At 42.4% G+C, this 144,179-nt stretch overlaps 1 protein-coding gene across 3 annotated transcripts; it reads right to left on the bottom strand.

Annotated features, from left to right (window-relative positions):
• Nucleotides 1-43,074: 43,074 nt before the first annotated feature.
• Nucleotides 43,075-143,514, bottom strand: INO80D (INO80 complex subunit D). 3 transcript variants are annotated; one of them, XM_066232808.1, is made up of 12 exons: nucleotides 143,133-143,514; nucleotides 122,382-122,474; nucleotides 122,026-122,272; nucleotides 116,726-117,483; nucleotides 103,080-103,188; nucleotides 76,022-76,246; nucleotides 67,719-67,828; nucleotides 64,297-64,430; nucleotides 57,015-57,232; nucleotides 56,691-56,756; nucleotides 56,141-56,298; nucleotides 43,075-54,710 (listed from the first exon to the last, which is right to left on the bottom strand). In XM_066232808.1, exons 3-12 carry the CDS (start codon nucleotides 122,241-122,243, stop codon nucleotides 53,545-53,547), a joined length of 3,162 nt encoding a protein of 1,053 aa, XP_066088905.1. In that variant the 5' UTR covers nucleotides 122,244-122,272; nucleotides 122,382-122,474; nucleotides 143,133-143,514; the 3' UTR covers nucleotides 43,075-53,544. The 3 variants fall into 3 exon arrangements, with proteins under 3 accessions (XP_066088905.1, XP_066088907.1, XP_066088906.1); XM_066232810.1 differs by having other exon boundaries at nucleotides 122,026-122,181; XM_066232809.1 differs by lacking the exon at nucleotides 56,691-56,756.
• Nucleotides 143,515-144,179: the final 665 nt, after the last annotated feature.

Genomic DNA, 144,179 nt, shown 5'->3' with positions numbered 1-144,179 from the left:
ATGGCCAGCCGGCTTTCCCGCGGGGCCGTGGTGGCACGGCGCGGGCAAACGCTTGTCCTAGTGCAGCCGAAGGTGTGGAGTTCTGTCACCAGGCACGCTGCGCCCCCCGGCTCCTTCCTGAGTCTCCTGAGGTGTGAGTCCACTGAGATAGCCTCCAGCAGACCTTGTCACCTGCCGTTTCTCCTTCTGTCAAACAGCCATTCAAGTCAGGCCAGCTGAGGGCAGGCGGTTTGGGCTGGAAACCCCAGCCTGGACTCTGCATTCTCTCCATGTCAGGGGCTGTGCTAGCCTCCCGCTCACATCCTGGGAGTGCCAGCAACCCCAGCTCAGGCAGCGGCCTGGGAGCACTCAGGGCAGAAGCCCAGCCACGAGGAAAAGGGGAAACAAAGACTGGCGGTGATCGGAGGGCATTCTCGGGCCACTTGGGAAGGACCTGGTGAGTCCTGGTCCCTGTCCCCCCCCCGCGAGGTGGGGAGATCCTTGCCCGTTCCCACCCAGCCCCCCACACGCTCAGTCAGGACGAGGCACGCGCCCTGACCCCGATGTGGAACTCCACACGCAGCCCACATGGTGACTTAGAGATGCCCGTGAGCAGGAGCTGTCACACTTGTCACTAACACTAGTGACCCGGTGAGCTCCTCCGGACGTGTGGTAACTGTGGCTATGTCAACAGGGTAAGTGCTTCACAAGAGGAGAGTGAGAGAGACTCGAGCAAGTCTAGGGCCAGGAGATAAAGCAGCCACCACCATAAAATCTTTTCCCATTGAACTAGGACATGAAGTTAAACTTCAAATAACTGATCAGCTGACACGCAGTTTGATTCCACACCTGGATTTCTGAGTAAAACTATGAGGGAACAAGGGTCTTGTTCAAAAAAAAAAAAAGCAAATGAAGCTGCTTGATGTCATGTTCATTTGGGGCCATTTTTGCTCATCTATTTGATTAATAAACAGATTATTTTTTAAAAGATGGAATTTAGAGACCACCTTCCAGCCGTATCAGAAAATCACCCTAACCGCCTGACTGGTAGTGACACCGAGGATAGAGTATCACCCCATGTGCCAAGGTTGCGGTTTAAGTCCAGGGTCACCAGCTCAAGCCCGGGATCACCAAAGTAGTTTGAGTCCGAGGCTGCAGGTTCAATCCCCAGCTGGGATGCACTGGATACATGGAAAAATGAGTTGATGTTTTCTTTCTCTCGCTCTCTCTTTCTCTCTCTCTCTTCCTCTATGTTGGAAGGAAGGAAGGAAGGGAGGGAGGGAGGGAGGGAGGGAGGAAGGAAGGAAGGAAGGAAGGAAGGAAGGAAGGAAGGAAGGAAGGAAGGAGAAAAGAAAGAAAGAAAGAAAGAAAGAAAGAAAGAAAGAAAGAAAGAAAGAAAGAAAGAAAGAAAGAAAGAAAGAAGGAAAGAAAGAAAGAAAAAGAACGGGAAAGAAAGAAAGAAAGAAAGAAAGAAAGAAAGAAAGAAAGAAAGAAAGAAAAGAAAGGAAGAAAGAAAGAAAGAAAAGCACCCTAACCTATAGAAAAACACAGCACAGAAGGGAAAGAAAACAGGACATGGTAGATGCAGGAGGACCCTGGCTCAGAATGCAATAACGTCCGCCCCTCCTCCCACTTTGCACCTTCGCCCCCCTTTCTGCTTCTGCCTCTCGCTCTCACTCAGTGTGTTCTATCTGCAGATAAACACTAAACTGAATGCTACAAAATAGGCTACTTTTATACTAAAAGGAAACCAATAAAAGTGGAAAACATAAAAGCCGGTGCTTATAGATTTTTATTATGACTCTTTGCGCCAGGCTTCACAAAAGCTCTCTGATGTGGGGAGAACTGTACACCCAATGTATCTTGCAGGAGGAGACAAGATGTCAGAAAGCAAAACTGTGTCTGTGCACAGAGACAGTCCTAGCCAAAAGCAAAACCCTGCCTGTCCCAGGAACCAGGTCCACACTCTACCCTTCTCATCACCGTGTGCTTTGGGACAGCTTACTTTATGTTCATCTTCTTGATGACTTTAGGTACGAATGAGATGGTCCCCACAAACTGCACCTTTCTATGAATCTTCCATGAAAGCACTTTTTTTCCCCCCATAAACAGCAGTGATCTGATGTTCATAGAGATTGATGAAGGGCCCTGGGCATCAGACAGATGGTCATTGTGACAATAAATAATTGTAATGCTTTTCATTCCCTTGACCTCAACAATTCCAGGGTCTCAAAACACAGCACGGCCCCTTAGAATTATTGAGAAGAAAGGGACCTTGGAAAAGGGTATCTCATTCATTCTTCTAACTTCTCACCCAGAGCTCAGACTAACCAAAACTCTCCCATCAGCACTGACTGCAGTGGGGACTGCTGTGCTCCTGCGCGGATACAAGGCAGCCGTGAGTTATAGGGCAGTGGTCCCCAGCCCCCGGGTCGCGGACCGGTACCGGTCCGTGGGCCATTTGGTACCAGTCTGCAGAGAAAGAATAAATAACTTACATTATTTCCATTTTATTTATATTTAAGTCTGAACGATGTTTTATTTTTTTTTAAATGACCAGATTTCCTCTGTTACATTGTCTAAGACTCACTCTTGATGCTTGTCTCGGTCACGTGATACATTTATCCGTCCCACCCTAAAGGCCGGTCCATGAAAATATTTTCTGACATTAAACCAGTCTGTGGAGCCCTGGCCGGTTGGCTCAGCGGTAGAGCGTCAGCCTGGCGTGCGGGGGACCCGGGTTCGATTCCCGGCCAGGGCACATAGGAGAAGCGCCCATTTGCTTCTCCACCCCCCCTCCTTCCTCTCTGTCTCTCTCTTCCCCTCCCGCAGCCAAGGCTCCATTGGAGCAAAGATGGCCTGGGCGCTGGGGATGGCTCCTTGGCCTCTGCCCCAGGCGCTAGAGTGGTTCTGGTCGCGACAGAGCAACACCCCGGAGGGGCAGAGCATCGCCCCCTGGTGGGCGTGCCGGGTGGATCCCAGTCGGGTGCATGCGGGAGTCTGTCTGACTGTCTCTCCCCGTTTCCAGCTTCAGAAAAATACAAAAAAAAAAAAAAAAAAAAAAACAGTCTGTGGCCCAAAAAAGTTTGGGGACCACTGTTATAGGGCACGCTTCCCCCAGGGGGATCAAAGTTTCCGGGCCCAAGGGCAGTAAACACGGCAAGTTAACTCCAGAGCCTTCCTCATGAGATGGAGAAGCCTCGGCCCAGGGCAGGCTGGGCGGTGCCCAAGGCAGCAGTGGCCCCCAGAGGAGCAGCCCAGAGGGAAACGGCCATCTGGCCACTCGGAGAAGCAGGCGGCAGAGACCCGGCCAGGACACGCACCACGCCGACACAGCCCCAGCGGAACACGCTGCCCTGTTCTTTCCTAAAATACACGATTTAAATGACATGCTTCTTAGAAGCCAAGCTAGGCTTCTCACGTGTGGGTTCTTCTTCATGGGCTGTTAATCGGACACGAAGAAGAGACGCGGTGTGAGACGACATACATCACCCAACTCCCTCCACCTCCCGGCTGCCACGACACTTCAGGAACCGCTGGTCTTGACAGACCTGGGTGGAGACAGACAGCGGACTGCAGCGGACCGAGTCCTGCTGGTGGGCAACAAGGGCAGAGTGAGTGAAGAGAGGAAAGGAAGATGTGCTTTCAGTTACCCTGGTCTTTTCATTTCCCGTCCCCGAGACCCAGTGGGAGGGCCGTGTCTGCAAACCAGGCGTCAGGGTGCTGATGTTTCCTCTCCCCCATTTCACAGGGTTCGAGGCTCCCTCCCTCTTCGTGGGTCCCACAGTCTCAAGTATTCCAGCTGGACCACGTGGGGGTCTCCCGTTTTCTGTCCTGGGCTCTCGCCCTTCTTCAGGGGCCCCATCGCTCCTGAATCCCTGTGTATCTTAATGCTCATCCCCTTTGAAAAAGATGGTGTTGTCTTTGACTAAAAAGGCAGAAACTGTTCCACACCCATAACATCTATAAGAATATCTTTGCTTTTAAGATCCAAATGAAAAAGGGAGAAGTGTACCAGGTCCTTCGGGCTTTCTCTCCAGTGCCCAAAATGAGCAGCCTGAATTGAAGGCGTTCTTGTTTTTTTTTATTTTAAGACTTCTTTATTGAATTGAGAGAGAAAGAAAGGAGTGGGGGGTAGGGGGTGGCGGGAAGCAGCCTCTTGCTTCTGGGATGTGCCTTGACCAGGCAAGGGGGGGGGGGGCTCCAACCAGGGACCTCAGCATTCCAGATCGACGCTTTGAAGGCGTTTTAAAATTCGACATTTATTAATGTACTTTTTCAAATTAAAAAAAAAATGTAGTTGTTGTGCTATCAGAAAATTGTCCTTGAAACAACAAATGCCAGCAAATAAATAGTGACAGCTGACAAATCATTAAGAAAAAAATGAAGCACTTTTTTATAAGGGTCCTGTTCCTGGCTCAATTATCTTGTCCTAAATAAATCCAGAGTCAGAAATGAATCCAAGCATCATTAAGACAAGATAGACTAACGCCCAAAGTGTTCTGAAAATACGACTGTTCCTCAAAGGCACGGGTCTACTCTGCTGGTCAAGCAGCGTAAATCTCCCACGGGGAAAATCAAGGACCATAACATGACAGTGCTCTGCCATCTGGTGGACAAAAGTAGAATGACCCAAACTGCTCTGCCAAGACTGAAAAATACACATTACAGTAATCATGAACAAAACAGTTTCCTCAAGTCCGCTACAAATGAGCAGTGAAAGTTAGGATCCTAAAAATAATAACAATTTTAAAGACTCTCTGTGAGTCTCACAAGTATCAATGAAAGGCTGTTAAACTGCTTGCTTAGATGAGCCTGGTTACCAAAATTATAGACAGGAAAACAGGGGTTAAGTCCAAGACACGGCCCCCACTCAGACCCCCCCACGGGTGGATCTGAGCTGAAAAGCCGAGTGTGGATGTGGGCGTGTGCACCACGGGGAGGGGGACACGACAGGGGGGGGGAGGGTGGATAGCGCCTCAGGATCCCCCAACGGAGCCGTGCTGAGGCGGGGTTAGGGCCCCACCCCCCACCCTACTTCCTTCTGGAGCTCTTCCCACTCCTCTCTCCTCCCTCAACATATATATAATATATAACATAGGTCTCTCTCTCTCTCTCTCTCTCTCTCTCTCCCTCTCATTCTCTATTTGACTCTATATCTTTATTCTAGGAAACAAAATTCCATCATTTCTCCCTGCAAATGGGGGTAGGTGGGGCCTGTCTCCCTCCCAGCAGCCTCCAGGGAGCCCAGAGGAGAGAACATGAGAGGTGGCAGTGGAGATGGAATGGGGTGATGGGCAACAGGCCATCAGGGGACCCACCTTCACTGAGCCAGGGCAGGGTTCTTGGGCTGCCACCACCAGAACCAAGCAGTTCCTGGGGGCCTGGGCACCCTGGCCCTCCCTGGGCAGAGCCGTCGGGCATCGGAGGCTGCGGGAGCACCGGGGCACTCTGCTCTGGGGGAGCCCCTTCGGTCGTATGTATACACTGACCGTCGTCTGTGCCATGCGCGTCCCTGCTGGAGGTCAAACAGGGAAACGTGCAGCTCACTTTGGTGATACAATCACAAGATGGGCAAGGGAGCCTGGGACACTCTGAGAGCCTCTGTGAATGCATTTAAACAGTGTGGGTGGCCTGATCACCTCCCAGAAGCTGGGCTATGAAACATCAGTCCCAGAGGCCACTGACAAGACCAGGGGCAGAACTGAGAAGCTGACATCGCCCTCCCTTCCCTTTCTCTAACGCACCTTTCGTTTCTTCCTCTTCAGTGATTCACAATGTCCTTTAGCACAGGACAGCCTCGGAGCTGTCCGACAGGGAAGTCCTTTCCCTTTGCTTAACTCTCCTAAATGTTTTGGACTTTTTTTTTTTTTTGTATTTTCTGAGGTTGGAAAGGGGAGGCAGTCAGACAGACTCCCGCATGCGCCCGACTGGGATCCACCCGGCACGCCCACCAGGAGGTGATGCTCTGCCCATCTGAGGCGTTGCTCTGTTGCAACCAGAGCCATTCTAGCGCCTGAGCCAGAGGTCATAGAGCCATCCTCAATGCCTGGGCCAACTTTGCTCCAATGGAGCCTTGGCTGCGGGAGGGGAAGAGAGAGACAGAGAGGAAGGAGAGGGGGAGGGGTGGAGAAGCAGATGGGCGCTTCTCCTGTGTGCCCTGTCCGGGAATCAAACCCAGGACTCCTGCACGCCAGGCCGACGCTCTACCACTGAGCCAACTGGCCAGGGCCTGTGTTGGACTTCTAAATAAGGATTTGTTTGTTCTTTGGTTAGACTTTTGTCCTTGGGTCTTTTTTTTTTAATTGTTGTTATTTTCAATATTACCAAAAGAATTGGAGAAACACCAGTCTAAACAGAGTTTCAACTCTGCTGCTAGTTAAGCAATATTTTGGAAAGCTCTGCACACCTTATTTTCTTCAGATATAAACTAAGAGCAAAAAAAGAAGAAGACAGGAACAGTATTGTCCTTCAGCCATCTCTCAGCTCTGCCGCTGTTTCCCACAGGCGAGCAGCTTCCAATAGTTCCATTCTGTGTTATCAAAGTATCAAAGGCCATGAGTCTGTCACACCCCCTCAAAACAGCCAGCTGACAACACACATTTGCTACCTTCCTTTTCCCATGCCCAACTAGGCTGGGAAGGAATGATAAAAGGGTATTAACATAAAAGGAAAAAAGAATAAGAAAGGAAACAGCCAGAGATATGCAATTTCAAAAAAAATGAGAAATGGATGGTGAAATAGCAACTGGCTTAACAGAATGAGCAATGTCACAACGTGCAGTAGATCGTCCTTCCCAAAGGTGGCCACATACTTCCTCCTATCCTATGTGTTCTTCTTTTTCAAAATTTTATTAAATTTGTTAGGGTGACACTGGTTACCAAAATTATATAGGTTTCAAGTGTACAATTCTAGAATATATTATCTATATATTGCAGTGTTGTTCACCATCCAAAGTCAAGTCTCCTTCCTTCACCATATACTGACCCCTTTTATCCTTTTTTACCTTTCCTCCACCCCTTTCCCTTCTAGTAGCCACCAGACTGTTGTCTGTGTCTACGAGTTTTGGTTTCTGTTTGTCTGTTCATTCATTTATTGCTTTCAGTTTATACCCCCCATATGAGTGAAATCATATGGCTCTTCTTCTTACCACACTCTTCCATCAAGAAGTGTAGTCTAATTCCCCTCCTTTTTAATCTGGGCAGCCTTAATGACTTTTCTGTAACCAACACAAGTCTTGAAGCTCTGCCTTGGTCTCTTAGAAAGCTCACTCTCAGGATATTCTTTTCTGGATCCTAGACACGATGCTGTGAGGAAGCCCAAGCCACACAAAGTGTCTATGTGTAGGCACTTTGCTCCACAAGCCCAGCTGAGCCCAGCCTTTGAGTCATCCCAGCCTAGATAGCAAACAGGAGAATAAAGAAGCCTTAGCCATGCCTGACCAAGTGGTGATGCAGTGGATAGAGCGTTGGCCTGGGATAGAGGTCCCTGGTTTGAAACCCCCAAGATCACCGGCTTGAGTGCAGGCTCATCACTTTGAGTGTGGGGTCATAGGCTTAAGTGTGGGATCATCGACATGATCCCAAGGTCGCTGGCTTGAGCAAGGGGTCACTGGCTCAGCTGAAGACCCCCCCCCAGTCAAGGCTCATATGAGAAGCAATAAATGAACAACTAAAGTGCCACAACTATGAGTTCTACCAGTTGATGCTTTTCATTTCTCTCCCTCTGTCTCTCTCTCTCTCTCAAAAAATAAAAAGAAGAAGCCTTAGACCAGCGGTTCTCAACCTGTGGGTCGCGACCCCGGTGGGGTCGCCTAAAGCCATCAGAAAATACATAATGCATATCAGGTATTTACATTTCGAATCATAACTGTAGCAAAATTACAGTTATGAAGTAGCCACCAAAATTATTTTTTGGTTTGGGGTCACTGCAACATGAGGAACTGTATTGCGGGGTCACGGCATTAGAAAGGTTGGGAACCACTGCCTTAGACAGAGAATGCTAGTCTATCTAAAACACACTTTTACCCTGCTTTGTTTTATTCATAACCATAATGTAGTTCCTTTGTTTATTCTTCTCCCTTGCTGGAACATAATCTTCATAAGGTCAAGGGACTTTATTTTATTAACCACTGTGTTCCCATGACCTAGAACAATACCTGGCACATAAAAGGCACTCGATAAATATTTGATGAATAAGTAAATGAAGAGAACAATCAGAAAAAAAAGAAAATAGGAAAAATGCAATCAATGCAATAAACCGAAAAAAGCTTCAGTGAAGTATTAATTGATACCCTCTGAGAGGTGTATAACATCCACATAAAAAGGGTTGGAAGCTATTGCGGGAGTGGGACAGAAAAGAACAAATAGGGAATAAGAAAGAGCTTTCACAAAGTAAAAATAGGGTAGTTGGAATAAAACAGTCAATAGAAGGCTTATTTGAGAAAGCTAACGCAATCTTCCAGGAAGCTGAGCGAAAAGAAAATGAGATGAAAAATAGAGATGAGGGAATGAGGGAAGCAATTGAGGCGGGCTCATGTCTAATACAAGTTCCAGAAAATAAGAACAGAGAAAATGGAACACAGCTAACAGCCAGGGGAAACCACAGGCGGCCGTGTGTGCACGCAGCGAGGGACCACCCCCCAGCTGGAGCAGATCACAGAGGGTGGGGGACTCAGGGGCACACAGGACCGATGGACTGTGTGATTTGTTTGAGCATTTGGAAAAACCATTATAAAGTTTATTTTTTTAAAAAAAAAAAACACTTTGTTGGGAAGGTCTGCTGTATTTCTAAAATATATATATTTTTGTGGAGTGATAGATCTATAGAAAACTACAAAAATTAAAAATTAACATAATTATTAGCTCCAGGAAAAGCAAAATATAGTAGAATTTAACCTAGCAGGGAAGGGACAGGATTATTAATTTAAGGGCTGAGTGACGTCACGGAAATGGCGCCGTGAGAAGCGCGTCCGACAGCTCTCCCCTAAATCACAACAAATTTATCAACTAGAAACAGAAAAATTTATCCTCGGAGCATTCCAGAGTTCCACACAAACTGAAAGCGAAAGGACTGTTATCACTTGAATCTGAGAGACGAGGGTGTGGAGGAAGCTACCGCAGCAGCGACGCTCATTCAAAGCCGCAAGGAAGTCCGCCTGTGTGCTATCAATAAGACCACCCTCAGATGCCGATAAGAAAGAGGAAATTGAATATTATGGATACAAAAGAAAGAGAGGTAACACAAATAGATGTGGAAAAATCTATGGAGAAAAGACTTAACATATTGGAAGCCTTGGAGCTAAATGACAGAGAATTTAAAATAGAAATCTTAAAAATACTCAGAGATATACAAGAAAACACAGAAAGGCAATATAGGGAGATCAGAAAACAACTCAATGAACACAAAGAATATATTACCAAGGAAATTGAAACTATAAAAACAAATCAAACAGAAATGAAAAACTCAATTCACGAGCTGAAAAACGAGGTAACAAGCTTAGCTAACAGAACAGCCCAGATTGAAGATAGGATTAGTGAAATAGAAGACAAACAACTTGAGGCACAACAGAGAGAAGAAGAAAGAGACTCAAAAATAATAAAAATCGAGAAAGCCCTACAGGAATTGTCTGACTCCATCAGAAAGAATAACATAAGAATAATAGGTATATCAGAGGGAGAAGAGAAAGAAAATGGAATGGAGAATATACTCAAACAAATAATAGACGAGAACTTCCCAAGCCTGTGGAAGGAACTAAAGCCTCAAATTCAAGAAGCAAACAGAACACCAAGTTTTCTTAACCCCAACAAACCCACTCCAAGGCACATCATAATAAAGATGACACAAACCAATGACAAAGAAAAAATTCTCAAGGCAGCCAGGGAAAAGAAGAGTACAACCTATAAAGGAAGGCCTATTAGATTATCATCAGATTTCTCAGCAGAAACTCTACAAGCTAGAAGAGAGTGGACCCCAATATTTAAAGCCCTGAAAGAGAGGAACTTTCAGCCAAGAATACTATATCCATCAAAGCTATCCTTCAAGTATGAAGGAGATATAAAAACATTCACAAATACAGAAAAGATGAGAGAATTTATCAACAGAAAGCCCCCACTCCAGGAAATACTAAGGGGGTTTTCCAACCAGATTCAAAGAACAAAAGAAAACAACACCACAAGTAACAGCTCCACCAAGAACACAATAAAACCAAACTTAAACTGTGACAACAAAGGAAAAAAAGGGGGGAGAGGATGGAGATTAACAGTAGCAAAGGATGATGAAGTGCAGAAATACTTATAAGATAGGGTACTACAATGAATATGGTAGGTACCCTTTTCATTACTTAATGGTAACCACCCTTAAAAAAACCACCACAAAAACACTTGACTTAAAAAAGGTAGCAACAGAGGAAAGAAGTATGGAACACAAACAAACAAAAACAAATGATAGAAAAACAAAAGAGAAGAATCAAACTAGATACAAAACTAACAGAAAGCAATTTATAAAATGGCAGTAGGGAACCCACAAGTGTCAATAATTACACTAAATGTAAATGGATTAAACTTACCAATAAAAAGACACAGAGTAGCAGAATGGATTAAAAAAGAAAATCCAACTATATGCTGCCTACAAGAAACACATCTAAGCAACAAGGATAAAAACAAATTCAAAGTGAAAGGCTGGAAAACAATACTCCAAGCAAACAACACCCAAAAAAAAGCAGGTGTAGCAATACTCATATCTAATAATGCTGACTACAAGACAGAAAAAGTACTCAGAGACAAAAATGGTCATTTCATAATGATTAAGGGGAAGTTGAATCAAGAAGACATAACAATCCTTAATATATATGCACCAAACCAAGGAGCACCAAAATATATAAGACAGCTACTTATTGACCTTAAAACAAAAACTAACAAAAATACAATCATACTTGGAGACCTCAATACACCGCTGATGGCTCTAGATCGGTCATCCAAACAGAGAATCAATAAAGATATAGTGGCCTTAAACGAAATACTAGAACACCTAGATATGATAGACATCTACAGGACACTTCATCCCAAAGCGACAGAGTATACATTTTTCTCTAGTGTACATGGAACATTCTCAAGAATTGACCATATGTTGGGCCACAAAGACAATATCAGCAAATTTAGAAAAATTGAAATTGTACCAAGCATATTTTCTGATCATAAAGCCTTGAAACTAGAATTCAACTACAAAAAAGAGGGGGAAAAACTCACAAAAATGTGGAAACTAAACAACATACTTCTAAAAAATGAATGGGTCAAAGAAGAAATAAGCGCAGAAATCAAAAGATATATACAGACAAATGAAAATGAAAATACGACATATCAGAATCTCTGGGATGCAGCAAAAGCAGTAATAAGAGGAAAGTTCATATCACTTCAGGCCTATATGAACAAACAAGAGAGAGCCGAAGTAAACCACTTAACTTCACACCTTAAGGAACTAGAAAAAGAAGAACAAAGACAACCCAAAACCAGCCGAAGAAAGGAGATAATAAAAATCAGAGCAGAAATAAATGAAATAGAGAACAGAAAAACTATAGAAAAAATCAATAAAACAAGGAGCTGGTTCTTTGAAAAGATCAACAAAATTGACAAACCCTTGGCAAGACTCACCAAGGAAAAAAGACACAGGACTCAAATAAATAAAATCCAAAATGAAAGAGGAGAGATCACCACAGACATCATAGAAATACAAAGAATTATTGTAGAATACTATGAAAAATTATATGCCACCAAATACAACAATCTAGAAGAAATGGATAAATTCCTAGAACAATACAACCTTCCTAGACTGAGTCATGAAGAAGCAGAAAGCCTAAACAGACCAATCAGCAGGGAGGAAATAGAAAAAACTATTAAAAATCTCCCCAAAAATAAAAGTCCAGGCCCAGACGGTTATACTAGTGAATTCTATCAAACATTCAAAGAAGACTTGGTTCCTATTCTACTCAAAGTCTTCCAAAAAATTGAAGAAGAAGCAATACTTCCAAACACATTTTATGAGGCCAACATAACCCTCATACCAAAACCTGGCAAGGATGGCACAAAGAAAGAAAACTACAGACCAATATCTCTAATGAATACAGATGCTAAAATACTAAACAAAATACTGGCAAACCGAATACAAAAACATATTAAAAAAATAATACATCATGATCAAGTGGGATTCATCCCAGAATCTCAAGGATGGTTCAACATACGCAAAACGGTTAACGTAATACACCATATCAACAAAACAAAGAACAAAAACCACATGATCTTATCAATAGACACAGAAAAGGCTTTTGATAAAATACAACACAATTTTATGTTTAAGACTCTCAACAAAATGGGTATAGAAGGGAAATATCTCAACATGATAAAGGCCATATATGATAAACCATCAGCCAACATCCTATTAAACGGCATAAAACTGAGGACTTTCTACCTTAAATCAGGAACAAGACAGGGTTGTCCACTCTCTCCACTCTTATTCAACGTGGTGCTAGAAGTTCTGGCCAGAGCAATCAGACAAGACAAAGAAATAAAAGGCATCCATATTGGAAAAGAAGAAGTAAAGCTATCACTTTTTGCTGATGATATGATCCTATACATCGAAAACCCGAAGGACTCCACAAAAAGATTATTAGAAACAATAAACCAATACAGTAAGGTTGCAGGATACAAAATTAACATACAAAAGTCCATAGCCTTTCTATATGCCAACAATGAAATATTAGAAAACGAACTCAAAAAAATAATCCCCTTCACGATTGCAACAAAAAAAATAAAATACCTAGGAATAAACATAACAAAGAACGTAAAGGACCTATATAATGAAAATTACAAAGCATTGTTAAGGGAAATCGAAAAAGATACAATGAGATGGAAAAATATTCCTTGTTCTTGGATAGGAAGAATAAATATAATCAAAATGGCCATATTACCCAAAGCAATATACAAATTTAATGCAATTCCCATCAAAATCCCTATGAGATTTTTTAAAGAAATGGAACAAAAAATCATCAGATTTATATGGAACTATAAAAAACCCCGAATAGCCAAAACAATCCTAAGGAAAAAGAATGAAGCTGGGGGCATTACAATACCTGACTTTAAACTATATTATAGGGCCACGATAATCAAAACAGCATGGTATTGGCAAAAAAATAGACACTCAGACCAATGGAACAGAATAGAAAGCCCAGAAATAAAACCACATATGTATGGTCAAATAATCTTTGATAAAGGGGCCAACAACACACAATGGAGAAAAGAAAGCCTCTTCAACAAATGGTGTTGGGAAAACTGGAAAGCCACATGCAAAAGAATGAAACTCGACTACAGCCTGTCCCCGTGTACTAAAATTAATTCAAAATGGATCAAAGACCTAAATATAAGACCTGAAACAATAAAGTACATAGAAGAAGACATAGGTACTAAAATCATGGACCTGGGTTTTAAAGAACATTTTATGAACTTGACTCCAATGGCAAAGAAGTGAAGGCAAAGATAAATGAATGGGACTACATCAGAATTAAAAGTTTTTGCTCAGCAAGAGAAACTGATATCAAAATAAACAGACAGCCAACTATATGGGAACTGATATTTTCAAACGACAGCTCAGATAAGGGCCTAATATCCAAAATTTACAAAGAACTCATAAAACTCAACAACAAACAAACAAACAATCCAATAAAAAAATGGGAAGAGGACATGAACAGACACTTCTCCCAGGAAGAGATACAAATGGCCAACAGATATATGAAAAGATGCTCAGCTTCATTAGTTATTAGAGAAATGCAAATCAAAACTACAATGAGATACCACCTCACTCCTGTTAGATTAGCTATTATCAACAAGATGGGTAATAGCAAATGTTGGAGAGGCTGTGGAGAAAAAGGAACCCTCATTCACTGTTGGTGGGACTGTAAAGTAGTACAACCATTATGGAGGAAAGTATGGTGGTTCCTCAAAAAACTGCAAATAGAACTACCTTATGACCCAGCAATCCCTCTACTGGGTATATACCCCAAAACCTCGGAAACATTGATACGTGAAGACACATGTAGCCCCATGTTCATTGCAGACTGTTCACAGTGGCCAAGACATGGAAACAACCAAAAAGCCCTTCAATAGAAGACTGGATAAAGAAGATGTGGCACATATACACTATGGAATACTACTCAGCCATAAGAAATGATGACATCAGATCATTTACAGCAAAATGGTGGGATCTTGATAACATTATAAGGAGTGAAATAAGCAAATCAGAAAAAAACAAGAACTACATGATTCCATACATTGGTGGAACATAAAAATGAGACTAAGAGACATGGACAAGAGTGTGGTGGTTACCAAGGGTGGGGGGGGGAGGGAGGACATAGGAGGGAGGGAGGGAGAGAGTTAGGGGGAGGGGGAGGGGCACAGAGAACTAGATAGAAGGTGACGGAGGACAATCTGACTTTGGGCGAGGGGTTTGCAACATAATTTGATGACAAAATAACCTAGACATGTTTTCTTTGAATATATGTACCCTGATTTATTAATGTCATCCCATTACCATTAATAAAAATTTATTAAAAAATAAAATAAAATAAAAAATTTAAGGGCTAATTGTGATCACTGTGTTGGGACAAAGGGAAGAGAAAGGCAGGAGCAAGGGCTCAGGGAGCAAAATGCCCAGCGACCAGGAGGCCAAGAGATCGTGTCCAAAGGGAAGATGAATACATAGTAACATAAGCACATCGTTGGGAAATACAGAACGGACACAGAAGAAAACAACCATAAAATTCTAAATGGGGCCTCTGGAAAGGAGAATGGAGGGTGGAGAGAAATGGAGCAGAAAAGTCATGTTTTCCCTTACGAGCCTTTTGATACTCATTGATTTTTCCACGCGGTACATGTATGTCTTTGATTTTAAAACATAATAATAAGTTTTAAAAGAAAAGGAAATAGGCTAGCATGAGAAGGTGTGGAATAAGAATGTAATATGGCCCTGGCCGGTTGGCTCAGCGGTAGAGCGTCGGCCTAGCGTGCGGAGGACCTGGGTTCGATTCCTGGCCAGGGCACACAGGAGAAGCGCCCATTTGCTTCTCCACCCCCCACCCCCCTTCCTCTCTGTCTCTCTCTTCCCCTCCCGCAGCCAAGGCTCCATTGGAGCAAAGATGGCCCGGGCTCTGGGGATGGCTCTGTGGCCTCTGCCTCAGGCGCTAGAGTGGCTCTGGTCGCAATATGGCGACGCCCAGGATGGGCAGAGCATCGCCCCCTGGTGGGCAGAGCGTGGCCCCTGGTGGGCGTGCCGGGTGGATCCCGGTCGGGCGCATGCGGGAGTCTGTCTGACTGTCTCTCCCTGTTTCCAGCTTCAGAAAAATGAAAAAAAAAAAAAAAAAGAATGTAATATGTTTGTAATGGAAAAGTTTCAATAAACATTTTTAAAGAACATACTTACAAATATTTATGTCAAAGTGACGATCCCAAAAGGTTGAAATGAATAAAAATTACCTGGGCAGTTACTTAAAAACACAGAAGCCCAGGTCATACCCTCAGGTTCTAGATCTTTCTAGATGCTGCACATATTTCAGAAGTATCACAGAGCTCTGCCTTTTATATAATTTAAACAAAATCAACCCAGAATTTTTTTTAATTTCTTAAGTTATCAAACACATAATACAAATATACTGCTCACAAAAATTAGGGGATATTTCAAAATGAATATGAAGCAATAAAAAAAAGAAGCTTTTGATTTTTTTTTTATTAAACAAGAATATCAGAAAAGCAAACAAGTCAAAGAAAGTTGTCCTATTATGCAAATGAGATGCAAAACCAACTTTTATTTCATTGGTGAAAATGTACTATACAAAAGGCTGAAAGTACTGGAGTGTGTGATCCCTATTTTTTGTGAGCAGTGTATAATAGATATGATGCTTAAACAATGTCCTTCTAGGTTGAACTAGTTTCTAATCTGTGTGTGTGCGTGTGTGTGCCTGTGTGTGTCTGTGTCCTGCACACGCCTCTGCATCGCTTGTGCTCTCAGCAGCCTGGCAGAGCTGGGCACAGAGGGTTGCACTTATAACACATCACCCCGGGTGGCTCTCCCAGTGCAATCCCTGTGCCACCCGGCTCATACTGGGTCCAGCCCCTCCTTCCACTCTGCCATCATAGGGACAAGAGACATGCTGGAGCTTTCTTAGAAAGTGTGGTTTGGTTGAGAGCAGGAGCAGCCGGTAAATTTCACATAAGAAAAGTTAACAAAGTGAAGCAAGTTCCCCCAGGAGAGGAAGACCCAGTCCGCCGGAAGTGCTCGAGCATCACTGCTCACCCTCCCGCCAGGGAATGGCAAAGAGGGCTTCCCACAACTGGAAGGTGGGATTCTAAGTTCTTCGTAACCCTACAAGGTGGTCACTTAGAAAAATATTGTCCTCCTCCACCCTCAGCTTCACCCCTGGGGAAATTTAACAAGGGTTAGAGTCCTTTTTACTTCTTACAAATGGGGACTAGGGATTGTTATGCCACCAGCATCAAGTGGGTAGAAACCAGGGATGTTGCCAAAAATCCTACAAAGCACAGGACAGCTTCCCCCACCCCACCCACACACACACACTCCAGTGAAGTATTATTTGACCCAAAATGTTAATGGTGCCCACCCCTGACACACTACATGCCAGAACCTGTGATCCAATTATTACAATGAGATGAAAAGATTAGCTGTCCTCTTGTTTTACCACAACAAAGCTCTAAATCTATAAATACTCAGCTTGACAGAATGTGTTCCAGGCTTTGTGCAGAAGTTGGGACAATTTATAGACAGATGCACTTCCAAAAACACCAGGCAACCCTCCCCAAACAAGATCAAAACACACACTATTGCCACCTCTTCAGCAGGCACAGATGTAATGCTTTGCACAATCTACTTTTTTTATATTTATTTGTTTGTTTGTTTATTTCAGCAAGAGAGAGAGGGACAGACAGAAAAGGAGATGAGAAGTACCAACTCATTGTTGCAGCACTTTAGTTATTCACTGATTGATTTCTCATATGTGCCTTAACCAGGGTACTCAAGCCAGTGACCTTGGACTCAAGCCAGTAACCCTGAGCTTCAAGCCAGTGACTATGGGGTCATGTCTATGATCCCATGCTCAAGCTAGTGAGTCAGTGCTCAAGCCGGATGAGCCCGCGCTCAAACCAGCAACCTTGGGGTTTCAAACCAGGGTCCTCAGCATCCAAGGCCAATACTCTATCCCAGGGGTCCCCAAACTTTTTACACAGGAGGCCAGTTCACTGTCCCTTAGACCGTTGGAGGGCCATCTATAAAAAAACTATGAACAAATCCCTATGCACACTGCACATATCTTATTTTAAAGTAAAAAAATAAAACGGGAACAAATACAATATTTAAAATAAAGAACAAGTAAATTTAAATCAACAAACTGACCAGTATTTCAATGGGAACTATGGGTCTGCTTTTGGCTAATGAGATGGTCAATGTCTGGTTCCATATTTGTCACTGCTAGCTGTAACAAATGATATGACGCACTTCCGGAGCTGTGACATTGCATCCCGCATCACCGGAAGTAGTACTGTACGTGAGCGATGCCGCACTTTGCGGCACCACCACATACAGTGCTCCTCTCACTGACCTCCAATGAAAGAGGTGCCCCTTCTGAAAGTGCGGCGGGGGCTGGATAAATGGCCTCAGGGGGCCGCATGCGGCCCGCAGGCCGTAGTTTGGGGACCCCTGCTCTATTCACTGCACCACCGCTTGGTCCTGCCAATCTGCTTTCTTTTTTTCTTTAAGTCTTATTTCCCAGTGGAAGCTGGAGATGGTAAAAAATAAAATCTGTATATAGAGCTAGTGAGAAAGACAATTTGACAAGTGATGTCCAAGGCTAAAAATAAAGTAAGAGGTGTTAGTTTCCTAGTATTGAAGAGAACACAAGGTGCTATGAGGCAAGTTCAAGATATCATCAGCATGACATGGTTGGAATAACACATGTTATGTACAGATGTTATGTACAATTGTGACATCACACCAGAAATAAAGCGTGGTAATGTGCTAGGGTACGTACGGTGTTCTGTTGGGTTTATTACTGGGTAGATTCGGCCAGGCCAACAGATCAGAAGACGACTGCCACTGAAAAGATAGTTTTGTTACTCACAGCTCTCAGGAGGAAGGGGTGTGCCATGCCACACTGGGTCACATGGTGAAATGCCAGGGTCACTTAGCAGGCAGAAGGGGGCATGGGCAAGAGCCATTATTTCCGTTTTCATGGGAAGGAATAGGTGAGGCAGGCTAAGCAGGCTAGGCAGGTTTGGGGTTGGCTAGCATGAATAGTTTCAGCAACTCTGGTCATAGAGGGTGACCCTGGTTGTCTGGTACCTGTCCCCAGGGAGATGAGGACCAGTGGGTAGAGATCCAGAGTGTGAGAACCCAGTATCGGAGGTGGTGTGGTTTTGGGCTCTGGATTGGTTGGTTTGCATTTGAAAAACACACTAGACAATGAGCTGCTTACTGTCTCTAAGAATTAGCTCCCCCTGGAAGGGACAGTCTCTCCAGAGTCAGCGAGGCCCCAGGTGACAGAGCAGCAGAATCCAGAAAATAAAAGACAGGATTAATACACAAAGTGAGTGTGAGATGAGTAACAAAATATGTGAAATAGTAAACTCATCCTTGCTGAGTGTGCAAGGGGTCCGGGAAAAGGAGATGATATGCATCCAAGAAAAGTGAACGGAGCCTGACAGAACGAGGTTTCACACAGAGGGCGGCGTCACATGGTGGGTGAACAGAACCAAACATGCACCTACTGCCCATCAGTAGATGAATAGACAGACAGAACGTGGCATAAACCACGTAACAGAATAGAACTCATCAATAAAAGGGAATGAAGGACTGATCCACGCTACACCATGGATGAACCTTGAAAGCAGCACGTTACATGAAAGAAGCCAGACACAAAGGATCACATATTTGTACAATTCCATGTACAGAAAATGTCTAGAACAGGCAAATCCATAGAGACAGAGAGAACACTGCTGGTTGGCAGGGGCTGAGGGGAAGAGGAATGGGGAGTGACCGCTAATGGGCACAAAGTTTCTTTTGGGGGTTATAAAATTGTTCTAAAACTAGGTAGCAGTGGTGGTTGGACAGGTCTATGAATGTACTAAAAACTAATGGAACTGTACACTTTAAAAGGGTGAACTTTATGGTATTGAATTATATCTCAACGAACCTGTTATAAAATAATAATAATAACAACAACAATAGCAACAACAAAAACTCCAGGCATGCAAGGGCCCCAGAGACACAGAGTGGTGGATTTCTAGAGTGACTGGACAAGAAGGCCGGGTCAGGGCTGGTAGTCCGTCAGGGGCAAAGGAAGGTAAGGTTTAGGCCTGCCCCCAAAGTACCTTCCTCACTGTCTGGCTCAGATCATTATATTGCTCTCTAAACTGTTTCTTACTTTGAGACTGGAAGGCTTTGCTTGTCAAGAGCCTCCTATTAACATGCAAATACTCCTGGGAGAGTTATTAAATAGCAATCTCTCCTGAAGGTGGAAAAAAAATTTGCAGAAGATGCTGCTGACCATCTGTACTCAAATGTTTTAGTGCAGGTATAGCACAAACCACTGTGAGACTCAGCTCAAGCTGTGTATGTGTGCACACATGCGTGTATTTATGTGTATGTGAGAGGCAGGGTGTGCAATGTGCCTAACTCCAAAGTGACCGCAGGTGAGAGCGGGTGAGGGACGAAGGATGTCCCAGTCTCGGACAGGGGGGAGGACACGAGCATGGAAACACTGGGGCTTCCCAGTGAGGTGAAGGGAGAGATGGCAGAGACAAGCCTACACACCCCACGCTGACATCCCGAGCCGCTCTTTCCCACACTGCACCCCCTGAGGTGACAGTGCAGACACCCACGTCAGGGTGGATCTGGAGTACAGACAGGAAAAGACCTCGGGTAAGTTCACCACAGTGCAGATCAAGGTGTGAAAGAAATCAGCAGGCATAGCATCACAAGCCAAGACGTGCGCCAGGGCCCAGGCAGCCTCGCACCCAGGAGGAGGAGGGCGCTGAGGCCCAGGCAGGGGCTGCGAGCAGCAAGGCCGGCCGGTGAGCTCGAGTCGCCCCACCTCAGGCCGCTGCCTGTCGTTGGGTTCTGCACACGTGGAACACCGGTGATGGAAATACTGGTGTTGTGGCCAGCCTTCCTCTGCCTCAACAGAAGGAATTGCACTCAGCAATCTGTTGGTGATCAATAAATTGCCTTTCCTGCCCCATGTTAATAAACATTACTGAGGATTGTAGGGGAGATAAATTCTTTTCTCTCTAACTTTCTAGGATCTTGGCTGAGACAACCCCTACCTCATAATACAAGGCAGATTAACCAGAGAAAAACAAACAGAAGTTTAATAAAGTGTAGACCTCCTGCATACATGGTAGACACCCAGGAAAATGAGTATGTCCCCAGAGGCCCAATTCATCCCCTTAAATACCATCTCTCCAGCGAAAGACAAAAGAAGACGCTGGGTGTGGGGGAGGCCAGTTGTGGGAGGTAACCAGGAAAGGACAGTAAGGTTTGCTACATAGATTGAAGTCTGTGCCTTCTCCATCGGTAAGAGTTTCTAGACATTTGGCCATCCTCCTCCTCTTCCAGGTAGAGAGGGTAAGACACCCTTCCTTCCCCAGAAATGGAGCTTTCCCTCACAAATACACAGTTTTCTTACAAAACAGTCACTTCCACTCAGTTTTCAGAGTTTTTCCTATGTCTGCTGTGTCTTTAAAAATAATCAGCCTAAAACAATCCTTATGCCAAAGAGACGTGCTTAGGGTGGCAAATTCTGCTCCCCTGCAGGGTCTACCTGGCACAGGCACTGAGCACACGGAGAGACTGAGGCACAGCCCCTGAACAGAGTGGAGAGCTAGTTAGTTACACCCACAGTTGTAGAGAAAGCAGAAGACTCCTCCTGGATCCCTGCCTGAGAAAGGCGTTCTCCTTTTAGACTCAGTGGGGCAACAGTAATTCAGAGAGCCAGGCTGATGACTGAGGCATAACCTGTGTCACCATGCCCTATTTTGTGAACAGATGTTACCCAGCAGGCCTAGGGAGATGACATGCAAGAAGGGGAGAAGAAAGGCACATCTGGAGAAGCTGCTGTTTGGAGAAACAAAAAGGTTATCCTGCATCCGCGACTGTCAACCGTGAGCAAGTACAGGGTCACCTGTCACAGACTGCTGGGCGCCTTGGCAGCCTTCTCCTTCAGTAAGTCTGGGGTGAAGCCTAAGTGTGGCATTTTGAACAGGTCCATGGTGATACAATGCAGATGTTGCCAATCCCACAGCCAGATTTTAAGAGCCATCATTCTAGATAGACCATCTCACCTGTTTTCCCAGCTCACCTGAGCAGATGTGTGACAGGAAGATACACACACACAGAGGGCTAGAGTGAAGGACCCAGGATCAAACAGGCTGGCTGGGAGAAACTCGGGGAACGATTCCATTGATAAAGACACATAGAATAATAATAGCTGCTAACATTGATTTATTGTGCACATACTATGTGCTAAGCACACTCTAAATGCTTTATGATTTATCTCCCTTAAACCACACACCAAACCTTTTGAGGTGGTGCTATTTGTATCCCATATATATATATATATATATATATATATATATATATATATATATGATAAGTAACTAGGTGGTGCCAAGGTTTGAGTCCAGCTCAAGTGCCCACACCCTTAACCACTGTGCCCCACTGCTGGCAAAGGAAGCCAAAGCAACACCAGGAACAGAGAAGCTAGAATTTCTTTTCCCTTGTGAAACTTCTTGCCAGGCCTTCAGGTAAACATCTCAACTTTGCAAGCTAGTCCTCTGGGGAGAGAAGTAAACAAAAGGAACTTATATTAGTTTGCTAGGGCTACCAAAACAAAGTACCACAGTCTGGGTGGCTGAAACAACAGAAGGGTATTGTTTCCCAGTTCTGGAGGCTGGAAGGCCAAGATCGAGGTGTTGGCAGGATTTGTTTCTCCTGTCGGCCGTTAGAAAGAATCTGTGCTTTGCCTCTTGCCTAGCTAGCTGCTGGTGGGTTAGTGGCAGTCTGTGGCATTCCTTTGGTGTATAGACACGTCACTCCACCTTCTGCCTTCATGTTCAAAATATGCTCTCACTGTGTGCATGTCTGTCTCCAAACTTCCCCATTTTATAAGGACACAGTCATATTGGATTAGAGGCCCACCTACTTCAAGGGTCCACCTTACTCCAGTCATATTGAATTAGGGGCCTCATCTTAACTAATTCCATTTGCAATGACCCTAATTCCAAATAAGGCCACATTTCATGAACTAAGGGTTAGGACATTAACATTTGAATTTGATGAAGGACACAATTCAACCCATGAGGAAGCAAAAACCTTCCTGGAACTAAATCTAAATCCCTAGATTTTTGCAAAAGAGAGAATGAGAGAGAGAGACAGACAGACAGACAGGGACAGACAGACAGGAAGGGAGATGAGAAGCATCAACTTGTTGCGGCACTTTAGTTGTTCATTGATTGTTTCTCATATGTGCCTTGACCGAGGTGGGGCTGGGGCTCCAGCTGAGCCAGTGACCCCTTGCTCAAGCCAGAGACCTTGGGCTCAAGCCAGAGACCAGGAGGTCATGTCTATAACCCCACGCTCAAGCCAGGTGAGCCTGCGCTCAAGCCGGATGAGCCCACACTCAAGCCAAGCCAGCAACCTTGGAGTTTTGAACCTGGGTCCTCAGCATCCCAAGTCGATGCTCTATCCACAGCACCACCACCTGGTCAGGCCCAAATCCCTAGATTCTAAAGATATCAAAAATACTTCCCTGGGTAGAGCCAACCTGCCATACTGTATACACTAAATAAGAAGCTCTACTTTCATCCAGGACTGTGGAAACCATCTCCTATGATGTAGAACAACTAGGAAAAAGTAGGAGTATGTTAAGGGAATTTAATAATGAGAACTCATTTCTTCCTAACAGTTAACTTCAACTTTACTGCTTCTTTTTTCAGGTGTATCTACCACCCAATTATAAGGTAGAAATAAAGCAGGTCAGGTGAAAATGATCTTTTGGTACCTGCCACTCTCCACTGTGTGGACCTCTCCTCTCTGAACAGCATTTGAATAAAAGCGGCACTCATTTTCAGAGAGCAAGGTTGAATTAGAGAAGATGGATGTGAAGATACCTCTGAATAAAGGTCTAAGAAGTAAAGCAGAGAGAGAGCTGGTGTTCTGTATCAAACCGCCTGGGAAAGACGTAGTAATCTACTGATTTCACTTTCAGAGATTTTTTCACTTCCTTCCACCATTCAGAGTGCACTGGGCCAAATGTAGAAAAATGCAATATCTGAATTCCACATGAAGTTACTACGACCAGAGACAGGAAGAACAGCCTTTATTTGAGTGCAGAATGTGATGTCTTTGTTGCAAAGAGAACAGTGAGGACGTTCTCAAGAATGCCAATTCACATGCAACACAGAATTTGATTTGGTTGAATGTATATCATCCTTGTTTGGAGAGGGGTCCCAGCCTTTGCTATGAATACCCCATTCGTTCTTTACTTTATTTACTGTTTATTGGACTCCAATGGTGTACCAGGCGTTGTGAAAGCAATGAGTTAGAAAGTCAGATTTAGCCAGTTTCTTCTCTCGCGGAGCTCTGCAACCTTCAACAAATACTTTTCTTCTTGCATTAGTTTCTCGATCAGTAATATGAAAATAGAAATTTTAATTTCCCTAAGGAATTCAATTCAATTCAACAAACATCTACCCAGCCCTTAGTTTGGGGACAGAAGTCTAGAGAGCAAGAAAGGGGGGTGGAGTCTATGCTGGTTGAGACAGGCCCCCTGCCTTGGAGAAACAAAACCAGGGCAGGGAAGGCACGCGTGTGAATGCCTGAGATGGGGGCCTGCCCAGCAGAGGCACAGGCACCGGGCGAGGAAGGGACTCGGTCTGAGTGCTGAGGGCAAGCAGGAAATGTCCCCAAGAAAACGATCTGCACCCTTCACGCTGGGCCTTGAAGGAAGAGACGCCTTCTCCAGGAGGGAGCTGAGGAAGGCCAGCCCTACGCCAAGCAGGAGGGGAAGGCCCACGGCAAAGGCAGTGCTCCTCAACAACAGGGCTTCCATCTCCTGGCCCTTTCATCCTGGTCTCAGGAGCTCAAAAATACAGTTCGGAAGGGAGTCAGAAACAGCTGGGCGCCAAGAGCCATCAGAGACTTTCAGACAAGTCAATACTTGGAAATTAAAATAGTGACATGGGGCAGGGCTGGCAACAAAGAGCACGTCATCTAAAGGGGACAGCCACTGCTCAGCTCGGCCCAGTGTTGCCACAGAGAGAAGTTGGAGCAGCCCAATTTGGGGATTTTCAGAGAAACTAGAATATACACATATCAAAGAGGAGCTGAATATGACACCCCAAAATGTGCCACTTTGGCATATGGGTTACTTTGAGCTAAAGGCAATCAAGACCCAGCAGGCTCAATAAAAACGTTTACCTCCCTTAACTGCCTAAAAGAATTTAGAAGGGGCTAAGCAGAAAGAGGTCTATACTAGGGGTAACTTTTAATTTAAAAGACTTACCTGCATAGCAGGACAAACATCTAATTACCAACCGTCTGCTCATGGTCCTGTGAGTTCTTCTTTCCACTCTGGAGCTCCAGGCCCCGCCCCCACCCTCAGCTCAGGATGGCATCTCAGCCTCAATTGTCTGATCTTTGGGACTCCTATTCATATGAAATTAAATCTGTTTTTCCTCTGTTAATCTAAGCTATTTTCATTTTTATTAGACCAGCACCACCCTCAAAAAAACCTAGAAGGAAAGAAGAGAACATTTTCCACCCCTATAATATACACACATATTTTATATCTTTTTTCTTAGTGTTAAATATTCATAACACATTATACAGGGCAAATAAAACACATCTGTGTCTGTAGGCCAAACCCAGACCCACAGTCCACCTCGGTGTGTGTCAAGAGGAGATTGAAGCTCCAAGGGACCAGTAACTTGCATAGGCCATGGCGGTGAGAGAGGAGGCTGGGGCTCAAACCCTGGACTGTGGGACCCCAGAGTTGAGCTTGTGGAAGGGCTGGTTGACGAAAGGGAAATCACTCCAATTACGGAGCTAGAAGCTGTGAAGGCCCAGACAAGGGAAAGAATTGGTAACCTCAGGATCAACAGTCTGGCAGAAGAATATTATTACAGTGATACCTCGGTTTTCGTGGATAATCCATCTGAAAACAATCAGCGAAATCCAAAACCAACAAAAATCAAGGCAATTATTTTCATATGAATCAATGTAAACTCAATTAATTCATTCTAGACACTCCAAAATACATACCAAAAACACTTTGTGTGTGTGTGTGAGACAGAGAGAGACAGAGAGAGGGACAGACAGACAGGAATGGAAAGTGATGAGAAGCATCAACTCCTCATCATGGCACCTTAGCTGTTCATTGATTGCTTTCTCATATGTGCCTTGACCGGGGGGGCCACAGCAGACCTAGTGACCTCTTGCTCGAGCCATCAACCTTGGACTCAAGCTGGTGAACCTTGCTCACACCAGATGAGCCCGCACTCAAGCCGGCGACCTCAAGGTTTTGACCCTGGGTCCTCCGCATCCCAGTCTGATGCTCCATCCACTGTGCCATCGCCTGGTCAGGCCACAAAACACATTTTATAGAGAATAAATGTAGTGTTTAATACTAAAAATAATAAGAAATTAATATAAAATGAATATAAAAGACTAATGTAAAGAATAAATGAACATCTAACATGGCATTTACCTTTCTGAAGACTCTTCTTGGCGTATGGCAGACGGCAAGGAGGGGAGAGAGAGGTGGAGATACGCAGTAATCACTTATAGGTAATTGTAGGATTAGTTCTTGCAATCAATAAAAAAAAGCACAAAAACACTGAAAAGCAATGGAATTGTTTGGCTAGCCGCACAGGGTGATGCTCACATAAGAGAAACAATGCCACACTGAGCAGCAGAACGCGTGGGACGCCCTTTGTTTTCGCAGAATTAGCAGCGAGGTCACATGGGCATGCTGACGAAATCCAAGGCAACCAAAGAAAACTGAGAAAATTTTTCACGGAAAAAAATCAATGGAAACTGAAACCGATGATTACCGAAATCAACGAAAACCAAGGTATTACTGTATTTAGATAACTAAGAAAGTCAGGCCCTCGCCAGGTGGCTCAGCGAATGAAGGGTCATCCCCACATGCCGAGGTTGTGGGTTCAGTCCCTGGTCCAGGCATGTACAAGAAGCAATCAATGAATATACAACTAAAATGGAACTAAGTGGAACATCAAGTTGATGCTTCTCTCTCTCTCTCCCTCCCTCCCTCCTTTCCCCTTTCTCTCTCTCTTTCTCTCTCTCTCCCCCCCTCTCAAATCAATGAAAAATTAAAAAGAAATTAAAAAATAAGAAAGAAATTCAAAACACACACAGGCACTCTCACGCGTGTGAAGGGTGGCCAGAGGAAGTGGCAAGGTCGGAAATACTACCTCTTTGCTATTGAAAGAGACCAAGGACCAGAAGAGGGACACTTGGAATCATCACAAATATGGATACTAAGTTCTAGTGGGTCAGTACTCAAGAGCAGTTTCAAATACTAAAATGAAAATTTATTACCAATTAAAGAATAATTGTGGATAGAGAGTCAGAATGGAACACAGAGGATCCAAGTTCAAAACCCCAAGGTTGTCGGCTTGAGCTCAGGGTTGCTGGCTTGAGCCCAAAAGTCACTGGCTTGAAGCCCAGGGTTATTGACTTGAGCCCAAGGTTGCTGGCTTAAGCAAGGGGTCACTGGCTCAGGCTGTAGCTACCCCCTAGTCGAGGCACATATGAGAAAACAATCAATGAACAACTAATGTGCCACAACAAAGAATTGATTCTTCTTATCTTTTTGTCCCTATGTATCCCTCTCTCTGCTCTCTCTCTGCTCTCTGTTTCTCTTGCTAAAAAAGAAAAGAAAAGAAAAACACCAACCTGACCAAAATAAACCTAAAAAGAGAAACTGAATCCTGGACTCTCCACCCAACCCTTCCTTCAAGCCACAATTTCTTTCCATTAATAATTAAAACAACAGCCTCCAGGCATATTAAAGAACCTAGAAGTCTAGAGCTGCCCTGTGGGGTCCCACAGGTGAACATTTGCATATGTCAGAGTGAAGAGCATTTCTCTCAGCCTCTCCCATTCTCCGGAGAGAACCCGGGGCCTTGCAAAGGTGAGGCAACAAGCACATGCGCACTTCCACTGTGTGTGTGTGTGCACGCATACACGTGTGTGTGTGTGACCCGTTGGGTTTATGTCGCTGACAGTGACGCATGGTGGCAAAAAGGTGAGGAGAAGAAAAGTATTGAAAGAAACTAAAATAGACACTTAGATCTAATGTAATCCTCAATCACTTTCCTTTTTGCTGAAGACATTCCTATTGAACTACTGAATGATGCAGCTATTCTTGGATAACACCTTTAAGAGAATTTTTTGATTGAAAAGGTGTCTTCTTTTCAAGAATGAGAGAAAAGCCACCTATTAGTCGCCTGGCATAAAGGCTGAAAACACAGCAGGATGTGCCTTATTGGGAATGGAAGCTCGTTCCTGCCCAGCCTCCAGCACACTCCCACTCTGGGCGGCTTTGGTGATCTCAGTGGGAACGAAAGCCCTGAGGCGTCCTTGGGGGAAGATTCACAAAAGCCAAACAGCAAATCTCTTTGACTCAGACTGATGAACACCAGGTAGTAAGGGGCTTCCTCGGCTTGATTCATGAGAAATAAATTAATCTTCAGTATTTGTGAAAGGCAAGGCCTAAGAATCTCCAAAGGCTTCACAGGCAACAACTTAACTTCCCCCCTGGGTTTCCTCCTCTTCTACCAACGCTTGGCTGCAAACGCGGCGCTGTCTGATGGAAACAAGCAGCAACCCTGCATTCAAAGCAGTTCTCTGGAGGGGAGAGTGCAGAGGGGTGAGCAGCAATGGAGCTCTGGATCCAGAGGACAAAATAAGGCAAGGACAGTGGGCGGCCCTCTGCTCCCGAGCTTCCCCCACCCGGGCCAGGCTCCCCATGTCAGTCTAAGGTTTCAAGGGGGTGTTCTTTCCTCCCACTTTCATAAAGATTTCTTTTTCTACTTGACATCTACTTTTAAAGCCCACCCCTCCATCCCCACCCCACTACACTGCATGATCAGGTCCAAAAGTTCATTCAGTTCACCTTCAAAATACCTCCGTGGCACAGCTGTTTGAGCACCTGACAGGTGAACCTGCCCGAACTTGCCTTCCAGGACTAAGAGGTAAGAAAGGCTCGAGCAACGTATGGGGCAGGGGAGGGACCAGCGCTGCCTCCCCGACAGAGAGGGACAGCATGTCCAAGGCTGGGAAGCCGGTCCTCACAGCACTGCTAGCCTCAACAACCCCCAGAGAGCCTGCGCAGGTGCACAGACCTGACCCTCCTGGAATCGCAGAGGCTCGACATTACTAACCTTGCCTTTTCTCTTTCTGCCTGCTGGTGTGTGTGTGTGTGTGTGTGTGTGTGTGTGTGTGTGTGTGTGAGAGAGAGAGAGAGAGAGAGAGAGAGAGAGACAGAGACAGAGAGAGAGAGAGACAGAGAGAGAGAGAGACAGAGAGGAGAGGAGGGACCCTGTGAAAAGTCCTGTGAAGAAACAACTGAAGGACAGTTTAAGACATTTCTAACCAAAAAAAGAACACACACAGATATATGTAAATGAAATGGGTATTTGTATCCTTCAAACATGTATTTCTCAATTATGTTATAAAGAAACTGAGAAAAGGAGTTATGATGATAACATTCACATTTCATTTTCAGCCTGAGAGCTCACTGGGCATGAGCAAATAAGTCTGGGTCTGCTACTTCCTTGGTGCCTGATACTCCTTCCTCCATTACATCTCTGCTTTTTATTCCATGTGCTTTTATTTACATTTTTTTTATTTTAGTGAGAGGAGGGGAGGCAGAGACAGATTCCCGCATGTCCCCCAACAGGGAACCACCCAGCAAGCCCACTAGGGGGCAATGCTCTGCCCATCTGGGGCATTGCTCCATTGCAACCAGAGCTATTTTTTAGTGCCTGAGGCAGAGGCCACAGAGCCATCCTCAGCACCAGGGCCAACTCTCTTTAATCTAGCCATGGCTGTAGGAGGGAAGGAGAAGAGAGAAACAGACACAGAGAGAGAGAAGCAAGAGGGAAAGGAGTGGGGAAGCGGATGGGCACTTCTGTGTGCCCTGACCAGAAATCAAACCCAGGACTTGCACACACCAGGCCGATGCTCTACCACTGAGCCAACTGGCCAGGGCACCTTTATTTTTTAATGAAAATCATAATTCCTGCCTGACCAGGCGGTGGCACAGTGGATAGAGCATCGGACTAGGATGCAGAGAACCCAGGTTCAAGACCCCAAGGTCGCCAGCTTGAGCGCGGGCTCATCTGGTTTGAGCAAAGCTCACCAGCTTGGACCCAAGGTTGCTGGCTCAAGCAAGGGGTTACTCAGTGCTGAAGGCCCGCGGTCAAGGCACATATGAGAAAGCAATCAATAAACAACTAAGGTGTTGCAACGAAAAACTAATGATTGATGCTTCTCATCTCTCTCCGTTCCTGTCTGTCTGTCCCTATCTATCCCTCTCTCTGACTCTATCTCTGTAAAAAATAAAAATAAAAAAAAAATCATAATTCCTATTCCCAGCAAACCATCTATGTTTAGATCCCTTTGGGGTCTCATAATTCATTTTTCTAAATATTGAAAAGTATCTTTATCAGAAAAGTTGCTTTGATTTAATTGAATAAAAAAAAATATTTCCCAAGTGTAAAATGAAGTATCATATGAAAAGAGTTATTTGTAAGAAACAGGATCAAATCTAGGTCTGTGTAACATTCATTCTACTGCAGTTTACTTCAAAGACAGATATACAATATACAATGATACCTGACATCACACTCACTGAAAAATTCCTCTAGGAAAATATTTCCCTGTTCTGAAAAATTTTGACAAATAGCCTTTCAAAGGTAAAGATGAACCACATCATAGGTCAAAAACAATTAAACATCCACAACTTCATAAGACAACATCTAATACAAAAGTGTTGAAGAAAGTGTCATTACTTTTCTACTTTGTTATAATAAAAATTCTACTCAAACTGTGCACTTAAAATGGGTGAATTTTATGGCATATAAATGATTTCAGTGGTGTAAACCGAATATTGGTATTTCCCGAAAGTCCACATATTGAAATCTAACCATCAATGTGGCTTTTGGAGGTAACAGGATTAGATGAAGCCATGAGGATGAAGTCCTCATGAATGGGATTAGTGCCCTAATGGAGCAAGCAGAGAGTTGTGCCCCTCTCTGCTCTCTGCCATGTGAGAGTACAGGGAGAAGGTGATCATCTGTAAGAGGACCTTAATCAGAACTTGACCATGTCGGTACCTTCATCTTGGGCTTCCAGCCTCCAGAACTGTGAGAAAATCTGTTGTTTATAAACCATCCGGTTTATGGTGCTTTGCTGAGTGGACTAAAATATTCAATAGAGCTGTTATAATTTCTACTTGCGTCATTTACTCATGTATAGGTGGGAGATCTTACAGAGGTTCCATGAAACTAAATGACTTATGTGACTTACCCAGAGAAGGGGTGAAAGCCAGGCCACAAGAAAAGCCCAAACTTGCTTTTCTTGGCTCACTCCCCTCATTCACAAAACCTGGAGTATAAAAGGACTCAGTCCATCCCCAGGGTGTGCAGCTCTCTTAAGACGGGAGGGTAATTAAACCAAGGCCGCAGAAGTTTGCAGAAAAGGAGCCAGAAACTAAAGTCCATGGTCTCAACGGCTTCTTTCTCCATGGTACGTTAACCATTAATCTGAGACCAAACAAGGACTTTGTCTGTTTCTCCAAGGCTCCCCTCTTCTGCTGTGACACAGCTGTTCCTCCCACCCAACGGCCAGCTCTCGTGTAAGTGTTATCGGACAACAGCCTCCCTGTGGCCGTCCAGCTCAACCCAAACAGTCTGTGCTGGGAGAAAAAAAAATGACAGCACTGACAGCAACATTATAAAAACCTTCTATGTGCTGTCCCCTCACATTGCCCCACACTGCTGGGCAGTGGCCTTGCTGAATGCATTCCTGGGAGCTGATGATCCACTGGACCCCCAGGAAGCCGTCCAAGAGGCTTCTCAAACTTGAACTCTCACCTGAATCCTGTGGATCTGATGAAAATGCAGATTCTGACCGTTAGGTCTGGGGTGGGCTCTCAGGAAATGCTGAGGCTGCTCGTGCAGGGGCCACTCCTTAAGCAGCAAGGCTCAGGAATGGCACTGTTCAGTAACACCGGAGGCAAGGAAAAACGAGAGATACACATACTTTGAAGTTTGCTGGGAGCTGCCTTTAAAAAGTCAAAAGCAACTGATAAAATTAATGGGAATAATACATTTTTGTGTGACCCAATAGTTCAAAATATCACTTCAATATGTAACTAATATAACAATTTATTTACAAGGTGTTTAACATTCTTTTTTTCATATTAGGTATCCAAATCCTGCTATGTATTCTACACGTACGCACATCTCAATTGCGAGCAGCCAGCTTTCACTGCCCGGCACCCCACGGGACTGGGGGCTGTGATCCGGCGCAGCGCCGCTCTAGGGACCTCTGCAAGTGGCTCAGTAGTGCCTGGCCGCAAGCAGTCAACACTCAGACGAGTTCTTTTCCTCCTTCTACTCTGTTCTCTCCTAGTGAGAAGTCTGCTAAATGGTCCTGGAGACTCAGACATAGAAACAAGAAATGTTTTGTATTTTGAGGTCTACTTATCAGAAACAGGGAGGGGCACGATTCCTAGAGAGAAAAAGGGGCAATTGGGAGTCTTCAAACAGGGAAGCTAGCGAGCGCGCTGGGAAGTCAGGGCGCTGCGCCAAGTCCGGTGGGTGAAAGGCAGGGCAGGGCAGAGGCCCCAGAGCGCCTACAGCCGTGGCATCCCTCCCCCACCCCCTCACACCCATGCCCCACACCATTGGTGGGATTCAAATAATTTAATAACCAGTTCTCAGCTCAAATGAACATTTTAAGAATAAAAGAAGATATACCAAAAGGTAGTTTATTATTTCATGCATTTAATTCTTTTTTGGGCCCTGGCCGGTTGGCTCAGCGGTAGAGCGTCGGCCTGGCGTGCGGGGGACCCGGGTTCGATTCCCGGCCAGGGCACATGGGAGAGGCGCCCATTTGCTTCTCCACCCCCCAACCCCCTTCCTCTCTGTCTCTCTCTTCCCCTCCCGCAGCCGAGGCTCCATTGGAGCAAGGATGGCCTGGGCGCTGGGGATGGCTCCTTGGCCTCTGCCCCAGGCGCTGGAGTGGCTCTGGTCGCGGAGGAGCGACGCCCCAGAGGGGCAGAGCATCGCCCCCTGGTGGGCAGAGCGTCACCCCTGGTGGGCGTGCCGGGTGGATCCCGGTCGGGCGCATGCGGGAGTCTGTCTCTCCCTGTTTCCAGCTTCAGAAAAATACAAAAACAAAAACAAAAAACTGATGGAGATGGAGACTTATTGACATTGGAAGATTTTTACCACATGGTAAATGAATAAATATCATGTTAGAAAAAATAAACTGTATGTATAATAGGTATAATGTATAATAGGGCCCCACTTTTAAGAAATATATAAGTATAGATATACAGTGAAAAAGTCTAGAATGCACACTACAATGTTGCAGAGGTTATTTATGGCTGAATGTATTATAGATACTTTAGTCTTTTTGGTTAACTGCATTTTCTAATTCTTTTATAAGGACATGCTGTGCTTATATAATACAGTTAAATAATAGTTTACATAAATAAATTATAACCAGTCTTCATAGCAGATAAAATCCAATGACAAAGCATACATTCATTCAATAAGTGAGCACCTACTATATGCCAGGCTCTGTTCTAGGTGCTGGGGTATAGCAATGGCCCTATCGTGTCTTCTCACGAGCCTCTCATGTTCTGGACAATCAAAGGGCCTATGTGGAGACATGCCCAAATAGCCAGGGTACCAGGGTACAGCCATTCCCCTACACCACAGTGGACTTAAAGAGTCTCTTGGGCCTGACCAGGCAGTGGGACAGTGGAGAGACTGTCGACCTGGGATGCTGAAGACCCAGGTTCGAAACCCCAAAGTTGCTGGCTGGAGTGCAGGCTCACCCAGCTTGAGTGCAGGCTAACCAGCTTGAGCATGGGATTGCCACCTTGAATGTGGGATCATAGACATGACTCTATGGTCGCTGGTTGAACCCAAAGGTCACTGGCTTGAAGCCCAAGGGGTTACTGGCTCAGCTGGAGCCCCCCCCCCCAGCGCAGTCAGGGCACATATGAGAAGCAATCAATGAACAACTAAAATGCTGCAACTATGAGTTCATACTTTTCATCTCCCTTCCTGTCTATCTGTCCTTGCCTGTGCCTCTCTTGTGGAAAAAAAAAAAAAAGTCTTTTGGGAAAGATTATGAAAGAGGGAGGCATGACATGTGAAAATCAGTAAAAATAGCCAAAAAGGCTCTATCAGGAAGCTGAATCACTAATTTTAACAAGAGAAAGAAGTCCTACAGGCAGTATTGTTCATTGAGGTGGGATCTACCATAAATGGGCAGGTAATGAAAAGCCCAGTGGACACAACCTAACAGGAGAGTCCAGAGCCTCCCAAGAGCATGGATCAGAAATACTACTTTAGATCAGCAAAACCAAAAGCAGAGGGCTTTCCGCCTTTCAGAACAAAAAGTGTTAAAAAGCTAACAAACAAAATAACCAAACACTGGGAGAAACTAGTATGTTACATGAATATGCATTTGATGAGTTTCTGAAAGATGGCAGCATAGTTAAATGTGGTACACAAATCCTCCTACAAGCATGTCAGAGTTACAGCTGAACTACAGAACCATCATTCAGAACCGTCTGAATTCTAGCTAAACAGAAGTCCTACAACTGAGGATACAAAGAAGAAGCCACATCAAGACTCACAGGAGGGCCTGACCTGTGGTGGCGCAGTGGATAAATCCTCGACCTGAAATACTGAGCTCGCCGGTTCAAAACCCTGGGCTTGCCTGGTCAAGGCACATATGGGAGTTGATGCTTCCTGCTCCTCCTCACTTTCTCTCTCTCTCTCTCTCTCTCTCCTCTCTAAAACGAATAAATAAATTTAAAAAAAAAAAAAAAAAAAGACTCACAGGAGGGGCAGAGACGTGAAAAGCCTGGTCCCACACCCACATGTGGCAGATTAAAATCGAGAGGGCCCTGGCTGGGTGTCTCAGTTGGTTAGAGCATGTCCAATCAGCCAAGGTTGTAGGTTGATCCCCAGTCAGGGCACATACATATTTTTTTCAAGAGAGGGTTTACTTGGAACGTGAGAGATCTGTGCTTCTAGGCTGAGAGGAAACATGTAGGCGGAGAGAAAGGTTGAAGCTACAAGATAACAGGAGGTCTCAGTGGCAAGGTGCTGGGGAGAATCAATAAGTCGGGATTAAGAGACTCATATTTCAGATTAAGTGAATGCATAAATGAATGAAACAAGTCAATGTTTCTCTCTCTCTCTCTCTCTCTCTCTCTCTCCTACCTCTCCTCTAAAGTCAATAAATAAATGTCCTGGCCAGGTAGCTCAGTTGGTTACAGTGTTGACCAAATACAGCAAGGGTGCAGGTTTGATCTCTGCTCACACAAGAATAAACCAATGAATGCATAAATGAGTGGAACGACAAACTGATGTTTCCCCCGCCTCCTCTCCCTTTCCCTTCCCCTCTCTCTCTAAAAAACCAATCAATAAATAACGTTTTTTAAAATTAAAATCAATAAAAATTGTTTTAATTGGAGGGAGATGGCCCAGCTCCACAGCAGACCCCCAGCACAGGGTTCCAGTGCCAGGAAGACAAGTCCCCCGTAACTTCTGGCTGTAAAATCAGCCGGGCTTGAGGCTGAGGGAGACAGAGCTGCTGGCGGCCTAGGCCTTCCTCTTAAAGGGCCTGTGCACGGACTTGCTCAGCCTCGCTCCCTCTGCTCTCCAGCACGGGGCAGCAGCTTGAAAGGCACAAGGGGAGAACTGAAGAGTCTGCATCAAGAGAAGAGCTGGAGGTGCAGCTTCCTCCCAGACAGAAGTGCTGGCAGAGACCACTGTTCCCTTGCTGAACCCTCCTCTCACAGAGATGGCAGGTGGAAGCCATACCTCAGACTCCATCAACCTGGCTCACACTGCTGACCCTTCCCAGCTGATTTCCTGAGACCCAGCCCCAGCAAGTTTGTGGGCCCATGCAAGCTGTTGACAGTGGCTTTTCCATACAAATGACCTGTCTTGGCTCATGCTTCAGACTTTAAAAATCTCTCAGACAAGCAGCATCGGGCTTTGGCATGCCCTGAACCTCTCCTTAAGTGGCCTTAGGCCTGGCACTAGTGGCATCCAGCCTTTGTTCACAGCTCGGCCTCTCCTCAGAATATCCAAGCCCAGCACAAGTAGCAACCATTTGCAGCATGAGTAGCAGCCAACTTTGTAGCTTATGCCAGGTGGCCCCCCCGCAGAACAAAAGTGGCAGCTGAACTTGGCCTGCACCTCCCCTCTTGGAAGACAGCTTCTGACAATGTAAAAGTACCACTCAACCACCTCCACAAGTGACACATTCAAGGGGCAAACTCAGCGGGCACCAGAGCCTTTCTAAGTCCTGCTCCATGGGGTGGGCCCCTACACGGCTGATCCACCGTGGTGGTCATACCCAGTTCTTATAGCTGATCTACTCGGGATAAACCCCTCCTATTGACCTGCCAATAGCAATCAAGGCTCAACTACAGGATGGTGTATACAGCCCACACAGAGAGGCTGAGGGCGAGGGGAGGCACACCTGGAGAGTCCGGCTTGAGTGACTGGGGAGACTTGCCACTGGACCCTACAGAATGCCTACTACATTAGCCACTCTACCAAGCCCGGGAGACGTAACAGCTCTACCTAACACCTCGAAACAAACACAGGGAGGCTACCAGAATTAGGAGGCAGATAAATATGTTTCAAGTGAAAAAAAAAACCCAAAACAGAACAAAACTCCAGAAAAAGAGCTAAAAAGGAGATAAGCAGAGTACAAAACACTGGTCATACGAATGCTCAATGAATTTAACAGAAGAGTAGATGAACTTAGTGAGAACTTCAACAAAGAGATAGAAAACATAAAAATGAAACTAGAAAACATAAAAAAAGAACCAGTCAGAAAGAAAAAAAGAGTACATTAACTGAAATGAAGAATACATTATAAGGAATCAACAGCGGAGTAAATGAAGCGGAGGGTCAAATCAGATTTCTGAAGGATAAGAAAGCAGAATATAGCCAATCAGAACAGCAAAAAGAAAAAAGAATCCAAAAAACTGAGGATAGTATTAGGAGCCTCTGGGACAGCTTCAAGCATAACAACATTCACATCATGGGGGTGCCAGAAGGAGAAGAGAGAGGACAAGGAATTGAAAACCTATGTAAAAAAAATAAAAGATGGAATACTCCCCTAACCTGGTGAAGGAACTAGACACACAAGTCCAGGAAGCACAGAGAGTCTCAAACAAGATGAACCCAAAGAGGCCCACACTATGACACATCATAATCAAAATGCTAAAGGTTAATGACAAAGAGAGAATCTTAAAAGCAGCAAAAAGGCCCTGGCCGGTTGGCTCAGCGGTAGAGCGTTGGCCTGGCGTGCAGGGAACTCCGGTTCGATTCCCGGCCAGGGCACACAGGAGAAGCGCCCATTTGCTTCTCTACCCCCCACCCCCTCCTTCCTCTCTGTCTCTCTCTTCCCCTCCCGCAGCCAAGGCTCCATTGGAGCAAAGATGGCCTGGGCGCTGGGGATGGCTTCTTGGCCTCTGCCCCAGGCGCTAGAGTGGCTCTGGTCATGGCAGAGCATCGCCCCCTGGTGGGCAGAGCATCGCCCCTGGTGGGCGTGCCGGGTGGATCCCGGTCGGGCGCATGCAGGAGTCTGTCTGACTGTCTCTCCCCGTTTCCAGCTTCAGAAAAAAAAAAAAAAAGCAATCAGTTACCTACAAGGGAGAAAAAAAGCAATCAGTTACCTACAAGGGAGCTCCCAACTGATTCCTCGACAGAAACTTTGTAGGCCAGAAGGAATTGACAAGAAATATTCAAAGTAATGAAAAGCAAGGCTATACAACCAAGTTTACTCTACCCAGCAAAGCTATCATTTAGAATTGAAGGATATATAGAGCTTCCTAAACAAGAAAAAGATATAAGGGCTTCATCAGCACCAAACCAGTATTACAGGAAATGTTAAAGGGTCTTCTTTAAGAAGAAAAAAAAAGATTAAAAAATATGAACAATAAAATGGCAATAAATACATATCAACAATTGAACCTAAAAAACAAAATAAACAAACATGCAGAACAGAAACAGACATAGATACAGAGAACATTCTGACAGTTGCCAGATGGGAGGAGGGTGGGGGCATTAGTGAAAAGATGAAGGAAATAAGAAGCACAAATTGGTAGTCACAACATAAAAAATAAGTAAAACAAAAAAGGCACTGGGCACACATTCTTTTTTTTTTTTTTGTATTTTTCTGAAGCTGGAAAGGGGAGAGACAGTCAGACAGACTCCCGCATGCGCCCGACCAGGATCCACTCGGCACGCCCACCAGGGGGCGATGCTCTGCCCCTCCAGGGCGTCGCTCCATTGCGACCAGAGCCACTCTAGCGCCTGGGGCAGAGGCCAAGGAGCCATCCCCAGCACCCGGGCCATCTTTGCTCCAATGGAGCCTCACTGCGGGAGGGGAAGAGAGAGACAGAGAGGAAGGAGAGGGGGAGGGGTAGAGAAGCAGATGGGCGCTTCTCCTGTGTGCCCTGGCCGGGAATCGAACCTGGGACTTCTGCACGCCAGGCCGACGCTCTACCACTGAGCCAACCGGCCAGGGCCCACACATTCTTTATGATTAATATTATTGCACATATTCTGGGGGAGACAGAACATGGATAAATGAAATGCTGACAATCTAGCATGTTCTGTGACAAAGGAGTTATAGGCAAGATCACCAATTTTGAATATCAAGATATATTTGAAGGGGACCTTGGCTGGGTAGCTTAGCTGGTTAGAACATTGTCCCAGTACACCAAGGTTGTGGGTTCAGTCCCCAATCAGGGCACATACAAGATCAACCAATGAATGCATAAACAAGTGGAACAACAAATCAAAGTTTCCCCCCCCCTCTCTCTCCCTCTCCCTCTTTCTCTAAAATCAGCAAAGAAAATTTTAAAAATTATTTTTTTAAAAGATATATTTGAAAGTTCTCTATCTTCCCCATACCCAAAGAAATTAGATGTATTATTTGGCCTCTCTTAGCATCGCAAGAGAAACTATTTATTGGGGTTCTGCTATATGCATTGTGCCATCATCTTAAGCAATAAGGATTTTTTTTGGCCTGACCTGTGATGGCTCAGGAGATAAAGGGATGACCTGGAACACTGAGGTCGCTGGTTTGGAACCCTGGGCTTGCCCAGACAAGGCACATATGGGAGTTGGTGTTTTTCACTACCTCCACTCCTTGCTCTCTCTCTCCTCTCTCAAATGAGTGAAAAAAATATATTATCTTTGAAGAAGAAGAATTTTTTTTTTTTTTTTTGCATTTTTCTGAAGCTAGAAACAGGGAGAGACAGTCAGACAGACTCCCGCATGCGCCCGACCGGGATCCACCCTGCACGCCCACCAGGGGGCGACGCTCTGCCCACCAGGGGGCGATGCTCTGCCCATCCTGGGCGTCGCCATGTTGCGACCAGAGCCACTCTAGCGCCTGGGGCAGAGGCCACAGAGCCATCCCCAGCGCCCGGACCATCTTTGCTCCAATGGAGCCTTGGCTGTGGGAGGGGAAGAGAGAGACAGAGAGGAAGGAGAGGGGGAGGGGTGGAGAAGCAAATGGGCACTTCTCCTGTGTGCCCTGGCCGGAAATCGAACCCGGGTCCTCCGCACGCTAGGCCGACGCTCTACCGCTGAGCCAACAGGCCAGGGCAAGAAGAAGAATTTTTAAAAGGCCTTTATCCTAATGCAGCGGTATTTTCCGATGGCTTTAGGCGACCCCTGTGTTTTGGTCGTTCGACCCCCGCTGGGGTCGCGACCCACAGGTTGAGAACTGCTGTCCTAATGTGACTTGGTCTTCTTGAGGAGACAGAGGACATGGAAAGATAAGTCAGGGAAGAATATGCTACATCAAATTAGTGCTACAGCCTTACTAGGCGGTGGCACAGTGGATAGAGCATCGGACTGGGATGCGGAGGACCCAGGTTCGAGACCCGGAGGTTGCCAGCTTGAGCGCGGGCTCATCTGGTTTGAGCAAAGGGGTCACTCGGTTTGCTGAAGGCCCACGGACAAGGCACATATGAAAAAGCAATCAATAAACAACTAAGGTGTCACAACCAAAAACTAATGATTGATGCTTCTCATCTCTCTCCCTTCCTGACTGTCTGTCCCTGTCTATTCCTCTCTCTGTAAAAAAAAAAAAAAAAAAAAAAAATTAGTGCTACAGGTCATGAGTGCTGCCAAGGCAGGGTGACTAAGGAGTTCTCTGGAGAGACAAGTCTTCTTGAGGGTGGGATGGATTGAAAGAAGGTAAATCTCAGATGAGCAAAGGATCTTCACAGTACGCACTCTCACAGGTCTAGCTAGGCCTGTGGGCATATGCACAGAAATGTGTGTAACGTAGGTAAGTTTGACTGGAAGAGAGGAGCTGTGAAGGGAAGAATGTGTGCTGTTGGTCATGACTACACAGTAACATTCAGTTCAGATTATGAGACATTATAAGGAGCCTTGAAAACCAAACTATGTCGGGACCTTCCAATGGGAGAATGGAAGGAGATTCAGATCCAAAATCATAAAATGTTCTTCAGTTTTGGAGTGTCTTGGGAAGATTCGTGGGGTAGGAGAGAATGTAAAGGGTTGATCTAAGGGGGAAAAGATTAGAAGCAGGGCCATTAGCTAGGCCACTGCTGTGCTAGTTTAGTCTCCAAGTCATGGAAAGCGGGGAGACTGGGAGAAGTCAAGGTCACTGAAGATTCCAGTGTGAAAACTCCAGAAAGATGAGAGGGTGAATGCAGATAAACAGAATGTACAGTCACGGTAGAGGATGGAGGTGGAGGTACTCAGGAAGCAGCAGCAATCGGGAGACCAGAGCAGTCAGAACCGCAGACATAGATACGGAGTTCACCTCTGGGGAGGTCTATGTGTAAGCCATGGCAGGAGGACGGCCCTCCATTGGGAACTCAGGCTCAGGGGAAGAACAGAGGAGGCTGAGGATGAGTCGGAAACACGCTCAAATTTAGGAAGAAGGAAAAAAGAGTTGGAACAAAGAACAGAGAAAAGGAATAATCTGGGAATTAAGTGGAGAAACAGGACAACGTAATGTCCTCAATGCTGAGGTTAGAGAGAATGACGGCAAGGATCACTGCTGGCGTTGCGAAGAACAGCTTCGGAAAATAACAAGGTGAAAGCTAAACTGTGACAGGTTCAAGAGTAAGTGGAAAGTGCAAGTATAATGTTTAGCAGTAAAAAGAAACGACAGCAATCGAAAGGAAAAGAAAGGAGAGGGAAGATTTTAGTCTTGAAAAATTATCCACGGTACAGAGGGTAAGTACTGGGCACCATATTTGGTCTCTGTGGACTGTGGAGGTAATACATGGCCTGGCTCTTTTAATTTAACCTCAAGTTTAGCAAGTGACATGCACATCTTTTAACAAAGGACCCTCTATTAATTCTTTATACTATATTTTTTCTTGAGTACTTTTTAATCCAAAGTATATTCTCCAGCATACAAGGATATATTTTGTTCCATTAAATCAGGGGTCCCCAAACTACAGCCTGCGGGCCACATGCGGCCCCCTGAGGCCATTTATCTGGCCCCCGCCGCACTTCTGGAAGGCGCAGCTCTTTCATTGGTGGTCAGTGAGAGGAGCATAGTTCTCATTGAAATATTTGTCAGTTTGTTGAATTAAATTTACTTGTTCTTCATTTTAAATATTATTTGTTCCCGTTTTGTTTTTTTACTTTAAAATAAGATATGTGCAGTGTGCATAGGGATTTGTTCATAGTTTTTTCTTACAGTCCGGCTCTCCAACGGTCTGAGGGACAGTGAACTGGCCCCCTGTGTAAAAAGTTTGGGGACCCCTGCATTAAATGGTACTTTTTACTATGAAAGATAAAATGTAGAATTTTAAAATGTCGTAAAGCAAAAGGCAAACATTTCAGTTAATAGGATTTCAGTAACTTAAACACAACCTATATTTTGGAACTTGATTGAGCAAAAGGGACCCTGCTGGTTACACGTCCTCTTATAACTGCAAAAATCAGCGCTCCCTAATCCGACGCCCTCTGTTATCAGAAACCTCTTGCCCAAGCTCCTTGTCTATCTCCATCCTTCTCCACAGCTAACCTTTGTTCATTTTCCCACCACCTTCTCCTAGGCACTTATTTTAGGAATTGGCCTATGTTGTTTTTATCTTCAGTCTTTCCCTCTAGTCATAAAATGAGCATAACTAAAATGGCCAAGTGGTTAGTATGTGCTAGGGACTGTTCTGAACGCTTTACAGAGGTTGTCCCGTAATCCTCCCAGAGCACTTGGCAGATGAGTGAGCACACCGAAGCAGGGGGAAGTTAAATGACTTGTGCCAAGACTGACTGATGCTGGTGCAGTGGGTAGGGCGTCAGCCCGGGATGCTGAGGTCCCAGGTTCCAAACCCTGAGGTCGCCGGCTTGAGCGTGGGATCAACATGATCCCATGGTCGCTGACTTGAGCCCAAAGGTCACTGGCTTGAAACCCAAGGTTGCTGTCTTGATCAAGGGGTTACTAGCTTGGCTGGAGTCCCCTGATCAAGGCACATCTGAGAAGGAATCAATGAACAACTCAGGTGCTACAATTATGAGTCGAAGTTTCTCATCTCACTTCCTCTCTCATGCATGCATGCAAAAAAAGAAAAAGAATTAAAATAAGAAGGGAGTGTGAGGGTTGAGTGCACACCCATGGGTCCTCACTAGGTCCGGGGCAGGGTCCAGGGATGGAGCTGACTTTCCTCAATGCCATCACACCTAGTGGAGTGTGAGGGGGGCACTCCAATTGACTCCAGATTCCTCTAAGCTTTTTCTGGGCCTATAAATAAGACTGCATAGTGCAATTTTCCGAAATCTGTCCTTATCTTTATTCCTTGATTATTTACAAGGAGCTTCAACAACCAACTCCGGGCCAGTAACTTCCGGATCTTCAGCCTGCGTCTCCCTCCTGAACCCTCACTGCAGCTACTGTTGGCCAGCTCCACCCGCAAACACCTATTTCCAATTCCAACTTAATATATTCAAATGCCCCGGCTCTCTCAGAATCACTGAGTGTTGAGTGGTGCTGCTCACTTTTGCCACCGGCACCCGCATTATTCCTGAAATCTAGAGGCCAAGCTGCTTTTGATTCCTCCTCCTCCCTTGCCCGACACCTACTCAGTCTGTTTCCAAGTCTCTTTGAATTCCTCCTTCCTTCACGTTATTACTGCCACCAGTTTCCACCTCTGTGTGTACCACAAAATCCCTCAGCAACAAAAGACAGCACAGGAAATGAAAAGTTAAATCTGCATATTTAAAAAAGTAACAATTCCAAGGAGATACAAGGCAGGCACTTGGCAAAGAGTGTTCAATTTTTTTTTTAACTTCAGTTATTCAGCATGAAATTGTTCTTATACTTGTGAAGCAATGAAAATGGAGAGAAGAGAATGGGCTTCTGATTAAATAAAATAGAAATTGACTTGTAAAACCTCCATTATACAGTATAACAATTTCAAATGCAACTTCCAAGTTTGGATTTCAAGGTTGGATAGCACATCAAAGTCACCTTGAATAGCATTTAATTGATTCATAGCTATTACAAATATTAATCATTATCAATCTAACCATAAAGAAGTGTAAATATATTTCCCTAGAGTTCTTAATAAAATATGATATAAATAAAAATTTACTTAAGTAACAATGTGGGCAAAAATACCTTCCCTGGATTAGGAGCTTCCATCAACATCCAGGCAAAGGAATTACACCAAAAACAAGGATACTTCACAGCAAGATTTATTAATACATCCAAAAGAAAGAAAGAAAAATCATTTTGTCACACTATATACAGATAATACATACAGTGTTTTATACACATATTACATCAGTTTTTACACAAGAAAAATATACATAAAAATGTAAACTTTTGTATACAAAAACCCTTAAACAAATTAAACAAGGACCAGATAACAAAAGGAGACCAATCCATTATTATTTCATCAAATTTTTAAAACAGTAATACAGTACATTCATTGAGATATATATGGAAAATGTGAGCCGTCTCTCTTGTTTAAAGGGAAATTACAAACCAAAAACCATATCACCTCCCAAAAATGTGGTTTCCCCCAGCAACACCACGCCCAAGGCCAGAGATATGCTTTTCCTTCCAAGCTGGGGGGCTCTAACCAAAACCTGCCAATCTTCTCATCTTGCACGCCCCAGTCTGCAGAACTGAGTGGCTTCTAGCTTTTGTGCATATAAACTAAGCTTCCGGCCACTATTACCACAAATTCAGAGAAGATTCTTGGTTTGTAAGTTCCCTTTAAGCAATTGCTTTTTTTTGTAAGTATTTTTTAATGTATGGACTGTAAAACATACTTGTGTGCCAAGGTGAACGAGAACACTGAAAAAGATGGGCTTTGAGAACTGCTAGTCCTTGCTACCATGCAGTTACTTTGTTAAAGAGATTTCAAAACTGTGCAACCTGTCATTTACCGGTTTCAAATAAGCTACCTCACCTTTGATTTCCCACTGCAACTTGGTTTCAACTTACACTTCAGTACTCTAGTTAGTACCATACAATTGCCAAGAGGCGTTTTTGTTAAAGGCTGCTTCTGATATCAAGTTCCAGCTGAACTACTCTGAAATCACTCAAACCCCACCCTCTCTGGGCTAGTCTTCAGGGGTACTCTTACTCCGATCTTGTCATGCCTTACATTTAGGATTGTCCCTCGACATTCCTCTCTCTGTAACGTCTTAAAACAAAACATGCTGCCAACTTATCACAAAAATTAAATATTTAACAGTTTTTTCCTAATACTTTTATTTGGTGTGTCAAATTGATATACTAATGAAAAATACTTGAAGCTGTGAGGAGTAAGAATTAAATCTACGTCAAGTGCATCCAGACTTGGAGTTCTTTTAAAAGAAAATGTCTGGGAAGACCTTTAACTAAATAAATGCAAAACATGATTAAGACAGCTTCCCAAGAACGCTGCCATCTCTCAAAGCTAAATTTTGAACAAGGCAGAATAACAATTAGGTGATATATTTCCCTGCAGCAAGAGAGTAGTTAACTTTCCCCAGGCAAAATGATCTGGATGATCATTATTTATTAATGAAAGAAAGAGGCAAATTGGTGAATTAAGTTGGTCTAGGAAACGGTGGATGACATATACTAATGGAAATATTCGGGTTGCTTTATAACTGAAATAAACAGGCTGGTTTGTGGTATATCCCTATGTTAGAGAGAGGAACAACGCACAAGTTTCCTCAGATGAATCTCCAGCTCTCTCCTTCTCCCAAGGGACAGATGGCATTTTTAAAAAATGACAGCCTCCCTTTTCAATTAAAAAGAAAAACAATAAAAGAAAGATAAATAAATAATGTGTGGATGTCTTTAAATGAGACTTTTAAATGTTCTTTAAATAAATTTTGATAATGTATTTTAAATCATTACACACAACTGCCATTGCAGTGATAATATTCCAGTAGGGGCAGCATTTTGCTAAATGTAAAAGATTGCCATTTTAAACTCATACATATACATGTGTATATACAGTATATTAACACTATTTATATACATATATATCTAGAGAGCAACATTTCATTGCCTTGGCATATCAATATATCCACTCCCACAATATATACTAAAGACATACTGTGTGAGTATATAGGAAAGTATATGTACACATGCTCCAACATGTATAAATACACTTTTGTCTGTGTGTGCATAAGAGCTTTAAAGGCACAATATATAGGGATGCAAGTTTTCTAAAGAGCTGCAGCAAAGTTAAAACAATGTCACATATGTGAGAAAAGTCAAAAGGAAATAGAGCAGAATTCATTACACAAGGATTAATTAAAGCAGTTTCATCATGAGTAAAATTAGTTATAGTATTTAGGAGGCTTACATGTGACTTTGCACACTTTCCATTAAAATGAAAATGGTAAATTTGTGATTAAATCAAAGTAAAATAAAATTTTAGATAACAAATTAATGACAATAAGGAAATAAACCTAGCATTAATATCAATCATAAAATCAAATTCTTTTCTCAAATTAAATAAAATGTCCCAAAATTATCTAATCAGTTTTGAGTGTTGATTTTTGTTTTTTTTTGAGACAAAGATGAATGTCCGAATCTCAAAATTACTATAGAATATATTACCAAAATTTATATCTCCTGGGAAATTTCAGAGATAAAGATCTTTAAAAGAAACACCTGAGAAATTAATGAAATACATATAAGACAGATGCTTCCGGCTAGAAAGGACACAACAGAGGAGAAAACCCTCAATGAAGTGTTTTAAATGTTGAAAGACTGAGAAGGTGGTGAAGATGAAGAAAGTGGTATTGGCAAGTAAGAATAGTCTAACAGAAATTCAGTTATAATCACCATAAACAAGACTATAATCCAAAGGATTTCTTCCATCTTAAACTTAGTATGCTCTGATGTGTACTCTAGACTGTCACCTCCTCCTAGTTACAGAATAGTCCAGATTTTTCCATAGATGTATAATCTTGCTTAACAAAGGCTGTTTCTCTATTATACACACACATTTTCTTAGTGAAATATATGTATATATCTTTATCTATACACACACATATACATACGTGTATATATAGATTTATACAAATGTATAAATAAACATAATACTTCTCAATCTTTCCATTGACAAGGCAAGTTCACATTCAGCAAAGTGCCACCACATCCCATATACACATCTCTATACAGATATACACAAAGGGTCTATTTTTACCCTTCAGTTAGGGGGAATTTATTCTAGCGATTCCCATTAATCAGTAATGGAAGGGAAAATGGCACCAATACAAGCTCCCTTCTTTCATTTGCATGCATATGTACAAGAAATATGCAGGTGTGTTTTTTTTAACTGGGAGATGCTGCAAAAATATAACTGAAAAGAACAACAGATAAAGCTTTCCTAGGTCTTGACTACATATAAGATGGATGAGGTTTCAAAGATAACTACAAATTCAGGTGTATTATCAGAAGTTGTTTTGATGTGTTTCAAAGTACAGTACAATTTTTTTATATTAAAAATAAATGTGACTGGAGCATTCAGTGACAACCCTAGTTGTGACTGTTTGAGACCACCAGATACTCCGTAATGAATGTACTGCAAAATGGCAAACCTCAAAATACAGGAATGTTTAATTCCACATGTATCAGGTCAAGGGTAGCATATATTTTCCTATAGCCAAAGTACGGGGGGAGGAGGGCATGCTAACTTCATAAATAGCACGACTGACTAATACTTTTTTCATTTTTGGAAGTAACTAAAATCATCTGTTTTGAAATATGCATGGTGAAATGATCCCACCAACTCTTTAAACAAAACGGCCCCTTCAAAAATTGGCATTCTTTACAAAAGGCCTATAATTTTCTGAACTTCACCAAGAAAAGATGATCAACAATATTTTCTAACTCAGAATATGAAGAAATCTATTAATGTAAAATAAAATTCAACTGATCTCTGGTCCCATCACCCAATAGATAAACACAGCTCTGTCTCTCCCTCTCTTATTTTTATGCTCAAAAGTAAGAGGCTGGACTTAGAACCTGCTGTTTCTCATGTCATTTTTAAAAACATACCATAATATAAGTTAATTAAAACATTAGAATAAAATACACATGATATCAGAACTAGCCATTTAACATTAAGATAACACAATGAAAAATTTGGTATACTTATACAGAGACACTGAGAAAGTAACTTTAATACCCTCAACCTAATAAACCATATTTCTATAATACATTCTGTTACCTTCATCTATTTTTACTGAAGCACACACTCATCTCTCACATACGTGCCCCCAATGTATATTTTTTGCATGTGTGTAAAAACAGACATATACACGCACACAAGTAATTTAATTCTATTTTTTAAGTCACAGTGGGAATTCCTTAGTGAGGAGGGATAAAAAGGTTCCTGAATAAGACACTGAGAACATCTAGATTTATTATTTTCTCTGTTTTGCTTCCCAACTTACAGAATCAACTGTAAAGAATAAATCCATAGGAAATAAAAGAGGTCTAAAAACTTTACAAATTCCAGCTATAGTAGTTGGGAATTTTACTTGATCTAAGTGTTTCTATTTACCCTGTAACTAAGCTTCTAGCCATCTTAAGTGTAAACCACAGATCATTTACTAAAGAAACATGATTCTCAACAGTTCTATGAGAAGTAATAAATGGTCTAAAAGGTGTTCTACATTTTGAGGCCCCAGGATATCCTTTTATTTTATATATCTGCAAGGTAGCAAAGGACAGCTATACACCTTGACACGGCGGAGATCCAGTGTAAAAAGGTGCTTCACTAGTTTGTTTTGTCAAAAAAAAAAAAAAAAGCTCATATATAATTTTTTAGCTATTAAACACATAGGCAACATAACTCATTACACTCAATACAGCTTTAGTATAAAACTTATAATTTATGAGGTGATGTTAATAGCATAAATTAATATACCTTTTCTCTTAAAATCTACAATAAGTATTCTGAAAGCTCATCGGGGAAGGAGATTTTTAAATAAAAGTCTTAAAGCTGTGCGTGATGGGAAAGGATTCTGTAGGCTGAAGCTGAGATGAGAGGCTGAAGGAGAAGGGAAGAGTCCTATGCAAGACACTGTGGGCTAGGAAACCAAATGTTTTCTCTTTCTTGCGCTCTCTTCAATGAAACCTTTAGTTTCTTGAAAACTATTTTATTTTAAAATCTGCCCTAATTTCCACAAGGAATCCCTGAGACATACTCAACACTAGACAGTGAAAAGAACTATCACTGTTGAGAGGAACTGATTCAACCCTTCCAAGCAGATGAAGACAACGCCCATCACTTCCACACTAGCTCACTGGAGCCCCTGGACCTTAATGAGGCAGGGTGGAGTCATTTCAGGGCCGACCAGCCTATTCCCCAAGTAAAAGCAATGGTGTGGCATTTGACTGCACTGGAGTCTTTCTGCATTGCATGTTGAGAAGTTTTCCAAGGGGAATTTTGGGTGCACACAGATCTTAGTTCAGTGGTCCCCAGCTTAGAAAATATATAAACAAACAAAAAAACAACAACAAAAGAGTGGAAGAGGAGGATTTTGTTACTCGTAGGCCGGGATCAGTACAGAGGACGCACGTGTGTGTACTTCAGGACCTGGGGCAGTGGAGCAAGCAGCAGAGGGGAGTGGAAATAAAGCTGTGCTGTGCGGCCCTCAGAGCACACTAAGGAAGAGGGAGACTGATTTTCTCTTATAAGATTGTTTTACAGACTAAACTGTAGATCAGCAAAAACTCTGCCACTGAAAAGAACCAAACATTCCCAAGATCCAGGAAGCTGGGGTAAAGAAAGTCACACCAAACTGCTCTCTCTCTCTGAAATGCCACAATTCCTTTCATTCGCTTGCGTCACCGTGCAGAGAGAGGAAAGCTAACCAACAGTAAGCGCTGGAGTGAAAAGAGAATTTTTGCTATTTGGAAATAAGTCTCTCTCAATGTGACCCACAATTTTTGCATTAATCATATTGGTTATTAGGAAACATGTAATTATTCATTGATGTTTTATGGTGATTATTCTTTGTTTTTCCTTACTCATTGGTCAGAGAAAAATGAGTATGTTCTTCACTGGTATTTTATTATAAATCTTTTAAAAGATAGCACTTAAAATGTTACTTCAATCTACTAAACATGGATTTTGGATCCCTCTAGAATGTACTGGAAAGCTTATGAAGTTCAAGATATTAGAAAGCCATGAGATTGTTTTACATTATATTAAATGTCAGTGAAGATTCAATAATTTTCAATGTATTGGGGGGATCCATGTTCTATCATATATATATTCTCATTCCTCACCCCCCACCCCCTCCACAAATATATTTCTTGCCAGTAAAAACTCCCTGGAGGATGTAGGTGTTGGTGATGAAAGAGATACAGATGAAGACTGTTTGGTAGGGCTACAGTTTCTTTCTTGGAATTCTTTAAATGCCTCAATAAGCTAGGGAGTGCTGTTGACCATTTAGAAGACCATTCAACATTAGATTATTCCATATCAATATATCAGATTAAAAGTAGAATTTAATCGAATGTTAAAAGGCTAAAAAGAGGATAAAGAAAATGAAAACCAAACCTCTAAAAAATTTTTAAACAAATTTCAAACCTATTAAAAATTAGTTTAGTGTCATTAATAGCCTCATCTTTTCACAATACCAATCCACAACAACCTTTTGTTCTAACTTGGAGAACAGGCAACTGCCTCACACAAACATTGCTGATGAAGCCTACCTACCACCATCAACACCCACATGACGCAAGCGCACAGGAGGGACTGCAGGCAAGTGTCCATGGACTGCCGGCACAGGACTTGCCTACACGCGCAAATTCTAGTGCCAGCTGATAAAATCTCAACAGTACAGGTCAACAGAAATACAAGTCCTTTCACATGAGAAAACTGTGCCAGTAGAGTACCGGTGTCTATATCACAGACACTGTTTCTTTCCAAATCAAAGAACTGTCTTTGCTTTCCCATGTTGTGATCATGCATTGAGAACGATAAGGAAAAGTTTTAGTGTTAGCCACAGAATATGATGATTCCTAACCTGCACTTGAGAGATTGGGCTTATTTAAGAGATAATTCTTATAAATAATTATTTGGCAAAGATAAAGTGTTAGCTTTCTTTAGCCTGAAGCCACTCAAGACCTAACTACAATTTTAAGGGGAAAAAAAATTCCAACATGATCTCCATACCTACTATTTGCTTCTCATTAAATTAATCTCTTCATGGAGGGACACCAGACACACTACGCGGCCTGCCAACATGAAACTGCTCAGTAAGTCATTCATAAAGCAGTCATAACTCACATGGTAGGTTTCTAGAGAAAATAGCCCTCCACCATATAAGCTATGTGACAATAATTAGAAATTTTTTTCATTGCATAGTCTGTTACTTGGTGGGTAAAGTGTAATTGCTATTAACTATTGTGAATTGTTTACTAGCTACATAACCTACCCAGATGTGCAAATTGCTAAGCCATTTTTAACAGAGAGGAAAAAAAAAAACAATGTCTTAAGTACTTTAAAATAATATCAACAATTATGTAGAGAGAGTAAAGGAGAGAAAACACATCTTTTCTTCGGATGCTATAGATTACAGCCAATGATTATCATACATCAGAATGGAACTCAGATTTTCAAAACACATTAACGGCAGCAACTTTGTAAATTACGTCACATTAACACGCTCCAACTGGCCTTTATAAATGGTCCCAAAGAACTGCAGAAACAGAGTGGACCTTCTTTGCCACTGCTTCTCATGAGTTTAACACTAGAATAAAAGCTAGCCTCCACCTAATTAGGACCTTATAGAAAATTTGTTTTTAATTCCAGTATTGCCTTATTATAGCATAAGTGCTACTTTAAAAGACACTAATCTTTTCATATTTCTGGAGTAAAAGACACTTCATTTCTTTCTTTACATATTAATAGCAAACCTACTACTAATAGACTAGAATTGCGCCATTAGCTACAAGAAAAAAACAACGGATACCTCTGGGTTCACAGATGTTCTCTCTTCCAAAAAGGGACTCAAGAAACAGCAAGAGCAAAGCAAATCGCAAGCTCAGACACTTGTTTTAAAATGGATGAAATGAGAGGAAAAGTGTTTTTGTGTTTGTGTTTTTTTACTAATTCCTCAAGCCTACACTGGTACTTTCTACGGGTGCCCTTTCTTCAGCGATCAGCGTGGGCATCTAAACAAAAGTGAATTTACTCAAAGTTTTTGGTGTGAAGCTGTAACTGGCAATATTCCTGATCATTTCTTGCCTCCTTACTAGAAAGCAGAATAGGGCTTTAAATGCACATAAAACAGAAAATTGCAAATAATAAAATGTGCAACTTACTGCAAACTCAGTTTTGATAACTGAAGAATTTTAAGCAGCTACCACGAGGAACAAATAGCCAGAAAAGTTCAGATTGACTACCCCTGACCTTCTCTTTGCTGTCAAAGAAGGGCTGATAAGAAAGTCAATGTGCTGCTTCTGCTACAACCTTTAATTAGTACACAATGGAGATTAAATCAAATCTGGGAATGGAGTTATTATAATGGGTGTGAAAAGAGTGTAGTCAACTAAATGATACTTTTGAACAGAGGTAACTACTCATAATCGTTTCATTACAGTACATTAAAATAAAAAAGCTTACTAACATAGGTTCGTTCACAGATGAGAAATGTTCAAATGATCTTTTCTCACCCTTCAGAATAAAAATTTATGGTGATACCAAATATAATTTTGCTTTGTGACATAATTTATAATTTAGAAATTTCTCAATCTGCAAAAAAGGCAAAGCTATTAAAAATAAATCTTCCAATCAATTATGATTTAAAAAAAACTAAATATATTACAGATGTATTTTTGGCCCACAAAAAGAAATTTCAATAAATACAAAATAGGGCATATAATGATTTCATACAGTCATGTGACATTTCCCCTCTATAATCTCAGTCACGTGGTATCTGCATAATGCCTGCTGATCACCATCATTCCTTTAAAAAGCAGAGAAAGAAAAGCTTTCAAAAGAAGGGACTGGTTAGAAGTAGCTGGCATACAGAGAATACATATAGGAAGTAGGAAAATACATCCAAGTCTTTACCTAGTGAAAAGGAATTAAGATCAAATATTCCCTGACAAATGAATCATTAAATCACATCATTAATAGATACGTTCTCTCTACTCATCTTTTAAAATATATATATATGTAAATTAGACTAGACTCAGGTATAAATAGCCCATGGTATCTCAGGGGACAGTGAAACGTCTCAGCAAAAGCAGAGGACAGATGCCTTTAAAATCTAGTTCTACCCTTCTGGGGAAGGAGGGGAGGGCAGGGAAGAAGGCAGGTAAAAAGAAAACTCACATATTCATTTCTTAGTCGTCAATTTACTAAACTACCCGACAGGACTTTTAAGCCTAAAATCTTGGTACTTTAAGACAATTTCCCAAAACTTAAACCTAAGTACTTAAATTATTTTTAAGTACCAAAGGGTAAAATTTATGTCTCATTTCCATAATCTGCTTTGAAAGAAACTTTAAAATGTGTATCCTTCAGATATTACATATCACTTCACAACTGGTACATTGATTCTACAAGTGTCTTCAACATTTTACAAATCTTACCAAAGAGTCACTACTGTAAACATGAAAAATTCAAAAGCAAAAGACAGATCAAGAAGTTCACAGATGACATCTTTCCAAATCTATCTGACCTATCCTGCTTTTCACATCGAAATATTTTTAATTACACCTTGCAAATGTATTTCATGACAAAGGGATTTAGGAACAAATGTGTGTCTAAAAAGGCAATATAACCAGCAGACCTCAGTATCTCAGCAACCCTGCAGTCATTCCAGAGGCAAGCTCTTCACAACATCCCCACGGCACGGACATGAATTCGGCTTTTTGTGTTCCAGGCTAACTTAGCAGAAAAGGGTTGTGCTATTCATGTGACCAGACCACCACCCTCTCTATTCAGGAAACGTAGTAACTCAGTGGGAAAGAATGACCAACCTCATTAGGGTTGTGAGATGTGGGAAAGAAGTTAAGAGCCTCACATACTCATTAGGAAAAAAATAATAGTAACAATGGGACAGCTGCTTCCTGCCCTGCACAAAAACACACGCGTGGGCGCACACATATACACAGGCAGTCAAAAGACCAATTTTTTTTCTTTTTAATTAAACATGATCACAATTAGGAATGGAATCCTGGCCTCACGTGGTATTTAGCAGTTGGTGCTCGATCTGCCTCTACACACCATGTGCTACGTCTTACACACAGGGACTCAATGAATAGGATCATTCTGTCTAGAACCACCTATGCAAAGACCTGGTAATAGAATGGAAAGCATTGATCTGAATACTAGGAAATAGTAAAGGGCACTGGTAATCTGAGGTATCTTCCACTTCTAGGACTTGCTGCTAAAAGTCAATTCTATGCAGTCACTGTGCTGAGCCACTACGGAGACCGCGGGGAGAGGCCCCGCTGGAGGAATGAGCACCAGTGCGAAGGAGCACGTGTGAACACTGAAGCAAGGTCCACTGCGGGGTGCCTTGTTTAACTGGGAAAGGGAGCTCCCCTCAAGTCCCCATCTGTTATTTTTAAAATCTTCTTTAGGAAAAGGGGCAGGGGTGATAAAGAGGAAACAAAGATAGAAAACGCCAGGTTCCCCACCTGCCTGCAAACACACAGACACGCTCAGTTAGGGGAGGTGAAGGGAGAAGATGCATTATTGGTACTTGTAGCTGTGGCACCTGTTACTGTGAAGCCTGTAGGAGGGGCTATTGAGCTGTGGCTGGGCTGCAGGTCCTTAGGAATGCCACTGTGAGAACTCAGCTGGTGGCCAAAGGCTGCGCTGAACTGAGGGAGCTGCTGCTTGGGAGAGGTGGAGGCCATGAGTTCGGCAGAAGGCCCCATGCCACTGAAGCTGGTCTGCGGCAACCCCGGGAGCACGCTGGAGCTGCTGGGGGTCGCGGTGGCGAAGGCAGGCTGTGTGGTCTCTGAGTTCGATGTGGTGGGTGGTGTGGACAGGGAAGTGGAAAGAAGATGCCCATCTGCATCGAGAAGGTTGCTAAATGGAGAGGGATCCCCAAGGTTGACAGGGAGACTGCCCCAGTGAGTTCTGGGGTTTACAACTCCTCCAAGTGGCACCTCAAGTTGGGTTGGGAGCAAGTGCTGTGCCATGATGGGCATCTCTGCTGAAAAGGTAGCTGCCATATTATCACCAGAGTAAGATGTTGTGTGGGGAGAGGTGATATGGTCACTATAGGGAGACGGCACGTGCTCACTATCATAATGGCTTCCATGGGGCGAGGAGTGTGAATGATCACTGCTGTATTGCTGTCGTGAGGTGATTAGGTCATCTGCCTTGCTCAGCAGCTGGGCAGGATGTGGCCTCTGGGAGGCATGGCTGCCATCATGAAGTCCATGAAACTGTCCTGGGAAGGCTCTCTCCCCAAGTGCACTCTGGCTGATCAGAGTGGCAGAAGTAAGGCCAACGTTGGCTGGGGCAGAGAACTGCCCCTGGATCTGCCCTGCCAGGGGTGTAGGTGGGTTAGACAAGGTAGCAGAACGGAGCAGGTTCTCATCCAGCTCTAGACTAGAGAAATTATCATGGACTATGCGCCCGTTCAACAGCTCCCCTAAGTCCGTGTTGACTTCTCGGCTCAAGGATTGAATTCCTGAAGCTCCAGTACCTGTGGAGAAGACCCCCATTCCTCTATCTGACAGCTCCTGGACTGGCACACCATCTGACTGGGTAAGTACCCCAATGGTACTCAGGCACTCGAGAGAAGTTACAGCCTGCAAGGCCCGTTCAAGTTCCTCAGCCTCTTCGGTCGTTGGGAGGAGGTCTCCATTCTTTCCTGAGTAAACAAAAGCCATCAAGAATCAGCAGAGCTTTCACATGTCCCATACTATAAAAGTCATACATTTGAATTATCCTTGACAATGTTCTATTAAAGTCAGGCCCTGTGGAGAAATCTGCAAGGATTGGATTAGAAGGAAAAAGTGAAACATTAATCTGCAGGACAGCTTTTGCAATGTCAAGCTGTCCTGGAGCGTGGGTCACATCTTCAGATCACATCTTCAGTTTATTTATAAATAAACTATATATATATATATATATATATATATATTTTTTTTTTTTATTGATTCTAGAGAGAGAAAAGGAGAGACAGAGACAAGTAAGGTCAATCTGTTCCTGTATGTGGCCTTACCGAAAATCAAACCAGCGCCTCTTGCGAATTGGGACAGTGCTCCGACCAACCAAGCTATCCAGCCAGGTCATAAACTATCTTATCAAAGTGTTAGGAAGGAGACTTGACTTGGGGTGGTGAACACACAATACACTATACAGATGATGTATTATAGAACACCTGAAACCTATATAATTTTATTAACTAATGTCACCAAATAGTTCAAAAAAGTTAAATTTTTAGGGGTTCTAAGGACTACCAATTTAAAATTCATGGTGACTATTTGAATATACATGTTTTTACTTAAAGTTATATTAAAGCCATTAAAAAAACATATCAAAAAAACAAAAAACATATCCTATCGTTCAGATTTGAGACAAAGGCTGTGTAAGATGAGGACACAGACACTCACACGCGTACTTTAACACAACAGTAAGCCCTCAGCTCATGTCATAGGTTATCTTTTATAATGCTCTGATTGCTTCCTTATACTTCCCTCTCATTCTTCTCCCATTTCTAACTAATTTTCGTAAAATCTAGGCCCATGGGCCCACATTGATTTCATTTCCAATATTTAAAAAAATATATTGTTAGAAACTTGATTAATCACCACAAAAACAACCAATTTTTCATAGTGGAAAGAACGTTCTAACATTCTAAAAATACCAAAGCTTTCCCATGAAAGCACGGAGCACAGAGGGGACGAAGCAAACGGTTCGGGAAAAGTCTACTTCAACTGAGGTACGTACAGGGTGGGGTATTCAAATCAGGACAGTTTCTAAAAGGCTTCAATAAACTTAAGTTTGAAATGTGTTTGCTCAAAAATAAACTCAAGTAAAATTACTCACTGTAAAAGAATGAAGTTACAAACCTGGCTATCAACCTAGCCATCTGACAAAGTCTGTCTGTACATGGTTAAACGAACTGCACAGCCTTACCTTCTGGAAAGGGTGAAATAGCATATTCAGCCTCACACTTCCTATCCACAGTGAAAAAGACATTCGAGGTGAGGAGGAAAACTTCAAACACATCTCAAAAAAACTACCCTTTTAAGAACTCACTTTAAAACCCAGTTTTCTTGACAATGCTGACCATACCTTCAAAAAAATCAAAATCCTGTAAGTCATCAGGTAGCCGTGGCAGGACATCTGCAAAGTCCTCCTGGTTTAATTCCAAGTCATGCGGAATGTCGGTGATCTCATTGGCAATGTCATCCGGCAGCTCATCAGCACTCAGCTCCGGCGTGGACGGGCTCCTGGGGAAGACGACATGGTTGGCCCCGCCATTCCCCCTTTAGCTTCACACCAACGTCACCAAGACAAGTTCCTCAAATAGGAAAGTGAGAAATCCTACCTTGACTGTCTCCTTCCCACTTTCTGAGAAGGAAATTTGAAAGCACAAAGGCCACACCATATGCAGTTACGTATTTCTACCACCTTTCCCCATGTGTTAAGACACTCATTTTGAGGTCAGATTTTTTACTTCTAAAATTAGTAGAATGAAGTATAGTTTGGTGTATCAAGTGTGTCTAACATTTTTTAGAGAATTAAAATCTTGTCAACATAATTTTTTAAAATGAAGTAAAATAGATGAAACTAAAATGTTTAGCTGAAACAGAAGCCTCGTTCACCTGGTCAAAGTGCTTACCCTGCCAAAACTAATAACGCATCGGATTTCTGATGGAATACTTCAGTGGGGATACAGATGGAATTTCTGTAAAATAGACAAGTCTGAGTAGACAATTAAATTCTCAATTTCAATATCTGCTCTCTTTGTTTTAATCAAAAGCGTTATTTCAGATCTAACCCACTCATATATCTAGTAAAAACTGTGCTGAAAACTAAAAGTTTAGGCTGATATCCGAGATGATACATTTGTAGTCTAGTTCCAACCCCGGAAAAGGAAATGGAGCTAGATGCCCGAGAGCAGTGAGAACGCATAAAGAAGGCGGGAGCTCCGCCCCGCACTGACCGGATCTGAGCGGCTTCCACTGGCAGTGAGACGCTGGTGGGCATGCTGAGGTTCCCTTGGGGTACTGCAGGGGGGATGGGTTTTTGGGGTCGACGAGGTCCACGCCTTCGCTTCTTCTTGTGTTTTTTGGTAAGCGCAGGAGGCTTGGTTTTTTTCCTGGGTTTCCTCTGCTGCTGGTGCTGAACTTTACGGGAGCTATCTCCTCTCAAGAAATTATCCTTTGAAATAAATAAATGGGTATTTTTACACTGAGATTATTTGGGAAAAACCTAACAGAGCTATGTAAAAAAAGTACTTGTATCTTTTAATCTTTTATATCATACCTATAACATAATGTATACCTAGAACTATGTATAATAATAAATAAATGAATAAAAAACTCACTTTTTATTTAATTCAAGTCAGTTCAATATATATATATTTCATCCCAAATTAAAGATATTGTGATGGGTGCTATAGTATAAACAATTTTTTAAATTTAATTTGCACTCTCAAAGGACTGGCTTTCCCATAGAAAGACATGAATACAAGTATACATAAACACAACACAGAGAAAATTGGGCAAGTGATATAAACATCTTACAGGTAACACCAAAAAAAATCAATTATTTTTAGATTTGTGGGATTAAAGGATAAGAAAGATAGGTAAAATTTTAAGTCATTGGGGTCAAGGAGAAGACCCTTCTAGACTAAAGAAAATGGTGTAAACAGAAAAAAAAACAAACCCTCCAGCAAATAACTAGGTTTGACTAGTGCTTGGGGCATAATGGAGGATGAAATGTGACTGTAAGCTATAAAGAAGTTTGGTACCAGGTCATGTATGACTTTGAATGCCCTACCCAAGATTGAAAACTTATTTTATAGGCAAGGAGGAATGATATTTCATAAGAGGAGCGCACGACTTGACAAATGTTTTTTAAAAATTTATACCCTGGTAGTAATGTGAAGAGATAGATAAGTGAATGGAGGCAAAAGTATCAATCAGAGGGCTATTTCACAGTCAATACAAAATAAACAGCTAAGGGCAGAATGAGTGAGAATGGAAAAACCAGGTCCAGATGAGATGGAAGTCTCATAATTTGACAGTTCCTTGGATGTGGTGAGGATGGAGGGCCTATAAAACTATAAATGTCTCCAGGTTTTCCAGTATGGGTGACTGATAGATAATGACACCATTAGTTGGGGTAGAGAACACAGAAAGATAAACAGACTCAGAAGAAAAGTAAAGGAATTCAGTTTGGCTCAAAAACTGTGTGTTTGAGGCATGAGATGTCCAGGAGGTAGGACAAAGCTGAAAGAAATGGACGTGTAGACCTGTAAATCATGACACAGCAAAAGTCCCTCAAGTAACAGACGTGGGCCAGGGAGACCAGGTAAAGACAGGAGATGATGGGGACACAGTTCTATAAAACTGCTGTAGTTATGTGAGTAGGCGAAGGAAGGAGACCCATAAACTGACAAAGTAACTAGCTTTTTTCAGCTAGCACCCTTAAATGTCAAGACCATATTTCAATGTGCACATGTCGATACCACTGCAATTGGGGAGCATTTTACAATAGTGCCATCTTATAACTGCTGTCAGCCAGGGGAGGGTCATTCTAGTTGGCATTGCCTACACACATGCTCAGCGTTGGTCACAGATCTTCATACTGTCATCATTTGAATTAACATGTGTGCAGTGTTGGTTTTACCTGTAGATGAAATGTTGTGCATGCAGAAAAATACAAAGAGCAGCAGGGTATAGGATTGTTATTAGTGAAGCAAACACTCGACACTGAAGGACTGACCACAATTCCTTTTTTTTTTTTTTTTTTTTTGCAAAGAAAAACCCCAATGAGAAAGGAAAATAACCAAAAGGAGACGAAGCTATGTTACAGTTGATGTGGGTAGAAAATACTACCTTTCACGGGTCAAGTAATTCAGCCAAAAGCAGGAACGATACAGGAGGTAAAAATCTATGCCTAACAAAGTCTAAAGCAGCTATTTCAGGAAGTAGAAAACAAAAACTGTAAGTGATAAGAAATGCTCTGTGCAGCATTTTCTTTTTTTTGGTGGTATATAAAACAAAAGTGTTTTTACAAATTGATGTCACCATGGATTTGATGAACTCGGTAATAACATAACTCAGTGCATAAAAAGAGAGTAGAAAATAATATTTAAAGACTAATAAGTACTACTAACATCAAACAAATTCAAAACAAAAAATAATTAAAGCATAAATTCAGGAAACTTAAGAGAAGTTTAATCCCAGCCAAATACTTGAATCTAAACACTATTACAGGCTCAAGTCAAAATGCACAAATTTATAAAATAACAAAAAAGCTGTTTCTATACCTCATTCTAGTTCTTTTGGCTCAACACTGAAGGCCTTCTTTTATTATGCCCATCATTTAATTCAGCAAACAATGAATGAGCAACTAGCAGTAACCACCAGGGTGGGAGGCACCCTTATAGGCCTTCCCTCTAAGGCAGGGGTCCCCAAACTTTTTTACACAGGGGGCCAGTTCACTGTCCCTCAGACCATTGGAGGGCTGGACTATAAAAAAAAACACACTATGAACAAATCCCTATGCACACTGCACACATCTTATTTTAAAGTAAAAAAACAAAACGAGAACAAATACAATATTTAAAATAAAGAACAAGTAAATTTAAATAAAAAAACTGACCAGTATTTCAATGAGAACTATGCTCCTCTCACTGACCACCAATGAAAGAGATGCCCCTTCCGAAGTGTGGCGGGGGCAGAATAAATGGCCTCAGGGGGCCGCATGCGGCCCAGCCGTAGTTTGGGAATCCCTGCTCTAAGGCCAGTATGGCTCTTATGCAGAGGGAATCTGCAGTCCAAGATATACAAGTCCTACCTGTAAAATACCCAGTGTCACACGGTTCTGCTTCTAGGCTTGTTTTATTCTCCTAAGCTTATGGTCATAACGCAGCCACATTTTTGGTAATGTGCCAAGTACTCCTCACATAACTACCCACAACTAAGGCTCTGCCTCGCTCTTGGTAGTCCCTTGCTTAGCTCCTCCAGAGAGCCAGAGCTTCTATATCCTAGAGGAGTTCCTAATGATGACTTTCATTTACGTACACTCTTATCAACACTATTCATGCCCAAGTTTTTCACAGTTTCCTACTTATATGCCAGAACAATGCATGCGCTAACTTCTCATCTGTGATAGGATCTCAGACCTTACGCATACCATGTTCCGTCAGCCAGCCTGGACTTCCTGCAGCATGAGCCTCTTCTACCAGGACTGTCCTATACAGTGACCAAGTCTAGTTCTGTCTGAAGTTCAACCCCTCCCAGCTATGTGCCTAACCGTTAGTTTATTCAACAGTTACTTAAGAAGCACCCTTGTTCTAAGCACTGGGGATACAGCAACGAACAATAGAATTTCTGCCTTTGCCTTTCTGACATTTCTATTTTAGTAGTGAGATACAGATGATAAACTAATTAATAAATAATATAATATTGGGTAGATTTTAAAAAATGTTAGGGAAAAAATAAAGTATAAGGATAAAAAGTGGCAGGATACAGGGGAGGCAGAAGACTTCTTTGATGAAGTGACATGTGACTAGAATCCTGAATGAGATGAAAAAGTGATGCATTATAAATCTGGGAGAAGAGCATTCTAGAAAAGGAGAAAAGCAAGTGCAAAGCTCCTGAGGTAGAATACACTATACTTAAGAGTGTTCCAGAAACAGCAAGAAGCCAAGTTGCTGGAACTCTGGAGGTGAGGAGAGGGGATAAGATGAAGCGGGAGGCTCTGGAGGGGCCAGTGGCTTACAGGGCACGGTAAGAAATCTAGATGTTCTTCTCAATGTGATGGAAAGCCCCTGGAAGGCCTCGATCAGGGGACTAAAATGATCAGATCAATGTTCCGCTCTCTAAAGGCTACCACCAACCACATGACTCCATTTATAAGACATTCTGGAAAATGTAAAATTATAGGAACAGAAATAGATCAGTGAAAAGAGAGAAAAGGTTTGACTACAATGGGGTAGAACAAGAGAATTTCGAGGGGTGATAGAACTGTTCTATATCTTGATTATGGTAGTGGTTATAAGATTATATCCTTTGTCAAAACTCATACAACTGTATATCAAAAAGAGTAATTTTTTTGTGTGTGTGTGTATTTTTCTGAAGCTGGAAACGGGGAGAGACAGTCAGACAGACTCCCGCATGCGCCCGACCGGAATCCACCCAGCACGCCCACCAGGGGCGATGCTCTGCCCCTCCGGGGCGTCGCTCTGCCGCGACCAGAGACACTTTAGCGCCTGGGGCAGAGGCCAAGGAGCCATCCTCAGCGCCCGGGCCATCTTTGCTCCAATGGAGCCTTGGCTGCGGGAGGGGAAGAGAGAGACAGGGAGGAAGGAGAGGGGGTGGGGTGGAGAAGCAAATGAGCGCTTCTCCTATGTGCCCTGGCCGGGAATCGAACCCGGGTCCCCCGCACGCCAGGCTGACGCTCTACCGCTGAGCCAACCGGCCAGGGCCAAAAAGAGTAAATTTTAATGCATGTAAATTAAAGAAAGAAGAATATATACACACTACCCTCTCTGGTGGCTATGTGAATGATATATCTGGGGGCAGGGCAGCGGGTATGAGGCGTCAGGATGGGGATGGCAGGAAAGGAGACCAATTAGGAGACTATTACAGTAATCCAGGCAAAGATGATGGTAGCTAAGGATAGATGGTGGCACTAAAGTTGATAAAACATGTTTGGATTCGCCTGACCAGGCGGTGGCGCAGTGGATAGAGCGTCGGACTGGGATGCGGAAGTACCCAGGTTCGAGACTCCGAGGTCCCACGCGGGCTCATCTGGCTTGAGCAAAGAGCTCGCCAGCTTGGACCCAAGGTCGCTGGCTCCAGCAAGGGGTTACTCGGTCTGCTGAAGGCCCACGGTCAAGGCACATGTGAGAAAGCAATCAATGAACAACTAAGAAGTCGCAACGCACAACGAGAAACTGATGATTGATGCTTCTCATCTCTCTCTGTTCCTGTCTGTCTGTCCCTGTCTATCTCTGCCTCTGTAAAAAAAAACAAAACAAAACAAAACAAAAAAAACAAAACAAAACAAAAAAAAAACATGTTTGGATTCAAGATAAACAGCATGAAAGAGCCGAGAGATTCACATATACTAACATTTTTGGGGCTTTTTGGGTTTTTTTTTTATATTCATTTTAGAGAGGAGAGGGAGAGACAGAGAGAGAGAGACAGAGAGGAGAGACAGAGAGAGACAAGGGGTGTAGGAGCTGAAAACATCAACTCCCATATGTGCCTTGACCAGGCAAGCCCAGGGTTTCGAACCGGCGACCTCAGCATTTCCAGGTCGACGCTTTATCCACTGCGCCACCACAGGTCAGGCTACTAACATTTTTTGTTACTCAGTGTAAGTCACTCACAGTAGGAGGCTGATGGGGTTCAAGTGTTTATTATATGCTTATGTAATTTATAACTTAAAAATAGCTCAAACTAGTGCAGATTCCATAACTGCATTCAGAAAAAACACCATTTTCAAAACTTTGTAAATACCTTTAAAAACCCTGGTTAACATTTCATTTATATTATATAAAATATTTTATGACTAATTTTATTTTACTAATTGAACCTTATGTTTGCCTACCTGAATTTGCCTAAGCAGGAATATTTAATCATGTGGAAAAAATAAACTGCTTTCAATTTCTTTAAAAGTATTCACATAATGCCCTGGCCGGCTGGCTCAGTGGCAGAGTGTCAGCCAGTGTGTGGAAGTTCCCAGTTCCATTCCTGGTCAGGGCACACAGGAGAAGCAACCATCTGTTTCTCCATCCCTCCCCTTCCCCTTCTCTCTCTCTCTCTCTCTCTCTCTCTTCCTCTCCCACAGCCATGGCTCAATTGGTTCGAGCAAGTTGGCCCTGGATGCTACAGATGGCCTTATGGAATCTCAGACTCAGGAGCTAAAAATAGCTTGGTTCGAGTATGGCCTCAGATGGGGGTTGATGGGTGGATCTCAGTCAGGGCATATGGGGGAATCTGTCTCTCTGCCTCCCTATCTCTCAAGAATAATAATTTTAAAAAGGCATTCATATAATCACTGTTGTTATACTAATCAAAAACTCACTCTTACTAAGTCAATAAAGCTGATCCTCAAGTATAGCCCCCTTATTTAACAATATTTTCCTAGTCTTATGAGAAGTATGCTGAACAGTGTAACTTTAAAATCAAAATACACAACCAGATCATTTATGTCAATGTTCAAAAACATAGGAACCATTCCTTGATCATGATAAAGCCTGAAGGAGCTGACAAAAATGTCTAAATTTTAAATGTTCTTAAATTAAAATGAGAAAACTATTATTCAACATTATATACGAAGTTTAGTATACAAAATTTCAAAATATATGATCCATAAAGAAATTAAGAAACAAAAAGAGTTCTTGGTAGAGAAGAAGCCAGTGAACTAAATATATGGAAACTGAGATCAGTGGCAACACCAGGATCTCAACCTTAGATATTAAGTCCTGGCCATTCATATATTAAGTCCTGGCCATTCAGTTACCCTGATAGATACAGTCCTGAAAACTGTAAGATGCTTACAGTGGGCAGGAGCTGTCACACTCAGCTTTTTAGTACATATACCTTACACAATACCTTGCAACAGCAGAAAAACTCAGTAAGTGTCTGATGGGTGAAAACAATAAAAATGCATTTATTTTAAATAATTATATAATTCAGATAGTTCACTAATTCAGACTTGTCTCTCTAAATTATTCTGAATTAATTAGGGCCTATGATACTAACATTAACAGAAGTAATGATTAAGTTCAGTAGAATTACAGAGAGGTTTGGCTTCTGGCCAGAATTTTACCAATTATCCCAGACATTCACAGAACTATATATATAACAAGAAAAACCTAGAGCAGTAGAGCAAAAAGGAGCTTGGGAAATCTGCTCTGTATAAGAAAATGTAACTTAAGGAGAAGAGAGGTACCCTTATGCTTAAGGATAATAAACAAAAAACCCATAACTACTAAATACAGTGGTGTTGTTATTTATAAATGAGGAATATGAAATTAATTCAATGGTCATGCCCAGCTTCTTTTTTTTTTTAAGTAAAATAGAGCAGACTAGAAAATATCAGGTACTAAAAAATCAGGTCCTAAAAGTATTGTTTCATAAAAGTTGTTTCAGTGATTTATACACATACATAATTCATACTGAATCACAAAACACTTCCTACTATGGAGAGCTATCAAAAGTCTGAAGGCCTCTGCTGCAGAAAGTGAAATCTGAACTTACCATTTTTTTGGCATGTTCTTCACACAGAGGTGTCTGGTGTGTGATGTCAAAAACAGGCACAGAGCACTGCTGTCCGTCTGCAAACTTGGCCGTGCAACTTGAGAAGAGCTGCTGAGAGCGGTTCGAGAGGATATCTGGGGGTTTAGTCAGGAATAAAACATACTGAAACGATTGAATTTTTCTATTTCTCTACAGTTTTCTTCCTTCCTTCCTTGAGTTTAAGTAAGTATAAATTTGATTGTCTATAAAGGCTGATATGGGAAAACAATGATAATTTTATCATTATTATTTATCAGAAGATACATCTGAAGGAGTTTTTGGCTACTGGGCTCCTAAACATACAAGTCTCCTTTACAGTCATTCTGTTTTTTGTCATTTGGAGAAGCAGGGTCAATTTCTTCCTAACACAGTAACTCCTAAAAGTTCCACTATCATACTTTAAAAAACAAAACAAAACTACTTTCTTTCAAGGAAAACTTCTGCATATGATACTCATCAAGAATAAAAACACCTGAAACTAATACTTAATATGATACTATACATATTTAATGTAAACTATATGGTAATTGAAAAAACTTTTAAATGAAGATTACAACACAATTACTTGGCAAAAAAAAAAAAAAGCGGAATAAAATTATCAAGATGTAATTAAAAGAAAACTCATCTATTCAAATTTAGATTTTTTTTTTCCTAAGTGAGAAGCGGGGAGGCAGAGAGACAGACTCCTGCATACACCCCAACAAGGATCCACCTGGCAAGCCCACTATAGGGCAATGCTCTGCCCATCTGAGGCTGCTGTTTCGTTGCTCGGCAACTGAGCTATTTCAATGCCTGAGGCAAGGCCATGGAACCATCCTCAGCACCCGGGGCCAACTTGTTCAAACCAAGCCATGGTTGCAGGAGGAAAGAAAGAGAAAGAGAGAGAAGGAAGAGGGGGAGGGGTAAAGAAGCTGATGGTCGCTTTTCCTGTGTGCCCTGACCAGGAATCAAACCCAGGACATCCACACACTGGGCAACGCTCTACCACTGAGCCAACTGGCTAGGGCCAAAATTAGATTCTTAATTTTACATTTCCAACACCAAACTCAAACTTGTAACCTATTAAAAATTACTTTTAAATCAAAACTGTACTATTAAAACTGAACATCAGCCCTAAATGGATGGCTCGATTGGTTAGAGGCCTGGTCAGCAAACTGTGGCTCACAAGCCACATGCGGCTCTTTGGCCCCTTGAGTGTGGCTCTTCCACAAAATACCAAGTGCAGGCGCTACCTCAATAAGAAATGTACCTACCTATATAGTTTAAGTTTAAAAAATTTGGCTCTCAAAAGAAAGTTCAATCATGTACTGTTGATATTTGGCTCTGTTGACTAATGAATTTGCCAACATTGGACCATTACAGTAGGGGTCTCCAAACTTTTTACACGGGGGGCCAGTTCACTGTCCCTCAGACCACTGGAGGGCTGGACTATAAGAAAAACTATGAACAAATCCCTATGCACACTGCACACATTTTATTTTAAAGTAAAAAAACAAAACGGGAACAAATACAATATTTAAAATAAAGAACAAGTAAATTTAAATCAACAAACTGACCAGTATTTCAATGGGAACTATGCTCCTCTCACTGACCACCAATGAAAGAGGTGCCCCTTCCGGAAGTGTGGCGGGGGCGGGATAAATGGCCTTAGGGGGTCGCATGCGGCCTGCGGGCCGTAGTTTGGGGACCCCTGCGTTAGAGTTATTGTCCACGAAGCACAGATGTTGCCGGTTTAATCCATAGTCAGGGTACATACAGGAAAAATTGATGTTCTTGTATCTCTCTCCCTTCCTCTCTCTCTGAAGTCAATAAAAAAAATTAGAAAAAAAACACCAAAAAACTGGAACATCAGCTTTACATCATCATTTTTAAGTTTCCATACTTTTAGCCACTATTATAGTATATTTCCTCAAAATTTACTTCATATCTATTAAGGAAGTATCTTCCTGTTTTTCCTTTTTTTATTTACAGAGACAGAGAGTCAGAGAGGGATAGATAGGAACAGACAGGAACAGAGAGAGATGAGAAGCATCAATCATTAGTTTTTCGTTGAGACACCTTAATTGTTCCTTGATTGCTTTCTCATATGTGCCTTGACCGTGGGGCTACAGCAGACTGAGTAACCCCTTGCTGGAGCCAACGACCTTGGGTCCAAGCTGGTGAGCTCTGCTCAAACCAGATGAGCCCGCGCTCAAGCTGGCGACCTCAGGGTCTCGAATCTGGGTCCTCCGCATCCAAGTCTGATGCTCTATCCACTGCGCCACCGCCTGGTCAGGCTTCCTATTTTTCCTTTATGCTTGCTTTTGTAGTTAAACTCTTTGTAAAGCTTTTATTATACAGAAGCTGCTATTAGGAAAGCTGTGAAAATACAACTCCAAGATAGAAAAAAGGGCAAAAGTCAGATAGTACAGTAAGTACTTGTTACTATGTAAGTTTTTAAAATGCTACTCAATTTTAAATGGTTAATAAAAGTGAGTGCAGTTTTCCTCAAGTATTTTCTGTCTGAAGATATCTTCTTTCCTAGCTGATGTTTATCTTTTATTCATTTCAAATCAGCACTGTACTTCATACAAATAGCCAATTATTCCCACAGTAAAACACACACTGGGCCCTGGCCGGTTGTCTCAGTGGTAGAGTGTCGGCCTGGAGTGCAGGAGTCCCAGGTTCGATTCCCAGCCAGGGCACACAGGAGAAGCGCCCATCTGCTTCTCCACTCCTCCCCCTCTCCTTCCTCTCTGTCTCTTCCCCTCCCGCAGCCAAGGCTCCATTGCAGCAAAGTTGGCCCAGGCACTGAGGATGGCTCTATGGCCTCTGCCTCAGGCGCTAGAATGGCTCTGGTTGCAACAGAGCAACACCCCAGATGGGCAGAGCATCACCCCATGGTGGGCATGCCGGGTGGATACTGGTCGGGCACATGCGGGAGTCTGTCTGACTGCCTCACCATTTCCAACTTCAGAAAAATAAAAAAATAAAAGACACACTGTAAAACTGTATAACTTTCTTAGAAGACTATAAACTGCTTTTGAATAATATGATTTGATTTTTCCATCAATGAGTATTAGAGTTGCTTCTTACAAACTATCTAGAAACCTTAAAAGGATTGAAATTCTGTTTACAAAATTTAATTGACAGTCACAGGAAGAACCTGCTAGTTGCTCCCAATTTTGCTTACTGTGATGTGATTCTTGAATAAAGGACCACAATGACACAAGCAGATAAAATGATTTCAAAGGACAACATGGAAATTAGAGGTTATATAAAAATTATTTTAAACATTAAATAGTTATGATTTCAAAAGTCATTCACTTGGTTTAAGAATGAAATACATAACCCTGAATGAGTCAAGGCTTTTGAATGCACACTCAATTTAGTTCATAGGATACGTTGGAAACAATGTCTGGTGAATGGAAGGGCTTTGTTAGCGCACTGTTCGCCCTTTACCATTCCACTGCAAGCAGCTGGTTCCACCTCCCTCGCCTTGGTCCGGCTTATGCTAAGAAAGGGAAAAAAAAAACAAAATTAATTTTAAATTAATGCTTTAAAAATCCAAGGCAATTTTTCAACATTATGTTAGTACAATGTAACACCAACATTTCACCACTCTACATTCATTAAATAAAAGGTAAATGTGGGTTACAATGACTAGTTCCTCAGCTTCCCCAATCTACTGACAAAACAAATTTTAATCAGTTTCAACTATGCCTGCTTTTTAAAAAATAAAGTCATATTTTGGTTCCTTTTACATCACAAAGAGACAAAGTAATGAAGAATACGAGACTAGATGATTCAGAACCTGGTTCTGAAAATCAGCTCTACCTCTTACTAGCTGTGTGACCTTGGCAAGTTACTTTGCATTGCTTAAGTCTCAACTTACTCGCCTGAAAAGTAGAGATAAGAGAGAAGAAAAGCTACATCTAAAACACTTAAAGACAGTGCATAGTATAGTACATAGTAAACAGTCAATGGTTGTTAGTCACTCTATTATCATAATAATCCCAATAAAACAAAGGGAGAATTATCAAAACATTTCAATGTTTTTAATATGAAAACAATTGTGTAGGCTTCCCTTTTGTATGCTCAATGGCAAGGGTAGTCAACCTTTTTATACCTACTGCCCACTTTTGTCATCTCGGTTATTAGTAAAATTTTCTAACCGCCCACCGGTTCCACAGTAATGGTGATTTATAAAGTAGGGAAGTAACTTTACTTTATAAAATTTATAAAGCAGAGTTACAGCAAGTTAAAGCATATAATAATAATTACTTACCAAGTACTTTATGTCGGATTTTCGCTATTTGGCAGAATAAATCTTTATAAAACAACTTACTATAGTTAAATCTATCTCTTTATTTATACTTTGGTTGCTCCGCTACCACCCATCATGAAAGCTGGAATGCCCATTAGTGGGCAATAGGGACCAGGTTGACTACCACTGCTCTATGGGATCCCTCATTAACAATGAAGTTTCACACAATACCATTCTCTATAGCAGGGGTCCCCAAACTTTTTACACAGGGGGCCAGTTCACTGTCCCTCAGACCGTTGGAGGGCCAGACTATAAAAAACACTATGAACAAATCCCTATGCATACTGCACATATCTTATTTTAAAGTAAACAAAATGGGAACAAATACAATATTTAAAATAAAGTACAAGTAAATTTAAATCAACAAACTGACCAGTATTTCAATGGGAACCATGGGCCTGCTTTTGGCTAATGAGATGGTCAATATCCAGTTCCAATTTGTCACTGCTAGCCGTAACAAGTGATATGACGTGCTTCTGGAGCCGTGACACGTGTGTCCCGCGTCACCGGAAGTAGTACTGTAGGTGAGCAACGCCGTGCTTTGCGTCGCTCTCTCACTGACCACCAATGAAAGAGGTGCCCCTTCCGGAAGTGCAGCGGGGGCCGGATAAATGGCCTCAGGGGGCCACATGCGGCCCGTGGGCCCTAGTTTGGGGACCCCTGCTCTATAGGCTTGTGAGCTACAAGATATTTAGATTTGGGCTTACATACTTTAAGCTATTTCAATGGCTTATTTCACATACTCACCAACAAATATGACAAAGTTATTAGATAAGAAAGAATACTTTAATGTTACTCAGTTTACAACCAAGCTATATATAATATTAAAAAATATACTACTCACAAAAATTAGGGAATATTTCAAAATGAATATGAAGCAATAAAATATCCCCTAATTTTTGTGAGCAGTATACCTATAAGCAAGTAGCTATTAAAGTACAGATTTCTAAAATATTTAACAGCAACTTTCAAAATGTCTTCTGTGAAACTAGTGTTTGAAAGCAAATCTATCAAACAGGGGCATTATCCAACTGACAGCTGATTTTTGTGAACCTAAAATGTAACGTAAAGTAGTAAGCTAACAATCACCAAGGAATGACTGTGGCACAATGTTCTATGATTATCAGTGATGCACTGGGCAATACATATTTTACTAAACATGGCTGACATAATCAAATGATATCAAATAAATTTGAAAACTGTAGAGTTCATGTGGTATTTGTTATGTAATACTTAATTATCACCACAGGTGGTTTGGGAGATGTTCTGAAAAGGAAAGTGTTGATTCTACCAGGTTAAAAATAAAATCACATAAATACAGTTTTCTACATAAATACCAAATTGTCCCAAACAGTAGTCTTTACATCTTTGACAAAGTCATAATATACTAGAATAAGTGTATACAATACTCTACATATAGATTGTTTTATGCTGGACAAAACTTAGGTTTCCACTGAAATTATACTCTTGAGAGCAGTATAATATAGACATTAGATAGTATTTTAAAACCTATATCATACTGAGTAAATTCTTTCAACAAAGAGACAACAGAGTCTCTTCAGTAGCTCAATTCTATTCATTTGTTCATCAACACTGGAGATTTAAGAAAAAATGTACATTGTTCCTGCCATTAAAAATATTGCCTGACCAGGCAGTCGCGCAGTGCATAGAGCGTCAGACTGGGATGCTGAGGAACCAGGTTCGAGACCCGGAGGTCGCCAGCTTGAGCGCGGGCTCATCTGGTTTGAGCAAAAGCTCACCAGCTTGGACCCAAGGTCACTGGCTCGAGCAAGGGGTTACTCGGTCTGCTGAAGGCCCGCGGTCAAGGCACATAAGAGAAAGCAATCAATGAACAACTTAGGTGTCGCAATGCGCAACGAAAAACTGATGATTGATGCTTCTCATCTCTCCATTTCTGTCTGTCTGTCCCTGTCTATCCCTCTCTCTGACTCTCTCTGTCTCTGTGGAAAAAAAAAAAAATTACTGCCTTACCTGAGAAACAGACATTGATATAACTATAAAATCTATTGTAGCCCTGGCCGGTTGGCTCAGTGGTAGAGTGTCGGCCTGGCGTGCAGAGGTCCCGGGTTCGATTCCCAGCCAGGGCACACAGGAGAAGCGCCCATCTGCTTCTCCACCCCTCCCCCTCTCCTTCCTCTCTGTCTCTCTCTTCCCCTCCTGCAGTGAGGCTCCATTGGAGCAAAGATGGCCCGGGCGCTGGGGATGGCTCCTTGGCCTCTGCCCCAGGTGCTAGAGTGGCTCTGGTCGCGGCAGAGCGATACCCCGGAGGGGCAGAGCATCGCCCCCTGGTGGGCAGAGCGTCACCCCCTGGTGGGCGTGCCAGGTGGATCCCGTTCGGGTGCATGCGGGAGTCTGTCTGACTGTCTCTCCCCGTTTCTAGCTTCAGAAAAAATACAAAAAAAACAAACAAAACCAAAACAAAAAAAATCTATTGTAAAGCAGAGGTCAGAGCAAAATAAGCAGATATAATAAGGGGACTTAACACTTTCAAGGGAATCGAGGAAAATTTCTCAGAGAAAAGTAAGATTGAATAAGTAAGCTAAGATCTAAAGGATGTTCTAGAATAGATACTATCGCCCCTACAGAGGACTGGGGGCTCTACAAGTAAGGAAAAATACTATAGGTGCAGTCATTATGTAGGCATGTTAGATACACATACATAGTTTCAAACCACTCTAAGCATGCCAAAAGCAACAAAGCTCTTAAAGTTATAGTATCTTTTTGAGATAAGCAATAGAAAATAGGTTATACTCTCTTATAGGAAATACAATGAAAACCAAAATACACAAAACTAAAGTGAAATATAAAAAAATATACAGGTATGCAATAAATGTAATAATCAATAGTTACAAAGGAAAGGGTTTTTTTTAGTTTTCTGTTTGTTTCAAACCCTGTTTCCCTCCAGTGACTTATGACTCCTGCAGAAAAATTAGAATATATAGACTATAAATTTTCTTTAATTTATCAATAATCTTGCTATCTAGAGATAACCACTGCTAATATTTAGATGTACAACTCCTAAAATGTTACATACTATACATAGTCAAGGTTATTTGGAAATATAATAAGTAAAAAGTGTGAAATAATAAACTAAGCAGCAGAACTAAGCCTTCTAAATTTGAAAATTATTTCCCTAGTTAAGATACTTTGAAAATTTTTTAATTCAATTAAGCTAGTACTTTCAAAAGGTACATAATTTAAGTAATTGTGATTTAAGTTTTCACCACCTAGAAAAACCTCTAAAACAGTAATATACCATAATTTCTTCATTGATAACACTATATTTCCAATGTATATATTTTCAGTCAATAAAGTATTATGTAAACTTTTTTAAAGCATGTTTTCAAAACTATTTTTAAGAACATAGGGGACACCCATGCGATGTGTGGAAGTCCCGTGTTCAATTTGATTTCTGGTCAGGGCACATAGAAGCGACCATCTGTTTCTCCACTCCTTCTCCTTCCTTCTCTCTCTCTCTCTCTCTCCTCTCTCTCTCCCCATCTTGCAGCCATGGCTCAGTAGAGCAAATTGGCCCCAGGCACTGAGGATGGTTCCATGGCCTCATCTCAGGCATTAAAAGACCTCTGTTGACCAGCATCAGACCAAGGGCCCCAAATGGACAAAGCATCGCCCCATAGGGGGCTTGTCAGGTGGATCCTGGTCGGGGAGCATGTGAGGGCCTGTCTCTCTGCCTCCCTGCCTCTCATTTAGTAATAATAATAGTAATAATAATAATAATAATAATATAAGGTCTACTGGAAAGTTTTGTCCGTTTCTATCACAAGTTTCGACACGTAAGTACATGTTTATTTGGCGCATGTGTGCCTCTCTATTTTTATCACTTAATGTATACATACTGAAGTAGCAAATTAACTAAAACAAAGTTGATTCACATTAGTCTTATGTGTGAAGCGATAGTGTACCTATGGCTACTGATAAAGTTCATTTACACCACTGTAATTTTTACGAATTTCAACAAGGAAGAAATGCTACAGAAGCATGTCTGTCGCATACACCATATTCCCTGGACTTAGCACCCTCCGACTATCACTTGTTTTTGTCCTTACAAAATTTTTTGAAGGGCAAAAAATTCAAAAATGAAGAAGATATCAAACAAGCACTGGTTCAATTTTTCACATCAAAAGATAAAACATTTTTCAAAAATGGGATATACATACAGCCCTGGCCGGTTGGCTCAGCGGTAGAGCGTCGGCCTAGCGTGTGGAGGACCCGAGTTCGATTCCCGGCCAGGGCACACAGGAGAAGCGCCCATTTGCTTCTCCACCCCTCGCCGCGTTTTCCTCTCTGTCTCTCTCTTCCCCTCCCGCAGCTAAGGCTCCATTGGAGCAAAGATGGCCCAGGCGCTGGGGATGGCTCTGTGGCCTCTGCCCCAGGCGCTAGAGTGGCTCTGGTCCCAACATGGCGACGCCCAGGATGGGCAGAGCATCGCCCCCTGGTGGGCAGAGCGTCACCCCATGGTGGGCGTGCCGGGTGGATCCCGGTCGGGAGCATGCGAGAGTCTGTCTGACTGTCTCTCCCTGTTTCCAGCTTCAGAAAAATGAAAAAAAAAAAAAGGGATATACAAATTGCTCTCACGCTGGCAAGAAATTATTAATAATAATGGCAATTATATTATTTAATAAAGTTTATTGATGGTAAGAAAAATTTGTATTTTGTTTTATTCCAAAAACAGACCAAACTTTCCAGTAGACCTTATAGTAATTAAAAAAACATAGGGGAATGGGTATAATACGTTTTTAAAGGAAAAAACTAGGCACATAACTCTCAAAATAGTACAGAATTAATTTTGCTTAATTACATAAATAAAAATGAAAAAAGGGTAAGAACTGACTTTCATATTACAAAATCATTAAAAGTCATGTTTTAAAGAATATTATAAAAAAGGTTATATTTCAGTGTTAGATGAAAAAAAAGCAGAGACTAATAAAATTTAGCATGATTCAACAAATTCATGGCTCACCGAAGATTTCACACACACACACACACACACACACACACACACACACACTAGAAGAAAACAATCAAAATGTTCACAGTACTCTTTCTGTTTTATGAATAGTGATATTTATGGAGATTTTCCTATATTTTTCAAATTTTTCACAATCAGCCATGTATCTGCACTATAAACAGGAACTGTTGCCTGGCCTGTGGTGGCGCAGTGGATAAAGCATCGACCTGGAATGCTGAGGTCACCAGTTTGAAACCCTGGGATTGCCCGATCAACCACATTCAGCAAGCAGTCAATGCACAACTAAAGTGAAGGAACTATGAGTTGATACTTCTTGCTCCTGTACCCCTCTCCTCTATCTGTAAAATCAATAAATAAAGTCTTTAAAAAAAAAAAGAGATTCCCCCCCAAAACCCAATGTAATAAAATATTTGAGCACATGAGGGTTAATGTAGATATTAACAGAAAATACATTTCAAAGAAAAATTTTAAATAAGCAAAAAAATGTAAAATGCTACTTTTATAGTAAAAAAACTATAAATATTATTTTTAAATAACATACAAAATTTCTAGGCATTGTTTCTTTGGGTTTATTTGGGGTTTTCTTAAGTAAGAGGAGGGGAGATAGTGAGACAGACTCCCACATGCTCCTTGAGCAAGATCTACCCAGCAACCCCCATCTGGGGCCGATGCTCGAATCAACAGAGCCATCCTCAGTGCTCAGGGCTGATGCTCAAACCATCAAGACACTGGCTGAGGGAAGAGAAGAGGGAAAAAAGGGGGAGAGGGAGGAGGAGAGAAGCAGATGGTCACTTCTCTTGTGTGCCCTGACTGGGAATCGAACCCAAGACATCCATACACTGGGCTGACACTTTATCCACTCCAGTGGTCGGCAAACTCATTAGTCAACAGAGCCAAATATCAATGGTACAACGATTGAAATTTCTTTTGAAAGCCAAATTTTTTAAACTTAAACTATATAGGTAGGTACATTCCTTATCGAGGTAGCGCCCGCACGTGGTACCTTGTGGAAGAGCCACACTCAAGGGGCCAAAGAGCCGCATGTGGCTCGTGAGCCAGTTTGCCAACCAGGGCACTGAGCCAACCAGCAGACAAAGAGGCACTGTGTTCTTTTTAAAAGACAGGTAGAACTGATAGGTAAAATGGCTACTCAGCCACCATCTTTCTTAGAAACAATGCAGGACTGAAGGAGGAAGAAGGACTTGCCTACTCAGTAATCCTGCTCAAACCTCCCTTGCAGCTGGATGCTGATAAGGGACAATTGGATTAGGGTGCAGATAATTTTGAGGAACTGTGGCGCCACTCCCAACCACACACAGAAGAAGGGATCTTGCAGCCGTCTTTGTCCAAGGCCCTTTGACAAATCCATAGAATCCCTGCCCCATACCTCCCTCAGGGCTGACATCCTTTGCTGGTCTCAGCCCACCTGCACCCAGCCGTTCTTTAAAATAAATTTTCCTTTTGGAAAACACTACCCTTGTGTTTTGGGTTAGGCCCAGGGTTTCTGCCTTTCTGTAACAGTCTCAAATCCTGTATTGAATAATTCCATTCAAACTCTAGCAAAATTACAGTAATCCTTTAATTTGAATGTCAGCTCATGGCAGTATTATTTTGCTATCCGTGTAGAACTTTATCTGAGCAACAAAACAAAAATACACAGTCCTGTACAGGAAGCTTGACTGGTTAGGTCACTGCCTCAAAGCACAGAAGTTGGCCCTGGCCGGTTGGCTCAGTGGTGGAGCGTCAGCCTGGCGTGCGGGGGACCCAGGTTCGATTCCCAGTCAGGGCACATGGGAGAGGCGCCCATTTGCTTCTCCACCCCCCCCCCTTCCTTCCTCTCTGTCTCTCTCTTCCCCTCCCGCAGCCAGGGCTCCATTGGAGCAAAGGATGGCCCGGGCGCTGGGGATGGCTCCTTGGCCTCTGCCCCAGGTGCTAGAGTGGCTCTGGTCGCGGCAGAGCGACGCCCGGAGGGGCAGAACGTTGCCCCCTGGTGGGCAGAGCTTCGCCCCTGGTGGGCGTGCCGGGTGGATCCCGGTCGGGCGCATGCGGGAGTCTGTCTGACTGTCTCTCCCTGTTTCCAGCTTCAGAAAAATACAAAAAAAAAAAAAAAAGGCACAGAGGTTGACAGTTCATTCGGTCCCTGGTCAGGACACATACAGGAACAGATCAATGATCCTGTCTCTCTCTCTCTCTCTCTCTGCATTCCTCTCTCACTAAAATCAATAAGTAAAAATTAAAAAAAAATACAATGCATAAATATTTCAGACTTAAATGCCCACCACCCACTGTGCCTCAACTATCCTCTCAAAAAGCACAGAAAACAGATTGAGACAGGTTCCCGAGAAGCAGAGGCTGCATACGGCTCTGACCTGGTTCGACTGCACGTAGCTCTCCGCAGTTCTTGTATTAACTGACCAGTACACTCCGGTTCTCGACTGGCCGCCTGCAGCAAGGCTTTCCGAAATGCATGCCGGCATTTCTTTTGACGGGATTCTGCCCGCTCCAGGCGGCAGAGGTGCTTATACTTCTGCTGAAAGTAAGTGCAAAGTTGGGTCACCCTGGAGCTCCTACTCTCCGTATCATCGTCATCTGACCTGGAAGGTGCAAGGAGAGAAGTGAGAAACTGATTACCTGTTAGGCTCATTTTAGAAAGTGGAAAAAGCAGGGAGGTAGGGTAGCTGGATGAACAGTTCAGATTTGTGGTATGTGAGCACATACGTAACAAAATTAGAGGAAGAGAAGTCCAGTGGAGCTGAAAATAAGTACAATATTGCAACAACACAGCAGGCAGTAGAGGCAACCCAATGCTTTAAGAAGCTTAACCTTCTCAGCATATCAGAATTAGACAGTGCATCAGTGTCTTCTGAGTTTTAAATAACTCAGGATATCTTGGAAAATATATATGTAATTTTTACCTTTATTTACTAAAAAATCTGAGTAAATGACACGGCCGTTATACTGAAACACTCAGCATAATTTCATAAAAGCTAGGTCATACCAGAAATAGAGCAGTGAATTCTAACAGTGTATTATCAAAGAGCTGCCCTTTTATATCTACTGGTTTCTAATGTTTTTTCTTGCTAAACACAAAAAATTTTGATTGTAAGGATCACAATGATTCTACAGTATTCTTTTTTAAACTACAGGAGATACCCTAAACCACATTTCCTACACCAGGGTTTCCTCTGTCGTTATGCTAACATCGGCGGATGGCGGCCCCTGCTGGAGTGCTACACTGGAAGGAGGCTGAAGGCACGTCAGGCTCAACAAGGAACAGTGCTGCGGGTAGTTAGCGATGTCCACTACCAGCGGTCAGAAAGGTCAGTGTTCCATGATCTCATTTTTTACTGTTAAGAATAATGCACACTAGATTAAAAAACTGACTGCGTTATTTTATCTTCTTTCTCTTCTACTGCAACATAAATAAATAGCATGCATGTGACACTGCAAACTAAATATTATCTTACTAATCTTCTGTAAATCACTGCTTGGCTTTTCTTCTTAAGTAGCATCCCTCCTTTTTTTTTTCAGAATAGGCCATTAACAGGCTGTCAACTTCTGTTTAGTTTATGTCCTAACAAACATGTTCTCTTCAGTGTACATTCTCTATAGATAAACCAATTGAAGGATTTTATTTCAACTTTTTCATTTATTCAACATTCAATGGTTATAGTATGTCTATACTATGCTGAATAATATAGAGGAAAAACAAAACATTTCAAGGAATTTGCAATGTAATTTAGACAAGATAAATGCATGCCAAAAGTTACACAATTTAAGAGGATAGACTCAATAACTAAAACTGTACAGCAGTCAGACCACTGACTCAAACATCTGGCCCATATCTGAAAAGTCTGGGAGCTCTTTAAGATTTCAGATTCCCAAGACCCTCCTGAGATCTAAGTCAAAGTTTCTAAGCGATGGGGCTTAAGAATCTTTATTCTGAATTGTTCCCCCAAGTCCCACAGCAAGGCTTTATTTGGGAGCTCTAGTAGAGCCATAATTGTTGTAAATAACTTGAGCACAAAGTAAACCACAGTAACACAAGAGAGGCAGAGATAAAATGCTATTAACATTTACTAGAAAGACTTCTAGATGAAAGAAAAGCTTCATAGAGATGACAATAGAACTGAAGCTTGAAGAAATGGTAGAACTTGAAGTTAAGACACAAAAGATACCTCACAAGGATAAAACAATATAAGCCAAGATACAGAAATGGACAGGATGGGGAACAGCAAGTACTAAATAGCGCGGTTTGGCTAAGGTGTGGGGTCTGTAGGGGAGTGATGGTAGGTAAGGTACACTTTCTAAACCCGAACGCGAGACTAAAGAGTTTAACCATTATTCCACAGACAATGAAGAACCATGTAGAAATTTAAGAAAACAGGTAACAATAGTAGAGCTGTGTGTGAGAAAGATTACACTGTTGGCAGATATAAATGGAGGAAGAGACAAAAGGAGAGAATAGTGAAGAAATCATTATAAAACACCAGTTAAGGGCCCTGGCCGGTTGGCTCAGCGGTAGAGCGTTGGCCTGGCGTGCAGGGGACCTGGGTTCGATTCCCGGCCAGGGCACATAGGAGAGGCGCCCATTTGCTTCTCCACCCCCCCCTTCCTTCCTCTCTGTCTCTCTCTTCCCCTCCCGCAGCCAGGGCTCCATTGGAGCAGAGATGGCCCGGGCGCTGGGGATGGCTCCTTGGCCTCTGCCCCAGGCGCTAGAGTGGCTCTGGTCACGGCAGAGCAACGCCCCCTGGTGGGCAGAGCATCGCCCCCTGGTGGGTGTGCCGGGTGGATCCCGGTCGGGCGCATGCGGGAGTCTGTCTGACTGTCTCTCCCCGTTTCCAGCTTCAGAAAAATACAAAAAAAACCCAAAACCAAACAAACAAAAAACACCAGGTAAGGATAAGGCGGAGCCGTGCCGTAGCGGCAGCAGCTGGACTGGAGAGGAGGGGTGATCTACATGTATAAAAGGCAGACTTTGTCCACCGGGCAAGGGAAATGGAAGGGCAACAGCACTCGGCAGTTTTTACCACAAAGACCGGGCAGCAGGGGCAAGAGCAGACTTGGGGCAGGAAAGAAATTCCACTTCAGACCTACGAATTTAAAGTAGAGAGGTATCAAAGGGAGTGGTGGGAAACCCGTTGGAAAGGGTAAACTGGAGCACATTTAGGAGGAGATAGATTTCATAGTCAACAGCTAACAACTAAAAGACGTGGGAGTGGCTGAAGTCAAAGGCCCCAGAGGTAACAAAAAGAAAGAGACATATAAGGCCTTTATCATAAAAGAATGAACTCAATTTGGTTACCAAATAAAAAGGATAAGAAAGTCAATAATGACTCAAGACTGAATCTGCGGAACTAGGAGAACGGAAGTGCCATTAACAGGAAAAGGAAATAGGAGAAACAGTATGTCTTAAAGAAAGTAAAGCTTCGGTGAGTAATCACTTGCCAAAATTGTTATTTGAAAAAAACTCTACTGGCCTGACCTGTGGTGGCGCAGTGGATAAAGCATCAACCTGAAACCCTGAGGTCACTGGTTCAAAACCCAAGCTTCCCTGGTCAAGGCATATAATGAGAGTTGATGCTTCCTGCTCTTCCCCCCTTCTCTCTCTCTCTCTTTCTTCTCTAAAATTAATAATTAAAAAAAATCTTGAGAAGACTCGATTACTACAGGGAGAAATGGCCTAGATCAGTGGTTCTCAAGTTAACTATGAAAAGATGCACCTGGATGCTACATCATTACCAAAGTTTTCAAAGCTTACTCATAATTTTCATACTTACCTTGTTGTGGACCAGTAACAAGCAGTTCGTAGACCAGCGCAGGTCCACAAACCATCCCTGTCCTGATACTAAACTAGAAAATCTCCAAGATGCGTCCCACTCATAAGATGCTATGACATTAACATTACAAACGTAGTTTTGCTAAGGAGGAGGGCAAACTGGGAAGAGAAAGGCCAGTCCCATCATTTACGAGCAGTGACAAGGCCTGGCACCTACTGCACTCTCAAGGTGTGTTAGTTTCCTTCCTTCTATGAAATGAGAGATACAGCTAGCTGGTTTGCCTATCCCTAAGGTTAAGAGAATGAGAAGAAAAGACATAAGTAAAATTACAATATAAGTACAGGCGTTACTATTATTAAAATGCTAAAAATAACTCCAAATATAGAGCAGTAAATTCTAAACCCAATTTCCTAAGACTTTAGGCTTATTTGTAATCTCAAGGCACTGTATGAAATTCCCCAAATAAAATTATTTTTACTTTACTTTTTTAAAAACAACAAAAGTGCAAAAAAGTAAAATCTCTGATAAAAATAGAGGAGTCATAAAGAGGCACATATATTGAGGAAAATAATGAGCTTAATTTTAGAAATGCTGAATTTACAGTATGGCAGAATATTTGATGAGAAATACCTGCTAGGCAGTTTAAACCAGAAAGAAAGGTCAGACATGAGAAGGTTGGGAGTTATTCACATACAGATAACGGCTGAAACAAAAAAGGAATGAAAGACTCATGGCAATATGGCAACTTAGTCTAAGGGACCCACAGCAACTACACACATGAAGATACATACTTACGGGTGCATTTTTTGGTCTCAAAGAAATAAGAGGAACTCTCTTCCCAAACTGCTTGGTCAAAAACAAATATTTTCTTAAAAATCAGAAATGATTTCAAACTAAAGTCAGAAGCAGGGAACAAAAGGGAGCAATGGACTGCACCTGGTGCTCTTGAGCACAGGCCACTAGGAGTAGACCCAGAAACACCCCAACAAGACAAAGTAGTGCAACCTAAGATTCTATGATAAGTCTAGGACCCACAAAATCAAAATTATCATGTGTAGAGAGGGTAGGCCACTTTTTGTGACAAAAAGAAAAAATAATAAATAACAGCTATAGACTCAACAGAGCTGCCATGCCCTCTTTGGGCATACCACTATCCCAGAACCTCCACCAATTTACCAACCCAAAGGCTCCCTGAATCCCACCCACACTTCGGAGATTTTACAGAGGCTTCCTCAGGCAGGCTTGACCTATTTGGGGGGGGGGTCATCGAGTTACGACAGTCTCAACATAAGACGTTTCAAATTTACAACGCTCACTCCCCTTAAAACTTTAAAAAATTGAGACGTGATTGTTTCAGCTTATGCTGTTAGTCTCGTACTTGTGGACAACATGGGTGAACAACAGATCCCATACCCTCTGCATCAGCTGCTTCTCGAGACGAAACACCTGTGGTACAAGCAGAATCGTCTCCAGCATCTCTGCACGTTCCTTAGGCAATCCTGATTCAGCTGACCCAGTATCTCCAGCACCTTCTGCAGGTTCTCCTGCCTCTCCAGCTTCCTCCTCCCAATAGGTCACTCTCTCCCACCTTGCAATGCCCCTTCCAGTGTGCAAGCCAACCACAGGAATAAAGGTAAGGAATTTGTTTTTACACTCATTTACTGTCATTTTTTCTGTTACTACACTACAGTATATTTATGTCCTTTTCCTTTCTCTGTGGCTTAGTTGTGTTTATATATTCTAGATTATGATTCCACAACTGTGTTAAGATAGGTAAGTGACTTAGTAGGGTGTGTTTCGATTAATACCAAAATTCAGCTTACATCACTGTCGTAGGAACAGAACTGTATCATAACCTGAGGACCACCTGTATTAACTCCATTTCCAGACCTTCTCCCCTCTCTGGGGAATGCAGGTTGAACTGAAAATGCCTAGCCTCTAATCAAGGTGTGGTCTTTCTGGTGACCAGCACCCATGCAGGAGCCTTCAGGATCCTACTACAGTCACCTCATACGAACAACAGATGCAGCTACTGCTCTCACCACTTATAATATTATTAGAGCTTTAGCGCTCTGTGTTAGGAACTGGGGAAAGAGGCCAATATATATTTTTTCATTATGTTATAATGAAGCTTAAGAGAGAAATTTATAACTGTAATTACCTATATATTTTTTAAAAGATACTAAATCAGTAACCTAACTTTCCACATTAAGAAACTAGAGGAAGATGCCTGACCAGGCAGTGGTGCAGTGGGTAAAGCTTTGGCCAGGGACTCTGAGGACCCAGGTTCAAGACCCTGAGTCACCGGCTTGAGCACAGGCTCATCCAGCTTGAGTGCGGGGCTGCCGGCTTGAGCGTGGGATCATAGACATGACCTCATGGTCACTAGCTTGAGTCCAAAGGTCATTGGCTTGAGCAAAGTGTCACTGGCTTGGCTGGAGCTCCCTCAACCCCTCGTCAAGGAACACATGAGACAGCAAACAATGAACAACTAAAGTGCTGCAACAAGTTGATGCTTCTCATCTCTCTCCCTTCCTGTCACTCTCTCCCTCTCGCTACAAAAAAAAAGAAAAAAGAAAGAAACTAGAAGAACAAGCAGAAGGAAAAAAAAATAGACTAGAAAAGAAAACAAATCAATGAGAAAAATATCAATGAAACCAAAAGTTGGTTCTTTGAAATGATCAACAAAACAGACAACCCTTAAAGTTCAACTAACCAAAAAGAAAGAAATGACTCAAATTACCAAAATTAAAAATGAAAGAGGAACATTACTACCTATCTTAAAGGTTATAAGGGACCACTACAAAATATCATATGCCAATAAATTAGATAAAGGTAAAATGGACAAGTTTCTAGAGACACAAGCTTTGAGTTTTACTCAAGAAAACAATGGAAAATCTGAATAAACCAACCATATCAATATTACAACAAAACTACAGAACAACCATCATTCAGAACCACTCAAAATCGAGCTGAATAGAAATCCTACAACTAAGGATATAAAGAAGAAGCCACACCAGGACTGGTAGGAGGGGCGAAGACGTGGAACATGTGGGTCTCACACCCACATACGGCATATAAAAATTTGGTAGGACATCATGGCTGTGGAGGTACCCTTGAGGAGTGAGGCGTCCCAGCCCCACAAAGGGCTCCCCAGCCCAAGGTTCCAGAGCCAGGAAGAAAAGTCCCATAACTTCTGGCTGTAAAAACAGCAGGTATTGTGGCTAAGTGAGACAGGGCTGCTGGAGCATCCTAGGCAGCTCCTCTTAAATGGCCCAAGCACAGACTTACTCAAACTTACTCCCTATGAGCTTCAGGGTCGGGGCAGCAGCTCGAAATGCACTAGAGCAGGCTTCCCCAAACTACGGCCCGCGGGCCACATGCAGCCGTTTATCCGGCCCCCGACCACACTTCCAGAAGGGGCACCTCTTTCATTGGTGGTCAGTGAGAGGAGCACTGTATGTGGCGGCCCTCCAATGGTCTGAGGGACAGTGAACTGGTCCCCTGTGTAAAAAGTTTGGGGACCCCTGCACTAGAGATATACAGGGAGGAAATGAATTAATTATCTGGGATCAGGTTGAGAACTGAGAGGACAGCTTTATCCCAGACAGAAGTGCTGGCAGAGGCCACTATTTTTTTACTGAGTGAGTCCTCCAACCTCAGAGACAGCAGCCAGATTCCACACCTGAGTCTCCGTCAACCAGGCTCACACTATTCACCCAGCCCTGTTGATTCCCTGAGGCCCTGTCCACCCAACTTGTGGGCCCAGCCAAGCTGTTTCCAGTGGCTTTTCCATACAAATGACTTGTCGTGGCTCATGTTTCAGACTTTCCTAAGAGCTCTCAAACAAGCAACATCTGGCCTCAGCGTGCCCTTTACTCTCCATAAGTGGCCCCAGGCCTGGCACTAGTGGCAGCTGGCCTTGGTTCCCAGCTTGGCCTCTTTTGGGCACCTCCACACTACAAGTAGCAGCCATCTGCAGATCGCTTTGCAGCTCATGCCTGGTAGCCCTGGGCAGAACACAAGGAGCTGCTGACCTTGGCCTGAACCCCTCCTTGGTAGACAGCAGCAGACCACATCAAAGCACCCAACCACCTCCACAACTACACATTCTGGAGGCGGACTCAGCAGGGCACCAGAGCCATGCTGAAGTGAGTCCTGCTCCATGGGGTGAACCCCTACACAGCTGATCCTCCACGGTGGTTGCAGCCAGTCCTTGTAGCCAAAAGGTCTGGGGCTAAATTCCTCCCATTAACATGCCAACAAAAATCAAGGCTCAACTACAAGAGGAGAGTGTACATATCCCACACAGGGAAAGCACCTGAAGTGCCCAGCTTGGGTGACTGGGGAGGCTGTGCCACTAGACCCTACAGGATACCCACTGCATTGGCCACTCTACCAAGCCCAGAAAATGAAGCAGCTCCACCTAATAGAAAGAAAAAAACAGAGAGGCTACCAAAATGAGAAGACAAAGAAACATGTCCCAAATGAAAGAACAGAAAAAAATGCCAAAAAAAAAAACTAAACTAACAAGGCTCAATGAACTTATTGAGAACTCCAACATAATAAGAAAGGACAAGGAAACCACAGAAAATAACCAGTAAGAAAGGAAGGATGCACTAATTGAAATGAAGAAAAATTTACAGAGAATCAACAGAATAGATGAAGCTGAGAATCAAACCACTGATTTGGAAGATAAAAGAGCAAAAAACACCAATCAGAACTTCAAAAATAAGAATACAAAAAATTGAGGGCAGTTTATTAGAACCCTCTGTGACAACTTCAAACATACCAATATTTGCATCATAGGGGTACCAGAAGGAGGAGAGAGAGTAAGGAATTAAAAATGTATTATATGCAAAAAAAAAAAAAAAAAAAATGACGGTGCCCTGGTCAGACAGCTTGATTGATTAGAGCATCGTCCCAAAGCACAGAGGTTGCCGGTTCGATCCCCAGTCAGGGCACATACAGGAGCAGATTGATGTTCCCGTCTCTCCCTCTCTCCATTCCTCTCTCTCTAAAATCGATACAATAAACATTATAAAAATTAATAATAATAATGACAGAAAACTCCCTAACCTGGTGAAGGAACTAGACATACAAGTCCAGGAAGCACAGAGAGTCCCAAATAGGATAAACCCAAAGAGGCCCACACTAAAAAAATCATAATTAAAGTGCAAAAGGTTGAAGACAAAGACAGAATTTAAAAGTAGCAAGAGAGAAGCAGTTACTTACCTAAAAGGGACTGTCAGCTGATTACTCACAGAAACTTTGCAGGTCAGAAGGGACTGGCAAGAAATATTCAAAGTGATGAAAAAAGCAAGGACCTACAACTAGATTACTCTACCCAGTAAAGCTATCATTTAGAATCAAAGGACATATAAAGAGCTTCCCAGGCAAGAAAAATAAAGGACTTCATCACCACCAAATCAGTATTATATGAAATGTTAAAAGGTCTTCCTTAAGAAGAAGAAAAGGCCCTAGGCCAGTTAGTTCAGTGGTAGAACATCAGCTCAGTGTGTGGATGTCCTGGGTTCAATTCCCTGTCAGGGCACACAGGAAGAGCATCCATCTGCTTCTCTACCCCTCCACCCTTTTATCTTTCTCTTTCTCCCCCCCCCCCCCCCCCCGCAGCCATGGCTCGATTGAAGTGAGTTGGTCCCAGACACTGGCTCCATGGCCTCTGCCTTAGACACTAAGAAGAGCTGAGTTGCTGAGCAACAGATTAACACCCCAGATGAGTGGAGCATCGCCCCCTACTGGGCTTGCAGGGTGCATGCAGGACTCTGTCTCTCTGCCTCCCCTCCTCTCATTGAATAAAAAATAAGAAGAAGACAATTGAATCCATAAACAAAATAAACATACAAGCAGAACAGATACAGACTCGAAGGTACAGAGAATATTTTGATGGTTGTCAGATGGGAGGAGTATCGGGAGGATGGGTGAAAAAGGTAAAGGGATTAACAAGTATGAATTGGTTGCTACAGTCATGGGGATGTAAAGTACAGCACAGGGAAAATAGTCAATAATATTGTAATAACTATGTATGATGTCAGATGCATACAAGATTTATTGGAATGATCACTTAGTAAGTTATGTAATGCCTGATCACTAGCATGTACACCTGAAACTAATATAATAGTGTATGTCAACTGTAATTGAAAAATAAAAAATGATTTTAAAAAATCTGAATAAAACTGTAACAAATAAAAAGAGTGAATTAGTAATAAAAAATCTTTTCTACTAAGAAAAGCCTAGAACCAGACTGCTTCACTGGTAAATAACACCTACTGTTTCCAGAAGAGTTACTACCATTCCTTCACAAATAATTCCAACCAATGAGAAAGAGGGAACATTTCTCAACTCATTCTACCAGGCCAATATAACCCCAGTATCAACACTAGACAAAGACTTCACAAGGAAAGAAAACTAAGACTGATATCGCTTATTGACACAGATGCAACCTTCTCAACAAAATACAAACAAACCAAATCCAGAAGCACATAAAAAAGGATTATATACCACAGCCAACAGGATTTATCCTAGGAATGCAAGCTGGAGTCATCATATGAAAATCAACACCCTGGCCGGTTGGCTCGGCGGTAGAGCGTCGGCCTGGCGTGCGGGGGACCGGGGTTCGATTCCCGGCCAGGGCACATAGGAGAAGCGCCCATTTGCTTCTCCACCGCCCCTCCTTCCTCTCTGTCTCTCTCTTCCCCTCCCGCAGCCAAGGCTCCATTGGAGCAAAGATGGCCCGGGCACTGGGGATGGCTCCTTGGCCTCTGCCCCAGGCGCTAGAGTGGCTCTGGTCGCGGCAGAGCGACTCCCCGGATGGGCAGAGCATCGCCCCCTGGTGGGCAGAGCGTCACCCCTGGTGGGCGTGCCGGGTGGATCCTGGTTGGGCGCATGCGGGAGTCTGTCTGACAGTCTCCCCCGTTTCCAGCTTCAGAAAAATACAAAAAAAAAAAAAAAAAGAAAATCAACATAATAGACCATATTAATAAAATAAAGACAAAAACACATCATCATCTCAAGTAACACATGCTGCAACATGATAAATCTTGAAAATGTTATATAAAAGTAAAATAAGGACAATTATACAGTTATAGTATAATTCTACTTATATGTGATACCTAGAGTAGTCCAATTCATAGAAACAGGATGCAGAATGGTGGGTGCCAAGGGCTGGGGAGAGGAAGAAATGGAGAGCTATTGTTTAATGGGAACAGAGTATGGTTTAAGATGAAAAAGTCTTAAAGGTAGCTTGGGATGATGGTTGCACAACAACATGAATGTACTTAATTCCACTAAAAAGTACAGTTAAAAATGACTGAAATGGCCTGCCCTGTGGTGGCGCAGTGGATAAAGTATCAACTTGGAATGCTGAGGTCGCCGGTTCGAAACCCTGGGCTTGCCCAATCAAGGCACATATGGGAGTTGATGCTTCCTGCTCCTCCCCCCCTTCTCTATCCCTTCTCTCTCTCTCTCTCTTTCTCCCCCCTTCTCTAAAATGAATAAATAAAATCTTAAAAAAAATTTTAAACAGCAAAAAAAGACTGAATTGATAAATTTTATGCTATGTATACTTAATCACTTAAAAAAAAAGACCTTAGAATGCTGGTGTTTTTAAGTGCCTTATAGAAGCAAACATTCATCTCTGGGGGAATCCACTTTCATCCCAAATAACTCTCACCAATAATTTTCCTTAAATCGTTAACATTCAAAAAATACTTGCCTGACCTGTGGTGGCACAGTGGATAAAGCGTTGACCTGGAAATGCTGAGGTCGCCGGTTCGAAACCCTGGGCTTGCCTGGTCAAGGCACATATGGGAGTTGATGCTTCCAGCTCCTCCCCCCTGTCTCTCTCTCTCCTCTCTCTCTGTCTCTCTCTCTCCCTCTCTCTCTCCTCTCTAAAATGAATAAATAAATAAATAAATACTTAACTACTCCCAAACACCAAAGGATAAAAGGCATCTGGAGTAAGGGTTAGCAGAAACAAGAGACAGCCTATTTAAGATATTGAAACAATTAGAACATAAAATTAGTATGTGTAAGATTTAGTTCCAAGTAGTTAGAGAATATGAATAAACATGAAGTTGATGTGAACAACAACTAAAGGAAAGTCCTGAAAATGAGAAATAACTAAAACTTAAATTTAATGTACAGATCTAACAGGAGAGTAGAGAGATGTAAGACAGACTTAAGGAAATTATCCAGAATACAGTACAAAGAGGAAAGGTAAGAAAATATTTGAGATAAATCATAAAGTGAAAAAATGGCCTGACCAGGGGTTGGCGCAGTGGATAGTGTCGAACTGGAATGTGGAAGACCTAGGTTCGAGACCCCAAGGTCGCCAGCTTGAGTGTAGGCTCATCTGGTTTAAGCAAAAGCTCACCAGCTTGGACCCAAGGTCGCTGGCTCGAGCAAGGGGTTACTCGGTCTGCTGAAGGCCCACGGTCAAGGCACATTTGAGAAAGCAATCAATGAACAACTAAGGTCTCACAACGAAAAACTAATAATTGATGCATCTCATCTGTCTCCATTCCTGTCTGTCTGTCCCTGTGTGTCCTTCTCTCTGACTCTCTGTCCCTGTAAAAAAAAAAAGACTTAAAGAATATGTTGAATGAGTGAATACATAAATGAATAAAGAGAGAGAATGAGAGAATGAAGGGGGAAAGATACAAGTGACAGCTAGGCCCTGGCCGGTTGACTCAGCAATAGAGCATCAGCCTGGTGTGTGGAGGTCCTGGGTTCAATTCCCGGCCAAGGCACACAGGAGAAGCGCCCATCTGCTTCTCCCATCTTCCCCCTCTCCTTCCTCTCTGTCTCTCTCTATCTCAGTGGAGCCAAGGCTCCATTGGAACAAAGTTGGCCCAGGCACTGAGGATGGCCTCTGCCTCAGGTGCTAGAATGGCTCCGGTTGCACCAGAGCGAGGACCCAGATAGGCAGAGCATTGCCCGCTTATGGGATTTCCGGGTGGATCCCAGTCGGGAACATGTGGGAGTCTGTCTCTCTACCTCCCTCTTCTCACTTCAGAAAAATACAAAAAATAAATAATTTTTAAAAATAGTGACAGCTAGGAAGAAGTAAGGATAACTTTATAAAAAGGAGAAAAGGGGAAGAAAGATGGTGACTGAGTAGGTGGATGTTCCAACTGCCACCTCCCAGTTCCAAATTGGATTACAACTTAATTTAAGAACAATCATCTTGAAAAATCAACTTTGGACTAAATTAAGAAGAACCTATAACCAAGGATCATCAAAGAAGCCACACTGAGACTGGTAGGAAGGGCGGAGATGTGGGAAGGGTTGCCCCACCCCCAGGAGCGATTGGCAGCCCAGAGGGACTCTCACGGTGGGGTGGGTTGCCCTGAGAGGTATGGGTCCTCAGCCCCCAGCCCAGAGCCCTAGCCTAAAGCCCCAGAGCCTAGAAGAGGTTCTCAGACAGTATTTAGCTGTGAAAAAAGCTGGGTTTCTGTCCAGGAGAAAGAGACACACCTCTCGGACGCAGATTCCATTTTAAAGGGTTTGTGTTGAAAACCTCATTCTCAGCCACTTAACCGGGGCTCTGGCGGGGGAGAGCTGAGAAGACTGGAGTTGCAGGAGGAGAGAGTAAAGTTGGAGGCCCAGGGAGAGACACTGTGGGGGAAGGAAACCAGAACCCCTGTGCTGAGTCATACTCCAGTACAGCAGTCACTATCTTTCTTGGTGGAGCATCCCCTTTGAGTGGTATCAGCTTGGGGAAAAACAACTGCTCCACCCTCAGGAGTCTCTCCTACCCCAGACATGGCAATGGGTTGTTCTAAGAGGCCAGGAAGCAGGGGGCGTGTCAGAGACTCACTGGAGACTCAGTTGAATCTGTCCAGAGTGTGGGCAGACCACACTTCTGGGTCTCAGAAGCCACACCCACCAGACTCCTGGGGCCACACCCTACAGAGGTCTGTGAAAAAGTCTGGACAGACTGACACCTAGGGCGGAAGGGCGGAGCCACACCCACCACCCTTCCTAATCCCTGAATAGCCGTAGGCTCTAGACTCCAGCAGAGGATTTTTCAGCAGCTGAGCCTATCATGGGGGTCGGGAACTTTTTGGCTGAGAAAGCCATGAACACCACATATTTTAAAATGTAATTCTGTGAGAGCCATACAATGACCTGTGTACTTTATGCATTATCCAATAAAAATTTGGTGTTGTCTCGGAGAAGAGCTGTGATTGGCTCCAGCCACCCACAACCATGAACATGAACAGTAGGAAATGAATGGATTGTAATACATGAGAATGTTTTATATTTTTATTATTTTTCTGTATTAAAGATTTGTCTGCGAGCCAGATGCAGCCATCAAAAGAGTCACATCTGGCTCACGAGACACAGGTTCCCGACCCCTGACCTAACAAGTAGCCAGCAGACAGAGGCTGTAAAAGGCGAGACATAGGGAAACCTAGCTGTTTGAGCAAACTTTCCCCTAGGACCTGAGTGAGTAAAAGCCAGCCTAGAAGTGCAGCTTGGTATTTCCATGTACACCTGGGCCCAGCAGAGGCAGCCACAAACTTTGAATTGCTTGTAGCTCCAAGAAGGTTGCTGAGGGCCAGTCACAGGCAGTGGTCTCTCACTGGTCTGCGCTGGGTTCCTGCTTGGGAGGCATAGGGCTGGCACATCCAGGAGCCAGCTGTGGAAAGCACTGGTTCAGGACCTAACAACCCTAAGAGTGGTATCCTAAGGAAAATCTTTTCACACCAGACCCAACTGAGGTGAGTTCCACTCTCTCAGATCAACGCCGGCACAGTGGCTCATGAGCATTGGATAGGGTGGAGCTTCACAGCCAGCCAGCCTGGGCGCTGGACATTCTGTCCTGGTAGGCTAGATTCCACAGGGGGAAGGGAGAGAGGCTTGGAGCATGGACATTTAAAGTGTGGGTCCCTGTGAGTCTATTGTTGGATCTGCTCAAGGGGCTTAACCACCTTTGGGAGAGGCACAGTCAATCCCAGAAGAGGACTCTCTCAGTCTTCTTCCCTGAGACTGGGGTCTCAACAGCTGAAAAACTTCTGCAGAGGGGACTGTTGGCCATACTCAGTCTGAACCTGCTGCTCACTTTGTTGGGGAGAAATAAAATTTGAGTATCCAGCAGTGACTGAGGGATCAAGCTCTGGAGTTAGGGGCCACATTCCCTGTACTGAGCTCCTGACTAAGAGACACCTGAAGTAGGAGGTCCCATAAACATTGTATTCACAACTTCAGCTGCCCTAACCCACCAAGCACGCAACCTGTAGAGGGGTTGGTTGGCTGAGGCTAATCTGAGCTCACACTACAGTCTTACTACAGAAGACTCTGTGGGAAGAACAGGCAGCTGCAAGAGGATGTGGAGCAGCTGAAAAGTGGAGACAAATCTTACAGAGCTTGGGGCTTTTATGGAGCTGCTGCCATCTCTAAGCAGGAAGAACTTGATCCTTATACACAGGTTGGCCCCTCCCATAGTATCCAGACACAGAAAACAGACACAAACAGCGAAAAGTGCAGTCGCTGCAGACTGGTAGCCCACCGCGGGTTACAAACAACAGCTGACACCAACCCAAGAAAAACTTGAGCCAACACTACTTAGCAGGCACCAGACACTGTGGAGAATAAATACGCCCAACAGGACAGGCATTGCACAGTGTGTAATACACATAATCAAGGTTGACCCTTAGAGCCAGCCAGCCTAAAAGAATAAACATACCCACAAAAAGACCAACAGCATTTAATACTCACATACAACAAGAGGGAAAATAGTACCCTCAAGAAGCATTCGTAGAACAAGGAAAACAAGTGGACTGGAGGACAGGTACCACTGAGCCCATCTTCTTCATAAAGACCAAACAAAAATTTCAGTCAGACAGCACTACATAATACACAGACAAAATGAGCAGACAGAGAAATGCGACCCAAATGAATCAACAAGAGAAATCGGTAGAAAAAGAACTGATTGAGATGGAAGTAATCAAAATACCAGATGCAGAGTTTAAAACAATGATTTTTAGGATACCAAGAATCTTAGAGCAACAATGGATGAACATAATGAGCACCTACATAAAGAGATAGCAAGCATCAAAAAGGACATTGAAATTATAAAAAAGGACCAGTCATAAACGACAAATACAATATCAGAAATGAAGATTGCACTAGAAGAAATTAATAGCAGGCTGGATGAAGCAGAGGATCGAATCAGCGATTTACAGGACAAAATAAACAAAAGCATGGAAGCAAAGCTGCAAAAAGAAAAGAGGCTCGGCCTGACCTGTGGTGGCGCAGTGGGTAAAGCGTCGACCTGGAAATGCTGAGGTCGCCGGTTCGAAACCCTGGGCTTGCCTGGTCAAGGCACATATGGGAGTTGATGCTTCCAGCTCCTCCCCCCCTTCTCTCTCTCTGTCTCTCTCTCTCTCTGTCTCTCCCTCTCCTCTCTAAAAAATGAATAAAAAAAAAAAGTTTGAAAAAAAAAAGAAAAGAGGCTCAAAAAGTCAGGAAATTCTAAGAGAGCTCTGTGACAACATGAAGAGAAACAACATCCACGTCACAGGGGTTCCTGAAAGAGAAGAGAATGAGCAAGGAATAGAGAACCTGTTTGAAAAAATCACAGCTGAAAATTTCCCTAAATTGATGAAGGGAAAAGTCACACAAGTTCAAGAGCATAGAGAGTTCCATTAAAGAGGAACCCAAGGAAGCCTACAGCAAGTCATATCATAATTAAAGTATCAAAGTTAAGAAACAAAAAAAAGAGGCCCTGGCCGGTTGGCTCAGTGGTAGAGCGTCGGCCTGGCATGTGGAAGTCCCGGGTTCGATTCCCGGCCAGGGCATACAGGAGAAGCGCCCATCTGCTTCTCCACCCCTCCCCCTCTCCTTCCTCTCTCTCTTCCCCTCCCGCAGCCAAGGCTCCATTGGAGCAAAGTTTGCCTGGGTGCTGAGGATGGTTCTGTGGCCTCTGCCTCAGGTGCTAGAGTGGCTCTGGTTGCAGCAGAGCAATGCCCCAGATGGGCAGAGCATCGCCCCATGGTGGGCATGCCAGGTGGATCCTGGTCAGGCGCATGCGAGAGTCTGTCTGACTGCCTCTCCGTTTCCAGCTTCAGAAAAATACCAAAGAAACCCCCCCCCCAAAAAAGAAACAAACAAACAAAAAAAGAATACTAAAAGCTACAAGAGAAAAGCAGTTAATTACCTACAGAAGAGCCTTCATAAAGATGACATCCAACTTCTCAACAGAAACTTTTGAGGCCAGAAGGGATTGGCAAGAAATATTGAGTGATGCAAAGCAAGAACCTACAACCAACACTTCTTTATCCATCAAGGCTATCATTTAAAACTGAAGGAGAAATAAAAAGCTTTCCAGACCAAATAAAAAAAAAAAACCTCAAGGAATTCATTATGACCAAACAAGTATTACAAGAAAGTTAAGGGGCCTACTGGAAAAAGAGAAAGGAAAAAAAATAGAGAAATAAAGGATTGTAGATTTAAAGAATAAAATGGTAATAAACAACTACATATCAATAATAACCTTAAATGTAAAGGGATTAAATGCTCCAATCAAAAGACATAGGGAAGCTGTGTGGATAAAAAAAACAGGACCTGTACATATGCTGTCTACAAGAGACCCACCTCAGAACAACAAAAGATACACAGACTAAAAGTGAAGGGATGGAAAAAAGTATTTCACGCAAATGGAAATGAAAATAAAGCTGGGGTAGCAATACTTATATCTGACAAAATAGACTTTAAAACAAAGGCTATAAATAGTAAGGGATAAATAAGCTCACTACATAATGATAAAGGGACCAATCTAACAGGAGGATATAACCATTGTAAATATCTATGTGTCTAATACAGGAGCACCTAAATATATATATAAAGCAGATTTTCATAGACATAAAGGGTAAGATCGACAGCAATACTATAATAGTAGGGGATTTTATTACCCCACTAACATCAATGGATAGATTCTTTAGACAGAAAATTAACAAAGAAACAGCAGCCTTAAAGGACACACTAAATCAACTGGATTTAATAGGTATCTTTGGAATTTTTCAACCCAAAGCAGCAGAATATACATTATTTTCAAGTGCTCATGGTACATTCTTTAGGATAGACCACATATGAGGATACAAAACGAGTTTCAATAAATTTAAGAAGATTGAAATCATATCAAGCATCTTTTCTAATCACAATAGCATGAAACTAGAAATCAACTAAAATAGAAAAACTGAAAAATATTCAACCATTTGGAGGCTAAATAGCATGTTATTAAATAACGAATGGGTTAACAATGAGACCAAGGAAGAAATAAAAAATTTCCTTGAAACAAATGAAAATGAACATATATATAACAACTCAAAATTTATGGGACATAGTAAAAGCAGTCCTGAGAAGGAAGTTCATAGCACTATAGGCATACCTTAAGAAGCAAGAAAAATGGATATAAAGGGCAAGATCAACATCACTAGAGAGATTCTCAAGAAAGAAAATTAACAAAGAGACAGCAGACTTAAAGGACACACTAGATCAACTGAAATTAATAGATATCTTCAGAACCTTTCACCCTAAAGCAGCAGAATATACATTCTTTTCAAGTGTTCATGGTACATTCTCTAAGATAGACCACATGTTAAGGTACAAAAGCAGTCTCAAAAAATTTAAGAAGACTGAAATCATATCAAGCACTTTCTCTGATCACAATGGCATGAAACTAGAAATCAACCACAACAGAAAAACTGAAAAATATTCAAACACATGGAAACTAAATAGCATGTTATTAAATAACAAATGGGTTAAAAATGAGATCAAAGAAGAAATTTAAAAATTCCTACAAACGAATGATAATGAGCATACAACAACTCAAAATTTATGGGACACAGCAAAAGCAGTCCTGAGAGGGAAGTTCATAGCACTACAGAAATACCTTAAGAACCTAAAAAAAGCTCAAATAAACAACTTAACCCTGCATCTAAAAGAACTACAAAAAGAACAGCAAGTAAAGCCCAGAGGTAGTAGAAGGAAGGAAATAATAAAGATCAGAGTGAAAATAAATGACAGCCTGACAAGGTGGTGGCGCAGTGGATAGCGCATCGGACTGGGATGCAGAGGACCCAGGTTCAAGACCCCAAGGTCGCAAGCTTGATCACGGGCTCATCTGGTTTGAACAGAGCTCACCAGCTTGGACCCAAGGTCGCTGGCTTGAGCAAGGGGTCACTTGGTCTGCTGTAGCCCTCTAGTCAAGGCACATATGAAAAATCAATCAATGGACAACTAAGGAACCACAACAAAGAATTGATGTTTCTCATTTCTCTCCCTTCCTGTCTGTCTATCCCTATCTGTCCCTCTCTCTGACTCTCTCTGTAAGAAGAAAAAGAGGGGGGGGGCAAAAGAAATGAATAGACTCTTCTCCAAAGAGGACATACAGATGGCCAATAGGCACATGAAAAAATGCTCAACATCACTAATCACTAGAGAAATTCAAATTAAAACTACAATGAGCCTGACCTGTGGTGGCGCAGTGGATAAAGCGTCGACCTGGAAATGCTGAGGTCACCAGTTCGAAACCCTGTGCTTGCCTGGTCAAGGCACATATGGGAGTTGATGCTTCTAGCTCCTCCCCCCTGTCTCTCTCTCCTCTCCCTCTCTCTCCCTCTCTCTCTCTCTCTCTCTCCTCTCTAAAATGAATAAATAAAATTAAAAAAAAAAAAAAACTACAATGAGTTATCACCTCACACCGGTAAGAATGGTGCTCATCAACAAAACAACACAGAGTAAGTGCTGGCAAAGATATGGAGAAAAGGGAACCCTCCTGCACTGCTGGTGGGAATGCAGACTGGTGCAGCCACTGTGGAAAACAGTATGGAGATTCCTCAACAAATTAAAAATCAAACTGCCTTTTGACCCAGCCATTCCACTTTTAGGAATATACCCCAAGAAAACCATAGCAAGTTTGAAAAGGAGAAAATGCACCCCCATGTTTATGGCAGTATTGTTTAAAATAGCGAAGATCTGGAAACAGCCCAAGTGTCCATCACTGGATGATTGGATTAAAAAGCTGTGGTACATATATACAATGGAATACTATGGGGCAATGAAAAAGAAGGAAATATTATTTTTTGCAACAACATGGATGGAACTAGAAACTATTATGTTAAGTGAAATAAGCCAGGCAGAGAAAGAAAAATATCATATGACCTCACTCATCTGAGGAATCCGATGAACAATATGAACTGAGGAGTGAAATAGAGACAGAGGCGGGATCAAAGGATCCAGAAGGAAAGCAGACAGAGGGAAAGGGGATGACAGGGTGACAGGATGGGACGAGAGCAGAAAAGCAAATCCTGGAGGGGAGGGGGGAGGCTGTTACCGGGAGGGAGACAGGAGGGATGCACTGGGGAACATGCGTGACATTAGAATCCACATAAACACAATAAATTATTAAAAATTAAAAATAGAAAAAAGAGGATTCAAATAAAACTAGAAATGAGAGTGGAGAAGTAACAACTGACACCATAGAAATACAAAGGATTGTAAGAAAATATTATGAAGAACTGTATGCAAAAAAGTTAGACAATCTAGGTGAAATGGATAAATTCCTAGAAACATATAATGTTCCAAAACTCAATCTGGAAGAATCAGAAAACCTAAATGGACTGATTACAACAAATGAAATTGAAACAGTTATCCAAAAACTCTCAGCAAACAAAAGTCCTGGACCAGATGGCTTCACAGGCGAATTTTACCAAATATTCAAAGACCCAACAATTATCCTCAAGCTATTTCTTTTTTTTTTGTATTTTTCTGAAGTTGGAAACAGGGAGGCAGTCAGACAGACTCCCGCATGTGCCCGACCAGGATCCACCCAGCACACCCACCAGGGGGCGACGCTCTGCCCATCTGGGGCATCGCTCTGTTTTAACCAGAGCCATTCTAGCGCCTGAAGCAGAGGCCACAGAGCCATCCTCAGTGCCTGGGCAAACTTTGCTCTAATGGAGCCTTGGCTGCAGGAGGGGAAGAGAGAGATAGAGAGGAAGGAGAGGGGGAGGGATGGAGAAGCAGATGGGCGCTTCTCCTGTGTGCCCTGGCCGGGAATTGAACCCAGGACTCCTACATGCCAGGCCGACGCTCTACCACTGAGCCAACCGGCCAGGGCCTCCTCAAGCTATTTCAAAGAATTCAAGAGGAGGGAAGACTTCCAAGCTCCTTATATGAGGCAAGCATAATCCTCATTCCAAAACCAGGTAAAGGCACTACAAAGAAAGAAAACTTAAGGCCAATATCCCTGATGAACTTAGATGCTAAAATTCTCAAAAAAATATTAGCAAACTGGATCCAGTAATACATGAAAAAAAATCATACATCATGATCAAGCGGAACTTATTCTGGGGAGGCAAGGCAGGTACAATATTCCCAAATCAATAAATGTGATTCGCCTGACCAGCAGTGGCGCAGTGGATAGAGCGTCAGACTGGGATGCGGAGGACTCAGGATCGAGACCCCGAGGTCGCCAGCTTGAGCAAGGGGTTACTTGGTCTGCTGAAGTCCCACAGTCAAGACACATATGAGAAAGAAATCAATGAACAACTAAGGTATCACAACAAAAAAACTGATGATTAATGCTTCTCATCTCTCTCTGTTCCTGTCTGTCTGTCCCTATCTGTCCCTATCTATCCCTCTCTCTGACTCTCTCTCCGTCTCTGAAAATAAATAAATAAATAAATAAATAAATAAATGTGATTTGTCACATAAACAAAAGGATAAAAATCACATGATAATATCAATAGATGCAAATAAAGCATTTAATAAAATCCAGCACCCATTCATGATCAAAACTCTCAGCAAAGTGGGAATACAGGAAATATACCTCAACATGATAAAGGCCATCTATGACAAACCCACAGTCAACATCATACTCAATGGGCAAAAATTAAAAGCAATCTCCTTATGATCAGGAACAAGGCAGGGGTGCCCCCTATCACCACTGTTATTCAACATTGTGCTGGAAGTCCTACCCACAGCAATCAGACAAGAAGAAGAAATAAGAGGCAATCAAATTGGAAAAGAAGAAGTAAAACTATCATTATTTGCTGATGACATGATACTGTATATAGAAAACTCTAACATCTCAGTCAAAAAACTACTAGACCTATTAAATGAATTTGGCAAGGTGGCAGGATATAAAATTAATATTCAGAAATCAGTGGGATTTTTATACACCAACAATAAACTGTCTGAAAGAGAATTTAAGAAAACAATCCCCTTCACTATTGCAACAAAAATAATAATAAAGTACCTAGGAGTAAATTTAACCAAGGAGGTAAAGGACTTGTACTCGGAAAATTATAAAACATTGATAAAAGAAATCAAGGAAGATACAAACAAGTAGAAGCATATACTGTGTTCATGGATAGGAAGAATAAACATCATTAAAATGTCTGTATCAGTGGTCCCCAACCCCCGAGCTGCGGACCGGTACCAGTCCGTGGGCCATTTGGTACCGGTCCGCAGAGAAAGAATAAATAACTTACATTATTTCCGTTTTATTTATATTTAAGTCTGAACGATGTTTTATTTTTAAAAAATGACCAAATTCCCTCTAAGACTCACTCTTGACGTTTGTCTCGGTCACGTGATACATTTATCCGTCCCACCCTAAAGGCTGGTCCGTGAAAATATTTTCTGACATTAAACTGGTCCGTGGCCCAAAAAAGGTTGGGGACCACTGGTCTGTATTACCTAAAGCAACCTATAAATTCAATGCAATTCCTATTAAAATGCCAATGGCATACTTCAAAGATATAGATTATAGAACAAATATTCCAAAAATTTATATGGAACCAAAAATGACACGAATAGCCTCAGCATTCTTGAAAAAGAAGAATAAAGTGGGAGGTATCACACTTCCTGATATCAAGTTATACTACAAGGCCACTGTACTCAAAATAGCTTGGTACTGGCATAAGAACAGGCATACAGATCAATGGAACAGAACAGAGAACCCAGAAATAAACCCACGACTTTATGGTCAATTGATATTTGACAAAGGAGGTAAGAGCATACAATGAAGTAAATACAGTCTCTTTAATAAATGGTGTTGGGAAAATTGGACAGGTACAGGCATAAAAATGAAGCTAGACCATCAACTTACACCATTCACAAAAATAAACTCAAAATGGATAAAGGACTTAAATGTAAGTTGTGAAACCATAAATATCATGGAAGAAAACATAGGCAGTAAATTCTCTGATATCTCTTGTAGCAATATTTTTGCTGATTTATCTGCACGGGCAAGTAAAATAAAGGACAGGATGAACAAATGGGACAATATCAAACTAAAAAGCTTTTGCAGCCTGACCAGGCGATGGCGCAGTGGATAGAGCGTCGGGCTGGGATGCGGAAGGACCCAGGTTCGAGACCCCAAGGTTGCCAGCTTGAGCGCGGGCTCATCTGGTTTGAGCAAAGCTCACCAGCTTGGACCCAAGGTCGCTGACTCGAGCAAGGGGTTACTCGGTCTGCTGAAGGCCCGCGGTCAAGGCACATGTGAGAAAGCAATCAATGAACAACTAAGGAGTCACAATGCACAATGAGAAACTAATGATTGATGCTTCTCATCTCTTCGTTCCTGTCTGTCTGTTCCTGTTTATCCCTCTCTCTCTCTCTCTGTCTTTGTAAAAAAAAAAAAAAAAAAAAAAAAAAAAGATTTTGCACAGCAAAAGACACCACGAACAAAATAAAAAGACAAATAGGAGAACATATTCATCAATACCTCTGATAAGGGGTTAATAACCAAAACAATCCAATTAAAAAATGGGCAAAAGAAATGAACAGACACTTCTCCAAAGAGGACATACAGATGGCCAATAGACAGATGAAAAAATGTTCAACATAACTAATCATCAGAGAAATGCAAATTCAAACCACAATGAGATACCATCTCACACCAGTCAGAATGGCGCTCATCAATAAAACAACACAGAGTAAGTGCTGGCGAGGATGTGGAGAAAAGGGAACCCTCCTGCACTGCTGGTGGGAATGCAGACTGGTGGAAAACAGTATGGAGATTCCTCAAAAAATTAAAAATCGAACTGCCTTTTGACCTGGCCATCCCACTTTTAGGAATATATCCTGAGAATACCAAATCACTGATTCAAAAGAAGATATGCACCCCCATGTTTACTGCAGCATTGTTTACAATAGCCAAGATGTGGAAACAGCCCAAGTGTCTTATCAGTAGACAAGTAGATTAAAAAGCTGTGGTACATATACACAATGGAATACTACGTGACTGTGAAATAGAAGGAAATCTTACCTTTTGTGACAGCATGGATGGACCTGGAGATTATTATGCTAAGTGAATAAACCAGGCAGAGAAAGAAAAATATCAGATGATCTCACATATATGTGGAACCTAATGAACAAAGTGAACTGAGTAATAGAATAGAGGCAGAGGCAGGGTCACAGGGATCAGAAGGACAGCAGTCAGAGGGAAGGGGGATGAGGGGATGGGATCAGAGAAGGTGAAGGGATTGTGAAACTATATACATAACACAGAGATACAGATAACAGGACAGCAAAACCCAGAGGGAAGGGGGAAGTGAATTAGGGGAAGGGGGGTAAAGGGGGTATAAAAAAAGACACAGGGGTGGGAGGTGAGGGAGTTATATTCAGCGGGACACTTGAATCCATGTAAACACAATAAATTAAAAATTAATAAAAAATTTTTAAAAAGAATATATAAAAAAAGGAGAAAAATAGGCTCTGGCTAGTTGGTTCAGTGGTAGAGCATTGGCCTGGTGTGTGGCAGTCCCAGGTTTGATTCCCGGCCAGGGGGCAGAGCATCACCCCGTAGGGGGCATGCCAGGTGGATCCTGGTCAGGTGCACGTAGGGGTCTGTCTCTCTGCTTCCCCGCTTCTCACTTCAGAAAAATAAAAAAATTAAAAAAAAAAGAACCTGATCTGTGGTGGCACAGTGAGATAAAGCGTTGACCTGGAACACTGAGGTCGCCGGTTCAAAACCCTGGGCTTGCCAGGTCAAGGCACATATGGGAGTTGATGCTTCCTGCTCCTCCCCTCTTCTCTCTCTCTGTCCTCTCTAAAATGGTATAAATAAAGTCTTTAAAAAAAAACTATTTAAAAAAGGGAGAAAAATATACTGAAGGAAAAGAAGAACCAGGAAAGCAGGGTACCATGGTAAGTCAAAGAGGAAGCAATTTAGCAAAAGTGGCAAGAAAACAAAATGCCACAAAGATGAAGAAAAATAAGGATGCCCACAGTCTAAAACAATGAAAGAAATATTCTGAAAACTTTGCAAGAATAGAAGGCAGATATGGAATATAGACTGCTCCTAATTAAGAGAAAAAACTCTTAAGACTGATGTTCAGGTCACCTTGAGAATAAAAAAAGGAGTTGTAAGTACTATTTATCAATCATTTCCATGTATCAGGTACTATGCTAAACTTTACTTACATTAGCCCATTTACAGCAATTTGTAAAATTAACCCAAAATATCCCAAGTTAAGTGGATATGAATATTAACCTTAGGAAGCATGATTGATAGTACTGATAACTAAAAAAGCTTAAGAAAGCTTACATTCACTCAATTATACTTCTATCTGAAAGAAAGAATAATGCTAATGGAAACAGTCTTGAATCACATATAAAATGGAACATCAAGAGAGAAAAAAATACAGCATTCTCCAGTACTATCTAAGAGACAGGGAGGGCAAGGGCGACAAAAAGGAGACAAATCTGAGAGTGGAAAGGGACGCATCAGGCTATTGGAAGTTACTGACACTGGTCATTAATAAATCTAACTAACTCTCCTTGTTCTAATTCCATGCCCAAGTAAGCTTATTATATTTTGCTTCCCATGTAGTTTTGCTTAGTGAACATGTATGCTGCTTAATGAACATCTATACTACTTAACAAATACATGTCTTATTGTAAACTGTATCTCACTGTAAACTGGCATTTTGGTTTATACATGAGTGTCTAATGAATCAGTTCCCTAAGCCTAATCTGGGTGTACTAACAAATCACATTTTTAAGTCTATATATATGTCCATACAATGATACTGCAAAATTCTATGAGTTGGTTTGAGGCAGATAGCTGGTCTCCTCCCTATCTTGTTGAACATGTACTCAAATCACAACACTCTTTATAAAAATAGCTGAGGTAGGGGAAGGGGGCAAAAGGGGTGAAATGGGGTGGAAGGAGACTTGGCATGGGGAACCACGATATGGTGTGTAGAGGGTGTTATATGGAGTGGGACACTCGAAATCACATCAACACAGCAAATTGAAATTGTAAATTAAGCCTGACCAGTGGTGGCGTAGTGGATAAAGTGTTGACCTGGAATGCCAAGGTTGCTGGTTCGAAACCCTGGGCTTGCCTAGTCAAGGCACGTGTGGGAGTTGATGCCTCCTGCTCCCCGCCCTCTCTCCCTCTCTCTCTCTTCTGTAAAATAAATAATTTAAAAAAATTTTAATAATAAAATTTTAAATTAAAAAAATATTATTATGGGGCCCTGGCTGGTTGGCTCAGCGGTAGAGCGTCGGCCTGGCGTGCGGGGGACCCGGGTTCGATTCCCAGCCAGGGCACATAGGAGAAGCGCCCATTTGCTTCTCCACCCCCCTCTCCTTCCTCTCTGTCTCTCTCTTCCCCTCCCGCAGCCAAGGTTCCATTGGAGCAAAGATGGCCCGGGCGCTGGGGATGGCTCCTTGGCCTCTGCCCCAGGCGCTAGAGCGGCTCTGGTCGCGGCAGAGCGACGCCCCGGAGGAGCAGAGCATCACCCCCTGGTGGGCAGAGCATCGCCCCTGGTGGGCTTGCCGGGTGGATCCCGGTTGGGTGCATGCGGGAGTCTGTCTGACTGTCTCTCCCCATTTCCAGCTTCAGAAAAATACAAAAAAAAAAAAAAATGCAAAAAATATATATATATTATTATGGAAAAAATAAAGCTTAGTCTGTGAGCTATCTTTTGAACCCATAAGTAAAGGTTCACACTGTCACACTACACCAAGTGAATTCCTATGACTCAAAAGCAGTCCCCTGAAAAAAAACAACCAGCTTTCTCACTATCACTGAAGGGCAGTGCATTCATCTACAGATGTCTAATAAGGCAGATACCAAGAACATCTAATGAAATCATTGTGAAAAACATGTTGGCACATTAGAAATATTCAGTGTATTAAGTTTATTAAAGAATAAAATATTAAAGAATAGATCAATCTTCCAGAAGACACAGAGGCGAAGTTAAAAAGCACTCTTTGCAGCCATTATGAGGGTAGGGCCAATGAAGATAAGTCAGAGAGAGTGGGATTTCCAACTAGCGCTGGGACCACAGGCAAGTTCCTTAACCTATCTGGGCCCTGATTTCCTCTTCTGTAAAATGAGGAAATGTGCTCAGGTAATCCCTAAGGTCCCTTTCAATTCAGAATCCTTTTACAGTTATTTCCTTCAGTGAAAGGTACAAAAACAAATTAATCAAGAAATCTTAAGAGTAACTTTTCTCAAACAATAGTTTCTTTCCAAGTAGAATCCATTTTATCTCCTTTATGATAAAACTAGACACCCCTCCAAAAAAATGTGCATATATAGGGAAGACTCAGTCTACTACTGTGATAATTTAAGAATAAAAACAAAAAGACTTACATGTGTCTTTCATATCTGAGGGTTTCTCGGATGGACCACGCGACCTGGTATGGCGACGCCTGCTCCGAGTCCTCCGGTTCCTCTCCACTCTCTTCAGACCAGTCCAGCCCTGACACAGAGGACAGGATAGTGCAAGTAAGAAAAAATTCACTTTTATTTAAAAGTTAGATAAAGAGTAACCTGAAACATGTGACCCAACACCTATAGCAAGCACTATCATAGTATGAATAAATGCCTCCTGATGAGTTTCATCGCTGTCTGACAAAGATATTAATAATGAATATATGACATACACTCAAGTCTAGAACAAAGACATTATAACAAAAAGGCTATAAAAAAAAGGATGAACTTCCTTTTTTTTTTGGTTTGTTTTTTATATTTTTTCAAATACAGTTCACATTCAATATTATTCTGTATTCATTTTAGGAGTACACATAGTGGTTAGATAATTGTATATTTTACAAATTGTTCCCCCCAATATTTCTAGTACCTACCACAAAATTATTTTATTTTATTTTTTTAAAGAGATAGTCAGAGAGAGGGATAGATAGGGACAGACAGACAGGAACAGAGAGAGATGAGAAGCATCAATCATTAGTTTTTCGTTGCGACACCTTAGTTGTTCATTGATTGCTTTCTCATATGTGCCTTGACCATGGGGCTACAGCAGACCGAGTAACCCCTTGCTCAAGCCAGCGACCTTTGGTCCAAGCTTTGCTCAAACCAGATGAGCCCGCACTCAAGCTGGCGACCTTGGGGTCTCAAACCTGGGTCCTCAGCATCCCAGTCCAATGCTCTATCCACTGTGCCACCGCCTGGTCAAGCCCTACCACAAAATTATTAACTACATTTCCTGTGCCGTATGTTACATCCCAATAACTATTTTGAAACTACAATTTCTACTACTTCTTCTTCTCTCTTTTTGTGTGTGTGTGTGTTTTTTTTGTGACAGAGGCAGAGAGAGGGACAAATAGGGACAGATAGACAAGAAGGGAGAGAGAGGAGAAGCATCAATTCTTTGTTGCGATACCTTAGTTGTCCATTGATTGCTTTCTCATATGTACCTTGACCAGGGGGCTACAGCAGACGGAGTGACCCCTTGCTCAGCCAGCAACCTTGGGCTCAAGCTGGTGAGCCTTGCTCAAACCAGATGAGTCCGTGCTCAAGCCAGCGACTTCAGTATTTCAAACCTGAGTCCTCTGCATCCCAGTCCAATGCTCTATCCACTGTGCCACCGCCTGGTCAGGCTCTTTTTTTTTTCCTAAGATTTAGTTTATTGATTTTAGAAAGAGGAGACAGAGAGAAAGGGGGACCAGGAAGCATCAACTCATAGTAGTTGCTTCTCATATGTGCCTTGACTAGGCAAGCTCAGGGTTCTGAACCAGTAACCTCAGCATTCCAAGTCAATGCTCTATCCACTGCGCCACCACAGGTCAGGCCAATTTCTACTTCTTAATCCCTTCACCCAGTCCCCCAAGTGCCCTCTATTTTGTAACTACCAATTTGTACTTTAAAAAATAAATTTTCCCACCTGATGAGGCGGTGGAGCAGTGGATAGAGTGTCGGACTGGGTTGCAGAGGACCCAGGTTCGAGACCCCGAGGTCGCCAGCTTGTGCGTGGGCTCATCTGGTTTGAGCAAAAGCTCACCAGCTTGGACCCAAGGTCACTGGCTAGAGCAAGGGGTCACTCGGTCTGCTGAAGGCCCGTGGTCAAGGTACATATGAGAAAGCAATCAATGAACAACTAAGGTGTCACAACATGCAACGAAAAACTAATGATTGATGCTTCTCATCTCTCTCCATTCCTGTCTGTCCCTCTCTCTGACTCTCTCTCTGACCCTGAATTTTTTTTTCCATTGATTTGAGAGACAAGGAAGGGAGAGAGACAGAGAAGGGAGGAAGGAGGGGAGAGAGAGGACAGGGGGAAAGAGAGAAATAAGCATCAATTCATTCTTGCTTAGTTGTTCCATTTTAGTTGTATACTCAGTATACTCACTGACTGCTTCTTGCATGTGCTCCGACCAGGAGTTGAACCTACAGCCTCTGGCACACTGGGTCAGTGCTTTATCCCCTGAGCACCCAGCCAGGACTCAGTCCATACTTCTTAATCCCTTCAGCAGTACCCCAACCACCCTCCATTCTGGCTACCATCAGTCTGTTCTCTGTGTCTATGAGTCTATTTCAGTATTGTTTACATATCTTGTTCTTTATATTATACATATAAGTGAAATCATATGGTATTTGTCATCCTCTGACTCATTTCACTTAGCGTAATACCCTCTAGGTCCAACTATGCTGTCACAAATGGTTAAATTTCATTATTTTTTATGTAAGGATGAACTTCTTTTAACAGACATTTCACAGCTAGAGTAGAAACAACACAAACGAAGAAAGTTCAAAATAAAAAAAGGTAAACTTTTATAAGTATCAAAGCGTCATACACTAAAATGTCAGAAAAACATGAAACATTCAAAGTGGTGAGAAAAGTTCAGGCAAGAAAAAAGTCAAAAGGTGCCAGTGTGGCCTGACCTGTAGTGGCGCAGTGGATAAAGCGTCAACCTGGAAACACTGAGGTTGCCGGTTCAAAACCCTGGGCTTGCCTGGTCAAGGCACATATGGGAGTTGATGCTTCCTGCTCCTCCCCCCCTTTTCTCTCTCTCCCCCCCCCCTCTCTATCTCTCCTCTCTATAACAAAAAAAAAAAAGTTAAAAAAAAAAAGGTGCCAGTGGAGTCACTCTATTCTGAACAAAAAAGGGCCCAGGATGAATTGTCCTAAGCCAAGACACTGCACCCCTTCCCCACCACCACTGGAGGAAAGGGCTCCCACTAGGCAGGGACACCATTCCCCAGCTCTTGCCCTCTAGAGGAACAGGGAAGGGCAGAATGGCAATTTTCTATTTCTAATGTGGCCTAGGGTTTCTTTTAATTCTTTTAAACAACCACTGCCCCATTTTGTGTTCCATTTTGAAAAACAAGTTTATTGGGAATAGTAGAGAAATATAGTATGAACAGTGTTTACTTATTTTGTTTAGTGCTATTGTTTTGTTTTTTCTTAAAGATTTTTTTTAAGACTTTATTCAAATTTCAGAGAGGAGACAGAGAGAGAGAGAGAGAGAAGGAGGAGGAACAGGAAGCATCAACTTCCCATATATGCCTTGACCAGGCAAGCCCAGGGTTTCGAACCGGCGACCTCAGTGTTCCAGATCGACGCTTTATCCACTGCGCCACCACAGGTCAGGCTAGTGCTATTGGGTTTTTTTTTGTTTTTTGTTTTTTGGTTTTTTTAAAGAGAAGAACCCAGGGTTTCTTTCTTTTTTTTTCTTTTTGTATTTTTCAGAAACTGGAAACAGGGAGAGACAGACAGACTCCCGCATGCGCCCAACCGGGATCCATCCGGCATGCCCACCAGGGGGCGACGCTCTGCCCCTCCGGGGCGCCGCTCTGCCACGACCAGAGCCACTCTAGCACCTGGGGCAGAGGCCAAGGAGCCATCCCCAGCGCCTGGGCCATCTTTGCTCCAATGGAGCCTCGGCTGCGGGAGGGGAAGAGAGAGACAGAGAGGAAGGAGAGGGCAAGGGGTGGAGAAGCAGATGGGCGCTTCTCCTGTGTGCCCTGACCGGGAATCGAACCCGGGACCCCTGCACGCCAGCCGACGCTCTACCACTGAGCCAACCGGCCAGGGCCAGTGCTATTGTTTTTAATGACTGGATAATTGTTAGCTTCCAACAAAAAGGTTTTACTTGTTTACAAGTTTTCTATCCTAAAGAGGTCTTGATAAATACTGACACTGCATAACCAAAAATATGATTGCATGTAGGACTGTATTACTTTAATATATTCAGACGGCTATGAAACTTTAATTGGACACCTTAACAACTAGTATTCTAAGACTTCTTTCTTGAAATACTCAAAAATCATTGGACAAAGTTATATTAAAAAGGACTTCACAGATTTCTTCCATAATTTAAATGAGTTTACATATACCAAATAGGGAAATTAAGAAAGTTAACTGAAATGCAAATTTTAAATGCTTAAAATTAAAGACTACATTGCTACTGGCGTAAAGAAACCTCAAATATAGCTTCTAGATGACTACCAAAATGTAAGTTAAAGTAAGTTACTTTTGCCTGACCAGTGGTGGCACAGCGGATGAAGTGTCTACCCAGAATGCTGAGGTGGCTGGTATGAAGTCCCAAGGTGGCTGGTTCTGATGCAGGCTCATCAGCATGGGGTCACTGGCTTGAGCGTAGGAATCGCCCACATGCCAGCTTAAGCCCAAGGTCGCTGGCTTGAGCAAGGGGACACTGGCCCAGCCCTAGTCAAGGCATGTAAGAGAAGCAACCAATGTACAACTAAAGTGAAAGCAACTACAAGTTGATGCTTCTCACCCTCTAATCTCTTCTCTCTCTTTCTCAAAATAAATAAGCAAGCAAGCAAGCTACTTTCTCTCAACTAAAATAATTACTAATCTGATTTTTTTTTCTTAAGTAAAAAACAAGTGATCACAACAGCATCAGCTTCAGGATATTGAAAGGTGAGAGGTCTTTCAAACACAAAGTGGTACCCAGGCACCTTTAAAAAATTAGAACATGAGTTAGCTATAGAAGTTAGAATAATTTCTACGAAGACACCCACATTTTCTCTGAAAAAGTCATGATCTAAATCATAAGAACTAAAATGGAAGTGTTTCCCCTTTTATAAAATTAACTGTCCAATAAAGCAAACCTTTGGCTGACCCATGGTGTTGCAGGGGATAAAGCAAAGATCTGGAACACCAAGGTCACTGGTTCGAAACCCTAGGCTTGCCCGGTCAAGTCACATACAGGAAGCAACCACTATGAGTTGATGCTTCCTGCTTCTCCCCCCCCCCCCTCTTTTCTTTCTCTCTCCTCTACCTAAAAATCATAAAACAAAATTTAAAAAAAAGCAAACCTTTGATCTTGGCCTCCGTATCACTAGTTTTAATGTAACTAACTCAATAACCAGCAGACAGGAGTACAAAAGCCAATTACAAGATAGCATTTTTCTTTAAGTATTTTTTGCTGACATGAATGCAAACAACGCACTGTTATAACAGTGCATTACAATTTATGGTCTCCCCAAAATAACCTTTGTTTTGAAAACTTGGGTCCCTAATATGTTTGAGTTAAAAAAAGGAAAAAGACAATGCTTTCTCTGTGAGTTTCATTCTGTCCAAAATGATAGAAATCAGACCCTCGGCCTGACCTGTGGTGGCGCAGTGGATAAAGCGTGGACCTGGAAACGCTGAGCTCGCCAGTTCAAAACCCTGGGCTTGCCTGGTCAAGGCACATATGGGAGTTGATGCTTCCTGCTCCTCCCCCCTTCTCTCTCTCTCTCTCTCTCTCTCTCTCCTCTCTAAAATAAATAAATAAAAATTAAAAAAAAGAAATCAGACCCTCAACACAACATTCAAAAGCTAAAAAATTATCAGCATCCAGAAATAAAAAGAAAAATTTAGTAGACGATATAGGTGATAAAAATAAGATGCAAGTATTCAGGAAAAAAGTTAGATCTCTGCTTCAAAACTAATACCTAATGATTTCCAAGTACATAACTAAGATGTAAATAATAAGAGGACTAGAAGAAAATATAGGTGAAATACTCTTGGAATGAAGAGAGTCCAAAGATGGATGGTGGAAGGGTAGAGGAGAGGGCCCTGATTCAAAAGGAAGAAATCTTTGAAAAGAGAATGCATCAAAATTTTAACTTCTAAATTCCAAAATTATTATACTAGACATTTAAAAGCAAATAATGAATGGGAAGGAGGAGAGAGATTGTAACAAACATGAAGTATGCGTAAAAAGCTCTTATTAATCAATAAAAAGAAAACGTCATTAAAAATGAATGAAAAATTAAAAGGCAAAATAGAAAAGAAATACAAATATAAAAAAACCCGTATGTACAAATATTCAGAATTATATTAATCCAAAGTAGCCATTCTCATTCAAAGTGTGGTCCAAAGATCCCCAGGGATCCCTGAAATTCTTTCAAAAGAGCTCTTTAGGTCAACACTATCTTTTTTTTTTTTTCTGAAGTTAGAAACGGGGAGGCAGACAGACAGAATCCCGCATGCACCCGACCAGGATCCACCTGGCATGCCCACCAGGGGCGATGCTCTGCCCATCTGGGGCGTTGCTCTGTTGCAACCAGAGCCATTCTAGCACCTGAGGCAGAGGCCACAGAGCCATCCTCAGCACCCAGGCCAACCCTGCTCCAATGGAGCTTTGGCTGAGGGAGGGTAAGAGAGAGACAGAGAGGAAGGAGGGGGAGGGGTGGAGAAGCAGATGGGCGCTTCTCCTGTGTGCCCTGGCCCGGAATCAAACCCGGGACTCCTACATGCCAGGCCGACGCTCTACTACTGAGCCAACCGACCAGCGCCAACACTATCTTAAAAGTAATACCAAGATATTATTTGCCTTTTTCACTGCATTGACATTTGCATTGTTGATATCAAAAACCAAACCAAAAAAACCAAAAAAACCCACGATGGGTAAAACTGCTGGCACTTTAGCATGAATCAAGGCAGGGGCACCACAAACAGTATGCGTAGTTATTATATGTTAATACCAGGACTTGCAGTTAAATAAAACAACACAAAAACAATATTTAAGAATATCCTTGATAAAGCACTTGTCTATTAGATTGTTTATTTTATAAAATCTCAGTTCTTGAGTATATACCTTGATAATATGCTGTGTGACTAAATGTGATTTATATAGAAAGCACTTCTGTTACATACAAAGAAGGTATGATGATTGACTCGGGGAAAAGTACTTGTATGACTGTTTCAATTGTGACCTAAACTTGCTCCTTTTTTATCTTTCAACACCATTTTTATTTGAAAGTGAGACTCGAACTACTGATATTAAGACTTAGCTAGCCTGACCAGGCAGTGGCGCAGTGAATAGAGCGTCGGAATGGGATGCAGAGGACCCAGGTTTGAGACCCTGAGGTCACCACCTTGAGCATGGGCTCATTTGGTTTGAGCAAAGCTCATGAGCTTGGACACAAGGTCGCTGGCTCGAGCAAGGGATTACTTGGTCTGCTAAAGGCCCACGGTCAAGGCATATATGGGAAAGCAATCAATGAACAACTAAGGTGTCGCAACGAAAAACTGATGATTGATGCTTCTCATCTCTCTCCATTCCTGTCTATCCCTATCTATCCCTCTTTCTGACTTTCTCTGTCTCTGTAAAAAAAAAAAAAAAGACTTAGCTATCTAGCAGTCATTTTTTCTTTTTCTTTAAAATTTTTTTTTAAAACTTTCTATATTGATTTTAGAGAGAGAGGAAGGAAGAAAGAGAGTAACATCAATTTGTTGTTCCACTTATTTATGCATTCCTTGGTTGATTCTTGTGTGTGCCCTGACCAAGGATCAAACCCACATCTCTGGCTCTCTAGCATACCGGGATGACATTCTAACCAACTGAGCAACTAGCCAGGGACTGTCATTTTTTTTTTTCTAAAATGAACAAAATTAAATAATCACTTCAAAGAAAACAATGAACAGTATTTGCAGCCAATATAAAACTTCAAATGTTTACCTGAAAGCTCAATTTTTTTAAAAATTTGAATTCACCACTGAGAGTATGATAACTTCCTAACAGATTTTCTGATGAGATTGGTGGCAATATTAACCAAGGTAATTTTAAATTCTTAAATAATGAAAAATGTCAACATTTAGAACATCTGTTTAACTCAGTAAATCAGTATCCATTTTCTAAATGATCAACACATGATGTAACAAAATCTTACATAGGTAAAAGATACATTCAAAGTACAAGGTAAATCAATAGATATTGTAACAGCGTGTAAAATTCCTTGATATGATTGCAGATTGCACATTGTAACTAATCTTTTTTTTTTTTTTTTTTGGTATTTCTCTGAACCTGGAAACGAGGAGAGACAGTCAGACAGACTCCTGCATGCGCCCGACCGGGATCCACCCGGCACCCCACCAGGGGGCGACGCTCTGCCCAACAGGGGGAGATGCTCTGCCCCTCCGGGGCCTCGCTCTGTCGCGACCAGAGCCACTCTAGCACCTGGGGCAGAGGCCAAGGAGCCATCCCCAGTGCCCGGCCATCTTTGCTCCAATGGAGCCTCGGCTGCGGGAGGGGAAGAGAGAGACAGAGAGGAAGGAGAGGGGGAGGGGTGGGAGAAGCAGATGGGCGCTTCTCCTGTGTGCCCTGGCCGGAAATTGAACCCGGGACTTCCGCACGCCAGGCCCACCCTCTACCACTGAGCCAACTGGCCAGGGCCACATTGTAACTAATCTTTAAGAAACTACCACTTGTTGTCTGACCAGTGGTGGAGCAGTGGATAAAGCATTGAACCAGAACACTGAGGTTGCTGGTTTGAAACTCTGAGGTCACTGGTTCTGAGCATGGGGTTGCTGGCTTAAGTGTGGGATTGTCCACGTGACCCCAAAGCTCACCAGCTAGAGCCCAAAGGTCACTGGCATAAAAAGCTCCAGGTCACTGGCTTGAGCAAAAAGATACTGGCATGGCCCTGGTCAAGGCACGTACAAGGAGTTTAATGTATAGCTAAAGAGAAAGCAACTAATAGCTGATGCTTCTAACCCTCACTTCCCCCTTCCTGTCTCTCTCACTCTCTCTGAAAAACAAACAAACAAACAAAAAGCTATTAAAGTATTCCTCCCTTTTCCAACTACAAAAGTGTGTAAGGCTGTATTTTTCGTTTACTAACCAAAACCACATATCATGAAAGATTGAATACAGAAGCAAATATATATAAGAATCTAGCTGTCACCTGGCTGGGCGGACGCGCAGTGGATGGAGTGTCGGACTGGGATGGAGAGGACCCAGGTTCGAGGCCCCAAGGTCACCAGCTTGAGCACGGGCTCATCTGGTTTGAGCAAAAGCTCACCAGCTTGGACCCAAGGTCACTTGCTCGAGCGGGGGGTTGCTCAGTCTGCTGAAGGTCCGTGGTGGGGGAACGTGTGGGAAGGCAGTCAATGAACAGGTAAGGTGTCCCAACGAAAGGCTAGGGATTGGTGCTTCTCATCTCTCTCCGTTCCTGTCTGTCCCTATCTATCCTTCTCTCTGACTCTCTGTAGGGGGGAAAAAAACAAAAACAAAAAAAAAGAATCTAGCTGTCTTCCAGTAAACCAGATATTAAGATCTGCAACAGGCCCTGGCCAGGTGGCTCAGTGGATAAAGCATCAACCTAACACTCCAGAAGTTTTGAGTTCAACCCCCATTCATGGCACACAGGAGAAGCAATCAATGAGCACAACTAAGAGGAACAACTAAGTGGAATGGCAAATTGATGGTTCTCTCTCTCTCTCTCTTTCTCTCTTTCTCTCTCTCTCCCTCTCATATCAATAGGTAAAAAAAGAAATTTGCAAAACAATGTAAAACAGTGCTATTCTTCACATTGTATTTGTTTCGGATAAGTTATTTTTAATGAAAAGGACAAGTTAACGTGGTGAGTTTGTTTTTATTTTTAAATAAATTATCATTGAAAATATTCCTCAGTTTTTCCTGACCAGGCAGTAGTGCAGTGCAGTGGATAGAGTATCAGCCTGGGATGCTGAGGGCCCAGGTTCAAAACCTCGAGGTCCCAGCTTAGACTGAGCACAGGCTCATCAGGTTAGAGCGTGAGCTCACCAGCTTGAGCGCAGGGTCACTGGCTCTGCATGGGATCATAAACATGACCCCATGGTCACTGGCTTGAGTCCAAAGGTTGCTGGTTTGACAAGGGGTCACTAGCTAAGTTGGAACCCCCCCATTCCGGTCAAGGCAGGTAAGAGAAAGCAATCAATGAACAACTAAGGTGCCACAACAAAGAATTGATGCGTCTCATCTTTCTCTTCCTGTCTGTTCCTGTCTGCCCCCCACCTCGCTAAATAAAAAAAAATCCTGTTTTAACTTCTAATTCAGTAAATATCAATAGCTATGACTCACATACATAGAGCTTCTATAGTGTCCTCAGTAATATGTAAGAGAGTAAAAGGAGTCTAAGGCCAGAAATTTGAGAAACACTGATGTAAGTTATGCAAAATTAAACCAGAATTTCTATCAAATTTGCACACATAAAATAATAACATTATCTAATATCCATGGCAATACAGACATAGAGAAGCTGTCATTCTCACAAACAGCCAGTAGGGTCAGCTGACAAAATGATTCTTGAAGGAAAACTTGGCAACACATAAACACCTTTTTAAAAACTGCAAAATCTTGGAATCAGCAATTCTGCATCTAGGAATGTATTTGAAGGAAAAATTAAAGATATGACAGTAATTATTTTACTGCAAGCCTATACAGCTACATTTTATAATGATATAAACTAGAAATAAAATTAGAAAAGGTATTTAGCTGTGACAAATTATGCTGTATATGAAAAATTAATAATTGACAATCCATTACTAAAATTTTTAAAACAGGTTACAAAACTCTATGTTTTGAAGCAAATTTTATATAGCTGAAAGAATATATCAAGGTATTAAGAATTAAAGAATATACCAAGGTATTACCGTATTTTTCACTCCATAAGGCACACGGGCATTTTCCCCTCCACTTTGGGGGGGGGGGAAGTGTGTCTTATGGAGCAAAAAATACAGTATTTTATTAAATATTTTTAACACATCATTTGGTTCAGAATATTATTTTTCTTATTTTCCTCCTTAAAACCCTAGGTGTGTCTATGGTCAGGTGCGTCTTATGGAACAAAAAGTACGGTAATAAGTTTTTTTTATTTTTGTTTATCTACACTTTTTACATTTTATTTATTTTTTTAATTAACAAAAGTCATATATGATTTAGTAATAGGTAAACAATATAGAGCTAAATAAAGTTACCACTCTCACCTCCTTAAAAAATCACCCCTTGCAACTGCATCGCCTGTGGCAGCCAATGCTAACAGCCTGGTAGCATATATCCATCTGCTCTTTACTGGTGCTCATACCTAGTGGGCAAACATCTATCCATATACTCAGTCAACAGATATGTTGATTTCCCTTGTTTGTCTACTTTATTTTTACAAATAAGATATTACAATACCTCTTGATTTTTTTCTACTTGTTAATATATATCCTGGGCACAGCCAGTTAAAAGATACAGATTTCGCCTGACCTGTGGTGGCGCAGTGTATTAAGCGTCAACCTGGAAACACTGAGGTTGCCGGTTCAAAACCCTGGCTTGCCTGGTCAAGGCACATATGGGAGGTGATGCTTCCTGCTTCTCCCCCTTCTCTCTCTCTCTCATTCTCTCTCTCTCTCTCTCTCGCCCCCCCCTCTCTAAAATGAATAAATAATAAAAGATATAGATTTCATTCATTCTTCTATATAATACAGGTAGCTGCATAATGCTTCATAAAAACATAGATGTACCATAACTTACTCAAGGTTTCCTACTGGTTATAAAGACTGTTCGCAGATTTTTATTTTAAGATTTTATTTATTTTAAAGAGGAGAGAGACAGAGAAAAGGAGGGAGGAGCAGCAGGAAGCATCAACTCTCATATGTGCCTCAACCAGGGAAGCCAGGGTTTCAAACTGGTGACCTCAGCATACCAGGTCAATGCTTTATCCACTGCACCACCACAGGTCAGGATCTTTGCAGATTTTTAATATTGCAAGCAATGCTGCAATAAACATCCTTGAACACAGATCCTTACATTCTTATTATTTTTATCCATGAGACAGAGTACCAAAAGTGAGTTTGCAGGTTACACGTATACTTTGAATTAGCAAATATTGTCGTATTACTCACCAGCAATGCATGAGATAACATATTCTCATTACCAATGCACATAATTGTTGCCAATCTGATGATAATTCAGTTATTTATTTTATTTTTTTACAGGGACAGAGAGAAAGTCAGAGAGAGGGACAGACAGACAGGAACGGCGAGAGATGAGAAGCATCAATCATCAGTTTTTTTTCGTTTTGACACCTTAGTTGTTCAGCAGACCAAGTAACCAGTGACCTTGGGTCCAAGCTGGTGAGCTTTTTTTTCTCAAACCAGATGAGCCTGCGCTCAATCTGGCAAGCTCGGAGTCTCAAACCTGCGTCCTTTCGCATCCCAGTCCAACGCTTTATCCACTGCGCCACCGCCTGGTCAGGCTAATTCAGTTATTTTAATCTGTATTTCCCACCTGCTTTTTGGAGGTCGATGTTTTCATTTGTTTGCTGATCATTTATATTTCTTTTTTCTCTATTTCCATCCTTTTCCCATTTTTCTAATGCTATCATACATCATCAAGTGTTTTTTCCTCAGGTCAGAATCACAGCTCATACCACATTCAAGAATAAATTCCGGTCAGAATCACAGCTCATACCACATTCAAGAATAAATTCCAAATTAATTTAAGGTTTAAATGACCAAAAACAATCAAACTATTCACTTAAAATACAGAATATTTCTATAAACTTGGGATCAGAGATTTTCTTAAGCAAGAACACTCAGAAGCATCAAATAAAAGATAGACGTGACTATACTAAAGTTTTATCTGTATTCTTTTTACTTTTAAATCATGAACAGGTATTGCTTTGGGAATTTATTTTAAGTTTTGTTTTTCAAATTTTTGGCAGATATTAACAATGCTACCATTATTGCAAAGTCCTATGATAAGACATGTAGAGAATTTCATTAGGCACACAAGTACCAAAACCATACAGGCACACAATCAAACACAACTAACTTCCTTTCAATGCTGCTGCTGCTGCTGCTACTATTACTGTTGCTGCTACTACTCCTACTATTACTATTACACTGCTATTATTGCTGCTGCTAGTACTGCTGCTGCTACTATTACTGCTGCTACTACTCCTACTATTACTACTACACTGCTATTATTGCTGCTGCTGCTATTACTACTACTGCTGCTGCTACTACTACTGCTGCTGCTACTACTCCTACTATTACTACCACACTATTATTGCTGCTGCTAGTACTGCTACTGCTGCTACTCCTCCTACTATTACTACTACACTGCTATTATTGCTGCTGCTGCTGCTGCTAGTACTGCTGCTGCTACTACTGCTGCTGCTACTACTCCTACTATTACTACTATACTGCTATTATTGCTGCTGCTGCTGCTATTACTACTACTGCTGCTGCTACTACTCCTACTATTACTACCACACTGCTATTATTGCTGCTGCTAGTACTGCTGCTGCTAGTACTGCTGCTGCTACTACTCCTACTATTACTACTACACTGCTATTATTGCTGCTGCTGCTGCTAGTACTGCTGCTGCTACTACTGCTGCTGCTACTACTCCTATTACTACTACACTGCTATTATTGCTGCTGCTGCTGCTACTATTACTGCTGCTGCTGCTACTCCTACTATTACTACTACACTGCTATTATTGCTGCTGCTGCTGCTGCTGCTAGTACTGCTGCTGCTACTGCCACTACTAATAGGATCTCTGACTAGAATTCTATATTCCCAACTCCTATTTCTGTATTCCGTTCACCAAATATTATCCTTTCCAATGTCATATTCGCTTTAAGGTGGTCTAACCTAAATATAGAATCTTCCACTAGGACACTCTGTCCAAGTGTTCCACCCCATGAGGTAGTTATGAAAATAAAACCTCATGTAAAAAAGCACATTTTGTGTATTACACATACCTGATGTAAAATAGGCAACTCACCTAAATGGGGAAACAGATCAGTGTCCAACTGATGCTTCTGGGTGCACAGTTTCACCAGTCTCTGCAGTCGACTTATACAAGAGAAGTGTGGAGAGAAGGCTGTGGCTTTCATAAGGACCCGGTCAGTCCTGGGTGGGTCCGCGACAGGAGCCCTACTGGATGGCAGGAGGGGCAGAGGCCTCTTGTGGGACACCTGCCTCGCTTGTGCTATAGTGTGTGTGGTGGGGGCCACTCCCTGCATTGGTAGGCTGGTGTTCTGAGGCTGAGGTGACTTGCAGACTAGACCCTGCGGTGGCGGTGGCGGTGGCGCGGGAGGTTTTACAGACGTGGGTAAAGGTGACAGGTGGGAGTGCTGCTGAGGAGGCTGTTGCTGAGGAGGTGCAGGAGGGGGACTAAAGTGCTCTTGTCGAACTTTTAAAATCTCTGTCTCTCTCTGGCGCTGCCGATTCTGGGCCAGCTTGCTCTGCAACTTCTTTCTCACGGTGGCCCCTTTCTTTAGGTCATCATCTTCCTCGTTGAAAGCAAAGGGGTCTTCCAACTCAGTTTCCAGGTAGTGGAGAGGGACTCTTGCCCCTGGTGGAGAGAGGGACATTCCATCCAGTCCATTGGGCATCTTCAAGGCCAACGTGGGCACTGTCAGGCTAAAGGCCATGGTATCCATCTGATGCTTGACCTTCACCTCATCTATAGGATCATTCTTTTTCTTCCTCTCTTTTTTCGGGATAAAGCCAAGTACCTGCAAGTGGCTGTTGCAGTACCTTTAAAAACACACACATACAATGTTCATGATACATACTAAGAAAAGTAGAACATAAACCTACATTTTATAAATTCTGAATCCTATTGTTAAAAATGCATGACGAGAGTAATTCTTGACATTCATAAATTTCTTATATGCAACCTCCACTACTCTAAAGCAATCTAAAGTCTGTGCAATTTTGCTGAAGCAGATAGATATGTCAACTGCCCATGTGCACAGGCTGCCAGACAGAAGTCACTCAAACAGTGAGGGGCCAGCTACTGCTTCTCAGACCGCTTGCTATTCTGCAGTCGTAGCAAGCAAAGTAACTCATCAAGAGTCACTTAAAATTCTCTTATAGAGAAAAATATATATATATTTCAATGCCATTATTTAGATTTATAAACATAACATAACCCTTAAGAATGTCAAGTGTCCACTGTATGTTCTACACACACGCAGAATAGATCCATAAAGCTGTGGCCAATAAGAGACATGGCTTCAGGAGTAACTGTATAAGAAGCTGTCCAAAACACAGTAAATGGCTTCTGTTGTTGTTCTCAACTCACTTTCAAATTCACAAAAGGATTCAATTTTTTAATGCAGAGAAATGAAGTGGGGCATTTTTTTAAATTTAGAGATCCGATGCCCCTGCTCGTTTACACGGGGAAGGCTGGACTGGGCAATGAGGCCGCGCGGTGCTCCCGCAGTAGCAGGGCAGAGCGCAGCACACGCACTCTCCAGCCCGCTGGCCGCGCGCACCAGCCACCCAGGCGGCGTCTCACACCAAGTCTGAGCTCCCCGACCCAGCCTCTGCTGAAGAGAACATGCTTCAGAAATAGAATTAGAACAGCTGACTTGGTTATGAACTGCTTTTAAAATAAGGATGCAAATATTGATACAATTATTTCTAGTCAAAAAATAAGTACTACACAGGGGAATAACTGCTAGTGGGGTCCTTTCAGGAGGATGAAAATGATGTAAAATTAGACTGTGGTGTACAACCCTATGAATATACTAAAAAATACTGAATTGTATACTTTAAATGAATTGTACACTATGAATGGGTGAAGTGTATGGGATGTAAATTGTATCTTAATTATCATATTTTTCGCTGCATAAGACACACTCTTTTCCCCCCAAAAGTGGAGGGGAAAATGCCCATGCATCTTATGAGCGAAAAATATGGTATTTTAAAAAATATTTTAGCATCGCCCCCTGGTGGGCAGAGCGTCGCCCCTGGTGGGCGTGCCGAGTGGATCCCGGTCGGGCGCATACGGGAGTCTGTCTGACTGTCTCTCCCCGTTTCCAGCTTCGGAGAAATAATATATATATATATATATAAAAATAATAAAAATAATATATATATATATATTTTTTTTTTTTTTTTTTTTTTTTTTAACACATCATTTGGTTTAGAATTTTTTTTTTTCTTATTTTCCTCCTTAAAAAATCTCCGTGTATCTTATAGTCAGGTGCGTCTTATGGAGCAAAAAATATGGTAAATTGTTTTAGAAAATAAATATACAGATAACAAGAAATTTTCTTGGCAAATGTATACATACTATTAAAAATATACATAAAATTATAGCAAACTTAAAATATTATAAAAATAACCAACTTACTATAACTACTCATCTCTGAGACACCAAAGCTACTGTAATAAGCCTCAGCTTAAAAAATGAACTTTACTTTTTAATTATACCAGTACTTCCACTGAGCTTACTTACTCTATATCATAACGCTGAAATTCCTAAGTTAGCATTTATAATACACACCAGATAAGTTAGATACCAGATATCAAGAAGCTTCCTCTAACTCAGTGGTCCCCAACCCCCGGGCCATGGACCGGTACCAGTCCGTGGGCCATTTGGTACCGGTCCACAGAGAAAGAATAAATAACTTACATTATTTCCATTTTATTTATATTTAAGTCTGAATGATGTTTTTTTGTTTTTGTTTTTTTTTTGTATTTTTCTGAAGCTAGAAACCGGGAGAGACAGTCAGACAGACTCCCGCATGCGCCCGACCGGGATCCACCCGGCACGCCCACCAGGGGAGATGCTCTGCCCACCATGGGGCGACGCCCTGCCGCGACCAGAGCCACTCTAGCGCCTGGGGCAGAGGCCAAGGAGCCATCCCCAGCGCCCAGGCCATCTTTGCTCTAATGGAGCCTCGCCTGGCTGCGGGAGGGGAAGAGAGAGACAGAGAGGAAGGAGAGGGGGAGGGGTGGAGAAGCAAATGGGCGCTTCTCCTGTGTACCCTGGGCGGGAATCGAATCCGGGGCCTTCTACACGCCAGGCCGACACTCTACCACTGAGCCAACCGACCAGGGCCTGAACGATGTTTTATTTTTTTAAAATGACCAGATTCCCTTCTGTTACATCCGTCAAAGACTCACTCTTGATGCTTGTCTCAGTCACAAGATACATTTATCCGTCCCACCCTAAAGGCTGGTCGTGAAAATATTTTCTGACATTAAACTGGTCCGTGCCCAAAAAAGGTTGGGGACCACTGCTCTGACCACCAATCAGATTACTCAGTCAATTAAAAGTCCTTGGGCTGAAATTTTTTCTAAAACAATATATAAACCATCTCAAATCCCTAAGTGTCCAAGGAGTAACTGCATCAACAATAATGAAACTTTATTTTCAAAAGAATATTAATCTTTTGTTAAAGTATGCCATGTAGTACAGTTATAACTATCAATAGTTATACACAGGTTAAAACATATTACATGAATTCAACCTGAATTTCTTGAAGCAACATAACATTACCTTCTGCTAAAATCTACTTTAATCTATTTTCAAACAGCCCTACAAATAAAAATATCAACACCAAAAAATATCTTTACTTATTTATTTATTTATACACACACACACACACACATTCCATGTTCATTCATATATTCTTGGACCACTTTTGAAAAAATTATGGATATTAGTATTTAATCAAGTATAGCTTCTCGTGACATAGCAATACAAAAATCCCTTCCCTTAGCTTGTTCTAAAGAGGAAATTACTTAGCATATAAAGGTGAAGACATGTGCTTCACAGAACTAACATGTTGGACAAACTCAGAGTGACTGTCACTTTACTTTTTGCTTTAGCTACAAGAGAATATTTGCTTCAGATTAAATAATAAAAAAAAAAATCCAAGGTTGACAATTGCAACTGTGATAAACTGAATTTAAGACAAAACTTTAGAGATGTGTTTATAATGGAGCTTGAAAGAAAAAGTTAACCCAAGTTCTTCCATTCTTTAACTTTAAAAAGGGTAGGGATAAGAAATTATCATCTTCAGTCTGCTAAAACCAACTGGACAGATATGTTTACCCTAATACAGAGGTCCCTTTATCACCTGAGATTAAAATTTTATTCCTTGCCTCACTAAGCAGCTGTTTCTAACTTTCGGGTATTGTAATTTGAAGCCTTAAATGCTCATTAGAAATTCTAACAGAGTATTCCCAAATCACCACATTATACTATACTCATTTTGGTGGCATCTCTAGCAACACAAATTATTTATTTCACCCTAAAAGTATAAAAACTGCTCACCATGACATATAAAATACATTTTCCTTTTCATCAATTTATGCCGGTAACATTTGCTTATGTATAGGAACAAGGATGAATTTTTTTACTACTATCTTAGATAGTCTTAGATATTCTACCTAAAGATAAAAAGTATTTAAAACTTCCTTATAAAATAAGTATGCAGCTCTCTGTAATAGCCCACAACAATCAACATGGTCTCTGGAGAAGGGAAGAAAAAGTGATTATATGTGAACTATAGTGTGAATTTTCCTACAAATAAGAGATGAACAACCAGCTTATGACTTCTTTAAAAATACCTCCCTGTTTTATTGGTTTTTAAATTCAGGAAAGTATAAATTCATAGTTCTAGTGATAAAACTAGAACTTACTATGAAAATACAGTTTCTAATTCATAGTAAACATACTCTATATGGAACTCTTTTTAACCAAAACAGGCATGATTATAAAACAATGCCAAGTACTGCTTAGAAGTCTGAGAGAAAGTAAATCTGAGTGATTCAAGTCATCATTCTTTTGAGTAATTCTTTTTCAGTAAATACATACCCTTCACTACCACCTTTCAAGCACAGATTTTAAAATTCCAAAATTATTATTATTAATTACAAAAACTAAGGAGTTCCTATAATTTTTCTCATTTAGACAGATGACAAAACTAAGTAGAGGAGTCAGAAACACTTTACATGGCTGCAAACTAAATACATCCATCAGTACCAACACTTCAAGCAACAACTCTGAGGTAAAATAAATTTTTTTGCATAATCCTAGAAATTCCACTAAATCAATATAAAAGCACTCAAACATACTTTTCAAATAATTCCCCAAATTTACTACTTCGTTTTTTAAAAGCTGCCATCTCTCATCTTTAGAAGCATTTCAAAATTTACTCAGATTACTCCCAGAAAACATCATTTAAATTCACCGCATCAAAGGAAAAAAAGAGAAGGGGAAAAAATCCCCAAGCCTACTAATTAAATCAAAGACTGAATGCCATGATTAGCTCTTACCTACGATCCTCTGATTTGGGGATGGGGTTGGTGCAGCGCTGGCTGTTATACTTGGCCACATATTCACATTGCTTGAAGGGGGCAGTCTTGTCCTCCAGAACGTGTCTGATACAGAAAGCGTAGCCGTTGAGTCGCCGCTGCTTGCACAGTTTGGGGCTATATGAGCACAAGGGCTTATTGTCAACCTCAGAGAAGTGTATATGTTTCCCTTCATACATCACGTGACTCTATTCCTTGTGAACATCAGCTAAAAGACCACCACAAAAAAAAAAAAGAAACCCAAATGATAAATCAGAGCGTATAAGGCAGATTAAGTTGAGAATTTCACTGAGGGACTTCTGGCCCTACAGCCATACCTGATTTTAAATCTTCTGCACCATAGCAACGTTAAGAGAACCCCAAGGATACCACACTTTGGAATGCTGCAGAATCAAGATGAAGCAGATTGTCTACAAAAATATCAAAAGGCCTAGTTAACAAATTGAAATAAGCACAGCTTGCTCACCCCGGAAGTAAAATACTAGGACATCACCCTCCTAATGGGATGGATTCTTCATTGTAATCCAACATCAAGATACTAAATTCAAATAATAAAAGGCATGAAATATTAAGCTACCTTACTCTTCCAAATTGAACTAAAGAACTTCTCTGGTTAAGTTTCAGACAAAGCTCAGAACAGTTAGGGGCCTCCACCAAACAAATGGCTAAGGCAGCAGGTCCTTCCACTTCATTACTGGGGCTCTAAGCTTCTACACCTATTTTCAGAACGCCTATCTCTTTATAAGACCAATGGATCTCAAACTGCCCTCAGAAAGGCTACGTTTTGTTGATAAGTCAGCCAGTATTTGGTAATTTGTAACAAATGTTTCTATGAGATACAAAAAAAGAGCAAATTCCTATTTTTAAAAGTCATTTTCCCTTTAATCTTTCCCCTCATTTATCCCATCCAAACTATAAACTTCTTGAGCCCAAAGACCAGTCACCCAACCACACTTCCACCCTTCAGTCCAGGGCTGTGTACCACATAGTGCTCCAAATTATACTAAATAGAATAATCATCATGGTTTATGAGTCTTTGGAGGTTTAGTAGGAAAACAAAAGATATCAACAATACTCATAACCTCTATAAACACAAAAGTACCCACAGTAGCATCTATAGTATATTATACTATCACATAGTCTACAATGAAATGGAATCAACTAGAATCAACTCATCAAGTCGGGACAGTAGTAGGCTGCCGTGGTCTAACACACTTTCTACACACTCTTAAAATCACCCACCTGGCTGATGGAATGGCTTAAACACCAGCTACAGAAAAACTCAAGAAATTCTCTCACTAAACTCAATATGAAATTCCTTATACCAGTGAATGACAAGACACATAAACGCAACGGGGTCAAGAAGATATGCTTGCTCAAGTCCAAAATCTGGGATTACTTTGTTACCTTGAACAAGTCATTTGACCTCAGTTTTCTCATCTGTAAAATAGAGATAATAATAGTAGCCACATTATCATCATGCTGCTCCAAGGATCAACTGATAGCATGCAACACACTAAATACCGTGCCTCGTGCATGGTAAGTACTGAACAAATGGAAATTATTATTTATGTGTTAACTATTTTTTAAAAGAGAGAAATGAAGAGAGGGAGGGAGACAAAGAGAGAGAGAAAAGCATCAACTCATTGATCCACTTAGTTGTACATTGATTGCTTTTCTTTTCTTCTTTTACAGAGACAGAGAGAGGGATAGATAGGAACAAACAGACAGGAACGAAGAGAGATGAGAAGCATCAATCATCAGTTTTTCATTGTGACACCTTAGTTGTTCACTGATTGCTTTCTCATATGTGCCTTGACCGCGGGCCTTCAACAGACCGAGTAACCCCTTGCTCGAGCCAGTGACCTTGGGTCCAAGCTGGTGAGCTTTTGCTCAAACCAGATGAGCCCGCGCTCAAGCTGGCAACCTTGGGGTCTCGAACCTGGGTCTTAGGCATCCCAGTCCGACGCTCTACCCACTGCGCCACTACCTGGTCAGGCGATTGACTGCTATTCATACGTGCCTTGACCAAGATCAAACTGGTGACCCTGGGTTCAAGCTGGTGACCTGGAGGGTCAGGCAGGCCATCCCGGGCTCCAGTCAGCAACCTCTGCTTTCCAGATCAATACTCTACACAATGCACCATCACCAGTTAGGCCATAGATATTAATTCTTATTATTACTACACTTGACCTACCGATGATAAAAATAGAGAATCTGTATTACCCTTGAGAAGCATTTCACTTACTCTAGTAGAAAAACAACCCTGAAATATTAGCTTGGTTAATAAAAATCACATTCATTACTGAGTAAATCTAATCATATACCAAAGTAAAACAAAAATAGCTATCCCTTCTCACTTTATCAAGGTGCAAGGAAGAAAAGTTGAGTTAAAAATCTGAATTTAGCTGCATGTTCAGAACAGGAAATGTTTCAAAGCAAACCCATGCTGTTTCCTTTTTACACTCTTTGGCCTGTTCATCCACCTGGCAAACAAAAAATCCTTCATGGATTAAGTTTAAGTAAATCTATAATAACTTCAGGAAAAGAAAATACACTGGATATAAGAGAGAAGAGTAATAGAGAGAATCAATTTGTCATTATGACAAAAGCACCATACATTTCTATATGTATGATATTTTATAAATCAGGATGACATCTGAGGGCAGGCAGAAAGGGATATAAAAAGCATGTTTACTTTTTACTCTGACATATTCTAGGTATGCAATCATAACTGTTGATTGATTCTCCCTCTTTAAGTTTTATACTTTTTTTCTTATTTAAATTGGCCTGAACTACTGGAACAATGTTAATAATAACGGCAACCAGTTACTCGTAACCTTAAATGAGAGTGCTTTGAGTCAATGGTAGGAATAATGCTGACTTTTATCATGATGTATTTCCTGTTATGTTATGCAAGTATTAAGTAATTCCCATTTTGTTAACTTGTTCTTTAAAAAAATTTTGTTTTTAGAGAGAAGAGACAAAAAGAGAGGAGAGAGAAGGGGGGGGAGGAGCTGGAAGCATCAATTCATAGTAGTTGCTTCCCACATGTGCCTTGACCTGGCAAGCCCAGGGGTTTGAACCGGCGAACTCAGTGTTCCAGGTCAACGCTTTATCCACCATGACACCACAGGTCAGGCTGACTTGTTCTTTTTTTTTTAAAAAAAAAAAAACCCTCAGAATTAATGGTTAATTTTATCAAAATCTTTCTTGGTTTCTGGAGAGATGATCATTTTTCTTTCACACTTTTTAAAATATGACGTTTAGCCTGACCAGGCGGTGGCGCAGTGGATAGAGCATCGGACTGGGATGCAGAAGGACCCAGGTTCGAGACCTCGAGGTCGCCAGCTTGAGCGCGGGCTCATCTGGCTTGAGCAAAACTCACCAGCTTGGACCCAAGGTTGCTGGCTCCAGCAAGGGGTTACTCGGTCTGCTGAAGGCCCGCGGTCAAGGCACATATGAGAAAGCAATCAATGAACAACTAAGGTGTCTCAATGCACAATGAGAAACTAATGATTGATGCTTCTCATCTCTCTGTTCCTGTCTGTCTGTCCCTGTCTATCCCTCTCTCTGACTCTCTCTCTGTAGAAAAAAAAAAAAAAAAAAATGACGTTTAATATTTCCTGATACTAAACACTACTTCCAGTCTTAGAATAAAAGCAACTTGCTCATTATGCATTATTCTTTGAATGTATTGCTGAGTTATACTTGCTAAAGTTTAAGATATTTGTAATGGTCTAGTTTTCTGTTTGTGTACTTTGCCAGAATTTGGTATCAATATTTCAAAAAATAATTTTGAAAATATTTCTCTTTTTGTATGTTCCTGAACAAGTTAAAAAGCACTGCAGTTATAATGTCCCTTAGAAGGGTGCCTGGGCTTAGCAGTGTTTTTATGCAGTGAATCAGGTTTTCAAATTTATCTCCATACAGTTTAGCAATATGACCTCTTACACTTAATTTCCTAAATATATGTGATTTAGTCTCATATTCTGTGTATTATTCATTCAGACACCTATGTGATATTTGGGTTTTCTCTCTTTGTTCATGACAGGTTGCAAAGGGATTTATCTATTTCATATTTTTACCCATACCCTCTAAAAATATCTCCTGAATTTATTAGTATCTCCATGTATGTCTTCTAAGTCATCAATTTCTGCTCTTCCCTTTGGTATTTCTTTCTGTTTTCTTTATATTATTTTATTTTACTTTATTTATTTTGTGGCAGAGACAGAGAGAGAGGGACAGATAGGCACAGACAGGCAGGAAGGGAGAGAGATGAGAAGCATCAATTCTTTGTTGCAGCACCTGAATTGTTTATTGACTACTTTCTCATATGTACCTTGACTGGGGGCAAGTGACCCCTTACTCAAGCCAGCAACCTTGGGCTTCAAGCCAGCAACCATGGGGTCATGTCTATGATCTCACACTCAAACAAGTGACCCCACGCTCAAGCCAGCGACCTCAGGGTTTTGAATCCGGGTCCTCGGTATCCCAGTCCAACGTTCAATCCACTGTGTCACCACCTGGTCAGGCTATTTTACTATTTTTGTAACTTCTTGGGCTGAATTTTTTTATTTTCATTTTTTCTTGCTTAGTAATTTATGAATTTTTCTGAGTACTGCTTTAGCCATATCCCATAGATACTAGTATACAGAATTTTGATTATCAGTATTTTCTAGTTTATTTGGATTTGATATTTTAATTTCTCCTTTACCCAAAGAGTTATTTTTAAATTTTTATTTATTTTTAGCATGAAAGGGAGACAGAGAGAGGGACAGATGGGGACAGACAGGAAGGGAGAGAGATAAACATCAGTTCTTAGTTGTGGCACCTTAGTTTTCATTGATTGCTTTCTCCTATGTGCCTGGATGGAGGAGGGGCTCCAGCTGACCCAATGACCCCTTGCTCAAGCCAGATGAGCCTGCACTCAACACAGATGAGCACGCATTCAATACAGCATTCTCGGGGTTTCGAACCTGGATCCTCTGCATGCATCCCAGGCCACTGCACGCTGCACCACTGCCTAGTTAGGTGGGGTTTTTTTTAGATTTTATTTATTGACTTGAGAGAGAGGAGAGAGAGAGGTAGGGGGCAGGAGCAGGAAGCATCAACTCATAGTTGCTTCTTGTATGTACCCCAACCGGGCAAGTTCAGGGTTTTGAACTGGCAACCTCAGTATTCCAGGCTGATGCTCTATCCACTGTGCCACCACTAGTCAGGCCCAAGAATTATTTAACTTTTTTCAGATGACAGAGTTTTATGCTTTTCTTTGCTTTAGTTCTGGTTAAGAATAAGAAGCATAACATGTATATATTCTGGCTTTTTGGATTTGGTTGAGATTTTCTTTGGGGCCTAATAGGTACTCTTGCAAAAGCACATTGTTTCCAGGTATGTTGTTATACCATATATCATGGTATTAATGTCCACTATGATATATTTGTCTGCTTGCTCTATCAAGAGCTGAAAGAGAGGAGTCAAAACCCCACACTATAATTTGATTTGTCTGTTTCTCCTTATTTTTTGTTTTATAAATTTTATTTTATTATTTGTTAATTAAGTGAGAGCAAAGGAGGCAGAGTGACAGACTTCTGCCTGTGTCCCGAGATCCTCCCAGCAAGCACTCTACCCCAACGGTCTGCCATGGCAAGGGGAGGGGACAGGCACCATTGCTTGGCAACCAATCTATTTTTAGTACCTGAGGCAGAGGCCAGCAGTCATTCTCAGTGCCCAGGGCCAACTCACTCAAGCCAATCGAACCACGGCTGCGAGAGGGGAAGGAATGGGGGTAAGTAAGGGGTGGAGAAGCAGATGGTCACTTACTTCTCCTATGTGCCCTGACTAGAAATCGAACCTGGGACATCCATACACCGGGCTAATGCTCTACCACTGAGCAAACTAGCCAGGGCCAAATTTTAGTGTGGTTTTTTTTAAGATTTTATCTATGGATTTTAGAGAAAGGGGAGAGAGAAAGAGGGGGTTAGGAGCTGGATACATCAACTTGTACTAGCCGCTCCTTGTATGTACCTTGACTGGGCAAATGTGAGGTTTTAAACCAGCAACTTCTCAGCATTACAGGCCAACACCCTATCCACTATGCCACCACAGATCAGGCTGTTTTATAAATTTTCAAGCTGTATTATTTGATATTTGAGATTCATAACCATTAGACTGTCATTCTTTATTATTAGAAAACAAGCCCTGGCCGGTTGGCTCCGTGGTAGAGCGTCGGCCTGGTGTACGGAGGTCCCGGGTTCGATTCCCGACCAGGGCACACAGGAGAGGCGCCCATCTGCTTCTCCACCACTCGCCCTCTCCTTCCTCTCTGTCTCTCTCTTCCCCTCTCGCAGCCGAGGCTCCATTGGAGCAAAAGATGGCCTGGGCGCTGGGGATGGCTCCTTGGCCTCTGCCCCAGGCGCTAGAGTGGCTCTGGTCGCGACAGAGCGATGCCCTGGATGGGCAGAGCATCGCCCCCTGGTGGGCGTGCTGGGTGGATCCCAGTCGGGCGCATGCGGGAGTCTGACTGCTTCCGTTTCCAGCTTCAGAAAAATAAAAAAAATAAATAAAAAAAAAGAAAGAAAAAAGAAAATGCAACTCAAGTGATTGATTTTTTGTCTTGCATTCAACCTTGTCTGACACAAGTATTTAGACTCATTTTTTTGGTTTGAATTTGCCAGTTCAGTCTTTGCCCATCTTTTTACTCTCAAGTTTTCTGAGGTATTGTTTTAAATCATGGGTCAGAAAACTCTGGCTAGCCTGAGTGGGCAGTGGTGCAGTGGATAGAACATCAGCCTAAGATGCAGAATATCCAGGTTCAAAACCCTGAGGTTGCTGGCTTAAGCGTAGCCTGACCAGGTGGTGGCGCAGTGGATAGAGCGTCGGACTGGGCTGCGGAGGACCCAGGTTTGAGACCCCAAGGTCGCCAGCTTGAGAGCAGGCTCATCTGGCTTGAGCAAAAAGCTCACCAGCTTGGGCACAAGGTCGCTGGCTTGAGCAAGGGGTTACTCGGTCTGCTGAAGGCCCACGGTCAAGGCACATAGGAGAAAGCAATTAATGAACAACTAAGGTTCATTAATTTCAAGGTGTTGCAATGAAAAACTGATGATTGATGTTTCTCATCTCTCTCTGTTCTTGTCTGTTTGTCCCTGTCTACCCCTCTCTCTGACTCTCTCTGTCCCTGTAAAAAACAAAACAAAACAAAAAAACCCTGAGGTTGCTGGCTTATCACAGTTATGACCCCATGGTCACTGACTTGAGTATAAGGATCACTGGCTTGAATAAGGGGTCACTCACTCTGCTGGAGCTCCCCCAGCTTCCCCATCACAGCACATATGAGAAAGCAATCAACGGACAACTAAGGTGCTGCAACAAAGAATTGATGCTTCGCATCTCTCTCCCTTCCTGTCTTTCTGTCCCTATCTGTCCCTCTCTCTTGCAAAAGAAAAGAAAACTCTGGCTTACCAGACAAATTTGGCCTGCTGACCATTTTTGTAAATAAAGTTTCATTAGAACACGATCTTGTTAATGCATTTACATGTTGTCTGTGGTGCTCTCAAGCTATGACAGGAGAGCTGAATAGCTGCAACGGAAATGTTATCATTTCAAAGCCTGAAATATTTACTAAAATATTATCTGCTGGTCCCATTTTAAAATGGCATCTCTTAATTAGTTTGACTTTTTTTGCTCTTTCATTTTCTTTTAATAAGTGGGTTTATATAATTTGTAATTTTGTATTTATTTATATGGTATACATTTTATCTTAATTATATTATCTTAATTTTTTTGCATTACTTTTAGCTTTCAATTCTATCTTTTATTACATATTTAATTATATAGCCTGTTTTCTTGGAAGATTTGATCTGTATCCTTTCCATGTATACATTGCACAAAGAAAATTAGAATATTTTGGCCCTGGCCGGTTTGCTCAGTGGTAAAGCATTGGCCTGGCGTGCGGGGGGACCCGGGTTCAATTCCCGGCCAGGGCACACAGGAGAAGCGCCCATCTGCTTCTCCATCCCTCCCCCTCTCCTTCCTCTCTCCCTCTTCCCCTCCCGCAGCCGAGGCTCCACTGGAGCAAAGTTTGCCCGGGTGCTGAGGATGGCTCTGTGGCCTCTGCCTCAGGCGCTAGAATGGCTCTGATTGTGGCAGAGCAAAGCCCCAAGATGAGCAGAGCATCGCCCCCTGGTGGGCGTGCCGGGTGGATCCTGGTCGGGTGCATGCGGGAGTCTGTCTGACTGCCTCCCCGTTTCCAGCTTCGGAAAAATACAAAACAAACAAACAAACAAGAAAATTAGAATATTTTGGATTATCATGATTGACTTCATGTTATAAACAATGAGAAATTTTTCCATTTTTTTAACTGCCCATCCCAAATAAAGTATTTTTTCCTTATGCTATGATTTCTACATTGCCATAGTTTATAACATTTTAATGCTGGTCCTATATTTAAATTTATTCAATGCTAATTGCTAATCCATTTAATTTAGTTCTTAGTTCATCTCTTGATTCAATAGTTTATAATTTACTCACCTCTCTTCTCTATCCCCCACTTCCCCTCCACTCCTGACCTAAGACTGACTTATGGAATCTATGCCATGGTTTTTGTTTGGAAATATATGTCAATTGATAATATACTTAAAACTACAGGTTACCGGGACATAAAATTCTTGGGTCATATATGTTTCTGTCTACTGACTGTATATTTTTTTCCATGTCTTCTACAATGAAAAAGCCTGAGGCCAGCCTCTTTATTTTATAGGGGCTTGATATATTTTTTTTCATTTGACCTAACAAAAAATCTGTATATTTAAGGGCTAGAAACTTTTAGAACTTCAAGTCTTCTGTTATCGTGAGAAACTTAATGTCGTGTGTGTGTGTGTGTGTGTGTGCGCGCGCGCGTGTGTGTGTGACAGAGACAGAGAGAGGGACAGATAGGGACAGACAGACAGGAAGGGAGAGAGTGAGAAGCATCAGTTCTTAGCTGTGGCACCTTGGTTTTTCACTGACTGCTTTCTGATATGTGCCTTGGCCAGGAGGCTACAACAGACCGAGTGACCCCTTGCTCAAGCCAGAGACCTTGGGCTCAAGCCAACGACCCTGCACTCAAGCTAGTGAGCCAGCGCTCAAGCTGGATGTGTCCACACTCAAGCCAGCAACCTTGGGGTTTCGAACCTGGATCCTCTGCATCCCAGTCCAACACTCTTATCCACTGCACCACTGCTTGATCAGGCGGAAAACTTAATGATTTGATAAAAAATTTTCTGCTTTTTATTCCATTATCTTCTTTAGGGGTATCAATTATTGGTAAGCTAAATTTACTGTGTTCATTATCTCTCTCTCTCTCTCTCTCTCACCTTCAAAACATTTACTTTTTCGGCCCTGGCCAGTTGGCTCAGCGGTAGAGCGTCGGCCTGGCGTGCGGGGGGGACCCGGGTTCGATTCCCGGCCAGGGCACACAGGAGAAGCGCCCATCTGCTTCTCCACCCCTCCCCCTCTCCTTCCTCTCTGTCTCTCTCTTCCCCTCCCGCAGCCGAGGCTCCATTGGAGCAAAAGATGGCCCGGGCGCTGGGGATGGCTCCTTGGCCTCTGCCCCAGGCGCTAGAGTGGCTCTGGTTGCGGCGGAGCGGCACCCGGGAGGGGCAGAGCGTTGCCCCCTGGTGGGCAGAGCATCGCCCCTGGTGGGCGTGCGGGGTGGATCCCGGTCGGGCGCATGCGGGAGTCTGTCTGACTGTCTCTCCCCGTTTCCAGCTTCAGAAAAATACAAAAAAAAAAAAAATTACTTTTTCTATTTTGGATTGCTCAGATTTCTCAAGTTTACCTCCGATATCCCCAGCTGTAGTGAGTATCGCTGCTTTGAAAGTGACCTTCATTTCTATTATGACTATATTTTTCTCTTTTATTTTATACCCAAGTTCAACTTATTCCTTTCTTTTGCCTATTTACAGATCTTCCCTTGAAGATTCAATACTGAACTAGTCTCTCCAACCCACAAGGGCCCCTACAGAAATTTTAGGGAATGATAACATAGGCTTTATTTCTCTTCAGGTGACTAAGATCAGCAGCTGCAAGGCTGTTGACTGTCAGGTTCTCCATGCTAACCATTGCAAAAACAGTATGACTGTATAGTTGGTAATTCGATCCCACCTCTCTTGTCACTCAGGGAGCCCAATGTACACACCAACTTTGCAACACCAAGGTTTCTTTTCTTTTCTTTTTCGTGACAGGGACAGAGAGAGGGATAGATAGGGACAGACAGACAGACAGACAGGAAGGGAGAGAGATGAGAAGCATCAATTCTTTGTTGCAGCACCTTAGTTGTTCATTGATTGCTTTCTCATATATGCCTTGACTGGGCTACAGCAGACAAAGTAACCCCTTGCTCAAGCCAGTGACCTTGGGCTCAAGCTGGTGACTTCGGGGTCTTGAACCTGGGTCCTCCGTGTCCTAGTCCAACACTCTATCCATTGCATCACCACCAGTGAGGTGGCATAAAAAGTTTGAAGTTACTGTTTTTTGTCCCCATGGTGGGTCACCCACCTACTTGGGAGAAAGCTGCTTCCCTCACTTTGCCTAAGTTTTTTAGAGAAAATCATCTTCTCCTGGCATCCTCTCTTGCCCTGGTTCAATTTTCACTTCACGTTAATAATACTAATTCATATATTCTGATTATGAGGTTTTGTCATTCTCATTATTTTTAGTTAGGAGAGAACAGAAATGTACACCTACTTCTGCCCACCCCTGAATTGTACAGCAAAAGAAAATCATAAAACAAATTATTTAATTTTTACAACTAATTACCTTTCTAATAATTTCCTTATATTTTTTATTTTAAGGAATCAACATGTTACTAGAGAAGTTACTAAACTTGATTCAATTTATTTTCACTGTTAAACTGACATGATTTTAGCTTCAAAGGCAAGTATTTACTTATTAAACACTTTTGGAAAATCCAACATTTTCCTTGAAGCTGTGGAGGATATAATAGTAAGAAAGATAACTTTTGCCCTCAGAAGATTATAATCTATGAGATGAGATGCATTCGGAAGGAAGGAAGTGAATAACTGGAGGACCTCACCCACAGCTGTGAGCACCCCCGGTACCTGCAGTGCCACCGGGCCTGAGCCAGGCTGCTCCCTCTGTCAGAGCAGCGGACAGCCTCTCTCTTTGTAGGGCTCCTCTAGCCAAACACAGCTTCGCGGTCACCACATGGGACCCCGAGGGCTGAGTTAGGGTGCAGCTCCCTGTTTGGCCTCATCACACTCTGCTTTCACTGACTGCTCTTCTGTTGTCATCTCTCCTAGAAGATAAGGTCCCAGAGGGTGGAAAGTTTTCTGTTCATCTTTATCTCCCAGGGCCTTGCAGTTAACAGGTGCTCAATAAGTACATGCTACCTCCATTAATAGCTTCTGTGACAGCAACCTTTAATTCCAGGTCGTTTACCCAAAACAAAGTTCACTCACTGATGATTAAATAACTTCTAAAAATCACTCAATTAGTACTTTAGATAGTCTATAATTTCTAATAGCTGTAGTCATATACCTAGAGAAAATTAGTATAATTTAGCTTTAAAATTCTAGCATAGCTCATGAAATAACATCAACATTTCATCAAACGGATGTCGTACAATTTGCTACCCATTGTCTATTTAGCAAGTAATGTTTAAAAAATATAAGAACACATTAAAAATCTGCCTAGTTAACTTCCTTCTAACTCTAAGAATTCATTAATCTAGCCAACTGCCCTCTTTCAGCATTTGCCATAAGGTGCAAAAGCTCTTGCTAATCACTTCTCTGCCATTATAAAATGGTGTTTAATTTCAACATCTTATAAACAACTTCTCTTCAATCTTAATTTTTTTACATCTATCTGTGATTCATTTTTCTTCCTACTTCTTTGATTTTAAGGTTTTAAAGTCCTACTAAAAGCCAACCTTACATCACTGCATTTTCCTTTTGAATAACCGACTGGTTTCTCCATTCTCAAGCCCCTCTTTTAAAAGTTCAACTTAATCTTTACATATTCATATTTTCAATTCCCTGATGACTTGACCCTCATTTTATATACCATAAAAGGAAAGAATGTTTGGGGAAATCTAACTTCCTTCTAAGTATCATTTAATATCAAAATCACTTTGTCTATAAACTGAAAACAATTATTCCTTTAGTCTTCTCTACTTAATAGGTTTTTCCTTTTTTAATTAAAGAAATCATGAAAAAGGCACTAAGGCAGATCTCAGGGAAAAGATCATACATGTTCTCCATTCTCTATATCTAGACTCCCACAACCTAAGTTCTTTACCCTCCTCCACCAAAGGTGAAGTTCACACGGAACTCCCTCTTTGACATTCACTGTAAAATATCATAGAAAAGAGAAAACACAGAACATATAATAGAGTCCACATGACCTTAATCAAATGTCTTACAGATCCTAACATTTAAATACTATCACAAGTCTAATGCATAAAAACAACTAAACCTAAAATAAACTCTACCTTTTAACACATGATAAATATCACTTAAAAAAGGAAGGGAAAAAAAATCCTAACCAGACTTAATTTATTAACAACTACAAAGATATTATCTTCAGCTATGGAACTAACTAACTTGCTTAGAATATAAATGGATCTATGCTCCCTTAAGGAGCAAAGGCAGGTAATTAAGCCCTTTAGAATAGCAGAACATGTACCTTATTCAATTACCAAAGAGCAAAAAGAACTATTACTGAGAACAGTCTCACAGAAAGTCTCTCCATAGTAAACATATCCAGGAATATCCAGGAATAGAAAATATGATTAGGTGTAAAATCTTTTAAAAAAAACAAAAAACCCTCCTTGATAATATATGCTGAGTTTAACTGGAAAGTAAAACAACTCTTTTTCGTTTCTTTCACCTTGCAAACACAGAGAAATAAGACATTTAAAGGGAGAAAAGGAAGGAAGATAAGCTTTTAACAAAAACCTACGGCCCTTTCAGTCTCCCAACAGCAACATAAACCAATTTGACAAAAGCATGAACATTCCTCTCTTGGGGACCGCTGCTGGCTCCCCGCCTGGGGAATCTCTGTGTGTCATTCCTGTTCTTCGGAGTCTCGTGTTTCAGAGCATGTTCACCTCACTGCCACAGCACCTCCCCGACTGCATCTGTAACTGTACACCGGACCCCTCGGAGAAGCCGAAACCTAACATACACCGCAATTTTTGTCAACCCAGCATGAACCTAAGTTCTCAGAATGTTACTTTTCTGATAGAATTGCTGAAAAGAATATTTACTTATCCCAGAGTCACATTTTTAGTCTTAAAAAAGCTTTTCTCCCATTTTAAGCTTTTCTGAAGTTTAAATCAACTTCACAAGCAAAAAATGTAATAACATACTAAACAGATGAGTATATTAATTTTTTATTTTATTTATTTATTTTTAGAGAGGAGAGAGACAGAGAGGGAGAGAAAGGAGAGAGAGACAGAGAGAGAGAAGGGGGGAGGAGCTGGAACCATCAACTCCCATATGTGCCTTGACCAGGCAAGCCCAGGGTTTCGAACCAGCAACCTCAGCATTTCCAGGTTGACGCTTTATCCACTGCGCCACCACAGGTCAGGCGAGTATATTAATTTTTTAAAGAATGAAAATCCCACATTTAAATGTGAAAAGTAGTAAAATTAGAAATAATGAAAATCAATTGATGTGAGCTGAAAAGATCAGTGAGAAAAACTGCCTATCACCCAAAAATATAAACAATACTCAGTATAGAGTTCAAACTAGAAGAGCTGAAAATAAATCAAGTAACTGCTTATTGAATGTCTATTATGTGCCAAACTGCATTGGACAAGTGAGTTTGCATTATGAATTCAAATTTAAATGCCCTTTATGGTAGCTGAGTTCCTAACTGATCTATCAGAAAGGTCAAGGAGAATTCATGCAGGAGTTGAGAGCACCTATCGGCTCTCGCGAGTATCAGAGGTGGGGCTCAAACCTGGTCCTCTTAATTATAAGGTCTACGAACTTGGGCAAGTTATTTAGCTTTCAGTTTTCTCACATGTAAAGAGAGAATTATAATGGTACACACCTGTTGAGTCGTTTAGAATTAAATTAGGTATTTCATGAAGCTGCTTAGCATGGTACCTAGTACATACTAATCACTTAATGTTAACTACTATTAGAAGTTGTAAGTAGTAGTTTATTAGTATTATCATTTTAATCTAGAATCTGTAGAGCTAAAATGCACTCTCTAGCTGCTAGTGGTTTTCTGAATGGTACAATGTAATTCTCCATTAAGTCAGGCCCTCCCACCTTCCTGGGGCTAGGCTCACAGAATCTACCAAGAAGTCATCCATATAATACACATTAAAAATCTAATATTAAAGCCTGACCAGGTGGTGGCGTAGTGGATAGAGTGTCGGACTGGGATGCGGAAGACCCGGGTTTGAGACCACGAGGTCGCCAGCTTGAGCGCGGGCTCATCTGATTTGAACAAGGCTCACCAGCTTGAGCCCAAGGTCGCTGGCTCAAGCAAGGGGTCACTCGGTCTGCCGTAGCCCTCCAGGTCAAGGCACATATGAGAAATCAATCAATGCACAACTAAGAAACCGCAACGGCCTGACCAGGTGGTGGCGCAGTGGATAGAGCGTCGGACTGGGATACGGAGGACCCAGGTTCGAGACCCCAAGGTTGCCAGCTTGAGCGCGGGCTCATCTGGCTTGAGCAAAGAGCTCACCAGCTTAGATCCAAGGTTGCTGGCTCCAGCAGGGGGTTACTCGGTCTGCTGAAGGCCCACGGTCAAGGCACATGTGAGAAAGCAATCAATGAACAACTGAGAAGTCGCAATGCGCAACGAGAAACTGATGATTGATGCTTCTCATCCCTTTCCGTTCCTGTCTGTCTGTCCCTGTCTATCTCTGCCTCTGTAAAAAAAAAAAAAAGAAAGAAACCACAACGAAGAATTGATGCTTCTCATCTCTCTCCCTTCCCGTCTGTCCCTCTCTGTCTCTGCCAATATTAAAAATATTGCCTATTCTATACAGCATCTATATAGTATTTTCTTGTGATGGAAAATACTAGCAGAATGAGCAGTGCTTGACTTGGTTATAGCATTTATTAGCTCCAGTTAATCATCCTTTACAACGAACGCTTTCTGACTTCCTGTCCACGCCAGACACACTCAATTGTTACAGAAACCCTACATTGCAGGACAAGAAAAAAAAAGTTGTAGCTATAGTATTGAAAGTCCTTTTGTTCTAAGAATCTGAAACTAATGGCCTCTTTGTTGCTAAACTCCACATACACTGTTCCATCCTTATCTTACTTGACCTCCCTGTAGCATTTGACTCTGTTGAACACTTTCTCTTTCTTGAAAGTCTCTATCCGGCAGCTCAGTGAGTGGCTTCGTTTGTTTCTCTTGCCCCCACACTCAAGTATCACCGTTCCCCAAGATTCTCTCTACCTTATTTTAAAGGGATGCAAGACAAAATACTTTATGTGGACCACCAGGGTGGGCCAGGGGCAGACTTTGGCAAACTTTGCTCATCTAAAGAGGACCGACTCAAACCAGTTCCAGTAAATTGGTGCAATTTTAAAATAAAAATGCAGTTTTAGGATTTCTCGATCTTCCAATTAATCAAAAGAAGATAAAACCCCCACAAAATATCCTAATTTTTTTCATGTCAGCAGCTCATTTCAACTATTAAAATACAAGTTCTATGACCTTGAGAAATTCATTTTATAAATCTGTTCCCTCATCTATGCAATGGCAATGATAGTCACACAAAACACACAGAAAGTGTGAGTCGAGACATTTCTACAGGCTTTCATGTTAATTTCTACTCTACATCTACCCCAACACTAGGTTACTGTGCCAAGTTTCAAACCAAAGGTACAAAATTGTGAATGTGAATAAACGCATTTTTCTGCACAAGTGTCCATAAAGTTTATCAGATTCTCAAAAAAGACTGAGAACCACTGACTAAGCCAAATTTTTCTACTTCTACAGCTTCAGTTGTTACCTACACAAGGATGATTCCAAAACCTATATCCGGTCAAACTAGGCAGCCACTTGCCCTCTGTAACCAGCCTCTCCACTTCTCTCCATCTCCATTGCCATTGCCTCCACCTTGGACCCAACCTTCAGTCTCTTCTCAGCAACTCTCACTGGTCTGATTCCAGCCTTGCTCTCCTTTATTCCCCTCTTTGTACAATTCCAGTCCTCTAAACACAAATACTTTACTTGGCCAAAGGCCTTCAGGGTCTGCTTATAAACGTAAAAGGAATCCAAACTCCCTTAGACTAACACAAACTCCTTAGGACCTGGCTGGGCTGACCTCGCCCTCCTCCACTATTTACTCCAATTCCTACAACTCTCCCACAATTTGCAACACAGAATACTCTTGTGTCCTCTGGCATTTATTCATACTTTCAGGTCCCACCTTCAGAAACGCCTTTCTAAAACTCTTCCCATTTGCTCAGGGCAGAACACCCTTGAATGGTCCTCACTTTTAGGCTTGCCCCAGGGCAGCCAGAATAAATAGCTTTCCAACCTCCAGACGAATCTATCCCTTATCATTCAGGCTTGTAAATGGCAGCACTTTTTCCTTCTCCGCTAGACTAAAAACTCCTCAAGGGTAGACAATGTGTCTTTGTATTTACGGGGCCCACAATTAAGGTTAAATGAATGAAACAGCGCGGGCTAGGGTAAATATCCCACCCTCCCAAGGGCTTGCAGCAAGCACACACATCCACCCACCACCCACCCAGGCAGGCAGAGAACTTGTTTTAAAGGAGGAGCTATAAGTAAAATAAACCCACCTTCACTCACTGGTGTGACCACTCCTTTACGTTTGCCAACTCACAGAATTCAGCAGCAGAGAGCAGACTAACATCAGGCTGCTGAACGTTTCTAGGAGTACACTGCTAATGTTTTGCTGGCACAAAAATATTTATTTGCCCCATGAAGGTAATTATAACATTCTATCTGTACTCAATACTCACTAGTATTATTAGTATATACTGAATCAAGAACTCATTCACATTGAAAAAATTCACATAGAGAATACTGAAAATCTTTAGAGGAAAATATCTAAAGGTCATGCACCGGACACTATTCTAAAGGCTTTTATGTGCAATTCCTCATTTAATTGTCACAGTAACCCTATGAATAAGGTATTGGTATCATTATCACCTTCTTTCCCAAATGAAACTGAGATGAGATAAAGTAATTCATCCAAATCACATAGGTAGGCTTCAAGGCAAGTTTGACTCCAGAGTCTAAGCTTTAACCAACAAAAAACTACACATTGAAGATTATGTTTATGTTGTATGCACATACTATCACACAAGACAAAACACAACAAAATGTTAACGGTTATCTCCTGGGATAAATAGGTCTGGGTAGAATGCATACAAAAATTGGTCACTTTTAGTCAGAAAGAAAGCAAACAAGCAAATAAATGGTATTCAGATGGTGCTAACAGAACAGTAAGGTAGGCCAGGGGAACACATAAGAAGCACCAGCTAAGAGCCAAGCACATAGGCTGTCTCATCTAATCCTTACATCAAAAAGTACAGATAAAGAAGCCAAAGATGCCCTGGCTGGATAGCTCAGTTGGTTAGAGCGTTGTCCAGATCCACAGAGGCTGCCAATTCAATCCCCAGTCACGGCATAAACAGACTAACGTTCCTCTCTCTCTCTCTCTCTCCCCCCTACCTCCCTAAAGTCAATAAATAAATAAAAAAGAGAGAAACCAAAGATGAAGTAACCTATCCAGTGGGAAAACTGGAATATGAACCCAAAGCCCAAAACAAAAATAAGAAAGTAAAAAAGAACCCATAGTCCAAATGTGTCTGACAGTAGGATACCATGCTACAAATAAAATTTAACTGAAAAACTGTCTTAAAAAGAATCACAGTGGGCCCTGGCTGGTTGGCTCAGCGGTAGAGCGTCGGCCTAGCGTGCGGAGGACCCGGGTTCGATTCCCGGCCAGGGCACACAGGAGAAGCGTCCATTTGCTTCTCCACCCCTCCGCCGCACTTTCCTCTCTGTCTCTCTCTTCCCCTCCCGCAGCCAAGGCTCCATTGGAGCAAAGATGGCCCGGGCGCTGGGGATGGCTCTGTGGCCTCTGCCTCAGGCGCTAGAGTGGCTCTGGTCGCAACATGGCGACGCCCAGGATGGGCAGAGCATCGCCACCTGGTGGGCAGAGCGTCGCCCCATGGTGGGCGTGCCGGGTGGATCCCGGTCGGGCGCATGCGGGAGTCTGTCTGACTGTCTCTCCCCGTTTCCAGCTTCAGAAAAATGAAAAAAAAAAAAAAAAAGTCAAAAAAAAAAAAAAAGAATCACAGTGGATAAAGCATAGACCTGGAACGCTGAGGTTGCCAGTTCAAAACCCAGGGCTTTGCCTAAACAAGGCATATATGGGAGTTAATGCTTCCTGCTCCTTCACCTTCCCTTATTTCTCTCTCTCTCTCTTTCTCTCTTCTCTCCAAAATAAATAAAATTTAAAAGAAAAGAAAGAGTAAAGAAAAGAATCAGCCCTGGCCAGACAGCTTGGTTGGTTAGATCATCGTCCCCATATGCAAAGGTTGCCAGTTCAACCCCTGGTCAGGATACACACAGAAACAGGTCTATGTTGTTTTATTTTTTACTCTCTCTAAAATCAATAAATAAAAAACATATTTAAAAAAAAAAGAATCAGAACCAAGAACCAAGTAGCCTGCCATTTAAAGTCAAGGAGAGAAAAGAGAGAGGTTCTGGGTTTTTACTTTAAGCTTTAGTTGAGAATATCTTTTCAAGTATCTCAAAATAGCCAGAAGTATTGTCTAAAATCAGCATTACAGTCAGGGATCTGGGACAAACAGTTACATTAGCATGAATTAAATGGGCTTGGATGTGACTCCGTTGCATATGCAGTGGAGTACCTGCTTGGGGGACAATTTGCTGTCTCCAACCCATTCTCACCTATCCACCTATTGCTTACAATTTGCCAAATGTGTGTAGGGAGACTGGACTACGTGTCCAAGAATACTGCTAACTGTATTTGGAAAAAATAACCTCTCATTATCTAAAACTATCTTCCCAAACCTGGATAGTGAGAGCTGCTAACCCTGGGGAAACCTCTCAGATAAGAATGAATGGATCAGCATTTTTTTAAAATAACTTGTTTAATTATGGGCACTCTGACTTAGAAAATTTTAAATCCATCCAAACCAAAATTTCATTTCTCTAAAAATAGCAATGACATGATTTGCTAAGAAAAATAATTGGGTGGGGGTATACAAATTTCCTTCCACAATCTTTCAGGAAAGAAAAATTATTTCAGACTTATAACAAACTCCACCACTCCTTCAGGAATAAAGTAGCCCTTGAGGCAATTAGATTAGGAAAGTACTATATAGACAGGGTGAAAAAGTACAAGACTTTTGGGATTTGTACATATACAGTTTTTGAAAGTTTAGAAATGTAAAGTTAAAACTATCTTTAAAATATCAAATTATGAGGCAAAGAGATTTTTTAAACCTTAAAATGTCCTAAGAAGAGAATAATCAAATTATTTCTTCCACCCAATATGCTCTAAAAATGACAAACTACCACAGAAGTAACAATTTTGGATACACAAGTATATAAAAATGTCCAAGTCAATAAGCAATTTCAATTAATAAAGTTAAACAATTATCAAACGTAATTTGCAGTTTTGTATGAAATCTATATAATCTCAAATACCACATTTTTCTTAAGAACTAATGCTAAATGGCTGGATAGCTATCATCGCGGAGAAACAGGAGTTTTCTTTTAGGCAGACAAAAGTAAAAGACACACATTAACAATCACAGAAGGAGTCTCACTCACTTCCACGCCTGACAGAAGTCAGCACTGACCAAGTCATGGGTTATCTACTGCTGTGCAAGTACCCGCTCTCACAGGGGAATAGTGTTCTTGAGGGTAGAGTGGTCAGAATGTGGAACACCTCTGCCAGCCAACTCCAGTCTGCCACCAGGCAGGACACACAGATACACACAACATCCTGTCCTAGGTCCACTGAAAAGGGAAGGAGGGGAAAGAACAAATGAAAGAGGAAAACTAACCTATCCAAACATGCCCATACCGGAGGCTGGTAGTGGGGGGCAGGGTACATTAACATTCCAACTTCCATACTAAAGAACAACCAGAAGGAGGTTAAGTGTAACCACAGGAAACATCCTATCCTTGAAAACCTGGATGTCTAGATTTGGAAATTTAAGTTTTCAACTTAAAAAAAAACACAACAACACTTTCAACGCTCATGGCACCAAAATATACCTAAAATTGAACCCGTTTAAACATAGAAAAGGGGGGGGGACACACACGGTGTCAGCTATGTTCAGTTAGTTCCCTGAGGACTCTTCCACAGACGCTTCTGAGTTGCAGCAGTAACAAATTTCCTTAAAATCCCCATTTTCCTATTGCTGCGGTCGACTATAACATATCACAAAATGCAGATAGTTATTCTCAGAATAAATCAACTACTGATACTTAATCGGTGTTCCAGGAGCTGCCCTGCCCACCTCCTCCCCCTCCTAATTTGTAATACTTCCATGCGTGCTGGCAACCAGGCCCCCCACGCTCGGGCTCCGTTCACGTGTCTGTTTCCCCGGACAGTGACCACACAGGACAGGAAACAGCTACCTCTGGGGGCTGCTCCAGAAACCCAGCCCCAGACACTGACAGTGCCCTCGCCGCTCCCTAGTCCCACCTGCAGGCGCTGTCCCGGAAAGGGGGGCTGCAGCCCCGGCCGCGTCCGGGATGGAGGGGGTGGGGGTGCGCGTGCTCGGCCCGAGAGGGGCCCGGTGTCCGGGGGGAGGGCGAAGGAGGCGGTGAGGACAGCCTGCACGGACAGACACACCACCTGAATTCACCTCCTCCCCTCCCACCGCAAAAAGCCCAGTCACTAACTAATCAGCTAAGAAAAATCCCTGGAAAACTTTTCCAAACGGGAAGAGAGGGCCCTCCGCCCGGCCCGGGGGCTCCCGGGGAAGGGGCCGGAGTTTGCAGCCCGCGAAGGGCTCGCCGGGGAGCGGGGTGGGGCGCGGGCGAGGGGTGCAGGGGCGGAGTACCTTCAACCGACGGGAACTGGCCAAGAGTTTCCAAATAGCCGAGAGCTCCCCCCACGCCCTCGGGGGTCGCGAGCGCTAGCGCCGGGGCTGCCCGGAAGGGGGGCAGCCCCCCATTCGGGCCCGAAAGGAAACTTTCCGGGCCGCGGCTGCACCTGACTCCTCACCGCCCCGCCACCCCACCCCACGCCCGCCCGGCCGCCTGCCCCGCCCCGGCCGGGCCGCCCCGAGCGCGGAGGAGGGGGATAAAGAAATTGAACTATTACCGGAATGGGGGAGGGGTCTGCGAAAGAGCCGGGGCCGGGGTGGGTGGGCGCCCGTTCCCCGCTCCTAGGCCCTGCCGCCCCAGTCCCGGCGACCCGGGCCTGCCGCCCCGCGGTAGAGCCTCCCGGCCAGCGCACGTCCCGGCCCCGCGGCGCCGCCGTCCCGCCCGGAGGCCCCGGGGGGCCCGCAGGGGCGCGGGGAGGCCCGGGTGCGGGGGCAGGGCGCGGTCGCCGCGGGGCCCGCCGGCCAGAGGCCTAGCCGGCACCCCCCCGCTCCGCACCCCCACCCCGGCCCGCGCAGGCCGCGCCGCTCGCCTCGCTCCGGCCCCGGCTGGATCCCCGCCCGCTCGCCCGCCCGCCGTCGCCTCCCGCACGAGGCCCCGGGGTCCCCAGCCCCCGCCACCCCAGCGCGGGCCCCTCTCACCCTTTCATCCTCTGTCCGGGGCCTGGCGCGGGCCGGCGAATCCCCGGCCTCACGTAAGCGCGCTCGCCGCCCGCCCTGCCTGCGCGGCCCAGCCCGTCGCCCTACGGGAGCCCGGGGATGTGGGCCGGGCCTGGGGCCGCCTCTGCTTACCTTTCAGCTGCTTTTTTTTTTTTTTTCTCCTTCCCCCCTTTTCCCTCGGCTGGGCTGACAGATCAGAGTGAGAGGCGCTGGCAATGGACTAGGAAGCTCGCTGCCGCCGCTACCGCTCCCCACTGGGCTCCGGCGAGAGCCTTTCCCGGTCAAGCAAGAGGGGTGAGGATCATATTTTTATTTTGGAAACTAAAAAGTGCTCCCAGGGTCGGT

This window comes from Saccopteryx bilineata, chromosome 5 (assembly GCF_036850765.1).
Source record: "Saccopteryx bilineata isolate mSacBil1 chromosome 5, mSacBil1_pri_phased_curated, whole genome shotgun sequence".
In the NCBI taxonomy this organism is placed as follows: domain Eukaryota; kingdom Metazoa; phylum Chordata; class Mammalia; order Chiroptera; family Emballonuridae; genus Saccopteryx; species Saccopteryx bilineata.
This window is presented reverse-complemented; position numbering and strand designations above follow the sequence as displayed.

What these genes read in the sequence shown, in the direction of transcription:
- INO80D (XM_066232808.1), bottom strand. Translation starts at nt 122,243, where the DNA reads ATGTATGAAGGGAAACATATACACTTCTCTGAGGTTGACAATAAGCCC. An exon ending in CACCAGACATTGTTTCCAAC is followed by an intron (nt 64,431 to 67,718) that starts GTATCCTATGAA and finishes CTAAACCCCCAG; the next exon opens with ATATCCTCTCGAACCGCTCT. An exon ending in GGATTTTGATTTTTTTGAAG is followed by an intron (nt 54,711 to 56,140) that starts GTATGGTCAGCA and finishes TTGTTTACTCAG; the next exon opens with GAAAGAATGGAGACCTCCTC.